This window comes from Delphinapterus leucas, chromosome 7, assembly GCF_059928025.1.
Source record: "Delphinapterus leucas isolate spDelLeu-1000000601 "Yukka" chromosome 7, BTC_Dleu_Yukka2, whole genome shotgun sequence".
NCBI classification, from domain to species: domain Eukaryota; kingdom Metazoa; phylum Chordata; class Mammalia; order Artiodactyla; family Monodontidae; genus Delphinapterus; species Delphinapterus leucas.
The window spans coordinates 15,607,260-15,733,679 of record NC_143135.1 but is presented as its reverse complement, the minus strand read 5'-3'; the positions used below and the strand labels follow the sequence as shown (position 1 = coordinate 15,733,679).

The window sequence follows — 126,420 nt, the reverse complement described above, 5'->3', positions numbered from 1 at the left end:
CTTTCTCTAGTAGATCCTGAGGGGCTTACCTTCATCTCCTCCATTCTGCCTACCCTGTGCCCAATCTCTGTTCTTGTTTTCTGGATATAGGCCTAATAGTCCTAATAATTTCTCTCCTTACAGCCTTGTTCTTGTCACCAGATTGGTTTGATATATTGACAACTTGACCAAATGAAGATTCCATTGACTCCATCTTCTCCAAAGCATGGAAGATGCAAGGATTTTTTTTCCTCTTCCCATAGTATCTCCCATTTGCCAGTTGTACCTTGGCCCTTCTTTAAAAGTTATAAGATGAATATCCATTAATAACAGATAGATGCTCCCTTTAGTACCATGGCTGCACCATCTCAATGGAGAGGGTGACCTGGGACAATGGTGGGATAGAAAGGAAACATCTGGCAGCCCAGTGCAGCGTATTATATGCTATGTGGACGTCTGGGAAATAGGAAGTGTTCCGAGTTAGGATTTCCTAAGGAGTGATTTCTGGCTCCTTCAGGCTTTGACAGTTCATCAAAAGTACCCAATGAGACTGAGCAGCACACAGCATTGTCTATGAGAACTTGGGCTAAAGATCATTATCTACTTCTCAGGATGGATTAGCCTGGTAAGTCACTCAGTACAGGAATCTTTCTGTGGACAAACCAGAACCTGTAGTCTATTAATGAAAAGAGTTATATCTAACAAACCGTTTTCAGACAAGGAACCAAGAGAAAGTAAATTTTCACTCATATGTTTTTAGTCTGTTGACTCCTAAAGATTCTTTTCTTTTAAAAAATGAAAAGCCTATTGTGATGGATTCATATTTATTGAGCACTTACTATGTGCCAGATACTGTTCTTAATATGAAGATGTTGCACTGAACAAAGTGCCTACTCTTGCCAAAGGTACATTCTAAGAAGGAAGACAACCAAAATGAGTAAATGAATAGAATTTCAAATGGTAAAAAATGCTGTGAAGAAAACAAAGCAGAGTAAAGGGGAGATGGATAGTGACTTGGGCATGAGGAGATATTTAAGATGGGTCGGTCAGAAGTGGCATTTAAACACAGATCTTAATGTTGAGAAGGAGTGGACCATGAAGATACCAGGCAGAGGGAAGAGCTAGCATAAAGTCCCTCAGGCAGGAAAAAGCTCAGCTTGTTTTTAAGAACAGCAAGAACTCCTGTGTGACTGCAGTTTATTGTGTGTGGAGAGCATGGTAGAGATGATGCCAGAAAAGTAGGCCAGCACCAAATTTTGTTGGGATCATGTTGGACAAAAGAGTTCTGGATTTTTATTGTGAGTGTGATGGGAAGACACTGGTAGGTTTTAAGCAGAGGAGTGGAGTGGGGATGGGATTTTTGTTCAAAGATCATTTCAGCTACTGTGTGGAGAAAAGGCAGTAGGGAACAATAATGGAAGAAAGGAAATCAGGAAGCTATTTTAGGAGTGCAAGTGAGAGATGGTAGTGGCTTAGACTAGGATGGTAGCAACAGAGATGGTGAGGAGTTATACTGGGAGCAGAATCCATTGGACTTACTAATGAATTGGATATAGGAGATGAAAACAATAGAGGATTCACAGCTAACTACTAGGTTTTTGTTATAACTGAGTGATATTATTAAGTGAAATATGGCAGACCAGGCAGGGGTAAGGACAGAGAAGTATGAGAGGGAAAATCAAGAGCTCCACTTTAGATGTGTTAAGCTTGAGATGTCTTTTGGACATCTAGGGATAGTGTTACTCAAGCAGTTAGATATCTAGAGCTCAAGGGAAAAGTTAAGACTGAATATATAGCTGGGATTTAAAACCATAGGACTAGATGAGATTACCCAGAGAGTCAGAATAGGTAGAGAAGAGAAAAGGACTGTGGCCTGATTTACAGGTAGAGAAGATAAGGAAGAACCAGAAAAGGAGACTGAGGAGTTGCCAGTGAGTTAGGAAGAAAACCAGGAAGATATCTGTAAGATAGACTGTGATAAATTAGAGATACACATTGTAAACCCTGGAGCAACAGCTAAAAACATTTTAAAAAGAGGCATAGCTAATAAGGCAATATTGGAGATGGAATACCATAAAAATATTCAATCAAAAAGGATTGAATTGATTGAGAAAAGAGTAAACAAAGAACAGATAGGAAACACACAAAAAGCAAGACAGTAGACATAAACCCCAACATGTCAATAATTACATTAAATGTAAATGGTCTAAACATTCTACTTAAAGGACAGAGATTATCATTCCAAATGCTATCTATGAGGAAAACACTGTAAAATACAGTTGAGATAAAAGAATAGAAAAAATTATACTAGACAAATATGAATCACAAGAAACTGGAAGTGATTTTATCAATAAAGGACAAAATAAACTTCAAAACAGGAACATTTCCAGGGAGAAAGAGGGATAATATATAATGATAAAGGAGTCAATTCATAAAGAAGACAAGCAATCCTAAGTATGCAGGAACTAAATAACAGTGCTGCAAAATGTATAAAGCAAAAACTGACAACTGAAAGTGAAATAGAAAATCCACAATTATATTTGGATATTTCAGCACTCCTCTCTTAGTAATTGATAGAACAAGTTGATAGAAAAATCAGAAAGCTATAGATGACCTGAATAACACTATCAACCACTTTGGCTTGATTGACAGTTATGGAACACTTCATCCACCAATAACTGAATACACATTCTTCTCAGGTGCACATACAATATTCACCACCAATGTGTTGCACCATAAAATAAATCTCGATAATTTTAGAGGAAATGAAAACGTTAAAAATGTATGTTCTCTAACCATAATTCAAAAAGACACATACACCCTGTTGTTCATTGCAGCACTATTTACGATAGCCAGGTCATGGAAGCAACCTAAATGCCCATCGACAGACAAATGGATAAAGAAGACATGGTACCTATGTACAATGAAATATTACTCAGCCATAAAAAGGAATGAAACTGGGTCATTTGTAGAGACGTGGATGGACCTAGAGACTGTCATACAGAGTGAAGTAAGTCAGAGAAAAACAAATATTGTCTATTAATGCATATATGTGGAATCTAGAAAAGTGGTACAGATGAACTGGTTTGCAAGGCAGAAATAGAGACACAGGTGTAGAGAACAAATGTATGGACAACAAGGGGGGAAAGCAGAGGTGGGGGGTGGTGGGATGAATTGTGAGATTGGGATTGACATATATACACTAATATGTATAAAAGATAACTAATAACCTGCTGTATAAAAATAAATGAATAAAATTAAATTTAAAATATATATATACATATACAATAAAAATGGAAATTAAAAAAAAGTTCAGGTTGAGAGGAATGTGTGTGGAATTCCAACGAGTCCTAGGTTAGAATAAAAGATTCCTTGATGAATATGCTGAGATAAAATGAGACTTTGAGAAGGTTTCCTGACAGGACAATGTTTAAAGCAAACAATAAGTTTGGGTGAAGTATAAACAGATGTATAATTCACGAACACTTGATGCTGGTTTGAAGATGGTGTGGTATACTAGAAAGAGGTCTGGCCTCAGAGATTAGAGGCTTGTGCCTTTCACTGTAAGACCTGAGGCAAATGACTTAATCAGTGGTATTTGTTTTTCCCATCTAAATAATTTTAAGAATGAAGGAGTTTGATTAGGCTTGTGTCTATCTTTGTAAGCTTTAATCTTTCATCAACAAAATGCCAATATACTCACACACACAAAAAGTATGTTCTCTGGTCACAGTGGAATTAAGTCAATAACAGATATCTGTGGAAATCCCTAATAGTTAGAAATGAAATAACATATTTCTAACTGCATGGGTTAATAAAGAAAAAGAAATAAATTAGAAAATATTTTTAGCTGAATGAAAATGAAAGCAATGTATTTAAATGTGTCAGGTGGAGTACTTGGAGATCTATACTTGAAGTGCTAGTATTAGAAAAGAAGAGGGACTTCCCTGGTGGTCCAGGGGTTAAGAATCTGCCTTCCAACGCAGGGGACATGAGTTAGATCCCTGGTCGGGGAACTAAGATCCCCCATGCCACGGGGCAACTTAGCCCATGTGCTCTAGAGCCCGTGTGCCACAACTAGAGAGCCTTGTGCCACAACTATTGAGCCCACGTGCTCTGGAGCCCATATACCACAACTAGAGCGCCCCTGCGCTACAACGAAAAATCCCACGTGCTGCAACTAAGATCCCGTGTGCCACAACTAAGACCAAACGCAGCCAAATAAATATTTTTTTAAAGAAAGAAAGAACTAAAATCAATTATCTAAGCAACTACCTTAAGAAAATTGAAAAGAGCAAATTAAATACAAAGTGAGTAGAAGAAAGAATAAAGATAAGCGTGGAAATAAAAGAGAAATGGACGAACAATGGAGAAAAATCAATTAAACAAAAGCTGGTTTTTTAAAAAGATCAATAACTAGACTGTTCAAGGAAGAAAAGAAAGAATATATTACCAGTATCACAAATCAAATGGGGGCATTGGTACAGATTCTAAAAATATTAAAAGGGAAATACATATGAAAACTTTATACTGTTAAATTCTACAATATAGATGAAATGGACACAAACTTCAAAAGACACAAAGTGATAAAAACTACCTCAAGAAGAAATAGAAAATCTAAATAGCCACATATCTGTTAAAGTAATCAAATTTGTAGTTTAAAACTTTCCACAAAGAAAAATCTAAGTCCACATAGTTTTACTGGCAAATTCTATCAGATGTTAAGAAATAATACCAATCTTACACACGCTCTTTTCAGAAAATAGAAAAGATAGAAATATGTGGCAACTCATTTTGTGTGGCCATTATTACCCTGATACCAAAGCCAGACAAAAACATTGCAAGAAAAGAAGACTGCAGACCAATAGCCCTCCTGAGCATAGACACAAAATTCTTTTAAAAAAAATTAGCAAGCCAAATCAACATACAGAAAGGACGATACAACATGACTAAAGAATATAAGGTTGGTCTAATATTTGAAAATCAATATAATTTACAACAGCAATAGAATAAAGGAGAATAACCATATGATTATCTCAATAGATACAGAAAAGATAATTTGACAAAATTCAACACTCATTCATCAACGTCTTTAAAAAAACAAAAAAGAATCTTCTGTATAGCACAGGGAACGCTACTCAATGCTCTGTAATGACATATATGGGAATAGAATCTAGAAAAGTGGATATATGTATGTGTATAAGTGATTCATTTTGCTGTGCAGCAGAAACTATCACAACAGTGTAAAGCGACTAGACTCCAATAAAAATTAAATATTTTAAGAACTCAGAGGAAGCCTTTGTGTGAAAAATAAACATAGAAGACCCTTGTGTTAAAAAAAGAAAAAAACATAGAAAATATATATCCACACAAAGACTTGTACACAGATGTTCATGGCAGGTTTATTCATAATAGCCAAAACCTGGAAAAAACTCAAATGTTAAACAACAGATGAATGCAAGGGCAAATTGTGGTATATCCATAAATGGACTACATCTAAGCAATAAAAATAATGAACTGAGACACGACATGGATGCTTTTCCAAAATAGGTGAGCAAATAAGCCAGACACAAAAATGTACATACTGTACATACATACTATACATACATACAAACGTACTCTTATGAATAAAAATACAATCCACTTATTAGAAGTTTTACAACAGGCAAAACTAATCTAGAGTGACAGAAAGTAGATCAACATTATCTATTGCTGGGGATTGGCTGGGATGAGGCACAAGGGAACTTTTTGGGGTGAGGAGAATGTTCTATATTTTGATTGTAGTGATGGTCACATGTCCAAACTCATCCAACTCTACATGTAAAATTGGTGCGTTTTATGTAAGTAATACCTCAATAAAGATGATTAGTTTTTCAATGGTCGTTAAAAACTGTCACCTTTCACAGTTCCTTGGCTTTCTCCTTTACCTGGACGTTTGCTTAGGCCACAGGTCTAGGCTACCTCCAGTTCCATTGCCTCCGTTTAGTGTTTTCTGTTGTGTTCTTGATGTAGACGGCAGATTTGCCAGGCATCTAGCTGATGTTTATTAAATGCTTGCTATAGGACTGTACCAGGTGTTACAGGTAAGTAGGTGAAGAAGGTAGCTTTTCCGCCTTCAAGGAGCTTATAATCAAGTTAATACAGGAGAGAAGACCCTTATAGTCCTGTCTACTGTACACAACTGAACGATTAAGGGTGAATTGCACACACTCCCTGCTGTGGTCGCTTCTGACTTGGTGAAGAGGGTGAGACTTGAGGTAGGCTTTGGAGAATTAATAGGTGGAGATGGGCACTATATGGATAGGGGTGTGCTGGGAGGTCAGGCAGGCACTTTGACCTGGGGGGAGTGAAAGGAAACAAGAAGATGAGGAAGTATACTGGATATCCTAGATTTGTAGGAGCACTGACTCCAGGTTGGGACATTAGAAATGATGAGGCTGGAGAGTGGTTTAGGGCTAAACAAAAGAGCTGAAATGTCTGTGGGCAGCGTGAAGGCCTTTCAGCTGATTGTTCTGCTTGGGGACGTGATCAGAGCTAGTCTTTGACACCATCGTGTTGACACAAATGATGGAGTGGAGCAGGGAGGGATCAGAAATGGGATGTAACTACTTAAGCAGTAGCCTAGGTAGTAAGTGACAAGGCACTGAGCTGAGTGGTTGCTGGACTCACTGGGGAACTTGCTGGGAAATGTTGAAATCCTTTGGGATATGGGGTTGAGAAGAACAGCCACTTCACCCATATAACACATACCAGCCACACTGCTTGTTACGGATCAAATCGTATCTCCCCGCCCCACACTAAAATTCATATATTGAAGCCCTAACCCCCCAGTGTGACTGGATTAGGAGACAGGGCCTATAAGGAGGTAGCAAAGTTTAAGTGAGGTCATGGGGTGGGATCTTAATTCATTAGGACTGATATCCTCATAAGAAAAGGAAGAAACACCAGATCTTTCTTTCTGTGTGAGCAAAGACCATGTAAGGACACAGTGAGAAGGTGGCTGTCTACAAGCCAGGAAGAGAGGCCTCACTAGAAAACAAATCTGCAGGCACATTGATCATGGACTTCTGGCTTCTGAGAACTGTGAGAAAATAAACATCTATGGTCTAAGCCACCCAGTGGGCGCTATTTTGTTACGGCAGCCCAAGCAGACCGATACACCACTCACCACGAGATCGCTTACCACCCACGTTCCCCATCCCATAAATGTAATATCGAGGATCTCAGGGCTTTACATTTTGGTGACACACCTTTGTGAAACAGTACCTTAGCCTTTGGCATCCTGCCCTTAGCCACTTGGATAGAAGTCAACCCTCTTAGCCCTTCCCAACCATCAGAGTGCGTGATTCCTCCTGTCTCTACAGCTCTTCACTATTTTCAAGTATTTTGACTCTTTTGGACTTCATAACCACTTATCTCACTTCCTATGAGATAAGCAGGAGTTGGTTTTCCCCATTTTACAGATGAAGAAATGGAAAATCAGAGGATTTTAATGGCTTGCCTAAGATAACCAAGCTAATAAGTTGAAAAGTCAGTTTTTAAATCCAGCTCTCCTGTCTCTCACTCACCACACAGCTTCCTGGCCCGTGCTTTGCTATGCCCTCCTCTGGACAGAGCTTTCTGTTCAAACCTATCTCGGAGAGGAGATGTGGGCTGCCTTTGGGCATTCTTTTCCTTCCCTTGTTCTCCCGACACACACACATACCCACTCACTCACTCATTTATTCATTCTCTCTCTCTCCATAATGTAGCTTGGCCTTAGTGTCATAACAGGGAGCTCTTCCTTTTCCCCCAGAGCCTAAAAATGGCAGAGCTCCATTGTGGGTAGAGGACAGAGCAGGGATGGGGTGGGGGGCTTGTGAGGCAACCAAAAGAGAAATCTCAGGAGGTGTGGCGAGAACGCTGCAGCCCCTGGATTATCTGAACTGCACCTCGACCAAGGCTCTGGGGGCATCTCATGTGGGCCCCACCATGGGTTTATTCCCAGCTAGTTAAGGCAACACCTAACACATGGTGTGCACAGGGTCATCGACTGAAGCTTCTTTTGGAAGTTTGCCCTTCCTAAAGCCTGTTGGTCTGTGTGGAGCTAAAAAAAGAAAATCTGTTTGGAATCACAGAATTCCTGGGAAAATGTCGACTCTCACACCCCATTGTCTCTGGAACTGGCACACATCTTCTCACTTCTGAGCCCTATTTTGAGGGATGGGTTGTCTGTGGAGGGCCTCTTGTTCCTGAGCAGCTGAGCATGCAAGTCTGAGCCTGTGTGAGGAGAAAGACCCCCACTGCTGCATCACCCCGACCGGCCTAATCAAGGGTTTCTGCTGAATCACAGATCAGCCAGCTTGTGGTGCCCTGAGGCTGGCAGTTGTTCTTGTAGCGAGACCTGGGACGATGGGATTGGTGAGAAGCTGACAGCAAGAGCAATTTCTCTGGAGGTTGGAAAGAAGCTATCTACAGACTGCCCCTGAGGTAGAGTGGAGGTGTGGAAGGCTTAGGGGCATGAGGATTGTGGAGGGATGACTGGGGAGAGGAAGGGTTTGAGCCCAAGGGTAAGTGGAAAAGCTCTGAGATGAGCACTCTCCGACACAAGACCTCTCGGGCCATTTTAGGGAGCTGGCCTTGTGCCGGCCCAACCCCGGGGACACGAAACAAAGAGGTTAGCCTTCCAGTCCTGGGCTTGGCTCGTCAGGGATGCACATGACCCCTTGAGGAGCAGGGTGGGCAGGGTCCACGGCCAAGCAGAGGCTCTGAGTTCACTCCAGGCCCATCTCTAGCCTTCCTCTTCCCATTCAAAACCAAAACAGAGCCTCCCCTCGGCCCCGCCTTCCCATTCGTTCTCTCACTTCCTCATTGTACTATTTTCTGAGGCATTCAGACGCCAACGGAATTGGCTCTCTTTCGGAGCTTTGTAGACACGTGGGCTGGTCAGGCAGATACATAGGTAAATCACACGGTGCTCTGTGCTGAGACACTATTACAAACAGAAGGAGCAACCACTGGCCTGGGGGTGGAAGTTGGCGTGAGGCGTGGTGTTAAGAAAGATCTTCACAGAGGACATTATCATTTGGAGGCCACAGAGCATGAACAGGAGTTTTCCCGGCAGAGAGGGCTGGCGACGGGGCACAGGCATTCGAAGGAGACAGATGGCAAGTCCACTACTGTGGCCAAGTGAAAGGCCCCAGACGGTTTGGGGAGCAATGAGTGGTCCTGGCGGCCAGACAGGGAACGGCTGAGCTATAGTAGATACTCAAGGAAGCCCTGCTGGCCTGGTCCTCCCCAGGGACACTCCTTGGAGGCACAAGTCCCAGGGATGGGTTACGTGAGTCACCAGGGAGGCCCAAATGACCCTGTCGAGCCATCCTGCCCTTTGTCAGTAGCACTCATCTGGACTCCAGGTTACTGGGGTTGCTAAGCAGGGGTGCAAGGCAGGCGGCTTCCCATACGCAAGGCGTTTCTCCCTCTGCTTCTGTTCCCACCCTGGGACTTGGCAGTGACTTGGTGTGGAGAGTCCAAGAGCTGCCATGACCCTAACAGATGAAAAGGGTCATTTTTAAAAACAAGTTCCCAGCTCAAGCCAACCTAAAACCATCTAGGTCCATATTGAACGAGAACTTACCCTACAGGTACCGAATCTGAGATGTGGCTCCAAGAAAGCAGCATTTAAATAGTTGGAAAAAGATGAAAAGGAGTCTCCTGTCGGACTCAGAGCTGGTAGCCGGAGGGAGATGTTTTTCTCCCGGGAGTAATCGTGGTCCTTCATGTCACCATTGCCACATCAGCTTACAAAGTCCATGCATGTGTCATCTCCATTTAATCCTCCCCCCGCATTGGTGAACTGGGCAGGGACAGGCTTCTTCCCCTCCATCAGATGTGAGAGCTGAGGGTCAGTCAGGTCATTTGGCGAACGAAGTTGTCTCCCCCTCGGCACGGGGAGCGGGGGGGGGGGCTCCCTTGGAGAGTAACTGCCTATTCCTTGAGTCACCTTCATGCTGGAAAGCAAGGAAGCATCTATTCCATAGCAGAACCTGGGCCCCCCACCCCTGCTTCATAATTTGTATTTAGAGCTTTGCTTTAAAAATCCCCCAAACAAACCTCCTGCAAGTTCTCTCAGCCACTAAGTATAGAGCCAGGACGGGGACCTGCCTCTTCTGGAAGCCTGTCCTGCACTCTTTGTGCCAAGCAGCCAGGTCTCCCCGCCCTGGACCTCCATGCCCTGGCTCACCTCTTGCTTTCGGAACAGACCCTGGAAACACAGATGGTACCAGTGACATCGAGGGGCCATGATGAGCGCACTGGAGATGCAGGGGCAGCCCCTGTTTCCCCCCTTCCCCCCTCTGCTGCTTGCCTGCTGTGCAAGCAGGTCCTCTGGGATGAGGGGGGTGGCGCTCCAGCCCCTCGCAGGCCACGCACCCCTCTTTGTGCAGGAGCCCTAGCCAGCCACCTGTTGTTAATCTAGCCCTGGTAATCCATTCTGTACTGTGTCAGCAGTTCAAAAGGGCACTGTTAGTATTTTTTGCCGACTTCAATTAACGTGAGATTTCAGAGGCCCCTCCGATCACATTTCATCTGTCACAAGTCAGGAACAAAATAGACAGGTTCCAGTTGAGAGGAGGAAGGAGAAGGAGTTTATTGCAAACAACAACCAAACAGACAGTTTGGGCCGTGCCCAGCCAAGGGTGCGCCGGGCGCGCGCAGCGGCATCAGTGCTCCATTTGGCCCCGTGCCTGGGCCCCTACGTCCTCTTCTCATCAACAGTCCTCCCCTCCCCCAAAGATGTAAGTGCAATAACTTACTTTAAAAGGCAAGAACGTTTCTTTTAATATTTTTGCTATAATGTAGTTACATGGTGGTATAGGCAGTAAAACTTTATGGAACCGACCTCATTTTTTTATACATTTTTCTGAAGTTTTAATGTCTTTTTCATATATATTTTTAATATTCCACCCCAGGCCATCAAGCTAAAAGAAAAGTTGCATTTATACAGGGTTACGTTATCTTACAAGGAGAACAGTCAGTATTGATTGAGGTTCATGTTCCTTCCAGCACTCAGCTCTCTTTTCAACCACTGCACACCAAACAGACTATTAGACATTGAAAACTGTCCTTCAAAATCAGTAGTATAAAGGCCTAGCTCTATGTATGTACGTGAAGGGGAAGAAGGGGCGGGGCAAGGGCAGGTAATGTTTTGTTCACTGGAACACCTTCCCCTCCCTCCAGCATCCTCAGGGAAGTCACGTGGGCTCCCAGTGACTTTGAGAAGTTGGGTGTTTGTTGTCTTCCCGTTTTTCTCTTTCATGATCACGGATTATTACCCTGGGGGCCTGTTTGCCAGCCATCCTCACTCCCGCTAGGCCTGTTTGCTTTTGCACCTGACAGGCCATCACGCAGACCCAAAGCCCCAGAGCGTCCAGCCCTGAGACGGAATGGCTGCGGAAGCGGGATTTGTGGTGGTTTTTCCTGGAAGAGTTCCTCTTGTCCACCCAGCGGGAATGAGGGCGGAGGGGACACTGTCACTGGGCCCAGCGTGGCTGCAGCCATGGGCGCTGGGAACCCACCTCACGATTGCTACCCCACCCCCTTGCAGTGTCTTTGAACTAACTTGGCCACCATGCTTCCCCAAGCTGGAGGCATGGTGGTGAGAGCTGAGAATCAAGTATAGTTGAACGAATTCAAGGAAAGTTCCAAAGCCCATGTCTTCCAACTGCCGTTGAAGACTTGGGGACAAGCCTCTCTGTGTGTCCCCGGAGCCCTCTCCTCCCACGCCCTGGGAGCAATGAGGGCACCTGAGGGTGCTAGCAGCAGCTTAGCAGTGTCAAGCCTTGGCTGCCGAGACTGGTTCCCAGCAGGGATCAGATGCTGGCAGTGTGGGAAGGCTGCCCGTAGGCCTGCCAGCCGCCCATCACTTCCGGCTTGCGTGGCCGTCTCTGTTGAGATCTTAGGCAAATAGCAAAGAAAACCCCACCTCTTTTAGCTTACTGGCTTAGCAGTGACCCCCAGAGAGGGTCCACTCTCCCCTGCACCTGCCTTCATGAAACCTCACTCCTGAGGAGCCGCCCAAGCTTGCTTAGTCATCACGGGAGAGGCTGCAGGGGCACCTCCCACCCCAGCAGCTGACAAGGCAGAAGGCCTGGGCCCAGCCTCCTGACCAGGGGAGCTCTGCGCAGCACCGGCCATCAGAGCCCCTCGCTCAGCTCTGCCTCAGGTGAAACACGGCTCAGGGTGGTCACGTCCCCCCCTGGGGGCCCGGGTCATCTCCACTGTGAAGGGATTGGGCTAACTAGAGGGTTTCTAATCCCTCCCCACTGGGCGATTCTGGGATTCTCGGAGTGTCAGGCAGGCCCTTGAGGGTTGGGACAGGGTGAGGACAGGCCTGGGGCTGGGAAGCTACCTGTGGGGAGATGCACAGGGACATTTTACACCAACATTTTAATCCTAGATACTTGACTGTGTTGGTGGGACAGACAGCCAGAGACACACAGCCTTCTTCTATCGGAAGCTTTTTCTTCTCAAGCTTTGGGTTGCCTGGCTTAGGTCTGGCCCAGGCGGAAAGCAGACACATAGAGGAATTGATGGCCTGGGGTCCCTTCCAGAAGATTCCACTTAGGGCCCTCCTTCTCCCTTCCCTCCTCCTCTGCGGCTATCCTAGTTCTTTCTCTCTGTCTGATTCTCTCCCAGGGGAGAACATACCCCTGGTGAAAGTTCCTCTCATGTCCTTCCCAGCCAGTAGGGCATTTAAGGAGGAGCTGGGGGACTGTCTCCAGCCCAAGGCCATTTCTTCCTTCCTCTTTCTAGATTCTGGGAGTTTGAGTTGTTTCCGCCAACCTCAGAACTGGAAAAGGCTTCCTAAGAGTCAGTCCAAGATCCTCAAATGTAGGAAACACTAAGCCAAGCCTCCAAGAACATTTAATTCAATATCCAAGACCCTTTTCACTTCTAGAAGGTCAACTTTAGAGCTACGGTTCACGAAGAGGTCTGACTCTTGTTAAGGGAAGTCAAAGCCAGTTCCTTCCCCAGTCTTGTTTCTGGAGCACATGAGAACGTGAGACAGAGGTGGAGACCACGATGTCCCCGAAAAGCTACGCAGCTCAAGGGGGAGGGTCTCACTCCTCCCTGCCCACCACCCAAGAGGCTGTCCTGTGTCCAGGCCTCTGGGCCTGGTGGACCTGGCCCTCCTCACTGACAGAATCGGGGTAGAAAGGAGAAAAGGCAGGCCCTTCTCCCCAGGGGCTACCTGCCAGGGGGATTCCCAGGGCTCTGAAAGGCCTGCTTTGGAGGACAGGTACCCTGTGCCCCGAGCTTAGGTGACGGCTGGGCCCTGGAGCCTAAACTCAAGTCGCAGGCCTCGTATCAGGCAGAGGTGGCACCCCTGCAGAAGGAGGCCCCTCCCTGCAGGCAGGGAAATCTGCTTCCAGAGAGCACCCTGACCTCTGTGTCTGGAACAGAGCAAGTGACCCAGAGGAGCTCAGCCCCACGAGCCCTTCCGGAGGCCAGGGCGAGGGGCTGGGGTCTCCCATCCCCTAGGGCAGAAGTGCAAGGGCAGGCGCTCTCTGCTCTATGCCCAGAGGAACACAGAGCCTCCGCCTGAGTGGAAGGCTCTGGGCAGGGGTGGCGCTGGAGACTGCTGAGGGCCACCTAAGACTGTGTAGGGGCTGGCCTGCCGCTTGGAGCCTGAGTGAGCGTGCACTCATCCTCTGGCAGATCCTGCGGCTCTTGGTCCTCTGCCACCGTGCCCGCCGGCTTAGCTGGTGTGCTGAGGTGTAAGTCCTTCCACACCAGGACACTGCTCAGCAACCCCAGTGAGTGACCAGAATGGGACATGGGGGGGACAAGCACCTCCAGATCCCCCTGGAGGGGCTTGAATGGATGGAGAAAAAGCTACCCGGACCTGCCCACTGTCGCCGTCATTCTGCCTGCAGCGGGATGTCAGGTGGCCAGAGAGCGGACCTGTGTGCATGAGCCCCTGACCCCCACTCCCCTGGACATCTCCCTGCAGCCCTCCCTGCTCCTAGAAGCTTTCTTCCAGCTTCATGGGTACCGTGGGTGGTCTGCATCCTCCCTTGCACTGTTCACCCACATCCAGGGTCTCGGGGTGCGAGGGCGGCTGTGCATCCTCCGGGGCCAGGGTTGCTGGGTGGCAGCAGGATCCTTCAGCTCCAGCTCGTCTCTCTCTCTGCCCAATCCCACCGGGTGTGCCCAGCACAGGGGACAGCAGGACGGGGACTCCTCGCCATCCAGGGTGAAGGCAAGGCGGGTGCCTTGGGTCCAGGAGGTGGGATTCCGTGGGCTTTTAGGGAGAGAAAAGGAGATGGGAAGGCCGAGGCCGACTCTGCAGGGCAGCCTGTTCTTCAGACACAGTCATTGGCCTGGTGACCAAGGGACCACACAGCAGAGGGAAGGACGGACATGACTGCACTGTGGCCACTGCTGGGTCTGCATGGGAGTCTATCCTCGACTCAACGGTCAAACCGGGCAGGGCAGAGGAGCAGGAGTGGGGAGAAAGGGTCTTCAGCTTATAATGGATGCAAAGCTGCAAAACTCGGCCGCCTGGCTTCCTCCACTGCCTCTGGCCGGGAGCGGGGGCTCGGCCTCAGTGTCTGCTGCCCCCTCCCTCCCAACAGTCCATGGGGCCTCAGACTTGGAGTGGCGGAAAGTGCTGAGGGCCAGGCCCCCGGCCCCGGGCCAGGCTCCTAAGAGGAAAGTCGAATGGGGGGCTGGGGGCCTGGGAAGCATGGGCGTGGCCTGTGCCCCGAGATGGGGGAGGGCATGGGGATGGGACGGGGGTGCTCTGTCATGTGGCCCAGGAGATGGCCGCGCTGTGCTCCTTGGCCTTCATGCGGAGGGCCGCGATGCTCGACGTCTTGCGGTCTGGCTCACCGTTGAGCTCGTAGCCGTTGAGGCCCGGGTTGAGGCCCGCGGCTCCAAACAGGCTGCCCATGTGCGTCTGGCCCACGTGGCTGCCAGCCCCAGAGACACCCAGGAAGTCGGTGACGCCGCTGGCCCCAGAGCCGGGGGGGTGAGCGTGAGGGGACATGCAGGCGGGCACAGGGTCACAGGGGACCACGCATGCTGGCACTGGTGAGGCAGCCCCGTTGTTGCTGATCCAGGACGGGTTCTGAATCTGGGGAGAGGGGAGGCAGAGATGTCACAGGCTGTCGGGGGCTGGGGTGCGGGGAGTACATCGGGGCTTTCCCCTCCCCCACGGATGACCTCTTCTCACTTACGAGCCCACCCTGATGATGAAACCATTCTGGAGCGTTTACTTGGGAGCCTCTCAAAACCTTTATGGCCATCTAGCCCCTTAGGAGCCTTTGGCTTTTAGGCTCTGGCTCCTCTGTTCCCAGGGCCAGGCGAGCGAGCGGCAGATAGCGGTTCCGTTTTAAAGACTGAACTTGAAATTTCATCAAGCGTCTAGTGAAAGGACCATCCTGGGGACACAGCTCACCAGCTGAGGGCAGCCCGCAACTTTAGAGACAGATGCAGACTTTGTCTCTGCATCCGTGGACCGCTAGGGTCAGCAAGTGTCTCACTCATCTCTGGCTCTTCCCCAGGCCTGGCAGGCCCTTGAGACTTGATAGACGGGAGCTGACGTGAACCCAGAGAGCTCTGGCACTGGGAACATGGGCTGTGGGCTTGCAGGCTGTGGTGTGGAGGGGATGGGGTGGACAGCGGGGGCCTAAATTCTCTCAAAAGTTAAGGGCAGTGGTGGAGCTTCCAGGGGCTCAAGCCCTTGAGGCTTCAGAAGTAACTTCCTGGACTGAAAGGGCTGCCTCAGGAGGTGGTGAGGGGAGGGATGGAGCCGGGCTGGAGGTGGGGTGAGGTGGGGGGGCGCATGGAAGGTGTTCAGGCAGCGGGTGGGGTTGACCTGGACATGTTGTCTTCTATCTGTGCAGCTGTAATCCCTTCCCTCCCCAGCTTCCACCTCTGGACCCATTTTCCTCTCAGCGTTTATGGGGAGATAGAACTGGGGACTCAGCCAAAATTACATCCCTCCAAGTGTCCAGGCTGCCTGACTTTACTCATACTACTTCTCGTCCCTTTGCATCCCACTGAGGATTCAAATGCCCCAGGACGAGGGAATGACTGACAGCCATGGAGGAATATGCTCTGGTGGGGATGGGAGGAGATGGGACAGACTCCTGGGAGAGCCGTGAACACGTAAAACAACCTTTCTGAAACTGGATAAGTCACAAAGCACTTTTGCACAATCTAATTCAGACCTTCGAACAACCTCGTGAAAGAGTTGAGCCAGATGCTTTTATAAAGCCCGATTCACAGGTGAAGAAACCAAGGCTCAGAGAGCTTGTGACTTGCCTGTAGTGAGAAAGCTCTGGAGCTGGGAAGACTAAGGATTCCATGTTCATTCCCCTATCCTAGGAAACACTCTGAGTGGCTCCCGGGGGCCTGGAGGACCCCCTGGCCTTCAGCAAAGCTTCCTCGGTTCTGATGCTCATAGCGCAAGTGGCCAAAGTGGCAGAAGAAAAAGCCACTCTCACCACCCCGGCCTTCCTTCCCTAAAGTCCAGCCAAGGCTGGGTCAACACTTACGTCGGACAGAAGGAGCTCTGGGCCTCCCACATTCTGGAGAAACGCACACGCCCGGAATGGGCCCCGAGTCCTCTTTCTGGGGAAGGTGCCCCTTCTCAGAGCATGAGGGGCTGGGGGCCAGAGCCGGCGGCTGGAGGCAGGCGCTTACCTGGGCATAGTTCTCCGCTCGGGTGAGGAGGGGCAGCTCATAGGCCGTGGAGAAGTGGGTTCGAACCTGCTGCATCTGCCCAAAACGCTCCCTCTTCCTCCACTTGGCCCTCCGGTTCTGGAACCAGACCTGCAGGACAGAGCAGTTGTCACCGGGGTCAGGCCAGGAGCTGGAGGCCCCGCCTTCGGGCAGTGCCAGCCTTTCCCTTGAGTCTCACCAGTTGCAGTGTAGGGTCGAGGCCATGGGGCTACAGGCAATGTGTCCGCCTCGGCCTTTATCCTCAAGAGTTTACAATCTAGAATGATAGTCGTTGAGAGCCTGGAAGGCACTTTATTCCAGTTTATCATGTGGGCCTGATCTTGGGCCAGTAGCTTCATTTTTCTAAGCTTCAGAACCTAAAGCAGGCAAGTGTCACACACACAAAACACACGCCACTAGTCATCTTAGCTGTCATCTAACCAACCCCAGCATGGGGGGCGGCCTGATCCACTGGGGCCACAGACTCCTGGGGAGAATCTGATAAGAGCTGTGAGCGCTCACCCAGAAAATCATTCTCTTGGACGATCGCACACATGTGGTTTGCCATCATTTTCCAAAAGGTCTGGGCTTCCTGGGACCTCTCCGCCCAGGTTCAGGATTCCCACTTCCTGAATCCTCTGTGCAGGCTTTTGTCGGAAAGAGTCTCCCGGCTCAGAACACCCTGGGTTAAAGATTCTCTGGGGGACAGGGGTTCCATCGGGCTCCAGAGGCAGTCAGGGACCGCTTTGCGGAGGGAAGGCTGAGGCTGGGCTCCGAGTGCTGGCTGGAGGGACGGAAGTCCAGGCCGAGTTTAGAAACAGCAGGGCACGCTCAGGAGACCTCGGGAGGCCACGCTGCCAGCTGGGGGAGTGATGGGGGGGAAAGGACCATGGAGGTGGGAGCCAGATTGTGGGGGGCCTCAAATGCCAGGTGGAGGGGGTCGCCATGGCGCCTCGAAGAGAGGCAGCTGCTGCAAAATCTCAGGCTGAAGAGTAGCCTGGTGCCGAGGAGGAGAGGAGGCCCACCTGTCACTGAGCATGGGGGTGGGGTATTGGCGTGACCTGACCAGGTACTGGATGGGGAGGGCGGGCTCCGAGTCGGGTGTGTGAGCCAGGGTCTCTGGCCGTGGGGGTGGAGGTGGGGTGGGTCCTTTTCCTTTTGCAGGAGCAAAGTTTCTGGCAGGCTGAGAACTTTCCTAAGGCTCACGGGCAGGAGCTCGCCTTGGGATCTGTCACTCCTGCCAGTGACTTGGGATCTGGGGAGGGGGCGACGGGGACAGGGGAGGGTGGGAGAGGGGGAGTGAGCAGGGCTCAGCTTCCAAGCCAGGAAGGGCTTCAAGCTGAGTCGAGGGCAGGCCTCAGAGCTCCCTGGAGGGAGATTCCTGGCGGCTTGATGTGCACCTGCCCGCTGCTGACTGAGGTGCACGTGGGCACACCTCAAACAGCACACCGCCCCCGCCAGCAGTCTTGCCGAGAGCATGGAGCTTCCTCGGACGAGGGGGAGGGAGCTGGGCCTGAGGCCTGGACGGATTCACCATGCGGCAGCATAGAGGCTGCTCGGCCCACGGGTGCCCACTGGGGTGCCTGGCATAACCACTGGCCTCAGTTTCTGCATCTGGAAAATGGGGCCAATATCTGTGCTGACCTCTTCCCAGGGGTGGTGCCTCCGAGACCAGCAGGTGAGCTAGATGGGAAATGCTGTCACAGAGTTTTTAGAGTACTTCACACTTGTTTATCTTATAGCTCCTGACCTTCCTTGCTGTCTTTTGCTAGAAGAAAGAGGTCAGAAAAGAAAGGGGGTGTGTGTGGCCCATGTTAGTGTGCGGAGGGTGGGGGTGAGGAGGGAGGGTGAGGCTGCAGCTCGTCCCAGTACACAGGCATGAGTGTCACATACACACACAGAGCGCTGCTGGCATCTCTTTCAGCGTCACTCTGTTTCCTGTCTTGACTCTGGTGTAGGAGAGGCGCTCTCCTGGGTCCCCCACCCCCACCCCCGGAGCCGGCCCTCTCTTGGGCTGGAGTCTCAGCCGCTGCCCCACAGCCTCCCGGGGCTTCCTGTCATCCTGGGGCTCCTGGGGTCCGGGCCCAGGCCGCCCACTGGGAGCCAAGGGCAGATCGGGTCTCCTCTGTGCGCCGCTGAAACGGGATCCCCCTTTATCGGTGGTCTGGAATGGGGGACTGGGGGCAGGATGAGAGAATGAATCAGAGGCGCTTGTTTTCATTTCATGTTTAATTTCCTGCAGGCTTAGCTCAGTCTTTCCGCTCCTTCCTCAGCCCCCCAGGGTTCTCTGAGGGGGAGGCCAGCGGGAGGGGAGAAGCCCACGGGAGGCATCTAGATATATGACTGCTTTCTTTCTTTGAGGCCAGGGAGAAGGCTAGAAAAAGGTGACGTGTCCGCCACTGGGGGGTTGCTGTTGAGTCTCTGTGGACTCGGTCCCGTGGTGGGATCCAGAGTTGCTGGTGGAGGCGACACGCAGGCGCGGCCTGGGCTGGGAGGGACACGGATGGGGAAGGAGGCAGCCCAGTGTCCTGCACGGGGGGCCTGGGGTTGAGGGGAGGAGCAGAGTTGGGGGAGACGGAGTACGTGGTGGTGGCTGGAGGTGAGCGCGGGGGAAGAGGCGGGGGAGAGGGGAGACCTGGGTTCTCTGGGAAGATAGATGAGCCCGGGGGAGAGGCAGCTGAGAGAGCACTGTCTTGGGGAGGGAGTGGAAGAGGGTCAGGCTGAGGGATTTATTTGAGGGCTAAAGATGGAGATCGTGGGAGGCGGCACAGCTGCGTGGAGCAGGCCGATGGGAGAAGAGCTGCCCACCTCCACTCCCTCCTCTGGGTCTTTCCTCCCTGGGCCTTACGCTGCATACAAGGCTGGAGGTTTTCTGCCCAGATGAGGCTTAAGCTAAGTCAGCCTCCTGGTCTTCGGCCTCCTCACACCTAAATTGGGTGGTGGCAGGGGTATCCTCGCAGTCCCCTTCTGTGCTCACATCCAAGGGTCCTGAGACTCAGAGCATCCTTCCATTTCTGACCCTTGGAGCCTGGGGCTCTGACAGCTGCCCCCTTAGGCGCTCTGTGCCTCAGGCTCTGTGGCCCTAGGCCTGTCTCCACTGTGCAACCCCAGAAGGAAGGGGGACTGCAAGGTCCCAGCCTTCCGTTCTTCATGTCTCGGCCCAGGACCACCCTGCTCCCGGCCCACCCCAGCCCGGGCCCGCTCAGCACAGGCCTCTCCCCGAGGAACCAACCATCTTGGCAGGGTCCTTGCTAACCGCAGCCCATGTTGGGCCAGGGCGGGGTGGCCCGGCGCAGGGGGGCCTCTGTCTTATTTTCTTCAGACACCAGCTGCGGAGACTGGAGTCCCAGACAGCAGGGAGAGGCCCCTGCAGCCCCCTGGAGCGGGGCCAAGCCCCGGGCTTCTTCCCAGGAAAGGTCCATCTCGGGGGCCCCATCACCCCCTCCCTGTCCCCACTTCCACTCCACACCAGGCACCTGGCTTCCCACCAGCTGAGTACGGGCCCTAAACAAACTCAGCGGAGGCAAGCAGGGAGATCCATCCCCACATCCCCCATCCCTGGGGCACTGCCAGGCTCAACCCAGAGGTCTGACATACATGACAGTCCCACCCACCCTGCTGCCTTTATACAAAGAAAAGTCTCAGAACAACCTGGCATGTGTCCTGCTACGGCAAACTAAAGTAAAAGAAGCACTGGGCTGGAACTCAGGGTCCCACATTCTATTCTCAGCACTGCCACTGAATCACCTTTCCTGAGTCACCTGATCACAGGTGATCGCTTCCTGCCTCTGGGCCTCTTCTTCCTTGATATCAAATGAGAGGACCAGGTGATCCTTTCCAGCACTAGCATTCTATACTTCTATGGCCCTTCCCTTAGATGATAAGATATGCACACATTAGAGTTTCCCTTTCTGCCTTGGCTGCCAGGAAGCTCAGGGTTGAAATTTGTGCTCAGTGGCAAATATGATCCTTAGTCTAGATCTTTGACATAAACACCTTCCCATTTCATGACTTTGTTCTTGTTCTTAGATGAAAATAATAAACCTTTAATTGTAAGCTGCCCCAGCTCCTTTTTGGAAGTAGGCATAAATGTGTGTGTGTGTTTGTGTGTGAGTGTGTGTCTGTGTGTGTGTATGCAGGGAGAGCGCTCCATTTTAGCACTCCATTGTGGTGCCTGAAAAATGTAAAACGTACCCCAGTGTCATTTCCATGTGTTGTACTAGAAGGACCATCCTTCTTTTGATACTAAGTGAATTTTACTTCTTGGCACTCCTGTCCATTTGTTAGGGACACACACGTGCGCACACATGTGCACACATGTGTACTGAACAGAAAATGAGCGGTTTGCTTCACACAAACACAGCATCTACAGGAATGCCCCATAACAGCCACCCCCTCTCCACCTACTCCTTTAGCTCCTCCCAAATCCATTGGCTGAGCCGAGGCCAGATGCTGTGGTTCCTGTCCAGACTCTTGAGGCACCAGGAAGTCGCATGACTCAGGTGGGACAATGGGTGTGAGAAGGTTTCTGGAATCACAGTGCGGGCCTCAGCTGCCCTGCCTTTCTTCCCCAAACACTTACTGTGAACTGGAGAGGAATAAACCGGGAAGCTTATTTTTGGGAATTTACAGATAAACGACCTGACTGTTCAGAATCCCCTCGGGTTCCTGCTGTTTCTGGATGGCTGTGTATTCACTAACAACTACCAGTCCCTTTTCACATTAGCCGTTTTATTTTATTTTACTCTATTTTATTATTATTATTTTTAATTTTTGGCTGTGCCGCATGGCATGTGGGATCTTAGTTCCGCAACCAGGGATCTAACCCGAGCCCCCTGCAGTGGAAGCGTGGAGTCTTAACCACTGGACCAGCAGGGAAGTCCCCCACATTAGCCATTTTAGATGAAAACGTTTCTGGACCATATTACAAATGCCTCTGCCTTTTTAAACAGAGCATGGTTGAGACTGATGAACCTTTTATTGATGCCTTAGAAACACTGCTGAAGATTCTCTAGTGAACGAATGCAACAGAAGGCGCCCTTGGGGTCTGTGAAGTAACAGGGCTTTTTGTCCTGGCGCTGAAAAGACCTGAGCAGAGCTGTGCTGAGCTGATCTGAACTGTGCTGCTTGTTTTAAAAAAACTCCTCTTTGCTCTGAAGCTGTTGATTTCCACAGGCCACAGGAGGGGGAAAATAGCTATCTGCCAACACCTGATTTGCTGTTTCTAACGTGCTCTGGGTTGGAAAGGCAGGCTGAACATGACGTTTATTCTGTGTTATGCTGAAGCTCAAGCTTTAGTGCATGGATCTTGTCGCCTGTGTCTGGGGTACTTAGAGGACTTTGATTCCTTTCTGGTTCTTTCTCTGCTGTAATTTCATGCAGGGAGGGAAGACACACCTCTCTGGTCAAAGGAGGTCAGTTGGTCCACGTATGTTTATTTTTTGCCTTTGTTGCTCTGAGTTCGGCCTTCTCTAATTGGTAGGAATACAATGTTGACCAACAGACAGTACCTGTCCTCAAGGAGCTCATATTCCAGTGAGAGGAGACAAACAGATAAAATATTTTAAGCCACATAAATTCTATAAAAAAGATAAAATAGGACAATGTGGTAGAAGTTGACCTGGTTTGCTTGTGTTGTTTTGTGTTAATTTGGATTAAGTTGTGTTGGGTTGGGTTGAGCTGTGTTAGGCTTTGTTGTGTTGTGCTGGTTTTGGTGGGTTCTGTTACTGTGTTGAGCTGTGTCATGTTGTGTTGGGTTGTGTTGAGCTGTGTTGGGTTAGGTTATGTTGTGTTGTGTCGGCCTCTGTTGGGTTGCATTGAGCTCTGTTGGGCTGTGTTGGGTTGAGCTGTGTTGGTTTAGGTTGTGCTGTGTTGTGTGGGGCTGTGCTGGGTTGTACTGTGTTGAGCTGTGTTGAGTTCTGTTGAGTTGAGCTGTGTTGATCTGGGTTCTGCTGGCCTGTGTTGAGCTGTGTTGAGTTCTGTTGAGTTGAGCTGTGTTGATTTGGGTTATGCTGGGTTGTGTTGAGCTGTGTTGAGTTCTGTTGAGTTGAGCTGTGTTGATCTGGGCTCTGCTGGCCTGTATTGAGCTGTGCTGGTTTAGGTTGTGCTGTGTTGTGTTGATCTGGGTTCTGCTGGCCTGTGTTGAGCTGTGTTGAGTTCTGTTGAGTTGAGCTGTGTTGATTTGGGTTATGCTGGGTTGTGTTGAGCTGTGTTGAGTTCTGTTGAGTTGAGCTGTGTTGATCTGGGCTCTGCTGGCCTGTGTTGAGCTCTGTCGGGTTGTGCTGGGTTGAGTGTTTTGGTGGTCGGGTGATGGTGGGGGCCCCTTCTTTAGCCATGGTGGTCGGGAAGACTTCTCAGAGGAGGCATACTGAGTTGGAACCTGAAAGATGGAGGACGAGGCAGCCATCCTAGGCAAAAAGAAGATCTGGGTTGTCTCTGTTTCTGCCCACTGGGCTGCTATGGATGTATTTAAATTCGTCCTGTTTCCTTTCTAAGAGATAGGCCTTCCAGAGCAGAGACCAGTCACCATCTCCTTCATGAAAGGGCCTGGACTCCCACACCACGTAGAACTCAGAAGTACAGCTTACAGGCTTCCTGCCTGTCCACTGGGAGCTTCGCCCCAGCTCCAACCAGAGCAAGAGGCCAGTGAAGTGAGTAAAAGCCGACTTGCTCTGGTTGGAGCCGGGGCGTGAGGGGTGGGCTCCTTGCACCGAGGTGAAGAAAGCCCTGGCGTGACCGGGGACAGTCAGGCGGTCCCAGCTCCGGCCACCATCCCAAGGGCAGGCCCTGCTCTCCCGCGCCCTCCCAGGCGCCTTCACTGACCTGCACGCGGGCCTCGGTGAGGTCGGTCCTCATGGCCAGCTGCTCCCGTGCGTACACGTCGGGGTAGTGGGTCTTCTGGAAGACTTTCTCCAGCTCCTCCAGCTGGTAGCTGGTGAAGGTCGTTCGGTTCCGCCGCTTCTTGCCCTTGTTGCTCTCGGAGTCCGCCTTCTCCAGTGGGCTGGGGAGGTCGGCGCTGGCCCGGTCCTGGGGCCCCTTCACCCCAGCCTCCTTCACGCTGAGGTAGCTGCTGTCCATCCCCACGGTGTCAGAGTCGGGCGGCAACTCTGGCTCACCCAGGGAGCTCTCTTTGGCTGAGGGGGGAGGAAAGAAGGTCAAAAACCAGTGGCTGAACCAAGCATGAGAGGAGGGAGGGACCAGGGAGCCATCCCTTGCCTTTGCCCTCTCAGGGAAGTATTGGGTGCGAGGTCAGGAGGCCCAGGTTCTAACCCTGGCTTGCCATTAACATGCTGTGTGACCTTGGGTGAGTCTCTGAGCCTCTCTGTCCTCATCTCAGCATGGGCTCCTTTCCGCACCAATGTCCTGTGACTCTGGGTCAGCCAATCTGACCTCTATAACATTTAATCTCCACCCCACTGACCCTGGGCTCCTCCCTCTAGAAGGACTCCCTTTGCCAGCACTTCTTCGGGCGTCGAGGCTGCTGACTCAGTGCCTCGGACTCCCAGAGTGGGAAGGAAAACTCAGTCAGCAGCCATATCTGGCCCAACTGAGCTTGGAGTGAGGAGGAGAGGCCCCACCTTTCCTGGCCTGGTCCTGTTTGGGGTTCAGCAGGGGCTCTGGAGACTCTGCCCAAGAATCCAGCGCTGAGGGGTCCTGTCCCGGCGCCCTCCACACTGGTCTCACCTATTGTCCAAGTGGTGACCTGCCCCTCCAGGTGGGGGGCATGTTTACTAAGGAAGTGGGGCACCTCCCCCTGACACGCCCAGGATGCTGACACGGGGGACCCAGCAGACTTACACAGAGCTCACGGCCCAGGCCCACAGCCGCTTCTGTCTAACAGAACGGGGCTCTGCCCGCTGATTCCTGGACGCTCAGAGCTGCAAAGGACCAGTCAGCCCACAAGGGTCAAGGGTGGAGCGGGAAGTAGCTTGTCCAAGTCCAAAGAGCCCAGTTAGCACCCTGGGCACACACTCGTCTCAGGGCAGGGGTCAGAGCACAGGCTCTGGAACTGGCACCAGGGGTGTGAGTCCCAGCTGGGTGCTTTGGACAGTTCACCTAACCTCTTTATGCCTCAGTTTCCCCCTCTATAAAATGGGGATGCAGAATCCTGTAGGATCTTCCTCACAGGGTAGTTGTGGGATTAAAAAGGCTGACACATAAAGCACTCAGCGTGGTGCCGGCTAGGCAGCCTCCTGCCCGTATCATTATTTCCCCAGTTCTGGTCTAGACCTGTGAGCAGCAGAAGATTCTGGCCCTGGAGAAGTCCTCCAAGTGGGCAGGCCCTCCCTGGAGGCCCCAAGCGCAGGAGCGTGTGTGCATGCTGTGGGGAGGGCGCTGGACTGGTGTCTGGAGACAGGGGTGTGAGCACCTCTCTGAGCCAAATTCCATTGACTGTGACTCTTGTAGAGTGAAATAACATACAGGATTAATAAGACATGTGTGGGGAGCATTTGACAAAACCTTTCACACACGCAAGCTCTGATTATGACAAGGATTTGTGGTCAGTGTGAGCACCAACCACTCTGACCCTCAGTCTCCTCTTCTAGGAAGAGATCTGAGCAGTGGGCATTAAGTCAGGACGATCAATGCCTCTAGCCTGGGTCTCTTAACCCTGTCCAGGTCCTAGGGCCGAAGCTTCAGGTTCAGTCTCGCCCCTGGCTTTCTGTGTACACTGGGGGCTCTCTTACTGCTGGGGAAGCTGAGAGGGACGTTTTGCTCTCTGTCATTCTCACCTCCCTCTTCAAGGCACTGAGGAAATCGGGGTGGAGGTGAATGCCCAGAGTGGGCCTGGAAGCAGCTTTGGGAGGCTGTTCCTGAGGGCCACTGGCAGCGTCGATACCAGCAGGGTGGGGGCTGACCCTCAGGCATCACATATGACACCCATGTAAGCCCAGACACAGGCAGACCGCCACGGCTTTGGTGACAGCATCATGCAAGCTGCAGCTGGCAGCCGGGCCAAGAGCTTTCAGCAAAGATATTTATCTTCCTGGCAGACAAATAAGTTTTATGTTTTGGGTTTTTTTTTTTTAAGGAGAAGAAATCCCACCCAGCCTCACCAAAAATAAACATCTCTGTTATGCAACTTCCTGGAGGCTAGACTGCGGGGGGGGGGGCAGCCCCTGCCCCTTCTGCCCTAGCGCTGCTCCCCAGGCCCCATCCCATGACCCCGTAGACCCTTACCGTATCCTCTGGCCTTCAGCCTGGGATCGGGACCACCCCATACAACAGTAGGGGCTGGGCCATGCAGGGGAAACTCCATGCTATAAAAAGCAATTGTTGGTAGGGACCAAACTCCTCATGTCAAGTCAGGGGAAACTGAGGCCAGAGAGAGCGGGAAATGTGCCCTAATTAGCGACAGAGTGCAGCCTCTCAGCCCTTGGTTGGTCCTTTACTCCTACCCATGGTCTCACGGCCTTTCCTGGGGAGAGAGGTAGGACCAGAAGGAATCCAGGGGCCTCACATAACCAAGAGGCTTGGTCTGCGCATCCTGGGGTCAGAAGGACCAGCCCCAGAGGAGGAGAGAGTGTGGATGTGGACTCTGGGAGAAGCTCCCCAGCGTGGGCTGGTTCTAGGCTCAGCTCGGGGGGAGGCGGCAGAATGTCCAGTCTTCCAAGAAGAGGAGTAAGAATCCAGTTTCCCCCCGTCCAGCCACCCACTGAGAGGGAGCGAGTGGGTCAGGAGTGGGGAGACAGCATGGCATGTGCAAAGACCACCAGACCGAGAGATGGGAGATCTGTTCGCGGTCCTGGCTCTCCCAAAGTCTGCCTGAGACTTCAGAGGATGCCTTTTATGTCCCAGAGCCTCATCTGCACACGGGAGCAGGCACGCCCTGTCTGGTGTCACAGCTTTGGCCCGGTGGAGTAAGTAGCCCTCCTGCCTTAGGGACCAGTGGGACCTTCCCCTTGGGATCTGGAGTGGGGAGAAGAGGGGAGAGGATGGGGCCATGTCTGTCCAGGCAAATGTCAGCTCACTGGAAAGGCTTAGAGATGAAGGAATTCTGGCAAAACTGAGGTTTCTCTGGTCCTTGAAGAGGGAAGGAATCTTCCAAATCTCCATCTTGATTACTGATCATCTTGCTTTAAATTCTGAGGTTGGGTCCCTCATTTAGACAACAAAGGAAAATTCCCCAAGGTTCTGACCCAACTGGTCAGAACGACAAGCCAAGGAAGTCCCTCTCAGGTGCTCAGTGCATCAGTTTCCACCTCCTGCCACCCTACAGCATCTCTACAAAGTGCTATCATCCAGGCTTTGGTGACAGAGAGCTCACTGCCCCCAGGACAGCTGGACCATCTGTCCTTAGGTCCAGCCCGTGTCTGTCTCCTGTAGGGTCTGGCTCATTGGTCCTGGTTCAAAACCTCCCGGGGCCTTTCCCAAGCCAGCCCTGCGGACATCTGGAGAGGGCTGCCACGCCTCTTGTCTTCCGTCCTCCTGAGTAAATAATTACAGTTCCCACCGCTCTTCTGCAGGAGGTCCTGAGTTTAACAGGCCTGCCTGAGGCAGGTGGGTGCCAGGGATGGGACGGGTGATGGTGTTGGGCTCTGGGCAAAGCCAGCAGATCGCTCTGCAACTAGATGATCCAGAGGGGCTGGGTGGAGACTTGGTACCGTGGCCTGAGGCCTGGTGCTGGTCAGGGTCCAGCTTGCTCTGTGACTCCCTCCTCAAGACGGCCACTGAAAACGGGGCCTGAGACTCAGGCTGAATTACTCCTGAACAAAGGAAAGCACTGACCTCCTTGGTCTCCCTCACCCCCACCTCTGTCCACCTGCCTGGAATGTCCCTTTTTTTCCAGCTGACCTCCAAGGTCCAATCAAGCACCAGCTCCTCCAGGAAGCCCTCTCAGACTGGGGCAGTCATACAGACCCCGCCATCCAATTACTGACTGTGTTTTCGGACTAGTATATAATCAAACCCCAAATGTCCAGCTCCTCCTAGAGAATCAGTTCCCTGAGGGTTGGGACCTCATGCCATTTGTCCTTTCTCAGCCCAGGATGGGACAGGCAGCAGACAGGCAGGAAGTGGTTACTGAAGAATCAACGAACAATTTCTAACGAACATTACTGAGCTCTCACTCTGTCCAGCTACCTCTGTGCACCTACTGCGTGCCAGTACCTATAGGGTACGTGCAGAGATGTTTGTTGAATGAATACATCCCCGTAAACACTGAGGAGAAAGGTGGCGAGGATACACGAGAAAAATGCACATAATGACGAATGCCTCCATCAGAGGCTGACAGCTGAAACAGAAGGAGGTGAGATCACTGAGGGACAGAGGAAAAGATGGAGGACGGAAGGAGGGAGGGAAGAAGGAAGGAGAGGACAAAGACCAGGCAGACATAGAAGGATGTCTCCAAGCAGCAAGCAAGAGGGTCAGGGAGGCAGAAGGAGAAGCACAGAGATGGGCTTCACGGAGCTGGGCTCCGGAATTGAAATGTCCAGGAAACCCAGTCCAGCATCTGCCAGGAACCAGCTCTGCATCCATCGCGCTGCTATACTGGGAGAGAGAAAAGGGCACTGGGATCTCCCAGCTTGCCCGGCTGCTGGGCCCACCTTCTTGAGGCCCAACAGCATCTGGCACTGGCATGAAGCTGAGCAGCGACAGAGCCCCTTTGGGTCCAGGCCACCTGCCTCCCTGGCTGGCTTCCCCCCATCCTCCCTGGGGCAACCCCCTGTGGACTCTGGCCTGGTGCTATGCTGACACCCCGCCCAGAGTGGGAAGGGATCCCTGGGCGGGCTTTGTCCCAGGCTGTGTGGCCCAAGACAACGTAATCGCAAGCTGCAGCTTCCCCGAGAATGTCTTGATCTGGAAATAGATCCCAGACTACCCAGAGGAGTCAAGTAATGTGCACAGAATACCGTGAGTCATCCTTGCCTGCCCCGAGGCAGGGACGCTGGCCCTGCAAACAACCGCAGGCAAAGACTCCCATCGACCACTTCTGATGAAGTGGGAAGCATTCTTCGGTTCGAGGTTATATTCTCCATCAGGAGCCAACGAGAAACGGGAAACCTTTCTTCATTCCCTTAACCTCTAGCCACTCGTCCCGGTTCAACCCTAGGGTGTCACTCTACTCTAGACTAACTTTTTTTTTGACATGAAAGGCCTTGAAAGATTTCCAAAGGTGACCGTGATTTTTTTTTTCATGACTGTGATTTCAAGAGAATTTTTTTATGGCTGTGATTTAAAGAGAATGAACTTCTGAAGCCACTTGGGGACAGGGTGCTGGAGGCCTCTCTGTGTGTATCCCTTCCGCGTGCACAGATGTGCGCTCTCGGGCATGGGGCAGAAGCCTGCATCTGCACATGGGTGCGGGGAACACATGTGTAGTGGCCTGCGGATAGGTCTGTGTACCGTGCAGGCTCGTGTGGTCAAGGGCAGGCACACAAGTGGCACGTGTGTGCCTGCGGACGTGTGCTGTTGCGTGTGGGTGTGGGTGTGAACATGACCCTGTAGATACACGCGGGTGGGTATGGACGTGGGTGGTGCGTGCGTGCGTGTGTGCGTGCGTGTGTGTGTGTGTGTGTACCCTTGCATATGGAGGGTCTGTCTAAGGGGTTTGAGTAATTTTATCCTCCGTGCTTTTGATTACATCTATTTTTCCTCCGAACATCTGCTTTGTGGGGGACATGCCGCTTACTCTGTTCTCGGGTGAGCCGGCCGCATGCCCTGTGGCAGTGTGCACACCGCGGATGCAACCTCCTTAAACAAAACAGGCCAGCGTGAGGCCCTTTCATGCTATTTAAAGGGCACTGACTAAACCCACCGCTGTCCAAACAGTCGTGCGGGGGTGGGGGCAGAGGTTAAAGGTGAGCCATAGATTATAACCCCAGCCTACCTCATCTGCCGCTGGACTCTGTCCAGAGTTCAGCTTAGACATCCCTAGTTTTAGCTCCAGGCCCAAGAAATAACACCAAAGGGGTAGCAGTAACTGAGGCGGCATTTCAGCAAACATGCACGGAGCCTATCAGCGTGTACCCAGTAGAGACGGACGGTGTTCCTGCCCTGGAGGAACTGCCAGTTTGTAGAGAGGAAGCACAAGGGCTCAGGCCAGCCACCCACGAGGTGACTTAGGCACTTCTGTCACCAACATGCACCCACGCAAGCCCTAAATGTGCCTCTCAAAACAAGGAAAGTCCGAGAAACTGTCACAGATCACAGAAGGCTAAGGAGACATGAGGACTAAATGTGATGTGGTATCCAGGACGGGGTCTTGAAACAGTAAAAGGACATTAGGGAAAAACTAGTGAAATCTGATTAAAATGTGGAGCTTAGTTAGCAGTAACGTTAAAACTAAAAAAAGATGGGTAAAATATTTGAATGGACATTTCACCCAAGAAGATATACATGGAAATCAGCATGATGACCCGCTCAGTGTATTATCCACTAGGGATATTCAAACTAAAACCCCCTTGAGATATGGCTACACACCTATTGCAATGGAAATCAAAAACCTGATGCTACCAAGTGATAGCGAGGATATGAAGCACCTGGAACTCTCATTCATCGCTGGTGGGAAAACACCGTGGCATTGTCTTGTCTAATTAAACATACTCGTATGGCTAGACCCAGAAATCCCACTGCTAGACATTTGCCCTAAAGAAACAAAGACTTATGTTCATTGCAAACGTGTATGCAAATGTGTATAGCAGCTTTGCTCATAATCACGCCAAACTGGAAACAACCCAAATGTCCTTTAACAGGTGAATGAATAAATAAGCTGTGGAACAGCCATGCAGTGGGATGCTACAGAGGTAAAAGGAGCAAACTAGTGATACAAACAATGGCATGGATGACTCTCAAAGACAGCATGATGGTCTGTAAAAGAAGCCAGTCTCAAAATGTATATAGTGCATGACTCTACTTATTTATTGCATGGTATTCTGGGGAAGGTAACAGTACCAGGACGGAGAACAGATCACTGGTTGCCAGGGGCTGGGGAGGGGGCAGGTTTGACCACAAAGGGCTGGTGTGCAGAACTATGCTATCCCGTATCCCAGTTGTGATGGCGAGTACGTGGGTCTGTACAGGAATGTGTTCAAATTCATAAAATAATACCCCCCCGTTTTAATTTTACACCATGCTGTTTTAAAAATAAAAAAATATGTAAACTATAGAGAAAATTAAAAATTGGGTTTAAATATAGTAAAGAAAAACTTAGTAAGTAAAAAGTTTGTATGTCCTCACCCAGAAATCTCACTTCTAGGGATTTAACCTAAAGACAGAATTAGGGATGGGCACAAAGAATTAACTAGAGAGAAAGTTCATCATGGCATTATTATATGGAAAAACTGAAAATAACCAAAATATTCAATAATAGGAGACTGGTTAAATAAAGGACGATATTTCCATAACTGGAAGATCCTTCCTGATTTTCTTTATTCTACAGACTGTTTCTCTCTTGGCATTTAATACACATTATTTTGTATCTATTTGCTTTTCCTTTATTTATTGTCTCTCTCTCTCCCTTCCATAAAACAGGGAATATATCTGCATATACTTGTTTTGTTTAGCCCTTTTGTTGAATGCCTAGTATTGTGGCTGGTATGCAGAAGGGGTTCAATAGACATTTGATGAAAAAGGAGTGAAACTGATGTGAAAGAACAGCATTTTAGTAACTGAAAGATGTTCGTGTTATAGTAAGTAAATCTCATTTTGAAAAAAAGGGGAGGTAGGGGTGGGGTACCTGTCCTTAGAAAATACTAGAGGTTTCCAGAGGTAAGAATACTGGTATCTGGGTTTTGTTCCTTTTTTTTTTCTCGTCTGACTTAATTTTCTATTTGTCTTACCATGACCAGAAATGGCTTTTATCATTTTAAAATGCTATGTGGAAGCAGCGATTAGAATCCTGAGGGATGTCTGCTCTGGCAGGTGTTGGATTCGGCTGTGTGATGTGGGAGGTGGGTGTGAGCGCCACGGGGGAGCCGGGTGGAGGAAGGGTAGGGATGCTTCAGCGAAAGGCCCCTTTCGCGGTGGGGATCGGCCACTGTCCTCACAAACTGGGCGCCCCCCTAACCCCGTGACTCTGAGGCCTCTTGGATATTGGAGATTCCCAGAGCTCTGGCTTAAGCGTAGACCTCATTGGTTTCTCTGCCCTCAGACTCACCGCCCTCAACTACAACCAGAGAGAGTGTCTAAAGCACACATCCCATCTAGTGGGAGCCTGTCTAGAGGCCCTCCACTGGTGCCCAGAGCCCTCATTAGGATGGTCAGATAGAATACAGGGTGCTCAGTTAAATTAGAATTTCAGAGAAACAGTTATTTTTTAAGTGTAAGTATGTCCCAAATATTGGATGGGGCATACTAATACTAAAACTTATTCATTATTTATTTGAAATTCAAATTAAATGGAGCACCCTGGTTTTGTTGTTAGTTTTTTGCTAAATCTGCCAACTCTGCAAGTCAGGCTGACTGTGGCATTCAGGATTCCCCAGGCGGGACTGACACTGGTTCTCCTCACAGGCTTACATCTTTCCACACCCCACCTCTGCACCTCGCTTCCGGTCCCACAGACCTGCCCTCATGCCTCCAGTACACTGCTCGAGCGGCTTCAGGCTACCCCATTCCTGCATATGTGCTCTTCCTTCTAACCGGAATGCCCTTCTGCCCCTCATGCATCTGGCTAACTCCTCCTCTCCCTGCGTATCTTCCTCTGTAAATTTTATGGCTCTCCCCCACCTCGTTACATATAATTATCTATGTTCTATATGGAAATTTAAAAAAAAAATCAAGAGAGACCAAAAGAAGAAAACTGTAACACACAAACACAAAAGGGAAACATCATTTTTTTGGTACAAGTCTTTTTTTTTAACCTCACACTATCCTGTATATCTTCCCATCCTATTCTATATTCTTCTGCTACGTCGTTTTTAGTGGCTGTGTAGTATTTCACCACGTGGACAAACTATTTTATTTCATCAGTCCTTTACTGTTGGGCACGTGGATCGCTGATTGAAATGAAAACAGGCCTGGGATGAATATCCTTGCAGTTAAATCCCTTGATGCTTTCACGGTAATCACCTTAGAAGAAGCTCCAGGAACTAGAAATACCGAGTTAGATCACAGTCACACCTTAAGAGCTCTGATAAACGTGTCTTCTAGAAATCTGCCAATTTCCTCCGTGTGCCCACCTGCTTCAGGGCCAATACCAGTCATTATACTGTTTTTTAAAATCTTTGCCAGTGTGAAAGATAAAAGTGAAATCTTGTTTGAATTTACATTTTTTTATTACTAGTAAAGTTAACCTTTTATTTGTTGTATTTCTTCTTTGCTGAATTGTTTCTACTGGGCTTCCAAGGTTCAGTGCAAGGCCGACCCCTTCTTCCTCCCTGACCCCGGGGGGCTGGGCTTACCTCTTAAACACTGGATTCTCTGCTCTAAAGCACTGGTGTGTGGTCCTGCTTCCCACTCCACTGTGAGCGGTTCAGAGCAGGGCCTCCCTGATGCACAGCTGGGTCCTGAGCTGGGCCCGGGCTCCTTCTGCCTTTGGTAGCGCCGGGGCAGCTCTGCACGCCCTGCTGAGGTGATGGGGCGCCCATAGGAAAGGGACCCAAGGCCACGGGGCTGGACTCCGGAGCCGGGGGGCCTCGGCCCCTCAGCACACACTGCTGTGTGTGGGCCTTGCGGGATGATGGGGCTCAGAGAAACCAGCCACGGGGCAGGGCATGAAGGGCCAAAGGTGGCCCCGCTGCTGCTAGGGCCCTGGGCAAACCTTTTAGCTTCTCTGCTTCCTCATGTCAACAAGTATTGCCGGATTTCCTGCCAGCGAGAGGAGAGAAGGGGTTATGGAGAAGGCGCAGCCCCTACAGGAAGCCGAGACCGAGGAGGAGTCGCGGGGCCCTGGGACGCCATGCGCACCCACAGGGCAGGTTCCCGGGTCCCTGCATAAAGGCTCTAGGCAGCACCCCCAATCCAGCATGATCAAGGCTGCAGTGGCTCACACTGGCCACCAGGAGGCACTGCAGTCCCAATTAAGTTCCTTGGGGCCAGAGGTGATGCCCCAGGGTCCCGGCTTCAGATGAAGTTTCTCCAAGTTTGGTTAAAGGCACAGGCCCTCCCTGGGAGGGTTGGCCAAACAAGCAGTTATTCAGTCCTACTATGTGTCTGCCGCTGTCTCAGCCCTACAAGGGACACAGGGGTGGATGAGGTGGGTCCCTGCCCTTCCCCAAAGAGCCCTTTCCTCCTCTGGTTCTGAGGGTTTTCACATTCTTGACTTCAGAATTCCCACATGGTGGCTTTCTTCAGCACCCTCGTTTTACAGATGGGCAAACTGAGGCTCAGAGAGAAGGAACCCATTGAATGTCACCACCACTGGGTGCCAGGCCTGACCTGAGCTCCTGATTCCCCAGAGTCACCTCCCTTCGTGGAGACCCTGGGGAATCCTCAGTCTTCTAGCTACTTACAAGTAAGCCATGCAAATGCGACCCACACCCAGGTTTTGCCCAGGTGGCTGTCCATGCAGCTGGCGGATTTGTTGCCACCTCTTCTGTGGGCTCTTCCCCAGGGAAGCATCAGCAGAGGCGGGGGCTGCAGCCCCCTCCTCCATCCGTCCACTCTCACACAGCTCTCTTGGTTCTTCCCACACACTGAGGTGGGGAGGTCTCCTGTGGTCCAGAGGGTGGAGGGCGCTTCCCAGAACCAAGGAAGGAAAAGGAATTAGCACTGGGATGCTTCATGCTTTACCCAGGACTAGCACACCTGTCATGCCACCACTGCTGCTCTTCACAACAACCATGTGAAATATGCCCATTTGACAGCCCCAGAGACTGAGGCCAGAGGGAGTAAAGGACTTGTCTAAGAATACACAACTGGTGAGAGGCAGAGCTGAGGTCTGACCCCTAAGCCTGCGGCAGTTCCTCTGGGCCCTCCTGGAGTGGATACCCTGTGTGGGGCTGGGACGGGACAGCCAGAAGACAGGGTCAGGGAGGAAGGGAAAAAGTGTGAGTCACAGGAGAATGGCTCCTCTCTGATGCCTCTACATCTGCCCCATCACATCCGACCTTCAGTGCTGGCCCTGATGAAACTGTCCTGATAGAATTTCATCGACCATCTGGGACCTCAAATGTGGGCCCATGCCTTTTCCTGGGACCTTGTTTTCAGGGTCCCCTCCATCCCCCAGCTTACACCCAGCTAATTCTTTCTTGTTTTCTTTCGGACACCGGGTCTCAATTTGCATTTGTTCTCCACTAAATACCAAAGTATTTCGAGGTAAAGAGGCATATGTCTGCAACTTACTCTTAAACGGTTCAGAAAGAAAGAATACGTATCTGTGTATAGGTATGTGTATTGATACATACATACATACAAGAGAGATTGAAAGCGCGAACACAGATATAGTAAAACATTAAGATTTGGGGAATCGGTGTCAAGGGGATCTGGGAATTCTTTGTATTCTACATTTAACTTTTTTGATGTCTGAAAATATGTCAAAACAAAAAGCTTTTAAAAAGAAGAAGTATGCAGACAAATGGGAAGAAACCACTTTATCCAGGAATCCCAGTTCTGAAGCCGGCATTTGTCATAATTTGAACAGGACCCAGACCGGGGTTTAGTTAGCAACCTCCCCTCCTCCCCGTCACCAGCACTGTCCACGGCCTCTGCAAATGAGCTCGCACACTGGAATCAAAATCACAAGGCAGAAGCCAACTCTAGGAACAAACCTTGCTTCCCCAGCCCTATGGAAACCCACATTTCCACCCACGTAAGTAACTGGTGACCCCCTTAAAGCACGTGGTTCTTCTAAATGCTCTTCCAAGGCCCGAAGGAAGCAGTATTTTGTTAGCTGAGGTCAAATTACTCTCAGACCTTAAAAGTAATAAAAGTACTTTTTATTGTTTGAGCCTATTATAATTTCAGTCCTCCTACAATTAGTCTGAGTGAGGTTTCCTTGTATCCAAAGAGAAGGGCTTAAAAAGAAAGCCCACTGACAATAACTGGACCGTGGAAGTGACCTAAGTGTCCATCGGCAGATGAATGGAGAAGCAAACTGGTCCATCCACACGGTGGAGTATTATTCAGCCTCAAAAAGGAAGGAAATTCTGACACCTGCTACAACACAGATGAGCCCTGAAGACACTATGTTGAGTGACACAAGCCAGTCACAAAAAGGCAAATACTGTATGATAGCACTTATATGAGTCCCTCGAGTAGCCAAGTTTATAGAAACAGGAAGTAGAACGATGGTTGCCAGGGGCTGGAGCCCGGGGATGTGGAGTTAGTGTTTAATGGGGACAGAGTTTCAGTTTTACAAGATGAAAAGAGGATGGACGGTGGTGACAGTTGCACAACATTCTGGATGTATTTCATACCACTGGGCTGTACACTCAAAAATGGTTAAGAGGGGGCTTCCCTGGTGGCGCCGATGCAGGGGACACAGGTTCGTGCCCCGGTCCGGGAAGATCCCACATGCCGCGGAGCGGCCGGGCCCGTGAGCCATGGCCGCTGAGCCTGCGCGTCTGGAGCCTGTGCTCCACAACGGGAGAGGCCACAACAGTGAGAGGCCCACCTACCCCCCGCCCACAAAAAAGGTTAAGATGGTAAATTTTATTATTACTTGTATGTTACTACAATAAAAAAAATTGGAAAAAAAGAAAAGAAAGCCCACTAGCCTGTGTCCCTCAGGGCCTTCACTGCCTTTAGCCCCCGAGGTCCCCTCCGTCCCCCAGCTTACGCCCCAAATTCCTTTTTTTTGTCTTTTCCCTGATGATGTGACTTGGTTTGCATCTATTCATTGTGCTCCTTCCTTGGTTTACTTGTTTGTTCATTCACCGAGCACCTCCCCAGAGCCTCCCCTTAGTCATGGCCTCATGGAAGGGACAGACATGTTACAGTGTGGTCAAGTGTTATGGGCCCCAATGGCAAGAGCCCTGCATCCTGGGCGCAGCATGTCCACAGGAAGGAGCAGTCGGTTCTTGTTGAAAAGGTCGGGGAGGCCTCAGCAAGAGCGTGACCTTGAACTGAGTATTGGAAACTACAGAGGTCCTGGCAAGGCATGCTACATTTTACGGCAAGACAGGACATCCCAACTCCCAACTGAGCTGGTCCTAAATTACTAAGTGAGAAGCCTTAGGGGCCTCCCCACAGGGCTGGTGCCACTAATAAGGACAATCACATAATCACTCGTGTTTGAGTAGTACTGACCCATCCGCTATCTTATTTGATCCTCCCCAGATCCCTAGGAGGTCTGTGTTTTTACCCCCATTTTACTGATGAGGAAACTGAGGTCCAGAGAAGCTTAACTTGCTCAAGGTCACATAGCTAGGAGGGGCAGAGCTGGGATTTGAACCCAGATGGTCCAGCTCCAAGCCCAGTGTCCTGTCTATGGCCTCTCACACAACGATGTGTTGTCTCTCTTCCGTAGACAGGCAATCTTGAAGGGATTGCAGGCAGACTTAGTCTTGTCATTGGGAGACACAACTGAGCCACTGGAGATGTTTCCATCACAGAGGACTAATCTAAACAGAACTTTTGGGTGACCATGAGAAGCCCCATGTATGATCTAACACTTGAACATCACCTCCTGATACTTACTGGGGTGAGCTGGGTCGTGACCTCAGTCAGGGACTCTAACCAGCCCTGTGAGCTGCTATCCTCATGGAGACTGAGGTTCCCCGGCTCCTTCCTTCCTGGTCCAGCCTAGATCTCATCCCCAAGCCCTGCCTCATGAGGCTGGAGGAGATCCTAGCACCCCGCAGGGGAAGGGGCGCTGGCCCAGGCTGGGTCCACTGTCACAGAAGCAGAAGGAGCCTCCATACTCTCCCTTAACCCCAACAAGAAGTTCCAGAGCTCAGGGGTCACCCTGGGCCACTACTCACCTTCCAGGCAGGATACGGAGACCCCGAGCGACCACAAGGCCTGTCAGTGGAAGGACTGTGTCTGCCGGTTTCAAATCAGCTTGGTGGTCTGTCTGCCCCTTGTCCCTCTCTACTTTCACCTAACCAAGTGGCTTTGGGTATGTCCCTAAATGTCTCCCACCTAATCCCTCAGAGCAGGGAGAAAACGTGCATTCCCAACCATCCCCATGGAGACACACTGTAATAGTGCCATTGGATCCAAGGGAGGCAAGATGGAGAAGCTTAAATCCTGCTCTAGGTGAAATGAATGAGAAGTCTTTGGAGCAGGACAGGCTTGGGTTGGACTCCTGATTCTGCCACTTATTTGCTGCATTCATTCATTCAGCAACATTTCTGGAGCGCCAGCTATGTGCTGGGCAAAGTTCCAGGTGATGGAAATAGGAAGTCTAATAAAGCATGGCCCCTTCCTTCCAAAAGTCCCCCTTCATGAGAGAGGCAGTGATTATGGTGCGGGGAGGTGGACAGAACAGAGGCATCTAGGCCAGCCTGGCGGGGGAAGCAGTATTTCCAGGACCACTCCAGATCTCTGTATAGGAGAGGCTTCAAGGCAGCGATCTCCTTGGAGGGGTCTGTTAAAGCTGAGTATAGCTAGCTCTTTATGCATGATAAGGAAGTGTCAGTTTTCCCCATTAAAGAAATGGGGAAATTTCTAAAGGAGATTGTTGAGGAGGCTTCCAAGCCACTCAGGCTTTGGCAAAGTGGCTTGGCCTCTGTGTGCCTCGGTTTTCTCATCTGTAAAGTGAGGTGGATGATACCCACATCCCAGCGTGTTTGTGAGGTCTCAATGAAGTCAAGTGCAAGAATGCACATCTCTGCCTGATACACAGCACATTCTCTATCAACGGGAATCCCCCACGATAGCTTAATACCCTTATTATTTGGAGGCAAGGTAGGCCAGGGCAGCTGCAAGAGCAAAGCAAAGTCAGTCAATCAGGCTGCAGTGTTTCATCCTGCCCCCGCCCCCGCCCCAGGTGTACTCTTTTTAGCTCAAGTTTCCCCAGCTCCAGCTGCCCAGAACATGCCACAAACCCCTGTCCCAAGTAGCCCCCCACCCAGTCCCCTTCCAATCAGGGCCCATTTTACAATACATATAACAAAGACGATAAATGGGGTGAAACATTTGACACAATTTTGTTTATCATTTGTTACATACATATTTAAAACTGCTAGTTGATGTTAAAGAAAGGCCCTTCCATAAATACTTTTTAACCTAAGTTAGGTTGCAACTTGAAGCTATAGCCACGAAATGAGAATTGTAATTTTTTTTTTTTTTTTTTTTTTTGCGGTACGCGGGCCTCTCACTGTTGTGGCCTCTCCCGTTGCGGAGCACAGGCTCCGGACGCCCAGGCTCAGCTGCCATGGCTCACAGGCCCAGCCGCTCTGTGGCACGCGGGACCCTCCCGGACCGGGGCACGAATCCGCGTCCCCTGCATCGGCAGGCGGACTCTCAACCACTGCGCCACCAGGGAAGCCCGAGAATTGTAATTTTAATCACTGCATTGAAGACAGTGTGGCTTACAGACCAGTTGACAAAGGTCAGAGCAGTCGTGAGCTCCTTATAAAAACCCCACTCCCACCCACACTCTTGGAGCATCTGGACAACTTTCCTATGGAGGCACACCAATATTTAACGGCCCCGGAAGAATTTTCTCTGTGGGAGCATCTGCTGCCCTCTAACCGTCATACCACCTGAAAGCTCTCTGGGGGTGGGGAGTGGAGAGATGGACTGTTCTAGAAAGGTAACCGATGCCACCACCACTGCTGCTGTCATTTAGAAATCAACTTTGATGATTCAGTACTATGTTGGGGGCCCTCCTGCCCAGGGAACCCCAGATCACCTTTCCAGGCCCGAGTCTATTATCACTTCCTTTTTATGGATTTCCTGCCATGCCCTCCTCGGAACTCCCCTAATGGCCCCTAATTATTAGATAACTTTTCACAAAGCATTGCAAGTGTGGATGCATGGCAGCCTCCACCATTAGATAGTATCTTCATCATGGACAGGGAAAACATCTTATCAAGCTCTGGTCCCCACATCTGGCACCCAACAAATACCCTCTGAATTAGATGAATCTCGTTAAGCAACTAAATGTCTCAGCCTGCAGAATGACCACGTCGGCCTAGAGAGAATTTTTTTTCCCCACCAAAATCAAGCGTTTTCTTCCTCCAGATGTGTTCATGCTGTGTTCATAACCTAAAGAATCATTTACAAGCCAAAAAAGCAAGAAGATGTTTCTCTCCTTGGACAAGAAGGGGAAAATAATGGCTGAATTAATTGTGAGACTGCTAGTTAAAGTTTTCTGAGGTTGATAAGGCTGGATAAGATTATTCAATCTTGGCTTAACAAAATTCCATCTTTAAAATTATAAAATGGTTAAAAATTCAAAATCCCTAGAACAAAATTATACCTAAGCTGTTAGAGTTTCCATCTAAATGGCTGGGATTTGGAGTAGGTGGGGTCCAAGCGTTTTGCACATCATGTGTAATAAGTATAAACAATGTTCAATATTCCAATATTTGCAACAAACATGTTGCTGAAGAATGATTCTTTCATTGCCTTCTGCTCATCTGGACTGAACAAAATGTCAAATATGTCTCTGCTTCAAAGTGTACGGTGTGTACCTTCTACCAAGAAAGCCGCAGTGGATATGCGATGAGCACATCTCTTTTCAGTACTCTGTTAGTACTTCTCAGGGAAATGAATCATCCCATGAAACAGTGAGAATGTACTTTGTGTAGCACAAAAATGGCTTCGTGTAATCTCCTCTGAGGGGCTAAGTCCTGCACAGTTTATTAGGTAAAGCCCGGCCCTGGCTGTCCCCCTGCCTCGGCTCAGGCAGTGTTTCTCCAAGGCGGCCCCTGATCCCTGGTGCAGAGCTGATGCTGAGCAAACAAGGAGGCTGGTCCACGAGCAGTCAGTTACCGTGAGTTTAGGGAAGGGGGGTCTAAACTCCCCAGCAGCCTGGAGAGATGTGGCCTGAAGGGTCTGAGGGGCCCGGGGATACCCTTCTCCCGTCCTTGATCCCTCCTGACCCCATGCTAGGCAGACAGCCAGCCTACACCCCTTTCATCACTCATCCGTATTTTAAAACATTTTGTCAACCACACAGTGTGGACTCAGTAATAAATTGCTCATTTTCCAATTTTATGCTTTCAAGTCAACCATAACTCTTTGTCAAAGTTTCCGGCTTCACCTACTCGAAGTTCCAGGAAAATCCTATCAAAAATAACAGCTAATATTTATTGAGTATTTGTTCTGTTCCAGGAACTGTTTTAAGCTCTTTACCTATATCATCTTATTTAATCCTCACAATATTATTCATATACCCACTCTACAGATAAGGAAATTGAGGCAAAGAGGTCAACTAATTTGCCCAAGGTCACTCAGCTAGACAGGCTGAAATCTGTTCCCAGGTCCTGGCTACACTGGCCTCACCGAATCCAAGGCACCGGAAGCTTCAGGCAGCCCGTGCAGCTGAATTGTAGGATGAACCCAGTTTCTACAAGATTCCAAGAACATTACACACTGTGCCTGTTACTTGCCTTTGGGCACCTGGCTTGGAGTCTAGGCCTCTGTTTATTCAACTGGGCTGGGGGATTCCAAGGCAGGAAGCACCGGCCTCACAAGAGCCCCCTTTGGGGCTCCCACAGCTCCACCGGCAGTGACAGTGGGGGGCAGAGCCCCCCTCGCCTTTGGTCACCTACCAGGGGTGTAGAATACTATCTAGTCCCTGGCTGAGCCACTCACTGGACAGCACTTGGGATGGAGGGCAGAGGACAGGGGGTAGCAAATGCCTCTTATGAGAATCAAATAGAAAATCTTCAAGATATTCACAGGGCCAACAGTGCAGAGCCAGGGGGGCGTGCACAGGGGACCTCCCTCCTAGAGCTCCTCCCAGCTCCATGGGGAAAGCGCTCTGGGATCACCTTACCAAAAAGAGTAGTCTCAGATTTGGTCCTCTCAGGAGGCGGTGTACGGACCCTGAGAGCACAGGAGAATTTCCCCCAAGGCCATGTCCTCACAGGAGGGTCAGCTGGAGGACATGGGGGCTCCCAAACAGCAAGGGGCCTGCTCAGAGGCCGAGGTCGTGGCGCTGGCGCCCTCACCACTAGCTCTGCCCACCACCCCTTCTCACCAGCTCTGCTTCCTGGAAAACAAGTGTGTCCCAGAGCTGAATCTCTTTGGCTGGTCAGGCTCTGGCCTGGAGGCGAGGGACTGAACGGGATGAGGTTCCCCATATTCTGCAACTCTGGACCTTCATCTCAGAAGGCCATGCCGGGGACAGACCAATTGTACAGAATAGAAAGCCTAGAAGTAAACTCTCAAACATATGGTCAATTGATTTTCCACAAAGCTGCCAAGACCATTAAATGGGGAAAGGACAGTCTTTTCAACAAATGATACTAGGAAAACTGGATATCCACATGCAAAAGAATAAAGTTTGACCCTTATCTTACACCATCTACAAAAATTAACAATGTGGATCAAAGACCTAAACTTAAGAGCTAAAACTATAAAGCTCTTAGAAGAAAACATAAGGGAAATTCTTTCTGGCACTGGAGTTAACGATGATTTCTTGGATATGACAATGAAAGCACGGGCAACAAAAGAAAAAATGGATAAATTGGATTTCATCAAAACTAAAAATTTTTGTGCATCCAAAGGACACCATCTAGAAAGTGAAAAGACAAGAATGGAGAAAATATTTGCAAATCACATATCTGATAAAGGATTACTATCCAGAATATACATAGAACTCCTACAACTCAACAACGAAAGCCAAACAACTCAATTCAAAAATGGGCATATGAATAGACATTTCTCCAAAGAAGAAAGACAAATGGCCAATAAGACATACAAATGGGGGCTTCCCTGGTGGCGCAGTGGTTGAGAGTCCGCCTGCCGATGCAGGGGACACGGGTTCGTACCCCGGTCCGGGAAGATCCCACATGTCGCGGAGCGGCTGGGCCCATGAGCCATGGCCGCTGAACCTGCACGTCCGGAGCCTGTGCTCCGCAACGGGAGAGGCCACAACAGTGAGAGGCCCGCGTACCGCAAAAAAAAAAAAAAAAAAAAAGATATACAAGTGGCCAAACACAAAAGGACAAATATTGTATAATTCAATTTCTATGAGGTGCCTGGAGTAGGAAAATTCAGAGGCAGAAAGTAGAACAGAGGTTTCCAGGGGCTGGGAAGAGAGGGAGATGGGGAGTTATTGCTTAATGGGCCCATCTGGGATGATGAAAAGGTTCTGGGAATAGTGGTGATGGTTACACAACACTACGAATGTACTTGATGCCAGTGAATTGTTCGTTTAAAATCCTCGAAGTGGTAAATTTTATGTTATGTATATTTTACCACAATAAAAATTATCCCTAACTAAAATAAAGATTTGAATTTTAAAAGAGGCTACACTAAGCTTGGGGTCTCAGCCTCTCACTGCACTGCTCAGAGGCCTCCAGGGGCTTCCCTGAAGTCTGAATACCTCACCAGAAAGTAAATGGCCCTCTCGGTTTTGCCCCTGTCATTCCTCAGGCAGATTCTTGCCTGTGTCCATCATGCCCCCAGCAAGCCACACACTTGCTCTTTCCCAAACACTCCATGTACTTCCCTGACCCAAGTGCTATCTGCTGAGTCTAGAGTGCTGTTCCCAGCTCGTTCAGTTGGTGAGCTCCTATTCAACCTCCAAGGCCCATCTCAAATGCCCGTACTCACTAAGTTTCAGTCCATTCGCACTCTTCCTGAGGACTCCCATGTCTTCACATTCCCGTGGGCGGGAATCAACTCATTCACTGCCAAGTGCTCCACGCCTGATGACACAGAGGCACAGCCCGGCAGGGACTGTTGGATGGGAGGGGGAGCCTTTGGCAGGGCACCTCTCACAGCTTTGTTTATGCCCAATACCCTCTCTAAAGAGGCAGGAGGAACTCCATCAGACTCCATCAGAGTCTCCTCCACCTCCCTGATCCGCCTCCCAGAGCGCCTGGCTCACTGCATAGTGGTGGCCACCACCTGCTGAGTGCTGACTCCACCCCAGGCTCAGGTCTAAATGTTTCTTCTCACCTGGGCTGTAAGCTCAGGACAGCATCCTGGCCGGAACACAGTGCTGCATCCTTTGAGGGTGTGGAATCCCAGAATCCTGGGGTGGGGCGGGGCTGAGCGGATGGGGTACCCAGGGAGGAACATCTGCCGCCCTGGGGCAGGAAGAACCAGGAGCCCAGAACTCACTGCAGGGAAGCGGGGAGACCTGAGAGGAGTGCGTGTGGCAGGGGAGGCGGGCAGAGGGACCCCTATTTGACTAGAGCTGGCCTGGTGGAAGCAGCAAGACCCTAGCTGCGGCCTTGGAGGTGACAGTGAAGGAGAACAGTGGGGGGAAAAGGTGCTCCTCTAACTGCCAGAGGCTGAGAGGACTCCAGGCTTGTGCAAAACGGGGCGACCCAACACTTCCCTACTCCCACTCCCCAGAGGGATCCCTGAGGGAAATAAATTATTTTCCACCAGGGTACAAGAGAACTACAAGTTGGGTTCTCATCCAGGCTCAGATTCAAAAGAAGGAGGAAGGAAGAGAAGACAGAAAGATTTTTAGAGTTCCTAGCATTTCACATCCTGATTCCTCTCTCCCTCCCTCCCTCCCTCCCTTCCTTCCTTGCCTCCCAAATGTTCATTGAGCACCATGTAGAGCAAGCCCTTCTCCAGGCTCTGGGAAAAGTTTGAAACAAAACAGACAGAAGCCTCACGGCAGTCTCTCATCCTCCCCAGGAGGAAGGTATTTCCCCATTGTTTGCTCCCACACAGGGTCCTTAGCTCCACCCTGCCCTGACCAGAGGTTCTGGCACGTTCCTGGGGCCTCCGGGAACTCAAGGGGTAACCCCTCAAAACAGTTATGAGGTCCCGACGCAGTGCCTGGCCCCGTGTTCTCACCGCAGCGCAGCAGGGCACTTGAACAGGGAAGAAGCTGGGCCCAAGGGCAAAGGTCAGGTCTAGACTCCAGCCTGCCAGGCACCAAGCCCATCCTTGACCTCCCATCTGCCACTGCATCCGCAGATGGGAAGATGAGAGAAACTCTTTGGGGGCCATATTTGTAAAACCCAGTCTTTCAATCCCACATCATCTGGGATAGCAAGAGAGTGACCTCAAATCTAATTAGGGTCATCTCACAAAAGGATGCCCTCTGGGTTCTCAGAGCCCTTGGGCGTCAAGTACTTACCTTTGCGCCTCTGAGCTGTCCCACCTTGGGCAAGTTACTCATCTTCTATGAGTCTGCTTTCATCCTTGAAATAGGGATGATAATAGGATCTCTCTCTCAGGGCTGAGGTGGGGATTCCGTGAAATCACACCCAGGAAGCGCACGGGCACAGGCAGGAGTGCTCAAGAAACATGAGCTGTCACACGGGGTCCTCAGCAGCAGAGGCCTTACTTGCCAACTCTAACCTCCTTTTGCCTCACACCCCATCAGCCTCACTTCCTCACTGTCCCTGTCCTGAGGCAGGGCGTCAGGCAAGACCGCCAGACTCTTCCTGTTTGGCACGCTGGACCGAGGAACCTCTTGGTACAACGAGGCCTGGAAGAGCGCAGAACCCCAGGGCCTCAGAAATCAACTAGTCCCAGGCAGGGGGTTTCAGATGGGAGAGCGAGGCCCTGAAAGGAGATCTGTGCATAGAACCGTGGGCATCCTTGTCTACTCTGCCCTTCGATGAGCTCCCTCCTTGAAGGGGGGCCGTGGAGCCATCCCAGCTCAGTGCTGGGGTGTGAGCCAGATGTCAACCCATGTGCCTGAGTGGTGGGGCTGCAGACAAGGCCAGGGAGACCCCTGGATATCAGGGAGGCCCACAAATCTAGGAGGCACCAAAGTTCTGAAACCTGATCGGAACCCTGCCCCCCCCCCATTCAAAATACCTTAGTACGCGCAAGATGACTAAGGGGGTGGGGCCCTTAGTCCTCCCAGGTGGAGAACGTGACCTTGCAGGATATACCTGCAGGCACACTACCTCTCTGCATCCTCACACTCCCTTCCCACGTAGGCAGGGCAGGCCCAAACAGTTCCCCTTTTGCAAATGAAGAAACTGAGTGGAACGGGAGATAAGGGGACTGTTCCAAAGGCACAGGGCCATTTCCAGGGAAAAGCCAATACTTGAAGCCAGATCTCTTGACCTACAGAGAAGGCATGGAGGGGGAAAAGGAGAAAAGAGAGAAGTTGCCAGCTATTCAGCCAGCAGAGGAGATCCAGCTGGTCTGAGGCAACCCCCAACTTCCCTCAACCTCTCTGAGCCCTCACCTTCATGGGCGAGGTTCCGCCCACCAGGGGGAGTGGGGTGAGCCAAGCTGCCCTTCTCTGCCCAGCCTGAATCTGGGCTTCCCCTTCCCAGCACTGCCCCGTGAACTGCAAACAGCCAAGTCACTAGTCTGTCTTCTAAAGGCAGGGGCTGCGTCCAGGGCTTCACAGAATCCCCCGTGAGGCCTGGCACAGGGACAGGCAAAGTTTGGTGAGCAACTGGAATTAGGCATTTCAGTCCCCTTCCCTGTGAAACAGGTCATTTGGGACCGGGTGGGGCACCCACCCTGACACCATGACCCATCACGTTGGAGGGCTGAGTACCAGGCTTCTAGACCCAACCGATGTCCTCAGTCTGGCAGATGGTCAACCTCAGAGGAGGAAGTCGGTCATGTGGCCTCAGCTAACCCCCCTTGGGCTCTCACTGCATGGTTTCCATGCATTTAGGAAAGAAAACCTGGTTTAGGGAGCCCAGCAGAGAGCAGGAGTCCTTGCCCCACTGGGTCACATTCGGGATGAGTTCCTGCAATCCCACCGGGTGCCCTTCTGTTGCCCCGGCAACCCCAGGAGCTCATGGTGGAGCCCACCTTATTTCTGAAGGAGGAGGAGACTGCAAACATCTACCCTGTTTGATGCACAGACTGTGCGGCTTACTGGATGGGTTACAGCGAAGGGAGACAGTGGGCGGGGCCGGGGGGGGCGGATACTCTCCAACTCCTTCTTCCCCTGCCCCCAGCAGTGGTTCCCCCCTTCCCACTGGTCTGTGGGGATCCACTTCTTTTTAGGCCTCAGTTTGCTCATCTGTTAAATGAGATCTGCAATGTGCATAAAGATGGTGCGGACTCTTCCACAGCCAGCCCCACAGGACCGCGGGCACATTCAAGAGCTGGAGGTAGGAGGAGGCCCCGCTGCAGTGTGGGTGGGCTGGGTGAGGGCCCCAGGAAGACGCTTGGGCTCGCCCCAGCCCCAGCTGGCCACAGGGGGACTCTGCCTGCCACTCGGTGAGTCAGCCTCCCTGAGAAGCCGCGACCAGCGACGGAGAAGGCCACAGGCCGTGACACACAGGCTCTTCGTCACCGCCTCCTGGCCCGAGACTCTGGTGGCAGAGCCTACAACACGCGCAGTCTCCGGGGCGGGTGTAGGGGGGCGGGGTGTCCGGGATCGTGCACAGGTGCTCACCCTCGCCCGCACACGGCTCACCTACACTGGCTGCACCCTTGGAAACTCTGGGGAACGCATGCCTTCCATATAGGAGCGCACACAAATTAGTATGCACGGTCCCCTGCATCACCCTGGGAGCAGGACCGGACGATGAGTATGGGCGGGGCACACCGCTCCACGTTCACGATGGACATGCGCTCACACAAACCCCCAGGCCTCCACCCACACCAGCCAAGGTACTGGGAAATGCTCACAGGGGCACTTAACCACACTCCAGCAACACTCCAAATGAGACACCAATTCTTCATTCATCCTTCCAGCCAGGAAACATTTCCTATGCCCAAATGTATACACCTGGAAGGACAGAAGGTATAGGATAGCAGGGAGCCACTCGCTGGGTGTGTTCTAGGAGAAGGTCTGGCACGTGGTAGGTGATCAGTAAATGCCAAGATAGGGGAGATGGGTGCAGACAGGGGACAGGAGTAGTGGAGGGGCCAAGAACCCCTGAGCCCCCGACTTGAGCCTGGTCACTCGTGAGCAAAATGACACCTGCCCCTCTCTCCTCTCCATAGTGAAGCCCCAGCTTGGATGGAATCTAGAGCCTGCATTCAACTTCCGATGCTCTAGGGCCGCCTCCCCACTTGACCTAGAACTGCTGCCTACTTGGTGCCTGCGCCCCTTAGCACACCCCAGGAAACCCTCAGGACATGTTTCCACTTCCAGGAAAGCCTTTCCCGGCACACTCTACCCCGATTTCTCCTGTACAAAGAAAAAAAAAAAATGTATGTAAGGGTGACGAGGGCAGGGAAACAGGGTGAGGGGGGTCCAAACTGGTACCAGCACAGTAACCCCTAGAGGACCTTTGGAAATCGTCCAGACTCCTGCATTTCACAGAACTAAAATTCGGACCTAAAAGGGAAAGGGAAAGGGGAGGGATTTTCCCAAGGCCATGCAGGGAGTAGAGAACACCGTGGTGGAGACCCACCGCCATCTCAACCCAGAATGTGTGCCCTGCCTCGCACGGGTGCCAAGCTGGACCTTCGCACCCAGCCCAGACCCTCCACAGCCTCTCAATCTTCTCCGCCATGGCCCTTGGAGAGCTCGGAGAACCTGCTGCTCTGCCCCGACCTGGGTCCCTGGCAGTCCATCTGCGAGGTGCTTGGGGCTGACGCCCAGGCTTCGGGACCCCCAGTTTGGAAGGAGAATCCGCTCTGAGGCAATCTGCTTTAAGAATCCGATGAAACGCACGCCGGCTCCCTCTCTTTCTCCAAAGCGCAGTGTCGCCCGCACCCAGCAGCCCCGACCCTGTGGTCCCCAGTACACGCGGCGTGGTCCTCGGGAAAGACAGGTACTTGGCAGGCAGTGGCACCCCTTTCAGCGCCCCATCTACCCGCCGGTATCTCCCAGTAACACTCCTCTCCTCACGCGCATTGTCCCTTCTAGCTGCCCGAAACTGCCCGCTGCTCAGAATCGCCACCCATTCCCCAGCCTTTTGCTGCTCTGAGCATCCTCTTTGCATATCTCTTTTCCTCTCTACTGAGCCTCAACTCCCCTTCCACCGCTCCCTCTCTTCCTTGGTGCTGCTGGTCTGGGGTGGGATGGGGTAGAGAAGAGGGTCAGAATGCACTGGAGATGGGCGGGTGCACAGGTCCGGTGCGTTTGGAGCTCCCGCGACACCTCCCTGGACACACTGGAGGCTTCTGTCGCACCACTGAGCCCAGCCTTTGTAGGGAGACCAGCTTCCAGGCAGCATGGCATCAGCTGCCCCGGGCTACCCCGCACCCCTGTACTGGGTGAAGAAGGAGCATCTTGAATGGAGTCGGGGGTGTTGCCGCCCATCTGCACATGTGTAGGTTAGGGAAGATGGCACAGGGCTGCACCTCTGGATGGAAGGTCCCTGGGGGCCACCAGTAACTCTGATCTCAGAAGCACCAGCCTACAGCTGGGAGGCCTTGGTGGCCGCACAGAAGTGCCTCCTCTTTCTCCAGAAAAGCCCTGTTTTGAAAAAAGGGCCTCTTCTCACTGTCCAGTCTGAACAGAAGGCTGGCCTGTGGCACCCACAGCTCCAGAGCAAAGGGCGAGGGTGGGGCAGTGTCTTTCACTCTACACTTGCTGGGTGATAATCAGCCCATAGCTGAGTCCCCCCGTCTTGGTTTTCGAATCTGACGACCTGCCTTGTCACCTCAACAATGCCTGGCGAGCCCCGTAGCTGCGGGAGCACGTGGCCAGGTGGCACCTGGCAGGCGAGGTCCCGATGCAGAGCCTCGATCTCACCGCCTCACCCAAAACAGTGCCTGTGCCTAGGTCCTTCGGTTTCCTGGGGGTGGGGGGAGCTGAGAGTTCTCTCCAGCCAAGCGTTCTCTCGCATCCGGCCCCCAACTCCCCTCTCCTTGCAGTGAAAGGCACACCCACTCCAGCGCAGCCTCCCCATTCTCCATCCCAGGCCCTCGGAGCCTCGCGGGCGCCCGACAGTTTTCACATTCTTTCCCTGCCTGCTGCTCCGGGCACCCTGGTCCAGGGGTCGGCGGAGAAGCCCGAACCCCACACAGACACCGGGACTCCAACCTCCTTTCACATGCAAAGGCCCTTACATTTCCATGTCATATTTCAGTTTGCCACCAAAACAAAGCCGAGGGCAGACTTGCGGGAAGAGAGAAAGGAGCTGAGGCCAAGGTGAAAAGGTATACCCACGGAAAAGAGCGCCCAGCTGCTTTCTGAAACGACGGTTCTCGGGGACTACGGCAAAAATTTATGTATGGTACTTTTAACTTGTTTTCCTGCTGTGGCCCCTCTTTGCAGCGGGCAAAACTCGGGGCTTCGGCGACTTCATGAGAGCCTTGCGCGGCAAGGTTCCCGGCGCAGCCCCTAGTTCCCTCGAAGAGTAGGGACCGTGCAAATCCGGGAGTACAAGGTCAGCCCACTCAAGAAACGTCGCTATCGCGAACAGGGGGCGCGCGGGGGGGGGGCGGGGGGGAGGGCAGTCTCTCTGGCTTCCCTGAAGTCTCTTCTGAAATTTCCTTACAACAACTTAAAAAAAAAATCCCCCCACCCAAAGTTTTCGTTTACAGATACAGTACGTAAATGGTCTGTGTCTTGATCCAAGTGGTCGTTATACAGCAAACACGTACATAACAATTCTTCAAACTTTCCACTTAACTGTGTACTTCACTGTATATAAATTATAATAAAGAAAACTTTGTGGGCATCGACTGATTTAAAATAATACTACACCTTTAATCCAGGCCTTCTGTTTTCCTATATAAGATTGTATGTGTTTAGGCTGGACTGTTAGAGCAGACTGGAGGTTATAGAAATGAACAAAGTAAAAAATTAAAAGCATCTTTCTTCCTCTCCTCCCCCACCCCTAAAATTGACCGGGGGTCGACGTCACAGCTCCCAGGCTTGAGTTTTCCCTCCATCATCCCACAATCACCCACGGGCTCTTATGGCTAATGTGCAAGCCTCGGTTTCTCGCTGTCTTTTTTTTCGTGGGGGGGGTCTCTCTTACACAAAACACACCCCGGTTCTTTGAGTAAATTCGAATATGACCCAGGAGGAGTTTACACATTTTGTGGTGTGTGGATTGTGCTGGTGGGAGAAAATAAATATCTCTAGCATTCAAACTCTGCGTCTAATTCGCCAAATCAAGACCAGCCCCTCGGCGGTGCCCCAGGGGTCTCCGGCCCTGCCCTCGTCTCCCAAGACCTCTGCGCTAAGAGCGCTGCCTTCGCGGACGGCTGGATGGGAAGGTAGCAGTGGGCTAGCAACGAAAACCTGCGTGCACCGAATCGAAAGCGAAAGAGAAGGAGGTAGCAGGGCCGTTCTCGGTAGCGTTCCGGGGCGCAAGGCCAAGGCCTGGCGGGCCGCGCAAGCGGCGGCTTGGAGAGTCGTCCGCGTTGGGAGCGAGGTGCCGGCGTCCCTACTCCCGCGGCGAGGAGGCTCTTCGCCCGGCTGAGAAACATCGGTCTCCAGCCTGGCGTGTCTCCTGGGGCCCATGCGGCCTAGGATGGGCCAGCGGGCAGGGACTTCGGAAGGCCGAAGTGTGAACCCGGAGCCTGGCGGGGTCGGGACTGCAACACGCGAGGACGCAGCGGGGCTCTTTAGTAAAAGCGCGAATGTCCCTGCACAGGGGGGACTGTGGAGTTACATTGTTGGTCGCCCTTTTAGTACCGATGGGGAAACGGAGTCGCAGTTAGGGAACGTCTGCGGCCGGGGAAGGCTTCTCATCTCCTCTTTCCCCATCTCCGAGAAGCCCCGCCACTGGAGACCTGAGGCGGCTGTCCTGCCCCAGGCTCTCTCGCCATGGCCCCAGCACAGCCCCCAAACCGGCACCTTTCCAAGGAGCGCTTGGACCCAAGGACTGGCTCCCTGGGCTGACGTCCCAAAGGAGACCTCGGACCCTCTCCTCCGCTCGGTGCAGTTGCCCAGACGGAGGAACTGGCTTCCTGCCCGGGGGGACCAACAGAGCTGGGAAGGAGGTTGCCAGGTCAAAGCTCCCTTGGGTGGGGGCCGAGATCAACCACTGCAAGCCCAGCACCAAAGCCATGTCTGCCTCTGCCTGTCCCCAAGCTCCTGGGGACATCCGAGGTTTTTGCCTTAGACCCATTTCGCCCCCTCTGGAGTACGTGCTCTCACAAGTGTGGAAGAGAACCATGTCAATGTGTGTTTCAGTCTCCCTGCTTGCTGGCCATCTAGAGAGCCCGCTCCAGAGGCCCTCCTCCCAGCTGCCTCTATAGAGATCAGAACCTCACCTCTTGGTGCCTCGGTTTCCTCCTCTTGGACCTAATGTGCCTAACTTCTTTTCTACAGGAGCCAGAAATCTCCTCTTGGCCAGAGAAACAGCGGCTGCTAAGAGAAGGGAGAGAACAAGCAGAGCTGTTTGTTGTTTGTGGCTTTGCCCTGAGCAGTGCCTCCTCCATCTTGGGCATCAGGGAAGTGGGGTCCTGTTGGTGTTTCCAGCTGCCTTTTGTCTCAACCTGTAGCTTTTGGCTTTGCCTAGCACAAGGTCGGGGGCCTGCCCTGTCCTCACAGTTGGGTGCTTACAGGTTCCAAAGGCACAGAGGCCGACGGTAGAAACGTGGAGCGGGGAGGCTAGACTCTTGCTCTGTGGGGGAACGTTTACTACCCCATGAGGCCTTACTGTTATCTCCTCGTGATGCAGGTGAGGAAACAGGGCTTTAGAGGGATTTCTTACTCTCAGGTCACAGTGTGGGCTGCCCCAGTGGCTACTGCCTGTAGAGGATACATTATGCAGGCTGGCAGTGGGGGCCCAGCAGGGCTCAGAGGCAGTGCTGGGAGGGGTCTAGCTCTTTCCCTTTTCCCTCTGAACCCGAAGACATTTCCAAATGAGAGGTTGAAAGCAGCTCAGGATCTCTCCTTGCCTAATTAACTCAGCCTCCTCAGAAGCCTCACTGGTGAATTACTCTAACACATGAAAAATCAGTGCGGTGGGAGAGAAAACATGCGAGTCCCCTGGCTCCGCACAGGGAACCTCCACGGGTCCCTCAGTCCTCAGCTGGCTCACACCTAACATTCCCAAAGGACAGGGACCAGGAGGGGCCTGGGTGAGGGCAGGAGGAGGGAGCCTGATCCCCGGGGCTGGCAGGCTGGTGCATGTGGACAGGGCGAGAGCCCCTCTCCACCTGAGTGTGGAAGGAGCACCTGTGTGGAGCTGTGAGTGTCTGTGATCCGAGTGCCTGATCTCATTCCAACAGGAAGGTGGAGAGGAAAGGTGGAGGAGGTGGGGAAAGCCACCGGATCTCTCTAAATCTGCTCAGTCTGTCCTGTGGATTTGAGAGTGTGTGGCTCTGTGCGAAGCCACATGAGCGTACTTGGTGTGTGTGTGAGCGCGCTGCTCATGAGGAAGTGGTTGTGTGTGTATGTGTAGAGTCCAAGTGTAGTCAAGTGTATGTGTGAATGTTTGTGCGTGTCAGCGACCACTTAGTGGGCTAGTCCTGGGCCTGTGGGGAGCCAGATAGAGGCTGAGTGTAAGAAAGCGTCCCCATGCGCTGCTTCCTAAGGTTATCCCAGTCGCCCAGGCCTCCACCATGTCCCACCTCTGTCCCCAGGCCTGGTGTCTCTCCATCGGGCCTGGATCAGTGCAGCCAAAGCCGTTGTCCTGCCTGAAGGCCAAGGCCGCAGGGGGAGAGTGTGTACCCGGGGCTCCTAGCCCAGGCGTTCTTCCCTCCCTTCTCAGTTTCTCTCCCTGCCAGCTTGGGGCTCACCAATGCCGATTCTGTGGGAGAAAAGGCCCAGGCTCCTCAGCTGCTCTGGCCTCAGGCCACCCTTGAGAGGCTCTCTCCTCCACTACGGTCGCGGCACTTCAGGGCCCAGGCCTGCGTCCTGAGGCCGCCTTCAAGGGGGCTTGGAGGTCATTTAGGCCTCAGGTTCCCCGTGGGCCCAAATCAGGACCCAGAGCCTTCCCTCTTGCCCAGCACTGCGCCGCCTGGAACTCTGTTCCAGCCGGTCGGTCCTAAACCATTGTTCCGAGGCCGCCGCCTCTGGGGATCGCCGAAGAAGAAACGCTCGGGAACTCTGGTCGGCCCGCCTGCCCGCCGCGAACCACCTCGACTCAGGTCTTCCGCGGCCTCAGGCGTCTCTGGACCCGCACGCGTGTGGCGCCCCGGTTCCACGGCATCCCGGGAGCGCTCCGCCGACTGCGCTCCAGGCTCCCGGCCGGGCTCCGCACCTGCGACGCTCCCACCTGCGGCGACGCTCCCACCTGCGGCGCCGCCCGAGGAGCCCCCTAGCCGGCGAGGAGCGAGGCCTCGGCAGCCCCGGAGCCTTGCGCCCGAGCGCTGCGCTGCGCTGCGACTGTTTACCGAAGCACGCCTTGAGCGGGTGCGAAGCATCCGCTTCAAAGTCGGCCCGGCGGGCAGCGCAAAGCAAGTGGTTTGGGGGAACGGCGAAGAGGGGAGAAACAGACTCCACGTTGAGTTTAATAGCCGACGCTCCGCACCCTCCGCCGAGCGATCTGAAGGGGGCAGGAGGTATCCCTTGGTCTCCTCGGAGCGGTCGATCCCCGTTTTCCTACCCGAAGTCACACGCAGCTCGGCCCCGCACCTCCCAACCCGCCAACTCCTGCCTCCCGCAAGCCGAACGGGTTTTGAAGGTGCCGAAGCCCTGGGTCCTGGGGACCCCAGCCCGAGGGATCCGCACGTGCACTCACCGTAGCAGGGGACCTGCAAGGCCGCGTTGTGGCCGCCGCCGCCTTCCTGGAGTTTGAGGCTGCCGTCCGGGGGCGTCTTGCAGGCGCCTCGCTGCAAGTAGAGATGCGGTTGCTGCGCGGGTGGCTGCGGCGGCGGCTGCGGCTGCGGCGGCTGCGGCTGCGGGGCCGGCGACTGGGGCTGGAACTTGTTAAAGGAGCCCCGCGCTCCGGCGCCACTCTCCAGGGGTGCCGCCAGGTCCTGCTGCCCCGCGCCGTAGCGGGCGCGGCTCTTGGCGTCCCCGAATCCCTGCCCTTTGGCGGCAGCCGACAGGAAAGTTGTGCTGAACTTATCACCGCCGGGGTATGCCCTAAAAGGCGACGAGCCCTCCCGGCTCTGCGACACCGGGCTGTAGTAGGCGTCCATGGCAGCAGCCGGCGACTCGCAGTAAGAGACGCAAGTCTCAGCATTCATGCCTGGCTTGGGCGGGCGACGGGCGGGGGCGCGAGCGAGAGCGCGAGGACGCCACCGCGCGCCTTGGCTGGGAGTTTGGAGAGGCAAGGAGGCGGTGGCTGTGCGCTCCGCGCCGGCCTGCTCGCTCTCCCCCCTCCTCCGCTCCACGCCTCTCTCTCTCTCTCTCTCTCTCCCTCTCTCTCTCTCTCTGCTCTCACCCCCTCCTCTCTCTCCCTTCTCCCTCCCCACAGCTGGCCCAGGGAAAGAACCGAGAACTGTAAAAAGATTCAGATGTTTCGGAAAGTTGACCAGCTCTCCCAAACCCTCTTAAGATTTTGAAGCGGAAAAATAGAGTGAATTTTTTTCTCTTGACTTTTTTTCCCCCTCCTCTCCCTCTTCTCCTCTCTCCCTCCTCTCCTTCCACCACTAACCCCTCCCCCCCCCATTAAGGAGATGCTACTAGCTCGCTCGCCGCTCTGAGGGGATTCTACCAAGAGCCGCCCAAAGGCCTTTTCGATTCAAGGCGGGGCAAGGGAGGTGTCTGGACTCCCCGGGCTCCCGAGCCTAGGCTGAGAATTGGTGGGTCCAAGCTTTGGCCTAGGGGAGGGGGGTATGCAAAACTTTAGTGACAGATTAAAAAATATATAAAAAAACAAAACCAAAAACCTAACAGGTTTCGACATTCGGAGTCTGATGGGCCGCTAGCGTCCGGGTGCAGGCAAGTCGTTTGCACACTTGCTTGCGAATTTGGCGGTGCAGCTGCGAGTCTTCCCATTGGTGCCTTTTCCTCTGTTTCCAACCCCTTTTCCCTATTCTCGGTTCCTCCATGAAATTAACACACACACACACGCAGCAGTCATCCTGTGCACGGCCACTTTCACGTCTCGTTAACTATTTCCCTTTCCTGTAAGGGCACTGGGTAGGGATGAGGAGGGGCCCGTGTTCACTCAGACACTGGAGAACCCCCAGGCTGGGACAGTTTCCGAAGCTTTAGAACGCGGCCCCCTCCCACCACCTCTCCCCTCCTGGGAAGGAGCCGCGTGTGCCTCAGGTTGGCCTCCGCCCGGCCGAGGGGATTTTCCGCCTGGCGCGCCTGAGAATGTAGAGTTGGGAGATCAGCTGGCCGCACCTCGTCACGCTGTCACCTGCTCACTGCTCGGGCGGGGGTGAGGCAGCCTCTAATCTCTGGCCTCTCTGTCCCCGACTGTAAACCGAATGGCTTGGATTTGATGGGTTGTGTGCGCCCCAGGGAAAAGAACGTTTACAGCGCGTCGAGTCCTTTCCACATGGCTAATCATCGACTGCACCTCACAACAACCGTGAGGGGTGGAAATCGGGGTCCCCAAATTTTCCAATGAGCAAACCGAGGCTCAGAGAGGTGCGGTCACCTGGCTGAGGTCACACAGCCGGGAAGTAGCGGCGCCTGCCTTGAAACCCAGGCTGAGGTTAGTCCCTCCGCAGATCTGGGATGGTGTTGCTGACAGCGAAAACGCACAGAACAGAGGAAACGGATCTCTGACTGCGGAATGACTCAGTTTGAAGGAGACCAGTAAGAGCAGCCCTCGATAAACTGCAGGGAAAAATCCGTGGATAGAGGACATATCTCAAGGGAGGCTGGGAGTGGGGTGAAAGGTGAAGGGGCAGAGTAAAATGAGAGAGGGCCTGAGCGCCCTGAACCCGGGAATGTGGGTCAGAAGTCAATCTTCTGCACCTAAAAGGTCTCCCTAAGAAAAAATATCTGGGGGGGGGGTCGTGCTTCTACCGCCAACCTCATCTTAGCTAATCCTCACCCCCACCCCTCTCCCTTGGTATCTCTGCTCCTTGCTCTGCCGCCGACTGCGCGATCCCACATCTGGTTTCCATCGCGGCTTACCTTGAAGTGCTCGTTAATAAAGATATTCTGCAAACCGCGGCCAGGGGTGCGCAGGCCCGAACCCTTCCCCCGCCGCCCATGGGGACCCGCGCCTCTCTGGCTCGCAGACCTAAGCCAAATGAGGATCTTATAGATATTGAGTGCCTGTTGTGCCAAAAGCCATCCACAGGTCATTCCCTTGGGCCACCCCAACTATCTGGTGACGCTGGCCTCGTCATACCCATTTTCCAGATGGGTAGACTGAAACTCAAAGAAACGAACTAATTTTCCAACCTCGGAGAGCAAACAGTGAGTGAGCCTGCCATCATCCCAAATGCTCCTGTTCAGCCCAAGTTTGTTTTAGTTCTCAGAATCTGCCAAGTTCTGGAATCCCCCAATCTCATCCCTGCGCTTTTGTCTTGCCAATAACTTGGTGTTCAGCGCAGAGTCTCTTCCTCCAGAAAGACTTCCCATTTCTCCCAGTTGGGGCCGCATCTCCATCCTGGACTTCATGGTTGTCTGGTGGCCTGCTCGGTGTTCGTCTCCACCTCAGTAGTCCGAGGTTTCGAGAGGGAAGTCTCTGCCCCGCCTGGCACCCCACAAATATTTATGGAATAAAATAGTAAAGCCTGGGTTCCTTCCACTGCTCAGTGAGGCAGTTCCCAGCGTCTTTGGTTTCCTCTAGCCAAGGACAACCGGTTGCTCTCCCTCCCCCTCTTCATCAATCAAGAGACAAAATTAAGAGCATGCTGGCCTCTCCCGGGCTGCACAAGAACAGTGAGCTCTCTCAGAGTAGGGGCCAGGCCTGCCTTGTTCACCGCAGGGCTTGGCACATCCTAGGCACTCATAAAATGTGCACTGAACGAATGAATGAAAATGCCACGTGGTCCAGTCCGGGGTCTTAGAGGCGCATTTTTGCTAAGCTGTTCCAAGCTAGCAGGCTACTCTGGTCCCCTGCACCCTGAAGCTGCCTGCTAGCACCCAGAGGGTGTCTGCAATCCTTCTACTTCTCCCCCCATCCTCCCATTCCAGGCTTAGACACAAGGAGGAAACTAAGAGAAGCAAAATGCATGGGGCGGGGGGTCAACACCAAGACAGGTACAATGGCAATTACAATATTCTCCAGTAACTTCTGAGCTGCTCTCAATGTAAATTGCTGTTGTCAGTGCAAAAAGACAAAACAAAAAACAACCCTGCCGTGTTCCAGAAAGCTTTCTTTGAGCGTTGCTTCTTGCCATCTACCCACCCCATGCTTTTATGACCTGTTTAATTATGGCCTCATTATTTAACCTTTTCCTGGCCACCCCGGGGGGAATTTCAAAACCCGAGCCCTCAGGCGCAGACTTTGGTGTCCTCAGCCGGAATCCCTCCTGGTGCACCGAGGTCCTGGCCCTTGGAACCAGCAGGGGGGCCTTCTACCTTCCTACGAGGCACCTTAGAGATGAACTCAGAAAGAGTGAGCGTGTGCCTGCAAGTGAGAAAGTGCATGTGGGTTTGCCTGTGACTGCGTGGGAACATTCTGGGTGTGTTGTTTTCCTCACAAAAATCGCTCCGGATCCCCCCCCCAAGTCCCTTCAAACATGTCTTTCCCCAGAGACGCTAAGTGTAGCTGGTTATTTCTCTGTGTGTTCAATCATTTGCTGATCCATCGGCCCATCCATCCCACCATCCATCCATCCCTCTGCCATAGCTGAAAGCTGACCCACTCTCACCCAGCTCCCCTGCAAGGGTGCAGGGCACCCTTTCAGCCAGAAGTGACATGGACGCCCCTCAAGCCCAGTTCTGGCCCCGTCTTTGCTCTCCCAGTGCGTCATGTCTCTCTCAGCTAAGGTTCTCCCTGGCTCGCTGTTTGTCGCTCCACCATTGAAGCGCCAGGCAGTGTCTCTACACTTCCGGTCACTTCACCGTACCAGAACAGTTGGGGGTGGCAGGCCCCTCTGCTTCAAGTCCTGCATCCCTACCCCCTGGCAGACACACCCCTGGCTGCCCCTTCTCTCTTGCTTTCGCATTGGCCCGCTGAAAGCAGATTCCCCCTTCTGTGGGCTCTGCACACAGCCTGGGAAGGGGGAAGGGTGATAGAAAGTCTTTCTTTGCCAAGGCCAAATGCCCAGTATCACCTCCTCTGGGAATCCTTCCTTCACCCCCTAGCTACTGCTCTGTCACATCTGCCTGGTTATTTCCTCCATAGCGTCTGTTCTTAGCTGACATTTTCTCCCACATTTGTTGACTTACTTGTTTTATTGTCTGTCTTCCTATGGGAATGCGAGTCCGTGGCTACTCTCTCCTCAGTAGGAAATACAGTGCTCAGCACATAGCACTACTCGGTAAATATCTACTGAGCAAATGACTAAATAAGTGAATGAACGAATGGCTATCGGAGGAGCATTGCCCTAGGCTTGCAGAGTAACTGCTCAGTCCCTGTGGCTCAGGGCTGGAGCTCTTGAGGCCAGGGGTGTAGGACTGTGTTGGTTAGAAGGTCCCTGATGGAGAAGGGAGAGGCACAACAGACACTCCTTTATTTCAAAGGGAAGGACAGATTCGGAGCCACCCCCTTTGGTCTGAGCTCCCTCCAGCCCATCCCCCACTGCACTTTCTCTGTCTTGTACAAACAGTGGAGCTGCGGAGGGAGAGCAGACCCCCTTATCTGTTATGTGACTTCCTCTGACTGCCCCAAGTCTTGACTTCCAGTGTGAGTAAAACAGGGACCATACCTCAGTGAGTCGTGTACACTACTTGGTTTGCAGTTGCCACTCCGTAAATGCCAGGAGGCAACAAAGACTGCTCAGACTTTTGGGGCTGCTGAATGGGCATTTTGAACACCTGTAGAGGGGGCGGGAAGAGTCAAGAGATGAAGGGGGAAGGCTAGGGATCTTATACATCTTGGGCGGGAACGTTCCTGCTCTGCAGACCTCAGTACACAAACCTCACACTCCTGACACAACATAAATAAGCAATCATGTTTCGGACAACTGTTACAAGTCAGCTCTTGCACATTGAGATCTTTGCAGTCCTCGCAACAGCCCTATGGTGGTACTATTATCCTCATTTTACAATGATTAAAAAATCGAAGCACAGAGAAGTGAAGCAATTGCTTACGGTCACACAGCAAAGCAGACGACTTGGTATTCGAACTCAGGTGATATGACGTCAGAACCCACGCTCCTCACCGCTGCGCGTTCTCAGACATCTCTGGGGCCCCGCGGGTCGAAAGGTTCCTGATTTCTCTCGGCCTGCAGGGCTCTCAGAGGAGCTCCCACTTCTCCAGTACCGCAGTCGCGGGCGCGAGGGATTCGGGGCGCTCGCCAGCCTCGGCCGCGTACGCTGACCCACAGTGCCCTCCTGGGGCGGAGGACCATGGTGTAGCCCCGAGGTCCGCGCCAGCGTTCACCACCGGCATCCAGCCTTCAAGACTCTGCCCCGATCTCCCCGGAATGCGGACACCCAGGCACCTTCCCGCGTTTGGCTCCAGCACCCGCGGAGCTCCCGGGGCGGCCGCGCCCCTCGTGGGATGGAGCCCGGGAGGGAGGCACTCCCCGCCCAGGTTCTCCGAAGGCTCCGAGGCCGCGGCGAGTGCGGACGCACCACCCGGCAGGTCCGCTCCCAAGTGCTGCCCGCGGAAGGAGCGCGGGTCGCTTAGGCGTTTTGAGCCTAGGGAGGACCTCGCAGGGGAACAGCAGGTCCCGGGAGCGCCGAGTCGTCCGCCTTTCCTCCTTGCCCACGGCCCCCACCTCTCATTCGGACCAGTACCCCGAGTTTAGGTGCTTAGCGTTCGCGGAGTCTGGCCCCCGGTCGGCTCCGGGCTGGCGCACGCGGAGAGGCCTGAGAGGGACAGCGCCCACTCCACCCCGCCATTCTGTGCTTTATAAGGCCGCGGAGAAAGGGGGCCAAAAGGAAGTCTGCATGCAGGGGCATGTCTTCATTCATATGGGAAAAGCACGAACTCCCGAGATGCGGCTAAACGAGGCGTTCTAATGAGTTCTAGTCGCTCGCACGCTGTTCGGTCTTGAGGGTCAATGAAATACAAAGCCGGAGGGATGAGGGTTTTGAAAATGACCAACCCCGACGCTCCCGCCCGCCGGAACGCATACCTCCACCCCCCTTCCCCCGCCCCACGATGCCCTGCCGGGATCTGCCTCCCCGAGCTCCGGGCGCCGCGGGCACCGGGTACCTTTCGGAGCAGGGCTGGGGGTCCGGTCCGAAGGCGCGGTCCAGGCGCGCGACGGAGCGTAGTTCCCTGTTCCCCACTTAACCCAAGGGCAAGGCAAAGCGCTCAGGGCAGGGAGAGAGAACTCAGAGGCCACAGCAGGCGAAACTGGGGTCTGGCGAGCCCCCTGGAAAACCCGGCTTGGCTGGAAAGCTCGTGAGGGGAAGCCTCCACATAGCCGGGGCGACCGCCTTAATCCTTGATCCGGAGAGGAAGTTGGAACCGGAAGTCCTCCTCTGGGGTCCGAGCCTGTGCACCCTTTGCATATCGGTTACAGCCCAGGTGAACACAGATAATTTACATCCACAGATAATTCCCAAACATCATTAGCCAAAACCCCAGCCAGGTGCTTGTATCGAAGCCCCCTGTCCCATCTTGTCTTCTGCCCTGTCCCTTCTCTCCTGGAAGCCGGCCCTCTAGGATTTCAGAAAGATCAGCCGTGGGAAGGTGGAGGCCAAAACACACCACCTCACATATACAGGAGTCCTGAGGCACCTCGTGGGCAGAAATGCAGCTTCAGTTTCTTGGGGTGCTTGCAGGGTGGAGAGGATGTGTCCTTGCTCAGCCTTAGTTCTAAGGAAACATATAGAAACTTTCTATCCATTTCTCGGCTGGGGAGATGGAGGCTTCAGTGATGGAGGGAAAGGAGTGTTGATGGCCAGCGGGATCTGAGGACTCCCTCACACTGTGTGTCTGCATGTGCCGGTTTCTGGGGAGTGCGTTCAAAACTTTCAACAGTCTCAAAGGGGATCCTGACCCCAGAGGGTTAAACTTCACTCATTTGGGCAGAGCTGATCCCTTGGTACAAAACAGGGCTCTTTCCAGAGCCCTCTCTGTTCCCTCAGACCTGGACTTTACCCCCTTCCTCTCCACATACCCTTTCCCTCTGCAACAGAGAGGCCTAAATGTCCAGGCTGGGACTGCCCAACTGACAGCCTAGAGCAGGGGTCCCCAACCCCCAGGCTGCAGACCGGGTACTGGTCCACAGACAGCAGTAGGCGAGCGAGCGAAGATTCGTCTGCTGCTCTCCATTGCTCCCCATCACTCCATTACTGCCTGGACCATCCCCTTCCACCCGCCCCCCCGCATCCACGGAAAAATTGTCTTCCACGAAACCGGTCCCTGGTGCTAAAAAAGTTGGGGACCTCTGGCCTAGAGGGTCTCTTCCAGGTCTAGTAAGGGGTGGTCTTCCCAACCTGCCACTCAGAAGACCAAGATGGAGCCAGGGAGAGGGAGAGGTGAATGGGGCAGCCTTTTGTGGCGGCAGGAAAGGTTTCTTGATTCTCCTTCTCCGGGGATCCTTGGGATCAGCCTGGGGCCCTTCCCCTCTGCCCCTCCTTTCCCCACTCCTCTGCTCTCCACCAATCCCCAGAGGCTGTTGGCATATCCGCACCCCCTCAGCGCCCTGAACATACTCTGCTGCTGTCACTGGGAGCAGAGTGGGGCCCCTAGTTCCCTTCTCTCTTCTCCCACAGCCCTGAGAGTCCTCCTCCCCTTAGGTTCCATTTGTCCACTTGTCCCCTCCCCCAGTCCCAAGAGTTCGTGGGCAGCCAGTGGCAGCTGTGTTGACTCCAATTCCAGCATCCCCCCAGTGCTGTTCTCATGGATGGTGGGAGGGGGCTTCTGGATTCTCTCTAGGACGGAGCTGGGCTCAGGAGTCTGTCTGTGGCAGTGGCGAGGCCTCTGGGGCTGGAAAAGGTGGGAGGAGGGAGGAGGCAACAAGGGGTCCCGATAGTCATTCCATTAGTGGTCAAGAGCCCAGCTTTAGAGTCAAGTTGGAATCCCACTTCTGCCACTTTTTGGCTGTGTAACATGGGCTCTGTGACTTCCTTCATGGGCCTCAGTTTCCTCTCCTGTAAAATGGGGATAATAATAGTACCTACTTCATAGAATAGCTGTATACATTAAATGAGATCATGCTCACTTTAGGTGTTTTCTGGTATCAGCAATAATGACTTCCTTTCCATATGGAACACTCTGCTATTTTAAACATTATAGCCCAGCCTTAAAGAACCAGAAATGACCAGTTGGGGTTCCTGCCCTTCAACCATTGTGAAAATGGGTCATATTCATCCTCCAGACCACAGCTCCTCCCTGGTCAGGGTCTTTTAAGGCACCAGGAGTGAAAAGGCCAAAGGAATTTTCAGGCCCCATGGCCCAGCCCCTCCTGTTAGTTGGTACAGGCGAGGTAGAGGCTGTGTGTTGTGTTTTGGGGGGAGGTTATAGGGGAGAAGGGTGGCTGCTGACCTCCAGCTCCGGCTCTGTCCCACCTCAGTACTTTCAGCAGCAGTGCCTTCACAGACCTCGATTCTCTGTAAACTCACCACTGTCCTGTGGAGGAGGGTTTATGTCCCTGCTTTACAGGCAGGGAAATGGACGCCCCTTGCCCAAAGCACACTGTAGCAAGAGGTCAGGATGACCCTCGAGCTCGGGTCTCATGGCTCCCAGGCCTGGTATCTTTATCCCGGCGTCCACAGTGCACTGGGGCCTCAAGGACGGGCTTGGGGTCTGGCATCAGCATCCCCTGCCTGTACCTCCTCCCCCGCGTGCCCCACCACCTGCCTCCAGAGAGAGAGGTCCCCGCCCCAGCACCTGTCATAGGAGGCAGCCGGAGCACACATTGTGATCCACATAATCCCGAAGTTTGTGATTGGCAGGGAGGAGGGCTAGGAGGAGGGGAGGGGGAAGGGGAAGGCGGGAGAGATATACTTCTTGAGTAACCTTAGATGCCCGAGACAGAAGGAGAGACTGCTACAAATGGCGCTTGGCTCAGTGCCTGGCACATAGTAGGTGCTCAGTAAATGGTGGTGGTTATTATATTTCTATTGCCTCCTGCTCTCACTAGCAGTCTCCCAGCCACCGCAACCCCCTCCATCTGAGGATGCCTGTGCCTTAACCTCCACCCTCTCTCTTCCACCTCGCCTGGGGTCTTTCTCTCCTCGGGACCTGTGGGCGCACAGCTGGCCTCGCCGCCGCGCTCCCGGCTTGCCCGGAGCCCGGCCCAGAGCGCACAGCTGCGGGCACACTGTGGTCACTTCTGGAGTCGGCCTCTCCTCCCCGAGCCGAAGGGTGGGGGTCGGGGGAGGGGCCTTGACTGCCAAGCTAAGGGCAGAAAAGCAGCGCAACCGTGTGCTTCCCCAACCCGGAGCCTTCGTGGGAACCTACGGCGAGCGCTCGCGGCTCGCGGCTCGCCCCCGGAGCGGAGAGAATCGACTTGGAAAATCAAAAAGGCAGTTGATGAGTTAAAAGAAAGCCAACTCTGTAGAGTCTCCTTCCAGACGCGGGCTGCCACCAGGGGACAGAGACGAGGCCCCAGGGACCGGGCTGCGGACATCCCTGGCAACTGGCGCTTTCGCTGCGTATATTGGGTGCCCTTTCAGGGCCCCCAGTACCTCCGCTGATCCGCGCAAGGCGCACCCCGCCTCGGTCCTCACCCAAGGGCTAGGAGAATGAAAGAGACAGGGCCAGGTCACGAAGACGAGCTGCCCACCGGAAACACCCAGGGAAATGCAACCCTTCCAGAGGTGGCGGTGGAAGGAACATATGGCTGGAGAGCCGGGAGACCCTGCGCTCCTGCCGCAACTGCGCAGTGACCCGCCGTTGCGCCTTGGACACCGGGATTCCTCTCTCAGACAATTATCCCCATCTGCTCTGCCATCTTCAGGAGCGCGGAAACTCCTAGCTGCTTTCTCCAACTTGAATTCGTTTCCAGGTTGTAGAGGAGTTTTTCAACGGGTAGTTGAAAACGGGCTAGCTTTAGAGGCAGGCAGATCTGGGTGCTAATCCCCAACTGCGGTTGTGAGAGCTTGGGCAAGTCATTCTCCTCCTGTGTCTCAGCGTACTTATCTGTGAAATGGCAATGATTATTCCGATCTCCTGCGAAAGTTGTGAGGATTAGAAATCACGTGGGTAGGCGCTCCCTTAAGTTCAGGTCTTATTCTTTTGGGGGACAGTTGCAGATCTTCAGGGGTGTGGAGGAACAAGCAGTTCTTGTGGCCACCCTGACCTCGAGTCCAGTCGCGTTCAGATTACCTCTCATCAGGTTTCCGGAGCTCCTAACCGGGGGGCCACGTGACTCGCTCTTTGATGGCCAATCTAGTCCTTTCAGGATCAGTCTCCTTTAAAAAAATTCACCGGTCTTGTCCTTACCCTTGCCAAGCTAACTGGATTCACTTTCGATTTCTTGGTGATGAAGGTAGGGGGCAAAATGAGCATTGCTGATTTTTGTGCCGAAAACAGCCATCGATGCCTTTTTTCTTTTCTTTTTTTTAAAGGTGAAATCCTTAAAAATTAACCATTTTAAAGTGAACGATTCAGCGGCATTTAGCACATTTGCAGTGTTGTACAACCACCACCTCTGTCTAGTTCCAAAACATTTCCATCTCCCCAAAAGGACCTATTTTTCTTATTCAGCGCTTTCTCCAGAACTGAGTTGTGTGCAGGCAGACAACCAAGACGACAGCACTTCATGCCCTTTCAACTCATCTTTTCAATGCCTTTAAAAAAGAGCTCTGTTTCCCAAACGATTTGCAAAGTTGATCCCAGAGGACCAGGGAGCCAAGGAGATGGGAGTAGGGTGTTTATTCAGAACCCACGGGGATCAGGGTGTGCGTGAGAGCATGGGGTAGGGGTGGGGGATTATGGGACAGGGAACTGGAGAACCAGGTCCAGGTAGAGGGTTTATGATGGCCCGGCCCATCCAAAAACTATACATACAATTCTCATCCTGCAGGAGTGAGGACTCTCTAATTTCACACAAGCATTTTACATCAGTGGCTTTTAATCATTTTAGGGGAGCCACTTCTTTGATCATCTGATGAAAGACGAGGACCCTCTTCCTGGAAAGATGCAGATAGATGCTGTATTAGTTTCTGAGGGTTATAACAAATGACCACAAACTTGGTGGTTTACAAGAACAGACATGTATTCTCTCCCAGCTCTGGAGGCCAGAAGACTGAAATCAAGGGATCAGCGGGGCCAGGTTCCAGGGAGGGTACTTCCTTGCATTGCCCAGCTTCTGGTGGCTCCAGGCTTTCCCTGTGGCTTTCCTCCTCCCATCTCCACCTTTATCTTCATGAACTTTCTGTGTCTTCTCTTTTGTCTCTTGTAAGGACACTCGTCATTCGAATTGGGACTACCTGGAGAACCCAGGATTAGCTCTTCTTGAGGTCCTTTACTTAATTTAGCCGCAAATATCCTTTATGCAAATAAGCTCACAATCACAGGTACTGGGATCCAGGACCTGGAGGTATCTTTTGGGGGCTATGGTTTAATCCCGGTACAGGTTCATACACCCAATTTCATGTACAACTTCAGGGGCTCCCAGACTCCTGTCAAGTCAGAAATCTCTGATTGAATGTCACAAAGGAATCCTTTGATGTCACTGTCAGAAAGGTGGAGAGAAAAGAGATCACCCCTGTTTCCATGGTTCTTTTTAAGGAAAGACATGCTCACATGTGGTTAAAAGGAGAAAATGAACCGGCCATTCTGCCCCTGTGATATCATCTACCCTCTTGAGGAAGGACATTCCAGAACATTCTAGAGACAGAAACTGGTTTCCTTTTTTACAAAGAAGGCCTTGAAAAATGCGGCATCAGCCAGAATCTAAATTTGTGAAAATGGACCAACAGGAAATTTCGCCCCGTCAGGCAAACCTCATAAAGGCCCTGTAGGGGCCTTACCGCTCAGAGAGGTCTTTTAAGAAAATTGCAACTTTTAGTCAGACCCTGAGGGAAGTCTCACAAAGATCTTCACACCCCTTTGTGGCTTCTCTTTCTGGGGTGGTGAGGGAGGAGCAAGCTTTTCTCCAGGGAAGGAGGCAGGTGTGGAGGTGGAGGTGAGGGATCTGGGCTGGGGAGAGGATATTCCCCGAGCCAGGGAACAGGGTGGCTCCAAAGATAGAAGTGACAGCTTCCTCAGCTGAGTCCCTGGGTCGCCACCTGTGTCCTTCCTGCAGATTGGATTTATAGAGTGCAACATTTTAATAAAGCACACACACACCTTCCCATTTTGGCGCATTAAGAGATTTCTAACAAAACACCATCATGTTGCTATAAACTTTTCTCCCAGCGCCCTCACGAGTAACAACTCAGCTCTGGCATTTTGCATTTAATGTTTATTTTGACGGCTACATTCCAGTCGGAGCTGGGGCTCAGGGTGGGGAGGGAGAAGGCCAAAAAAAAATGCCTCCTCTTTCCTAGCCATCAGCTGTGTGTTTTTAATAAAAAGTCCCCACAAACTGGGGAGCCAACACTTGAAAAGGAAGGAGGGAAATCATGACACCTTATCAGGAAGTGCCAGTGGCCTCAGCTCTAGGAAGCAGCTGTGGTGAAGCCCTGGCTGGGTCCTGCCGGTGTGGGTCCCCAGAGGATTTCTGGAATATCTCCTTTGCTCATGCCATGCATTCAGCCTGGGGTGCCCTTTTCTCTTCTCCTGCAGCTTCTGAAGCACAACGTTCTCATCTTCTGGAACTTCCCCCACATCCTTTCTCCACCACTTATGGGCCCCTCCCTTGAAGAGTATTCCTTTTATCCTCTTAGCACCTGTAGTGGAATCTTTGGCTGGAATGGGCTCAGGCAAAAGTGTATTGAAAGAATGAATGAATGAATGAACGAACAAGTGAACTTAAGTAGGTTGGAGAATCCTGTTTCACTACATCTGAGTTACCTCCATGAAGGCAGCTCTTTGGGGAATGGTTAATTATTTTCTCCCTTAAAAAGGAATCTGAATAGTTCAAAATCATGTGGAAATCAGGTCACAACCCGTTTTCCTTCAAAGGTGCTGTATTCCAGTCATCTTACACCTAAGGTCAGAAGGGAGGCTTCTAGTTTATTCTTTTGCCTCCAGATAGAAACAAAAGACAGGAGGCTGGTCCAAACTGTCACAGATGTGGGAACTGCTTCCTGGAGGCTGAGGCTAAGGGTCCTATTAAATGATAGCTGATTAAGGCTCACCTTCCCTGTGCCTTGGCTGTGGGGCTTCCCCAATACGCTTCTACCAGCAGTCTCTCCTTCTGAGGACCCATCAGCCCCCCTGCTTGTCTTCCCGTGGGGCCACTGATCAAAGCCTGGCTATTCCCAAGGCTTGCTCAAATTGTCGGTGGAGATAATGAATGGAAAAAAAAAATGCTTGTAAACTGCAGAGTGCCTGGGACATGGACAGTGGCACCTAACATGTGTATGTTTCAGGGATTGTGAGTCATACAGGTGGTGGGTGGATCAGACCCCGGAGTCAGATGATTTGCACTTATTGGCATGAGACCTCAGTTTTCTCATCTGTAAACTGGGAATAACCTTAGTAATTGGGTCCTGGGAAGTGAGAGGGGGTACGATTATTTGAGAAAGTTTATGGGAAGTGCTTTACTCTCACTGTCCAGATTGGAGAGGGCCTGGCTATATATCTGTCACTCCCTGAACTCTGGGCTGGGGTCCCCTTCCTTCCCCAACCTCCACCCCACAGCCCTCCCCGGAAGGGAGGAACAGCCTCTTCCAAGCTGCTTTACTTTGCCTTCTCTATGGAGGAAAACTGTTCTTCCTTCAAGAGTTCAAATGCTGCCTCTGCCACTTATTTGCTGGTTGACTTCGGGTGAATTACTTAACATCTCTGAGGCTGTTTTCTTATTTGATCAATGAGGATGATAATACTGGCCTGGGTGGATTGCTCTGAGGATTGAAGGAGATGATGGGAAGGCCTGATACATAGCAGGCACTTGATAAATGTTTTTCCTTTCCTTCCTTTCCCCAAGTAGATGACAAGCAGATACAGTACCTGGAGCTCTGGGTGCCTCTTTTAGGGCCCACACACAAACAGTGCCTACTAGCTGCTGTGGATGGATGGACTGGCAGGAAGCTGCATTGCCCATAATGGGGAGCTCTCAGGAAGATCACCTCACTCATCCTGGCTTCGTGAGGACCACATGCATTTTTCCCTTTTACAAACCCTCAGCCTGGCCCACAGCATTTTAAAGCTGAGATAAACAGCTCCAGGGCAAAGCCAGGCATCAGGGCTGATCTTGGCTCTTTCCAAAGTATTTCTGAGCCTTTCAGCAGGATCCCAGCCCTGACCCTGCAACCCCTCTAGCTTTAATGGGTGCTGATCACTTTACACCTGTGAAACCCTTGACAAATGGTCTTGGTCTCTGATGTGCCATCCAGGCTGGCAGCAGGGCGCTGGCACTCAGCCTCTGCCTGAGGAAATGAAAGCCTGATGGGGCTCAAGGGGGAGGTGGTGAAGGAGCTTCCAGAAACATCATGGCAGCTGGAGTAAGCTTTCCCCTATAGCTGGCCCATCCCGCAAACATCTCTCCCGTCCCAAATAGGGCAGTGAGACCTGCTGCATCTGGGGACTCCTGTCAACTCCCAGAGGCCCTTCCTGATCAAGCTGTGTTTCTGACCTACAGTAGTAGTAATCGACAGTTAGTACTATTTATTGAGCACCTATTATGAGTCAGACCCAATTCTCAGCTTGTTCCATTGATTCCCTCTCCCGGGCCACCAATCAAAGTTAGTTCCCTCCCCAGGGACTCACTGTCCCTTACCTGCTTTAATTCTTCAGAACACTTATCACTAGCTGTAATGATCTGGTTCATTTATTTGTTTCCTTTGTCTACTGTCTGTCTTCCCTATTATAATGTCAGGAACCTTGTCTGTTTGTTCATATACCAGGGCCTGGAGAAGCGCTTGGCACAGTACAGGTGTTCAGAAAATATTTTGGTTTTTGTCTGAATGAATGGATAATCTTCAGAGCAATCTTATGGGAGGGAACTATGATTATCCTCATTTTACAGATAAGAAAACTGAGGCAGAGAAGAGGCCAGGAGCTTTGACAAAAGGCACACATAGTCAAGAAGGGCAGAGCTGGGATTCCAACCCTGGAATGTTTGACTGAAATCGGTGCTGTTCTACCCCACACCACCTCACCCCGCTCACCTGGCTTCCCGTAAGGTGAGTACTCTGTTGGGAACAGAAGGCCTTGTCAGAAATGGAAACTTGTGGCCCTTGCGTCTGAAGAAACATTTCCCAAATATTTGTATTCATGATCTTACAATATCTCATTTTCTGTAGTTTTCACAGAAATCAGTCAGGTTGCTATCCTTCTATACCATTTTATAATGAAGATATCAAAGCTCCGAGAGGTTGTGCTCTTGCCTAAAGACACACAGCGAGGAAGTGACAGAGCTGGTATTTGAGTCGGATCTGGCTGGAAAGGTCGTGCTCATCTCACCTCTCAGACACACGGCCTCCCGTGGAATCTGAGTGACCCCTCTGGACTGACACAGTCAGGAAGTGACAAAGCAGACACATGGTCAGGTCTTGGGTAGTCATGCTCAGTTCTCCTCCCCCCAACTCAGTATTACAGCCTGGAAACCCAGTGGGCAGAAGGAAGGCATGAAGGTCCTGACTGAGTACATGGTGTGGTTGCCTTGAGGGTTGGGAATTGGCAAAAGGTGATGGAGCCTCTATCAAGGAGACTCACAAGGTCATTTGCGCGCGCGCGCGTGTGTGTGTGTGTGTGTGTGTGTAAAATACTAAGGCCTCACTCCACCCTACCCCACTGTGGATCCGAGTATTTGTGGAGGGAAGACAAGGAGCAGAGAAGCTAGAAAACCTGACTGGATTTATATGGGAAAGACTGCAGAGACATAGGAAATAGGAATATGTACAGAAAGGGTGAAGGTGCAGGCTGCGGTTGCAAGAGTGAGGTTTTGGGGATTTGGAGTCAGAGAACGGAGACTTGGAGGGAAGCTGCCAGGTCTAGGAGCTGCGGGGGAGCAAAGGGGAGAGTGAGAGTCTTTAAGGTGTTTTTCCATGTAATATTTTAGGAATATAATCCCCCATTTCCGGTGGGTCTGCAGTCAACATTTTAATAGTATTTCAAGTTACTTCTGGACGCTGGCCGATGTTTCTTGGATTGAGGCTCTGTGTCTAGAGAGGCTATGGACTAGCCTAGTTTTCATGGGTCCATGTGTCTGTGTGGTTCTCCACACGTGTGCACATGTCTGCACATGTGTGTGGGAGTTTGCTCTAACTGAAGGCATGTGTGCATGTGTATGTGGCAGGGGGTACGAACGGCCTGTTCATCCCTACTGCCCAGTTCCGAATTGTGAGCACAGCTGCCACCCAGGAGTGGCGTCAGATGACTGGTGGGGGAGGTGGCGGGGGAAGGTCTCAGTCAGGAGGAGTGCCCCACCTCCATTTTGGGGGAATTGGCCCCTGTGGGGGACAGAGCAGCATGTGTGGGGATGGGCTCACAGAGCCAGAGAACACAAAAAAGCCTCCAGGGGGATTTAGCGGAGAGAGAGGCGGAGAGAAGAGAGAGAAGGACCCAGGCAAGGGGGTGGTGGTCCTTGGGTGGGAGTGGGGATGCTCTAGAGGTGGTGAGGTGTGTCCAGCGAGGCTGTCCTCATCCTTGCCTTTCCCTGGTCCTCCCACTCACACCAACCAGGAGCAAATGATGCTGGGGCCTCTGGGAAACAATGGCAACGTGCATGGGGCTCTACAGCCAAGGAGCTGAGCGCAGGAGTAGCTTTTGTACTTAGAGCCAAGAAACCCGGTTACCATCCTAGCTCTGCTCACACCAACAAGCTGTGCAACCTTGGGCAAATCACCTGGCCTCCTCATCCCAGCTTCCTCACAGTGGCGCCACCTGGGGGCTGGAGGACTGCATGGGCTTGTGGGTGGAACGGTGCGGTGTGAGCTCTGGGGTGCTGGCTTTTGGGGTCTGGGTTTCTTGCTGTGACTGCCAGTTCTGACCCTACCCTGGGCTCTCTGGAAATTCTGGGTCTGGTGTTCAGGAAGCAGGGCACCTATAGGGTTGTCTCCAAAATCCCCTCAGCCTTAAATTCGTTGTATTTAATCTTCTTGAATTTGACAAAATCAGTCTCTTTTAGGAGGCGGGTCCGGCTGCCTGTTCAGCTACCTTGTGATCGCTCTCCCAGAGCCAAGGGCTGACTGATGCCTATGCCAGCTACTCACTGTTCTTTTTGGTGTTAACTTAAAAGGCTGCCTTCGGTGTCCCTTCAGACCCAGCTTTTGCATTTCACCCTCTCCAAGTGGGAAACCTGCAGGCGGGACTCAGTGCCTTTTGTCTCCTGGTCTGGTCTCGGGCCACAGGCTGTAATACTATGTGGATGGTGAAGTTATTTGTCAATTACCTGACTCTTTGCAAACATAAATCATTCCTTAGTTTACCCCACTGAACATCTTTGTTAAACCTTGTTTTTCTCGCCCTGCTGATGGATGCACACTGTTCTAAAACCCATCATTTGATGGTTACACACGAGACAAGCCTTGGAGCAAGTGGTTTCCATGACTACTGCCTTGCAGGGGTGTGTATAATGGTACCCCTTTTGCCTTGATCCTTTTCTGTCTTTTTTCTATGTTGTTCCCTCGCCTCTCCTATCACACTTCTCCTCATTCCCTCCCTCTCCCCCCTCAGTCCCTCCCTACCCCCCCTCAGTCCCTCCCTACCGCCCTTTCAGCCTGGTCTGCCCCCTTCCCGTCCCTCTTCCCCAGCCCTGTCTCTGGAGCCAGAGCCTTGGCAAGGATGAAAGCCACTGGCCAGGCCCATAAATCAGCCGGCCTGTGCCCCTTAACCTTCCCCATTAACCTCTCACACTGGCAGGCATTAGGTGTTACCCTTGGCTGCCATAAATTACTCGCCAGTGAATTTATGAGCGCTCCCCCCTCTAGAGGGCTGCTTCCCCATCCTCCCCGCACTTGCCCTCAGGGTTTCCAGAGATCAAGCCGCAGGCTTGCAGTCAGTGCCTGGTCCTGACCCGTGACTCCCAGTTTGATGCTCTGCACCTGATCCCCCCATTACACACACACTAGAAGGCAGAAGGGGCGGAGGGGAGGGGCGGATGTGTGTGGCAGTCACCCCTTAACTCTGCTACTTAGAATCCCCCTCCCCAGAGGCCATCACCTGGAGCTTCCACAGCTTTACTTTGGAAGGTGAGCAGACCCTGAATAATAACATTCACCACCACACGTTGTGTTTCTGCCATTTGCCAGACACTCATGTTCACTGTTTTTAACTCTTCTAGCAACCCTATGGGTGTGTGTGTGTGTGTGTGTGTGTGTGTGTGTGTGTGTGAATTGTTATCCCATTTTACAGATGAGGAAACAGAGGCTCAGGCAAGAGATCTGGCATGGGCAGGACCTGGAACCACTGGTGTTGAGAGTTAGTGGATTACATTGTCTCCTACTCTATAAAAATCTGATTCTGCAAAACAATTCCATGTATGGAAACCATGATAAGCCCGTGACCCAGAATCTCTCTGCCTCATTCCCCCAACCTGCTGCAATTCATTTACAGTAACAAGGACTGTTACATGATAGTAACGACGACGGTGATGATGAGAATTGCTGACAGCTAACGGATGTTACCAAGTACCTGATGTTATGCTAAGTGTTTTACATGCAGAAACTTGCTTAATTTTCATCACTGCATAAGGTTGATACCATTGTCATACCCACTTTATAGGGGAGGACAGAGGCAAAGAGAGGTCAACTAACTTGTTGACAGTCACCCAGCTAGTAAGTGCCAGGTCCGGCTGTCAGACCCCAACAGTCAGCCTCCAGAACACCCAGCTCTTCATGGCTAATAGTGATACTAGTGACAAATGTGATGACGCCACAAATATTAGAGCAACTGTTGAATAGGCACCCCCAGCGACCAATGGCTGTCGGTCTACTGGCAACTGCAGGGAGCTCCAGGATAGTCCTGTGTGTTACCCAGGGCATGAGTCCTGCTGGCTTTCATCCTTCTGCTTTACATAGGTGGCAGCGGGGGTGGAGCCCCAGAGGAACCCAGGACCACTTGGGCTGCCTGTCCCTGACTGTTGCTCCAGCTCTGATCCCCTGATTCCCGAAGCTATGGGGCCTCTACCGCAGCTTCCTGACTGTGGTCCTGGGGAGAGGGGAGCAGCTGGAGGGGGATGAGGAAGGATGTGTGGAGAGGAAGCTGCTTCCGTGGGACCTGCAGGGACAGCGGACCAAGGCTGAGCATGATGGGAGAATTCTGGGAGGATGCCTCCAGACCAGCTGCCACCAGGAGCATGATGGGAGAATTCTGGGAGGATGCCTCCAGACCAGCTGCCACCAGGAGCATGATGGGAGAATTCTGGGAAGATGCCTCCAGACCAGCTGCCACCAGGAGTCCTTCCCTCCCTGTCCTCTCACCTCCCAAGCTTCGGCACATGCAAATGCCTCCCGTGCAGTTCGGCCACAACTCCATGGAAGGGCAGACAGCTGCCTGTGTTCCTCCTGGTTGTGTGTAACCCTGACTTACAGGGAAAAGGAAGGGTCAGCCAGGCGGCACTGCAGTAAATGGAGGACCTGGGCCCCATTATACTGGGAAGGGCAGGAATGCCAGAGTCATACAGAGCTGGTTCAAATCCCAGCTGAACTGGGTTGAATAGTGTCCCCTCCAAATTCACCTCCACCCGGAACTCATGAATGTGACCTTATTCGGACAGAGGTGTAACTTTGCAGGTGTAATTAGTTAAGATGAGGTCAGCCTGGATTAGGGTGCGCTCTAATTCCATGCCTGGCATCCTTATGAGAAGAGGGAAATCTGAACACAGACACAGGGGAGAAGGCCCTGGGAGATGGAGGCAAGGATGGAAGTGATGGGTCTATAAGCCAAAGAATCACAGGGACTGCTGGCGAACACCAGGACCTAGAAGAGGCAAAAAAAGGTCATTTCCTTAGAGTCTTTGAAGAGAGTATGGCCCTGCTGACACCTTGAGTTTGGACTCCGGGCCTCCAGAACTGGAAGAGAGTAAGTTTTTATTGTTGCAAGCCACCCAGTTTGTGGTACTTTGTTATGGCAGCCCTAGGAAGCTAATAAACAGGCTCCATCACTTATGAGCTGGATTGACTTGTGTAGGTCTCTAGCCTCTCCAAGCCTTGCTGAGCATCCTTATAGCGAGTGTGATAATGCCTAGTTCAGAGGGTGTCACGAGGATTAGAAGAAATGTCTACGAGGCCGAAGCGGTTCAGTAAATGGCAGTGGAATTTGACTCTGGTATGTTTAAGTACAGCGATTCTTCAGAGCTGGGCTCCATAGTTCCTTTTGGAAGGCCCAACAGCCGCATGTTATCCTTTATGGTTAATTTTGGAAATTCCAAGTTAACAATTAGGTTAAAAGTTGATCACATTTATGTAATCTTTATCAGAAGTCTCACAAGTTGTATATTCAACATTTTGAAGAAAAAGGAAAAAAAAACCAGCTATATTTTTCACTCGGCACACACAGATTACATGTTTGGACCAACTGCATGAACAGTTAGTTTATACCAGATGCCAGCTGACTGCCTGATGCCAACTGGAAATAAAGTTATGTTTGTATACACACTCATATAAACTTATCTCTAACCTTGTATACAAAACCATATGTGTCTATCTCTTTATGCATGTCGGATGCTTGTATATTCATAACAGATGCATATATATATCTCCTCAACAGTCCCACACAGCAAATATTTATTCAGTGTTCACCCTATGCAGGGTGTGTGTGTGTGTATGTGTGTGTGCAGACATAGAGGAATATGTGTTTGTACCTAAATAATATATACATGTAGCCGATTATACCAGAAGCCAGCCAAATATCTAGGTGCCAGTGTGGGAGCATTGCTGTTGGAAAACAGTGTACCCCAGATTCCCTGGCTGGGAACAGACCAAAGCCGGGAGGTAGACACCAGCACCCAAACGAGGGGGAAGGCAGCGCTGGGCAGACAGCAGGTGTGGGAGGAAGGCCTTGGGTCCCCTTTAACGTAAGTGGAGTGAAGCTTGGGGCTGCCAGCCCCTCTGGTCAGTGTCCCCCAAGCTGTCACTGTGTCCATCTTGGTGGGGACAGGGAATGAAGCACCTTTTGAGAAGAGTAGCATCTGCGGTGCACGGCCACCTGTTCCTGCCCCCTCCCACTCTGAGCATGTCCTCCTGGATACAGGCACATGGAATGCTTCCGTGGCACCGGCCACCACTTTGGAGGCCTCCTGCGTGCCCCACCAGCCCCACCTCCTCCTTGATGGCACGTCTCTCCACGATGGTGCCGGGCTGGGTGAGGGGGCCCCTGTGCTGTCATCCTTCTGCTCATAACCGAAGTGGTTCATTCATCCCTTGCCTTCACTAGACTCCAAAGGTGCTGTTGGGTTTTGTCTGCTCTGCCATCAGAGCCCAGCACAGAGCCTGCCTCCTAGGAGGCCCTTAAGAAAATGCTGGGAACTCAGGGGTTTAGACAGGTGAAGGGGTGTGTCCAACGCAGCCAGGCAGCGGGATGGGGTTTTTGCACACACGCCCCAACTCAGCAGACTCCCTGCTTTAGAAATGCTGCAGCTTGCCACCAGCCTTGGACCAGGACCCCATGTGCTACAGGCCTTGTGTGACCCCACCCACCGGAACAGGAGATCCAGGGGGGCGGCCCTTGTCTGGCTTGTTCACACCTGAATTCCCAGCAACCAGCGCACCAAATGCACACAGTAGGCACTCCGCAGATGTTTCGTGAAAGAATGAATGACTTAGGGAACTGGGTACAGAGCCCTGGAGCTTAGGGACTGTGAAGGCACAGAGGAACAGTGTTTTTGTGCTCCTGGACAGGGAATTCTCCTGCTACGACCTTAAAGCCAATGCAGTGTCTTGAGGGAGAGGGAGGGTGGGCAATCAGCAAGGGGCAGAAATCAGCTGCCAGGTTAACTGAAAATGAGCGAGATTTGCCTGTGACAAAGGGGTTTCAGTCAAGGACACTTCCTATAATAACTAAACATTTCTGAAAGGACTAGAGCTTAACCACAGTAAGTGATTTTAGATACAGGAGGGCAGTTCGGGGTGAAGATTATTTCCAGGTGAGGCTGGGAAGGGGAGGGAAGGGAACAATCTTTCTTTAAGCTCCTGTGAAGATTGATACTAGGGACTGAACACACCTTATTCCTTTATAAGTAGGTAGCTGGAATGATCTCTGTTTAACAGATGAGGAAACTGAGGTTCAGAGAGGTAAAGAAACTGGCTCAAGGTCACACACCCAGGATGTGGCAACATTGGTTGGACTCAACTCCCATACTGGTCTTGCTACTGAATCTAGGTAATAGCTACGTATTGACTGCTTGACCTCGCCTTTTTGTCTTTTTCTGTGAGGATTTAGTTATTCTCCGGAGCAAAAAAGAATACATTTGGGGTATTCAAACTTTGGGAATTTTTTTTTTTTTTTGCCCTCTAGTATACCATTAGGAAGGCTTCTTCCAAGGGCTCCATCAAAGACAACATGAGGACTTCCCTGGTGGTCCAGTGGTTAAGAATCCGCCTGCCAATGCAGGGGACACGGGTTCGATCTCTGGTCCGGGAAGATCACACATGCCACGGGACACTAAGCCTACGCGTCACAACTACTGAGCCTATGCTCTAGAGCCCGCGAGCCGCAACTACTGAAGCCCTCATGCCTAGAGCCCGTGCTCTGCAACAAGAGAAGCCACTTCAATGAGAAGCCTGCGCACTGCAACGAAGAGTAGTCCCCGCTCGCCACAACTAGAGAAAGGCTGCGCGCAGCAACGAAGACCCAGTGCAGCCAAAAAAAAAAAAAAAAAAAATTAAAAAAGGCAACATGGGCTTCCTGCAATGCCCCTCTTCTCCCATAAGCGTACCCTTCCTGGTCCTTCAAGAGAGCTCCCTGGATGCTGTTGTAAGTCAGAGGGATGTTTTGTAGAGGTGGCCTCTAGTCCCTATTAGCTGGCACAGAAGCAAATCGTTTGCAAACTTAGGTGCTGGATAAATGAATAAAAGAACTTAAAGTAGGTCCCTCATCACTAACAACATAATCAGTACACACCTGGGGACTGATCCAGACGGGCCTGCATAGGTGGACTGAGCTGTGCTAGTGGGGTGGGGTGCGAATGTCCCCAGCAGAAGGTCCCTGCAGGTCACACTGGTGTGACCCACCCCTGCCCAAATCCCAACTAAGTGGCAGAGAGTCTAGGCAGACAAACATGGTCAAAGATGCTTCCTCTAATAACTAAACCAGGCTGTTTGCCTAGATCCTTGGCTATATACTGGCACTGTGGTGGAGCAGGGCCCTTTGTCATTAAATCCCACTACACTTTGTAGCTTAGTGATGCCCCGTGTAAGTTGCTGGTGCCCCTGAGCAAGTTACTCCAGCTCTCTCTTCCTCAGTTTGCTCACCTGTTAAATGGGGATAATATCACTGCCTCTGGCTTGCTGTGAAGTTTTAGATCAAGCATTTAGCGCAGAACCAGGCACGTGGTAAAGCTCTGAATACATGTTAGCTATGATAAGTACAGTCAGCATCCACAGAGCAGCTGGAGACGGTGATGGAGGTGCTGGTGAGCAGGGGTGTGTGTCCCTGTGTGAGTGGGGGAGGGTGTGTGTGACCTACGCCTCCGCTTTGGGGACGCTGAGGCCCTGGGGCAGACTCTGGAGGTACAGACACGGTCTCCTGCCTTGCTGAGCCCTCCAGCAAGGAGCCTGTTCCTCCCGCACAGGCTGCCTCCGGCAAGCTCTGTCTTCTGGGCTGGCCGCCTGTCCCTTCCCTGGCAAGGGCAGAGAGGAGGCCCAGCCAGGGGGCCCTGGCCCCGGGCAGCTCGCCCACAGCAGGCCAAGGACTCTCTGTCCTGGGAGGGGACAGGCCCTGGGCTGCAGCTGCTCCTCCTGGGAGGGGCAGCGGGGGACGGCTCTCATCTCTCAGCACAGCCCTCTCCGCCCAGGGGTCAGCACCCCAGAAGGGGCACAACCCCAAAGACCCTCTCGGTCCCCTCAGAGCTGATTCCTCCTCCTGTTCGTTTGTCCCAGAAACCTGAGAAAATGAGCTAAGTCCTGGGGAAATGGGGCTCCAGCTGGGGGCCCAGTCCCCTTGACCCCAATTACTGCTAGTTGGGGGTGGGGTGAGAGGTTGTCGTCCTCTTGAAGATTCTCCCCCTGTCCCACCCTCCCACTCAGGCCACGGGCCGGTTTTCCAGATTTCTCCCTTTCCCACACTCTTTCCTGCAGCCTCCTTCACACACCCAGTTCTTCTTAAAGGGGCTCTAAGAAGAACGAATTTCCTATGAACAGAACAATGCCCTATTAATCTTACGAGGGATTTGAACTTGGCAACATTTCAGCCTTTGATTTAAATATCATTTTGGTAATGGGAAGAAAAAAAGAAGGCTGACTCTTGGACAGCACTGAGTTTCCAATACCTTCCGAGCATGAGACGATTTCAAATATAAAATTAAATCCAACTCCCTCCTGCCTCCGCCGCCCCCCCCCACCTCATGCTTTCACTCACACAAAAGCTCACTTCCCACATACTTCATGGGGATATTTCAAGTTAAAGTTTTGTTTACCTTATAGAAAAGTTAATTAGTTCCTTTTGATCTCACAGGGAAAACCACACAGGAAATTTTTCTTCAGAAAGTGTACACACGAAGGCATGCTTTACCCTCATAACCAGAGATATTCATTAAAACAATTCGTTTCGATTTTTAATTTAAAGAAAACATTTTACATTTTCCTTATTTATTATTAAGAAAGTAGTTGTCCCTGGGGCAGAGCGTGAAGGGGGTCGGCTGAAGTGTTTTTGCTGTGCTAGCAGCCAGCATTGGGCAGTTTAGAATCTGTCCCTCGTTTGTTTTTCTACTTTGGATAACAAGAGACTTCTGCGGAGAAGCAAACCTTCAAACATGCCAGATTTCAGTCGCCAAAATATTAAAAATCCAGGGTTTGGGAGATTGAGACTGTATGGTTTAAATAAAGATATTTAAGTTCTGAAATATAAATATTCGAGATCCTGAAAAAACATATCATTGCATTAAAATCTGAAACAGGCAGTGGGTGAGTCGAGGGGAGAAAATGTTTACTTTTTTGAGGTTTAGCTAATGAAATATAATAAATAGTACATCATGCTCTTTTTTTTTAACCCCTAGAGATATTTAAGCAATACCTGGATTTGTACAATAAGCTGCTTAGCAAAAGTCTAGAAAGAGAAACGGTTGGATTTTTGAAATGCGATTTTCAATCTTAAGCACATTTTCCACATCTTGTATTGTTATGGGATAAGGGATGCCGGGGACCCTGCAAATTGTGGAACTCATTTCCAGCCCAGACCAACCGAAGAAAGAAATAGTATGGCTTCCCCGAGGTTGAAAGAACAAATTAAAAGATATTGCCTGAAGCTGTGGTCCCCATTACTGCAAGAAAAAAAATCTTCTATAGATATGGTATGGACAAAAAGCCCGTGGAAGAGATGTTTTTACAAAAGCAAAACCACAAAAGCAAAACAGCTCTAAAGAGTGGTGTTGACATCAGTATATAATTTTGAGGGTAGTTTTGGGTGTGTATCCCTTTCCTGCCCCTGACACAAATATTTGGAGATTGGGACTGTCATTGTTGATAAAAATTAAATTGATTCCGCATACAAAAGATATATAAAAACCATGTTAACATATGGGGCGACTTTGATGATATTCTGTACAGCAAAAGTATAAGAATCTGATGACATTTTATTGTCACCAACTTGAGTTTTAATCTGCCCCAACCACTGCCTTTAAAAACAGAACTCTTAATATAGATTTCTTTATCAAAAGTTTACACATGGAGATAAATTTTCTGATTTAAATTTATCCCACTCTCCTATTTTTTTTTTTTTGGTAAATGGTGAAGGTGTGTGACAGTTCATTTGTGAAGTTAGGGAAGAATGCATATATTTCGAAGCGGGGTTTAAAAATGCTGGCTGTAGGAGCAGATTCTTACAAACGAACAACCCCGGGGAAGCCGGTTCTTTAGGCAAGTTTCCAAAATCTTTCTGTTCAAATGCAGAGTCCAAAAACCTTTTAAAAAATTGTCCTTCTATAACATAATTATTTTCATTTCCTTCCTAAGACACCTTTGATATTTTCTTCTAAAGAAGTACTTATGCTTTTTATAGAGTCGGAAATACATTCTCTTCTTTTTTCTTTTTCTTTTTTCCTGGAGGAAAACGGTTTAATGTAAAGTTCAAGGGGGGAGAGAGACTCATTTAACAAAATGGATGGTGAACAGAAGCCTCAAATGGCTACGCAATTCCCTCTTTGGATCTGCCAAATAACAACTCAAAAATCAAATACTTCCCATAAGACCATTGATGGGATTCCTCCCCAGTAAATATGCATCTATTCCTATTTTCATCAAAACAAATAATTTTCTCTGCAGACTGGGGCCCCTTGCTTCTCCAGTACCCTTCATTGGGAACCTTGAGATTTGACTAGACACACACATATATATATATATATATATATATATATATATATATATATATAAAATTTTCCTTTCCATGCATTTCTAGAAGGTTGGCATTCTTTCTCTAGGGGGCTGGGGTAGAGTCAGGACCCTGGGTGGACACTTCATTGGCCCGAATGCAAGAGGGGAAGGGGTGACAGAGCTGAGAGAAAGCCACGATCCCAAAAGAGAAAACACTGGCAGATAAAAATAACAAGACTAGTAAATATTTTCCTAGCGCATTTCCAAGTTAAAACCGACCAAGCTACCCGGTCAAAGAAAGGCAAAAGCAAAATTCGTCCCTACCTTTGTCAGATGCAAAGTAATGAGGGACTTGTTTCCAGAGTGGCTATGACCTACACAGAGCTTCTTACCTTAAATCTATACATTTTGAACAAAAACAGCTTGGAGCAATTCTCTCCAAACAACCCCAAATGTTAACCATTCCATCTCAAGATCGGGTTTCTCCTTCAGCCTAGATGGTGGTATCAGTTGGGTTTTCTTTTCTTTTCTTTCCTTTTTTTCTTTCTTTTTTTAAAAATATGTATTCTTATGTTTCCAATCCTCAAACATACTTTTTTCATCTTTGTTAACGCTCCTTCTGGCCGCTGGATGGGATGGGAGTCGTAGGAGTTCTTCTCTTCGGGACAATTAGCCTCTCACTTGATCATCTGAAGACGGAATGATTTGTCGTGGTCACTGAGTGGGGCTCTCTCCCTCTCTCCTCTAATATTGTTGCAGATACGTAAAGTTTACTGCGTGCTGTAAATATGTCAGCTTTTGCCAGGGAGTTTGCTAATAAAGAACCTAGAGGCATTATTGATGGAAAAGATAATGTTTTCAATAAGACTGGCCAGGGCTGAAGTTTGAAACATTCCACACCCAACCAAGCACAGGCATTTGAAACGCCGACCCGCTGGCCGCGGGTGCCGGGCTGGCCTGCCGGCCATAGGCCAGCCGGCTGCTTGGCTCTCCGCGGTCCCCGTCTCTCTTGTTTTTCAGCACAGTTTTAAACGCCCAACTGGTTTTAACAGTTCTGTCTTTTTTAAATGGCTTTCCTGACCACCAGGAATATCTGAGCTTATCAGAGAATCACAAGAGACCGCTTTCCCAGTTTGATCTCTTTGGGGATTTATCAGCTCACCTGTGTTGATAGGAGAGAAAAAAGAAATTCACCCTTTTACGTTTGAATCTCACTCACATTTTCATTTGCACTGGCAACTTCTGAATGTGAACTGGATTCATTTTCCTTGACGTTCGTTTGCGAGGATTCTTCGACTTTCCCCCCTTACAAAGAAAAAGAAAAGAAATTGCAGAAAACTGGGTCGCCGTCTGCCCCACAGCCCTGGTCCCCCGATCTCAGTCCCTTGCTCTCGGTTTTTTGTCACATCACCCACATGACAGCTTCATCTGGTGCTAATGTGGCCGTCACATGGGTTGGCCATCAGTATTCCATGCTCATTTACCATTAATCAAATGCATCATTATGAATTGTGTATGCATTTTAGAGCAGACCCAATCCCTGGCTTGATATGGAAGTGTTTTTTTTTTTTTCACTTACGTTCGGAAACGAAAGTCACATCTGCTGTGGAGATGAATGGCAAGGCCAAAGCGACATTCTTTGTGTTTGCTTAGCCCAGAAATCAACAACCCTAAATTACAGGTTGGTAAGCGATGTCCAGGTAGCATTAGCTTTTCCGGGTGATTACTATTATTACTTATGGGCAGCCACAGTCACGGCCAGCAGACTGAAGCTGGGGAGACGGAAGACAGACAAGGCACAGTCTCGGCTCCCAAGGGGCCTAGTGCCTCCTTTTGACTGGGGGGATTTTAGTCTTAAATTGCGTTTTCCTCGAAATAGGGACTGGCCCTTCTAATTTGGAAGAATGTGAGGTATTTGCAGGCCGAGCTCGGACGGGTGTGTGTGGGGGGTTCCTGGGATGGTGTTACCACTGGATGCCTTCGAGGCCTGTGGACTCTGCTTCTCCGGAACTCACTTGCCAGCTGGGGCTCTGTGGGAGCATTCTGGAACCTTCCTTGGAGGGCCTGTCTCCTGTCGGTTGGTGGGGAACCTGGTGTCTCCTGGGCGCATAAAGACGGTTTTCATTGGGAGTTTGCAGTGATCAAAGCCCTTCCTGAGGATGGGGACTGTGTTTCAGTCGCTTTCCTGAGCTGTCACAATAGTTCTGGGAGGTGGGGCCTGGTGCCTGAGACTGGAGGGCCCCAGCCTGCCCCTCTCTCCCAGCTAGGATGGGGAGACAGGTCTAACTCAGGGTCAGCTCCCATTTTGATGTCTAGTTGCCAGCATCCCCAGCACAGATCAGGAGCACGGAAAGAAGTGAGCAGTGACAGGAGGTGGGGCGCGAGGGCTGAGGTGCTTATTTTGTGGCACAGCTTTCTTTTTTTCCCTCTAAGCAGGCAGTTGGGCCTGGATTCTGGCTTGGCGGCCCCTCCCAGGGAAGTGGGGGCACTCTTGCCCCCATGAAGAGGTCTCCACTGTGAGGTTGTCCTGGGCTACTCGGTCTCATGATATTAGTAAAGCCTGTTAAAAATAAATAGCTTTTCAGAATATGCTTCCCAGGGTCTGCCTTAGCCTATGGTTGGGGAGGCTCCAGGAGAGGCAGAGGCCCGCCAGCATCTCAGGGGGGCCCGGTGGTGGGGGGCTGGGGTCTCTCATGAGTCCTCCTGGGCATATGCTTTGGGAACTCTCCTCCCTCGAAGGCTCTGCTCCCGTCTGGAAGGTCTGGACCACTTCCCCGTAGGGGAGTTCGGGGCCGCAGAGCACAGATTTCCAGCCCCTCTCCCTTCTTCTCCTGGTCAGCGGGGAGAGACGGGTGCAAACAGAGTTGGGCTGGGTGACAGCTGGAGGGCTCAGCGGTGGGAGGCGGCCCCTCTGCATAGGGTTGGGGACGGGGGAGTGTGTGAGTGAAGTGGAGTGGGGGGGGCGGCCCCACCCCCAGGCCAAACCCCAGGCTCTGTTTTTGTCATGTTGGACCCTCTTTCCTGGTTGCGAAGTGGCCCTGATGCTGCGTCAGCTAGCCCCAGCCTGGAATCTTGAATGGGCAGCTTGAGGACGGCAGGTGTGACCTCAGGAGGAAGGACAGCTGGGGTCGGCACTGCTTTCCCTCCTGCCCCATGACCTTCAGGGCCTGGAACCAGGCAGCAGCATCTAGGCTCTGAGCCCTGGCTTCTGAATGGCTTTGAAGAGGCCTGTGGGACATCTTTGGGCATGCTGTCTTTTGAGGCCTTTGGCTACTCTAGCCAGGTTTGTGGCTTTGTCTCAGAATGACCTGGGGCTTCACCAAGGGCCTGGAGTCCACTCCAAGGCCACAGCATCTTGGGGACCCTCTTCCTAGGACTATTCGTTCCTACAACAGTCGTAGGAAGTAGGACTCGAGCCCAGAATTGTTTATAACCCATTCAGTGTCACCCCAATCCCAGGCCTTTCTGATTCTGAACCTTGAACCTAAGCTCTGTGAAGGATGCCCCATGCTGTCACTGCGCTGATAAAAATGCAGGGCCCTGAGATCCTGAAACAGAGTTTCTCAGAAAAAGATTTGAGGAATGGTCTAATTGAACTGCTTGCGAAAAATATCTGGTGCCGCTCTGAGTGGGCTCACTTGGGGGTTTAGGGAAGTAGCTCTGGTTCCAAGGACATATTATTTTATTTTATTTTTTGGCTTCACAGCTTGTGGGCTCTTAGTTCCTCAACCAGGGATCAAACCCAGGCCCTCAGCAGTGAAAGCGCGGAGTCCTAACCACTGGACTGCCAGGGAATTCCCTGACATTTTGGTTTTAAAAAAAAATTAGGATCTGGGTCATTTTGGTTTGAGGTTCAACAAGTCAGCGTGGCTTGTCTGGGTTTTGATCTGCCACCCAGTTTGGTTCAAGGACAGAGAAAATTTCTGTTTATAAAGTAAGTGCAGACACGGCTGCCCAATGCTGGTGTCATTTCTCTTGGTTTCTGCTCCTTTTCAAGGGAGTTGATAAGTCTCATCTTCTCCGCCCTGGGCTGGCCATTTACATAGGCTGGGCCCAGGCTGCTGGGCAACGGAAAACTGCAGCCGGCTGGTAGATGTGATCTAGAAATAGATTTTATTTGATGTGGAGAGATGTTCACTACATGCACTAATTTAAACTCTTTTTTCTTTTTTTTTTTTTGCGGTACGCGGGCCTCTCACTGTTGTGGCCTCTCCCGTTGCGGAGCACAGGCTCCGGACGCGCAGGCTCAGTGGCCATGGCTCACGGGCCCAGCCGCTCCGCGGCATGTGGGATCCTCCCGGACCGGGGCACGAACCCATGCCCCCTGCATCGGCAGGCGGACTCTCAACCACTGCGCCACCAGGGAAGCCTAAACTCATTTTTTAATTGCAAAAGTAACACGTTCATCTGGTGAGAAACAAAAACTCTACAGAAATACTTTTAAAGCAAATGAAACACATTTATATTTGTACCGTGCTTAGGAGAAAAGTGCCTGGCACATAATAAACACTAGAAGCGCTTATTAAATAAACATATTTGGAATTAGAAGTCACTCTTTCTCCCACTCTAGATCTGCAGTCTCCCTCTCCAAAAGCAACCAGATTAATATTTCCTTGCATGTTCTTCCAGAAATTTTGTGTGCTAATGTAAGCGTGTGGGTACACACAATAATTTTTACATCGTAAAGTGAAAAGAGTAGGTTAGAAAATAGCTTTGAAGAATATGATCCCATTTTTTAAACAAACAAACATGCATAGAAAATCATCTGGAATCAGGTATATCAAAGTGGTAACAGTGATTATCTCCAAAAGGTGGGATGCGTGGATTTTTTTGTCTTTCTGTTCGCTCCTTCTATAATTCTAAAAACTGGTTAGAGAGGAGTGCATATAAAGAAATAAATGAGTGGATGAATACATGGACCCCGGTCTTCTCATATAAATGTGTTCTAAGATGGCTGACATCCCTGCTGGGGCCCTGAGATCCCCATCATGGAGTTTGCCCAGACAACCTCCCCTTTGCTCTCTGGGACCCGCCACTCTGTTGCTGACACTGAACCCTGATCTGCATTTGGCTCCACCCAGTAGCTTCAGGACTCCCCTCAGGCCCCTGGGCTGATGATCCAATCAGGATAAAGTTTGTGGGGCTGTCCGACACATGCATCCCACTTCTCACTGTTTGCTCTGCTGCTTCCATATGCCTCCACCACTCTAGGGGAAGAAACCCTCTTCCCTCTGCCGGCCTGAGCCTGGAGGGCCTGCCTGGTTGGGCCTGACCTCTCCATCAGGGAACGAGGGTGAGACCCGTTTGAAGTGAATCTACTTACGTGTCCACCCTGAGCCCCTGAGTCCCATGGCTTTGGTCCTTTGGACCTGCCGGCATCCTCCGCTGGGTGTGCCTTTGAGACGTAAACAGGCCGGCCAGCGGCTCTCCAGCTTTCCCTCCTGCCTTACAGGAAGCCCAGTCTGATCCCTGTAGTGACCAGTGGAGCAGGGGTCCTGGGAGAGGGTCCTGAGTGGGCACAGCCGACTGCTCCGAACTCTGTATGCAAGTCTGGAGGAATCAAAGAGACCTGGGCCATGAACCAGGCGCTGTTGCTATGGAACCTGGGGCAGGTCAGTTCACCTTTCTGAGCCTCAGTTTCTTTATCTCTGAAATGGGGGCAATAAGGATACCTGCCTCCTGGTGCTAACATATCTTCATTCTTAAGTCATTCCTTCAGTACAGATTTTTCTGAGGGCCTCATGTGCCAAGCTCTTTACTGGACCTCACAAGAGCTCCAGACATATAAGTCTCTACGTAGGACACCAGGTAGAACAGAAGAAATGCTTTCCAGAGGTAAAAGCATGGGAAAGCAGGAAAGGCTTCTTGAAGGATGGATAGGAGCTCTGACGTGGTGAGGCTTGCAGTTGGGAAGGGAAGATTAGGAGTTTTCACAGCCCTTCCATGTGTATGATTTTGCATATTTCTAACAATAGTCTTAGAATTCAACTTTTGCTGAGGGAAGGTTAGATTGAATTTATTTTTTAGCTAGGTTGAGTTGTAAGCAGAGGGGAATGTGCTGGACAAAACCAAACAATATTGAAGCGTCCAATCTCCTGCCTCCTCTGCTCTCATCCTGGGGGAACTGGTTGCCTCTTCGCCTGCGAAGTAGGGAGAGCTTAAAGCCACTCCAGAGAGAGCTTTCCCCAGGAGACCTCTCTTCCAGTTTTCTATTGCTGCCTATTCTCAGGGCTGGAAAGAACAAGATCTTTGGACAGGCCAGCCTCCATCCCTGACTATGTCACATGCATGTTGGAGATCTCGTGCAAGCCTCAGTTTCCTCATCAGCAAAATGGGTATAATGGCAATGCCCATCTTGCCAAGCTGCTCTGAGGACTCTAGATGGGGCAAGGCAGCCACTTAACGCCACTCATGCCGGGACGTCTGAGGCAGGGCTGGCTCCTCTGTCAGCAGGGCCCAGTGTCTGGACTCAAGACACCCTTCTCTTTATTACAAAGCAACACACCAGGTCCAAGCTCATCTGAGGCCCATGTGAACCCCGGGGTTCCAGAGACATTTCATCCCTCTGTTTGGCTTCCATCTTCCCCACCCTGGCTGAATACCCACACTCACTGGCCACGCCTCCAGACCCCCACCGGGCAGAGAAATTGGTAACCCATAAGAGCAGAGGGAGAAGGAAGCTGTGAGGTAGAAGCCAAGAGAAGAGATGTGTTTGCAGATGCGAGCCGCATGGGCGATTGGGGCCCCAGATGCCATTTCTGAGTGATGGGGCCTTCTGGGTGACAGGGCCAACCATGAAACCTGCCCCCGGTGCTTTCCTGCCCCCAACACTTCCCAGATCAAGAAGGCAAAGAAAGTTTGGCTTTTCTTCCTCCTCCCTCTTCTCATCTGTAAAATTGAGACATTACAGTTCCAAAATGGGCTTTGAGCCTGTAGAAATTAATTCGGTCTGGCAGGAGGTCTGCAAATAAACATATTGTTTCGATTGGTGTTGACATTTGGATTGTGAGAAGGTTTGAAAATGTAACTGTAGTGGGGATTTTCCAGCCCATCCAAGTTTTTCCATGGAGGGGCTCAGCGCGTGCAAACTGGGGACTGGGCGACTGTCCTCTTTAAACTGGCCTTGGGCGCTGGGCAAGGCTGGAGATGTCAGGGCTCAGAGCCTGTGCTGAGGAGGCAACCGCAATCTTTTGGAGGGTTAAGCGTTTCAGGATGCCAAGCCCCTCTGGGCACCTGAGGCAACCAACCACTACAGGAGTGACCTATAAATAAAACGTTTAGAGCACCTGCTATGTACCTGGCACCTTATATGTGCAACCTCATTTAGTCCCCACACCAATGCTCTCATTATCTCTGTTTTACAGATGGAGATGTTGAGGAACTGAAAGGTTAAGTAACTTGCCAAAACCACACAGGAGTAAAATGAGGACTTGGACACAGCTCTCTCTGGCTCTTGGTGGCCTGCTGTACACCACCTACTTTATGCCAGAACTTTCCAGAAGGTTCTCTCACCAAGAGAGTGGCTCATTGTCCCAGAGAAAGGCCTGAGTCTTGACCGAGGCGACCTAGGTTGGCAGCGTCCGGTTGTTGAGGCCACCAGCCTCATCCCATTTCTGGAACCCTTGAGGATTTAAGCCCCTCCCCCTTATCCTCCTGCTACTATGGAAGGGGATCTTGTCCCTCTACCTCCTTGCCCACCTCCATGCTCTGGAGCTCATCCTTCAGTGGCTTCTGAGCCCCCAGCTCCTGCCCCTCCCACGCGGCTCCAGCAGGAAAGGAAGGGAGGGGGCAGGCTTGAGAAAGCCCCCTACTCAGGGTTGAGGTGCACACAGCTTTCAACCATAAACTCAGGGTGCTGGCCGGGAGGGGCAGGCACCTCATTTTGGGGAAAGGCTTGGTGAGTTCCATACCTGGCAACTTCTGCGTGTGCCAGGCCTCACCTCGCAGCCTCCCAGCTCCAGAGATGCAGAGACCCACGTCAGTGTCTTCAGTCATCACCTGCTCCCGTCTCCCTCCCACTATTCTGCGCCTGCCCCCGCAGAGCTGCACGCAAGCGGGAAACACACACAGCACCACGCTGCCTGCTCCACTTTTCACCTCACCATCGGGAGCCTGCAGGGGCCCACGTTCCCCCTTTGCCTGAATCCACGTCCTCTCCCATCTCCCAGACGGCTGTTTCACCTGGTGTCCAAGTTAGACCAGATGTGGCAGCAGTCCTCAAGGGCAGGACCTCCATGACACCTGGGGGAAGGCTCTCTGCACCTGCACCTCTACCTCCGCTCCCTTTGCTGCCTGGGAGGGACAGGAAGCCAGGGGCTGCCAGATGGCGGCCCAGGTCCAGCCCCACGCCCCTGGCTTGGTGGTGAGGTGCCCCCATGCCTGGCCAGAGAGATGCCCTCAGCCACAGACCCTCCTCACTGCCTCCGCTGCTCCCTCGCTCCCTTTCCAGGGGCTCTGGGGCGTAACTGGTGGCTTCCCAGCGGAAGGACCCACCTCATCTCTACCACAGACCCCCGAGGCTGAGAGAGGCCTTGTCTTTGCACCCTAACACACCTCATCTTTACTTCCTCCTGTCTGCTCTGCTCCCAGCCCCCGTTTGGTCTGACTCCACAGCACCCTCCTTCTCATACTCAAAAGCTCGAAACCGTGACCAGAAGTTTGGGGGCAATGGGTTTGGCCTGACGTCGTTTCTGGGAGCACATGTTTGGGCTTGGATCCATCTGCATGTTTTGTGTTTGTTGGCTGGCTTTGCCTGCAGGAGGTGTGAACCTCCGACTGGGTTTGAGGTTCTAGAAATCGGGAAAGTTTGTGTTCATTTCAAGGTTCAGAAAATCACTGTGGTTTTGGGTCATGGTTGGGTTTGACTTGCCTGCTTGATGGCAGCGGTGGCCTGGGGGCTCTGAGCTAGGCTTCCACAGGGTCCCCGTGGGGTCTGAGTGAGAGATACTTGGGGGTGTCCCTCTGGGTGGGACTGGTCCTGGGCCCAGCGACAGGGTGAGCAGCTGAGGCCCGAGGCAGGGGCATGGCGCTGGTCCTGTTCTCTCTTCAAACTTACCACAAGCACACCTGGACGTGATTTTTCACGGACACATGAGAGTTGATTTGGGGGAAAAGCATGAAGAAAGGGTAGGGCTGGGAGCTGTCGGCCCGACCCCTGTGGGTGACTGGGGGCCCCTCCTAACTTTTCTGAACCCCCATTTCCTCATGCCTCTTCCTAAGGAGGTTCTGAGGATGCAAAAGGGGATAATGTTTGTAGAAACTCCCAGAGAAGGTCAGAATACATTAGTTTTCGTGAGCTCTACAAAGACGGGCTGTGCCTCATTAATCATGTTCTCCCCAAGTTAGCACAATGCTTTGCCCGGTGCTCACTCAATGAGTCCTTCTCGAAGCCAGATGGGGACTGGCCTCGCGGTCACTGCTGTCAGTTTTAACGGCAAGTCTGTTTCCCTGATTGGCGATCTGAGCTGGAGTCCTGAACTGCCCTGACTTACGCTGGAAGAAACCCTGATCTCTGAGCACAGCCATCTTCCTGCAATGGACACTAGCCTTTGGTCATCCCCCAAGGGTGTTCCCCATGCCCGCCAAGGCCTGTCACCTCCTGCCTCTGAACTGACTCAATGCATTTCCATCTTCCCAGGGCTGGAGGAGCCTGACTTCCCTCCGCGGTCACAAGGAGTTCCCATAGCCTTTGGGTTTTCAGTTTTTGGAACAGCGTGCTAGAGCTTGGGTAGAGTGCCTGAATGCTCTGGGTTTCCAGCTACGGTTTAAAATCCTCGGCTTCACTGTCCCTGTGTCAGCCTAGCAGGCTTGAATTTTGGTTTGTAAATAATAACTTTGGCCTCGACTTACTGACTTACTCAACTTTGTGGTCTGGGCACCTAGTTAATCCTCACTGCTGCCCTGGGGGCGTGGCATTATAGCACTATCGCTGTTTTATAGACGAGGAAATGGAGGCTCAGAGAGGTCAGTAACATGCCCAAGGTCACACAGCTTGTAGTGGCAGAGCTGGGACACAAAGCCAGGTCTCTGGCTCTGTGGTGAGCCATCTATTCTGCCCCAAACACAATGCACAGGTTGGAATGAGAGGAAGCTGGTGTCCCGAGGACGCCTCTGCCTCTGACTTGGTCTGTGACCCCGAATCTCCCGGGATCCCTTCCCCATCTGGAACAGGGAAGGGGAGGAACAATCGCAGCCCTGGAAGACATGAATGGTTGGCTGCTTCGCCAGGCTGGTCGTCACAGCCTGCTCGGAAGGTGTGACACTCGGGAAAGGTGGCCCGCTCTGAGCATCACCGCGCGGGGCAGTGGTGGAGGCCGCCTTCCCCACGGGCCTCACTGATTAGCTTCTGTGGTCCCACTCAGTCCCCCGGGCTGTTTTGCCACCAAACCACGAGCCTCAGGTCAGCAGCCCCATGCCCCGTCCCATCACCCTGGCCTTCCTCCTCCTTCCCTGGCAGGGGGGCAGCCCAGGCGCCCGGTCACTGCCCCAGGGTTCTGGGTGGCGACGCCCGCGTCGGGATTACTTTGCCCTCTTCAAAAAGGATCGGCTGCTACCCTCCATGCGGGCTTTACAGGCCTCGGGGTTCGCTGGGGCAGGAGCACGGAAGGCCTTTTGTGGTCCTGCCACCTTGGAGGATGATAAACAACCTTTGACGAGAGAATCATGTTGGCAGACAGAAGGACACAATTTAACTTGTCAAAACACATTTTTGTTTCCCTTCACCCTATGGGGTGGGAGTAAAATGATGCAGGAAGATTTCTGTCCCCCTTCTCCATGCTCTCCTAGCTTTTTTCTCCTGCTTCTCACTTCCCTTATTCTTGCCCAGCCACCCCCTTCGTTGTGCTGAGATGTCCCACGGAGTCTACTGCCTCTTGAAATGCGCCTGTGTCTTTCTGTTTCAGGCTCTTGGTCGGCATCTCCCCCTGAGATGAGCCTGGTGCCTGCTCTCTGGGCTTACACTCCTGCCCTCCTGGGATCCACACAGTGACCAGGATGACCTTGAAAAGTGCCCGTCTGATTCCATGGGCCTTAACTATCTCCCTGACTGTCTCTTCTCCTCCTGCCCATGAGTTTCTGCTCTGGCCTCCTCCAGGCAGGTTTCAGGCTCAGCAGCCTTTGCATATGCTCTTCCCTCTGCCTGGAATGCTCTCCCCCCAAATATCCATGTGGCTCCCTTATCTCCTCTAGGTTTTCCCAAGGTCATCGTCTCAGACCTTGCTTGTCTACCCCATTTCAAATGGCAGCCCCCTTCTCAGACGTCCCTGATAGTCCCTGCCCCCCTGAAGGTGCCCCACCTTCCCCTGAAGGTGCCCTGGAAATGCGCCTCTGGGAATTCTGGGAAATCTGTGGAGGTGTCCCACAGGCTGCTGCTGCAAATGTGCAAATGTGTGTGTACATGTGTGAGCATGTGCTCCTGTGTGTATGTGCACATGTGTGCAAGTGTGTGTGCACACACACAAGGCGTTGGGTCTGGGGGTCAGGGAGGTGGAAGGAGTGGCATATGGACAGATCTCAGACGCCCTCTCACTTCAAGCAGAGCTTGAGTTTTCTTCACCATATCGGTCATCGTCTGACAAGAGGTGGACTCTCCATGAAGCCAATGACGCTTAAGCTTCCGGGCTCCTCGTCAGTAGGTTCCAAGGCCCTACACCTAAATCGATATTTATAATTTTTCATTATTTTTTCATAAGGAGTCCACCCTCCGCCCAAAACTGTATAAGCCTCAGGTCCCACAAAAGCTTGGAGCAGCCTGGTCCTACATCTGACAACTTACCTGCTTTTATTTTATTACGTCTCTTCCTCTGCCATTAAAACGTAAACTCCATGAGGGCAGAGGTTTTTGTCTTTTTTAAAAAACTGTTTTATCTCCAGGATGCAGAGCAGTGGCTGCACACAGTAGGAGCTCAATAAATGTTGCTGTATGTATGTATGTATATCAACTCCAGGTTCATACTTCTTTCAAGGCTTCACATTTCTCTTAGGATAGAGACCAGCCTCTTTAACACACCCTCAAGGCCCAGCCCTTCGGTTTGCTCCCACATGTGCTAAGATTCAGACTCAGGGCCTTTGCACATGCTACTTCCTCTCCCTGATGTTCTGTCTCCCCCCTTGGCCTCCTCATCCTACAGGTCTCTACAGTGGGCACTCTGCATCTGTGGGCTCCACACCCTCAGATATAGGCGGCTGACCCTACCACACCATTTTATGTAAGGGGCTTGAGCATCCATGGATTTTGGTATCCACAAGGGTCAGAACCAATCCCCTGTGGATACTGAGGGACTACGCTACTTTATTTTCTTTTTAAAATAAATAATTAATTAATTTTTGGCTACATCGGGTGTTCGTTGTGGTGTGCAGGCTTCTCATAGCAGTGGTTTCTCTTGTTGCAGAGCACTGGCTCTAGGCGCGTGGGTTTCAGTAGTTGTGGCACACAGGCTCAGTAGTTGTGGCTCGCAGGCTCTAGAGCGCAGGTTCAGTAGTTGTGGTGCACGAGCTTAGTTGTTCCACGGCATGTGGGATCTTCCCGGACCAGGGATTGAACCCATGTCCCCTGCATTGGCAGGCGGATTCCTAACCACTGCACCACCAGGGAAGTCCACAACTGTACTTTAATGCCGCTTCTCTGCCTGTGCTCAGCCTGGCCCTGGCGTTGTGTGTTCTTGTAGGACCTTGGAGTTTCTCTTGATAGCACTTGCTGCCACAGTCATGTGACATCCGTGCCATTGCTGGTTTCATACTTATTTCCCCTGAAGGCTGTGAGCTCCATCAGGGAGGACCTCCTCTTGGGTGCTGCTGTATCCCCAGCATAATGCCTGGTACATGCACCGTTTCACTGATTCGGTAAATAGCTGCTGAGGAAATGAGCAAAAACAAAAAAAAGCAACAACAACAAAAAATACTTGGGGAAAGAGAGGAACCAGGCACAGTTAATATGAAAATAAACAAAATCACAGATGCTATGGCAAGTCAGAGTTGGGAGGGCATTTAGAGATGCTCTAGCCCACAACTTGCAGACTGTGCTCCCTGGTGCCCTGGAAATGCGCCTCTGGGAATTCTGGGAAATCTGTGGAGGTGTCCCACAGGCCGCTGCTGCAAATGTGTGTGTACATGTGTGAGCATGTGCTCCTGTGTGTATGTGCACATGTGTGCAAGTGTGTGTGCACACACACAAGGCGTTGGGTCTGGGGGTCAGGGAGGTGGAAAGAGTGGCATATGGACAGATCTCAGACGCCCTCTCACTTCAAGCAGAGCAGTTCCGCTTTTACCTGTTTAGATATTGAACTTCTACTCCTGATTTTGTTTGAGAAGAAATAAGGTTTCCATCCAAAATCAAATTTGGAAACTGCTGGTCTGATCAAACACCTCCTTCCCATTTTAAGGATGAGTAAACTGAGACCCAGAGATAGAGGTACCTGTCCAGGATCACAGAGTGAAAGGGCAACAGGACTGGGACCCAACCCCCCACCCAGGGCCTATTTCCTGATGCCCAGCCCCCCTTTCTGGTTTTGGTAGAGCATCACGTCATCTCAGCTGTGACCAGGTGGCCGAACACCTGGATGTCCTGGAGCTCATGGAAAAGCTCCAGGGATCACTAAGCTTTAATCCCATCTGTAAATCAGGAATCATTTTACTTGCCAAAGACATGACTTCCTAGATGCATGCAGTAAAAATCACAACGTCGAGTACACATACTCGGTGGGAATATCTCAACACACAAAACTGACTTTCTTTTGAGTCTTTCAGTTGATATCCATTGGCTACTTGTTCATTTATATTATTGTCTGGAGGTGCTCCTAGCAGACACACAGCAGCAAGCAGTGAAGATTTAGAAAAATCTGTGGGAACAAAATGGAAAAGGGAAATAATTCTGTCCATTAGTTTCATGGGGTGTGTGTAGGTGTGTGAGTATGACAAAAAATTAAAAGGACCATTTCTCATATGCTTTGATGCTGGAACGAATACATCTGGCCAATGTATAGGGGGAAGAAGAACCATTAGTTTTCACTCTTTAAAAATGTCTTCAATTCGTTCTCTGATTACAAAAGTACGTAATAGGTACTTCTGGAGAAGTAGAACTTACAGGAATGTACATGACTTAGAAAGTGAATATCAATATTACCCCTGTCCCCCTCCCACCAACCACAGTTAATTCTAATTTGTTTTCAAACCTACTAAGTGTCAGGTTCTATTCTAGGCACTGGGAGGGCAACAGTGAACAAACACAGATGACATTTGTGCCCTGATGGGACTCACAGTTGAATGAGGAAGAGGGGAAATCATTGCACCATTGTAAAAATTAAACTGTGTTTTGCATCGAAAAGAAGAGATATGAAAGCATGAAACTGGGGGAAGGGACTTTCATGAGGAAGTCTGGGAAAGCTTTGCTGAGGGAGTCAAGATGGAATTGGGATCTGTTAAGTATGTGAAGATGGAAAGAAAGAGTGGTCAAGGAAGAAAAAACGTCCATGCAAAGGCACTGTGGCAGGAGTGAGACGATCACTGTGGCCGGAGGGACTGGTTTATGGTGAAGCAGCAGAAGCATTTGGGGTTTTGTGAAGACCATGGTAAGAATTTTGGGCCTTTGTCCTAAGAGCAAAGAAAGCCATAAACTGTTTTAGGTAAGGATGGGTATGATTAAATTTGCCCTTGTTATATATTCTTTCTGATTTTTCTTGGTGCATACGTGCATCAATTAATGTTGTAGCGGGATGGCTTAAGCAAAAGAGACAGTTGTATTGGCTCATATGGCTGCACCTTGATCTGGGGGCTCAAACAATGTACCCAGTTTCTCTCCATTTCTCAGCCTTGTCATCTGCTCTGCTGACTCTTTCGAGGCCCCATGTGAGGCCTCCTGTGGCACCAGGTGCTCATACATTATCTTTCTACCTGCACCTCAGTGAAAAAGAGTACCTGCCACTGCTGGCATGTCAGTTTCAGCCCTGCTCACCTTCTGCCAACCCCTGAACCAAACGTTGTGGTTAGAGGAATGTGATTCTCTGATTGGCCAGGCCTGAGTCACATGCTCCACAGGGGGCATGGAATCAACTCTTCCCAGGGCATATGAGCATATGGCCTGGTAAAAGGCAAATTTTTGTGATGAAAGTCAGAAAACTGGTTACCTCTGGAACTGGGGTGGGGGGTGGGATTGACTAAGAGAGGGCACAGGGTGTCTTCCAGGAGGGCTGGAAATGTTCTATATCTTGATCTGGGGGTAGCTATGCAGATGTGTATATATATATATATATATATATAGAGAGAGAGAGAGAGAGAGAGAGAGAGAGAGAGAGATAGATATAGATAGATATAGATATAGATATATAGATATAGATAGATCTATATAGATATATAGATAGATAGATATATGTAAAAATGCATTGAATTGACCCTTAACATATTTATACCATGCTGTATGTAAGCTATACTGAGATTTAAAAAGTACCTGGCTGGAGAGTGGGGAAGAGAGTGTTCCCAGAGAAAAATCAAGATATGGTCACCAAGTGAATGAATGTTCATTATAATATATTAATATATACGTATATACATATGATACAAAGATGATTTTTAACATAGCGTGGACATGACAGTGCTCTCGCTTGTGTAATATTTTTTTCCACTTAATAAATCTTGGGCATTTTCCCCTGATAGCCACAACTTTATACCATAAATTTAATTTCAGAAGTATATGCTTCAATTAGGCAAGTGAACTTGTCTGCTCAGCGCTCCTTGGAGGGAGGGCTGCCCTGGAAATGTGCTGGGGACCCGTCCCCCTGGAATGACCACTGCCTGCAGAGGGTCAGGAGACTAAATTGGAGCTGTGCTCGTTTGTTTGTGCTGCCAGAACAAAGTACCACAGACTGGGCAACGTAAACAGCAGAAATTTATTTTCTCACAATTCTGGAGGCTGGAAGTCCAAGATCAAGGTGTCAGGAGGGCTGGTTTCTTCTGAGGCCTCTGTCCTTAGTTTGCAGATGACCATCTTCTCCGTGTCTTCATGTGGGCTCCCCTCTGTGCATGTTTGTGTCCTAATTGCCTCTTCTTATAAGGATACCAGTCATTGGATTAGGGCCCACCCATATGGCACTTTTTTTTTTTTTTTTTTTGCGGTACGCGGGCCTCTCACTGTTGTGGCCTCTCCCGTTGCGGAGCACAGGCTCCTGACGTACAGGCTCAGCGGCCATGGCTCACAGGCCCAGCCGCTCCGCGGCATGTGGGATCCTCCCGGACCGGGGCACGAACCCGTGTCCCCTGCATTGGCAGTCGGACTCTCAACCACTGCGCCACCAGGGAAGCCCCATATAGCCTTATTTTACCTTAATTAACTCTTTAAAGGCCTGACCTCCATATATATATGGTCACATTCTGAGGTACTGGGGGTTAGAACTTCAATATTTGAATCATGTGGGGACACAATTCAGCCCATAACAGGGGTCTTGAACCAAAGCAACTTGCCTGCCCATCATTCACCTGCAGAGTTTCCTTGCTTTGGCCCTTGAAGGAATTTTGAGCTTTAAGAATTCCCTCTCCATGGGTCTATCTCTAGGGTGGAGCTGTCCTCTTATCAGCTAGCTCATAAGTAAAAGCAGAGACCAGCTGAAGTCACTGGGATGGGCTTCATGGAGGACAGAGACCCAGGAGGGATGCTCACTGGCCAGGGAGGATGTCCGGCTATGGCAGAGTGCTACACGTGTCCCCTGGGCTGGTCCTGGGCCCAGACGTTTCCTGCAGGGTCTTTTCAAACCCGACTTTGATGCCTGTAAATGTCAGTCTCATTCCCCACTCACTAGGCTGCCAGGTCTGGGTGTGTGGGGCATTGGGGAGAAGATGGGCAGACTGTTTTGGTGAAACAGGCATACTGGCAGACCTCCCACAGAGTGGGGCAGGTTGGCATGATCTTGAGGCTCATCTTGTTGGCAGCCACATCCTGCACCTCCTGAGGCTCCTCTACATCCCTCTTGCCCAGAGCTTGATGCCCACTCCCAGGCAGAAGGCAGACTAAACATGAGCAAGGCCCAGGGTTGGCACAGATCTCTGGGCCTCAGAGACGCTGCCATGGGCATCCTTGCCATTTCTGACAGGTCCAGAAACTGATTTGCTCCCTGCTGAGGGCAAGAAACTTGAGTCTCTGTGAATCCATTTCCTCTGGTTGTGAAATGGATGATCCTGTTGTATTGCGTGACAAAGAAGCGCTATGGTGATTCCTCCATGGTGCTTGGAACAGATGGTGCCAGGCTCTGATTCGGCTGAAACACGCTATGCTTATTTCGTGAGAGAGGGGCTTGGGGGTAGGATCAGGGTCAGTGGAAGCACTTCAGGGATTATTAAAAAACTCTGCCTCTTTGGGGCAGAGGTTATGGGGAGACAAAACCACACACTAGTGGGATTTGTATCTCTTATTTGTGTGTAGGAGCTGAGAAACCCTGGAATTTGCCAGAAGAGAGGTCTAATCATAGACTTTTATTCTACATTGATGCACATACATATCAAGATTTCCTTTTTGATCAGATCTTATATAAGAGAAAGTGCATGAGCTCATTCGATCATCAGACAATAAGAACAAAACCATGTGCCATGTTTTCCTTTTCACCTTGGCCACCAGGAAGCTCTGGGTAAGATCTAGCATTCAGTTGCTGTATCTTTCAGATCTCTGGTTTCTGATACATTTTCCTCTTCTTTTCCCTTAATATTTGTCACTTAAATTATGTTCAAGCATTAAAATTAAAGGCAATATTACATGTGCATGACTCACTTGGTATGGAATTTGATAGGTGCTGAGGTGTGTGTGTGTGTGTGTGTGTATGAAGAGCAATACTTCTGACATTTATACATAGGGACACATTGCCAACTTCCATAATTTGTAATCCAGTTTTATTGACTAGCCCTTATTTTGTGCCAGGTGCTGATGAAGTGCTTTACAAATATTAATTCATTTAATCTTCGTAACAACTCTAGGCAGTACAGACTATTATCATCCCCATTTTGCAGATGAAGAAACTGAGGTAGATGCAAAGGAAGTAACTTGCCCAGAGTCACATGGCTATTAAGTGGCAAAGCCAAGATCTGAATCTGGGCAGCCTGGCTCCAGAGCCCAGGTTTTAGACCAGTGCTTTAGGACTTTTCTGTGCTGTCCAATCGTGGATCCGCCAGCCACATGCGGCTTCTGAGCACCTGAGACCTAGCTAGTGTGACTGAGGAACTGGATTTTAGATTGAACATAATTTTAATTTAAATAGCCATTTAAATTGGCTAGTGGCTAGTGGCTAAATTTAGTGGCTAAATTGGCTAGTGGCCACTGTGTTGGTCAGTGCAGCTCTAAACCACCAGGCTTTGCTGCCTCTTTCCATTCCTGATGTTGGTGGGAAGGCAGTTCAGGGCAATGTAGTGTAGTTGATTACAATTTGCAATAATTATCCAGAGGCTTCAAAAATTCCTCTTCCTCCTCTTCTCCATCTTTTTTCTTTTCCTTCATCATCATAGCTAACATTTTCTGAGCACTTAAGATTCTCACTTAATTCTCCCCCAAATCCTTGGATGTAGGTGCTTTTTCTAATAAACCCATTTAACAGGAGAGAGAACCAACACTGAAAGAAGATAAGTGTCTTGTGGGGAGTCACAGAGCCACTAAATGGTAGAGCCCGAATCTGAACCAAAGGCTATTTGACTCTAAAGCCAAATTATGTTTCATCATTTTTTTTTTATTTTAAAGTAAAATGTGCTCCATTCTGACTCCTTAGGCCACAGGCCTGTTAGTTTCCTCCAAAGTAAAGTTATGTTGTCGACTAAAGTCAGCATTTTTGAAGGGAGGAGAGAGGAAGACGGGGTGGTGAGCAGAGGCGGATGAAGTGCTGGGTCAGCACAGACGCGGAGCAGCTGGACAGGCTGGGGCCCCCTGGGAGTAGCCAGGGCGGTGCCCAGAGAGCCTAGGCCCAGCCCCACCTTCACCAAGAAAGGCCTACACTCCGGAAGGAAGGTCAGAACAAGACACCTCAGTTTCCCCATCTGTCAAATGGGAACAGGAGCATTAAAAAAAGGCAGTGTCTGATAACATGCCTGGCAGATAAGACGGAGGTTGCCTTTCCTGCCTCAGAGCTCATCTCTGGGGTAGAAGCTTCTGGGAGTCCTATCAGGGGGGACGTCTTCTGGGCGCAGAGCTGTCTCCATTGTGGGCGAAGGGAAGAAAAACAGCTTTTTAGCTGAGGGGTTGGGGTGGGCGGCAGGGGCTGCAGCACATGGCTGTCAGCTGAGATCACTGCCTTCTCCCTTCCAGCTGCCTGGGGATATTATGAAGTTGCAGAGACATGGAGAGGAAGCTCAAGCTTGGGGGCCTCTTTGGGGGGCTGGGGAGGGGAGCAGAGAAGGAAGACGTTAATGAAAAAAACATTCCTCGTTCAAGGTGACTGAAAGGGTTTGGGGCTGGTTGGGTCAGGGTCTGACTTTGGCTGAAAAGAAGTCCCCCAGATTCAGAGGCGCCAGGCGTGGCACAGCTGCTGGGTAGCAGGCTGGTGCCAGCCCAGCTGACTGACCCTCTCAGGGGCGGACAACTCCCAAAGACCCCTGACTCTGAGGTGGGGCAGCTGTGAGATCCTGGGGCCAGCGCTGTGCTCCCGTGGCCTTCCTCTCGCTTTGCAGATTCCAGCCCCTCCTCACCGCCTGCCTCTAGACTACATTTGGGCACAAGGGGGTCTGCTGAAGGATTCTAGCCTGCTCCAGAGATGACACATGCCGGGCCCAGCCTGAGAAATGGAAGAACCTTCCAAGGTGGGAAGGATAAGATGGGTTTCTTGGGGCAACTCCTAACTCGACTCCTAACTTTGCTATTAGACAATTTCCAGATTTGCAAAGAGTGTGTAATATCTGACAAGCATCCGAATAAGGGCCCCTCCCAATCAGAGAAAGTCAGCCACTGAACTTGTCCTGACAGGTGGCCATTCTCATTTCACAGCTGGGAAAACTGAGGTTCAGAAAGGTTAAGACCTTACGCTACTCGGCTGAGAAAGGAGCAGGGCTGGGACTAGATTTCTGATCCCAGGGGAAGAAACCCCTAACTCTTTACACCACCTCTCCCCACTTCCTTCTAGATGCCAGGAAAACCTCTAAAGGCCCAGAGACCTTGAAAAGAGCCCCAGCCTGGAGCGAAGCAGGGAGGGGCAGAGCGGAGGGTTGAAGAGTGCCTGTGATTTGTCCTCAGGTCACTTTGACAAAAGACAAGGGTCCTGTTTCTTAGAACTATGGCCCCAGGGAAGCTAAAGGAATAGATCAAAGCCACATGGAACCAAGAACAGGCCCTGGATCATGCTGGGATCCCCATTCCCTCTTCCAAGCCCGATTTCATCACGACTGGTCTTCATCCCTCCAGAGGGAAAGGGGCCCCTGCAGTGTGTTTTAGGACACACACAGAGTCCACTTTCTTCCCTTGGGAAGCTTGGTTTTCCTTGGGATTGAATCTCTGATTAGCTATGCACACAAATGCATCTTTCATCCCCTGGAAGCACCCCCCCCAGGATGGGGACCAAGCCACCCCTCTCCTGACTACATCAGTGTCTCGAGGGGCCCAGCTGCATCAGGAAGTTGCAGAAGCTGCTAAAGGTTGTGAGCTGACTCAGATGGGATGCCCAGACCCCGTAAGTCCCCCTGTTGGGCATCTGGAAGCCTTTGCAGGCCAGACAGCATCTCAGCCCTTCACAGACTGGTGAGCCACCAGCTCTGGAAGAGACCCTGGGCATCATCTCATCCAACTCCCTTATAGCACAGACAGGTAAACTGAGGCCCAGAGAGGGGAAGGCACTGCCGAGTGTGGGCTGGAGTGGGGCTCCTGACTCCCGGGCTGGAGAACCTTCCAGTAGTCCACACTGCCTTTCCAGAGATGAGCTGGTGTGGATAGGGAGGAAGTGGATAGTCAGGGGCCTGGTCGGAGGTTTTGGGAGGAACCAGCCCCTGGAACATTCAGAAACGGCCTCTCTGCTGCGGCTTCTGAAGACACAGGATGTCCCTGTCTTCCTCAAGTCTTGTTCGGCTTGGCTGTGCTCAAGAAGAGGGGGTAACTCCCTTCTCCCCTCCTCTTCTGGGAAGAGAAAGGGCTCTGTCAGCTCTGAACAGGAGAACTTTCTCCGCTGAAGGGCTTCGCGCATCTCCAGTGGGTTCCAGAGAACACTAGATGAGGGTGTCCTCAAAGGAAACAGCCCCAAAACACTCTCAGGGTCCAACAGCTCCCATGACCGTGACATCCCCAACCCAAGTACCATGTCCTGGCCACAGATGGAATGTCACACACACACCAGGCACTTCCTCAAGGGTCACCTTAAGTCCTCCGAGGGGCCCTGTGAGGGAGGCATTATCACGGTCCTGTGGAAAGATGGAGACAGAACTACGCAGGGTGCGCTGACTTGCCTGGTACACAAACGGAAGGGGACAGGGCAGGCTGTAAACCCATCCACCCTTGACTCTGCACCGCCTGCTTCTCACGAAAACAGTTATCAAACTAGTGCGTTAAAAATCCTAACTCCATTTGCATTCATTTTTGCCCACTTCAGACACTCTCTACCCTCCCTCTTTTTTATTTTCCTGCTTTAAATGGAACTTGCAAATCTCTAGCGCCCTGAAAAACCAAAACCAAAACCCAAAATGACCCTCCAAGTCCTGAGAGATACGATGGGCCAGGACACCAGCCTCCTGCATCTTCCCAAGTGTAGGACTCCCGAATTTCTGTTCAGAAGCAGAACGGCTTTTTTTCCCCCCTTAGACAATGTGGTTCTAATATATATCAACAGAGCCAAAGAAAAGCCCCCCCCCTTTTTTTTAAGAAGTTAACTTCATTTCAAGAACTTGTGTGTTTCTCATTAGTAACGCTGTCTTTTGAAATCCAGCTGAGGGAGGTAATTCCAGCTGAAATCAAAACTGATATGTGAGGGTTTGACCCCAGCGTCACTCTGTGCCCCCTGCTCGCTGCCTTGTTGGGGCTGATTGCTGCAGAGATGGGATAGGCAGGGCAGGCCGCCAGCTCTCTTCTCCCCCACCCATGGTCCCATGTCTGTGGTGGGTGTTGGTGTGTCTGGGGAGCCGGGTAGGTAGGGGGGCTTTCAGCCAGGCATGCATCTCACCTGATGAAGAGACTTGAGACTTGAGCTTGAGATAAGACCTTGAAGGAGGGAAAGCAGGATTCCTTGGCCTAGCAGCCGGGGTGCTGGGGGCCTATGGGGGGCAGAGGGCTCAAGTCATGATCAGAGCTGTGAACTGAGTAATTTTTACCTATCATGGGCATGATATTGGCAAGATCAACCAGTCCCAAGGGGAGCCACATTACTCTCCAAGTTCTAGGTTTTTCGAGCTGTTCTAAGCAGAAAACTCTTACTTTTTACTTTTTGGGCCAATTTTGGGCATTTCTTCTCTGTGAGACCAGGCTTCCTGTAGAACATTAGGAAAATGGAAAAATCTTTCCTTGGTCAGCGAAGGGGCTGCTCAGCCTTCCTGCTGTTGGGGACCACTTGCTCTGGAAGGGTCATTTTCTGGATGGACCAGGAAGGCACAGGGCATTCTCTGCTTCTCCTTCTCTTCTCTTCTCAATGACCCCAAGTTGGATTTTTTTCCTTAATAAAAAACCGTCTTGTTCTTAAGGAGAGCTGATGTGGCTTGATCTGCAGGCCAAAGGTATTTGTTTCAAGGGTGATAGAAACGAACAGGATGGCTCCCCCCACCCAGGCCTCTAATCAGATTTCCCCATCCTTCAAGACCTAGCAACATCCTTCCTTCCTTGGGAAACTTTTTTCCACCCGCAACCCCTCAGGGATGGCTCCAGCCCCAGGGTTAAATCGGAACCATTCTCTTTACAATTAATGGGTTGTTGTCTTTTTTAAAAAATTGAACCATCCCTTCTCTCTTGCATTATTTAATTTTTCAGACATCCAAACATTTCTGTCTTGTCTCCTTAGCTAGAGGTATGATTTTCTTGAGGACCTGAGCCTTTTCCATGCTTGTATCCCCAGCTCTTTCTCAGCCAGACTTAGCAAAGGGTTTGCAAATAGTCGCAGTAATGATTTAAAGACTATCACAACATTTAAAGGCTCTAACCTGTGCTCTTACCTGTCCCCTTGAATGGTGATTCTCTTAGAGAAATAAAAAGTGTTCCCAAGAGACAACCAGAATAATCATTGAGTCACTTTCTCTTGAAGGGCCCTTCTGGTCCCAAGAATTGTGATCCTCAAATTTGTTGGGCAGTCTCCATGTGCTTGGCCTATGCTGGAAGCTTTCTCATGCATTGCCTTGTTTAAAGAATTTATGGATCTATTGATAAATCTATTCCGTTTTCCCAAAATTACGTTTGGGGAAACAGGAGGCAGTGTGTTTTGGAAACTGCCCTGGTTTAAATCCCAGCTCCATCTGTCCGTGGGACATTCAGATCCTCACTTTACTCATCTGTAAAATGGGCATCATCATGATACCTTTCTTCCCTGGGTGTGGTCTCGATGAAGTGAGCTCTCAGGAACATTGCATTTGCTCCCATTTGTTGAGCTTTGCTAGGCCTAGAAGTAAACGTGAGAAGCTCAAACATCAGCTTTTCCAGAAGTCTTTCCCATGTCCCTGCCCCCACTGGGTCAGCTCCCTCTGTGATACACTCTGCGTCTTCCCCTCACAGCAACCCAGCTTGTATCTACTGTGTGTTGTGTGAGTGGTTGACATCATTCTTCCTCACTAGGGCTCCCAGAAAGCCAAGGCCTTGTCCGTTTTCACTCCCACTATTGATCTGGGACCTGGAAGTACTTAATAAACATTCATTCTCATCTCCCTTGGGTCTCTTTCCGGAATTAAATCAAAAGTTCCCTTGCTCTCCCGAGAGCCGTGTATCAGGGACTATAGCAGCAGAGGCCGCAGAGTGGAGACTTCATGTCCATTTTATGGAGGTTTGAGCCATGCAGGGATGTTCTCTCCTGATTGAAACCTACAAGATCCCTGTGTCCTTGCTCCTGCTGAGGCCTTGGCAGTTGACAGCCATCCCATGTCCCCATCCCATCAACCTTAGTCCCCCTTTAGGATGTGCTCCAATGCCACCTCCTCTGAGAAGCCTTCCTTTACTCTCTGTAATAGACTGAAAAATCTGAAAATACTTATGAACACAGGCACAGTCTTGATCACTGGACCGTGGCTCCCTTGGGGCTTGCTGAAGCTTTGGCTTCCAAGTGCCTGGTATAGAGATAATTACCAGTAAGTGCTAATTGAATGAATCCTGTCAAAGCAAAACAAAACCCAAGTCACTTCCACACTGCCCAGAAAAAGCTAGTATACACCCTTGTGATTTACACAGCTAGTTTCTTTCTTAATTCATTCAAAATATATTTGTTGAGCACCCAATTTGGACCCCACGTTGGGTGCTGGGAGCCAGTGGTAAATCAGGCAGACTCTTTCCTTATGTCCTGGCAGCCCTGGAACTCTCTCTCTGGGCCAGTGGATTCATGGGCAAGGGTAAAACAAGACCAGGGAGCAGGAGAGCACAAGCCTCCCCACCAGACACTTGCTGGAACCCACCATCCCCACGACGACCATGCATCTCCAAAGAAAAAGGATGAAAACGAGCCATCTCTCCACAGAGGTGCGTGGGTCCAGCTTCTTCCCTTGGCTGCAGCACCTGTGGGCCCAGGGGAGCAGACAGACCGGGCTGACCCTCTGAACTCAGGGCAGGGAGGGCTCCGTCCACCCAGGACCAGCTGGGGCTGCCCAGCTGTGGGCCAGCACAGCTGAAAGGTCCTAATTAGCTCATTTCCCCAGCCCCGTGGGCTGTGAGCAGGCTCCCTTCACCTTTTGCCCTGCCCCATCTCACTCAATTTAGCAGTTCAAGGTTCACCGTGATGCCAGGGTGGGGACGGGAAAATGTCCCCCCACTCCCATGCCATTAAGCAAAACCATCCCTTTGTGGTCAGCTCTACCCTGAAGACTTCGGAATCCTTCCCTCCTCAGCCTGATTCTGATGGCTGCACTGAGAGGAGAGGCTGTGGGGTGTACCCAGCTTCAGACTCTGTCTCTGCCGTTGGACGAGCAGCTGTGTGATCCTGAGCAAGTGACTCACCCTCTCTGACCCTCATTTTCTTCAATTCTGAGGACGCTGACACTCACTTCACTTGGTGCTTGTGAGGATTTGATGTGATGAGGTCTGCAAGGCAAGGGGCACATGGCCCGGATGTAGCAAGCCCTCAGTTCTAGCCCCTGCACTCCGCCCAACTTTCCCCAGACTGTAAACCCTGTGGGGGCAGGCACAGCGTCTGCTCTGCTCACCACTGTGTGTCCAGCATCTTGCTGAGGTCCTGGATACAGAAGGGGCTTTCTTATTCCTTTCTTTAATCACTCCTCTATGCCAGGCCCTGAGCCCAGGAAACAGCCAGTGAATGAATGAATGTTTTCTTCTTCCCCTCCCCACTTTTGCAGAGCTGAGCTCTGGTAAAGGGCATCTCTGGCAAGCTAGTTAGACACTGTGGATGGAGCACAGGACACAGGGTCAGAAGGCTGGGAAAGAGCTGGTGCTTTGCATCCCGGCAGCTCTCCTGTCTTAGGAAATGTCTCCCCTCCCCCATGCCCACACTAGCAACCTCAGGGGCTGGGTGTGCCATGAGCCCCCAACCTACCCGTTACTGTCTCCAGTCTGGAAAATCGCCCGCAGCTCTTGAAGCCTCACCTTTCTCAGGAGCGGGAATGGGGAAAAACGTTTCTCTGTCCCAGGGTGACAAGTGGTGTTGACCAGGGCGTGAAATGGGAGCGAACACAGTAGAGAGCCTGGCACAGGGCCTGGCTGGGAGAGGACTCCATCATGTCAGTTTCCTTTTCTCATCCAGCATGACAGCTACCTTGTTTCTCTAAGTGTGGTCCTCAGACCTGGGACCTGGCTGGAAACAGGATCCCTGGGTATCATTCCAGACCCACTGCATCCAAACCTGCATTTTAACAAGATCTCCAGGTGCTTCTGTACCACCCAAATTTGAGGCGCATGCTCCACTGCATGCCCTCTCCTCTGCAGCTCTAAGTCGTGGTGATGTTAATAAGAGCTCTCCAGCCTTGGCATAAGCCAAACGGAATGAGGGAGAATTGGGATGGCCTGTTCCAAAGCCAAACAGAAACAGACTGAGGGCTTTCTGCGGGTCTGTGGGCCACAGCTCCGTTGGTTGCTGGAAGCAGATGGAACCCAAGAGTGGGTTGGGGGATGGGCAGTGGGGTCAACTCCTCCATCCTGTGTTGGGTTTAAAAATAGAGCTGAGGGAGCATTCCACGTCTGGATGGGTAAAATACCTTCTCCTGCTTCTCTTTATTACGGGGTCTGCAGAGGCGAGGTCAGGAATCACGCCCCATCCTGCGGTTTACAGGACCTTTCCCTAGTAAAGCCGAGGGCCAGGAGGCCGCGCATTCCAGGGAACGTAATTAAAACCACCGAGGGTTATTCGGAATAACAGACCCGTTTAGTCGGAAGCACTTGCCATGCTAATTCAAACAAGGTGATTACAGGCGATTAGCAAACCTAATGCCTTCAGTTAAAACCCAGCCTGGAGGAGGGATGAGCAAGTGGCCCTGGCTACTTCCTGTGGGTGGTGGAGGGTGCTGACCTGGGACTGAAATTTCCCAAGGTCAGTGCCAAGTGGGGCTCCTGGGCCGCCCACCTGGGTAAGGTGCTTTCCTAGTGCAGACTCCTTGGTGGGGAGGAGGCTGACCCCACCTGGGGAGGGTCAGAAATGAATCCCTCCAGGTCTCCTGGGACAATTCTCGGCACATCCTACAAGAGCTGGCCCTACCTACCTCTTCGGCTCCATCCTCTGTGGCCTCTTGAAGGCAGGGGCTGTGTCTTCTGGTCCCTCTTTCCCTGAAAGGGGATGATCACAGATGTGCCTATGGACACCTAATAATCATCTTTTTTTAAAAAAAAAATTAATTTATTTTATTTATTTATTTTTATTTTTGGCTGTGCTGGGTCTTCGTTGATGCGCGTGGGCTTTCTCTAGTTGAGGCGAGCAGGCTTCTCATTGCGGTGGCTTCTCCTGTTGCGGAGCACAGGCTCTAGGCGCATGGGCTTCAGTAGTTGTGGCACGTGGGCTCACTAGTTGTGACTCATGGGCTTAGTTGCTCTGCGGCATGTGGGATCTTCCCGGAGCAGGGCGTGAACCCGCGTCCTCGGCATTGCCAGGCGGGTTCTTAACCACTGCGCCACCAGGGAAGCCCTCATCTTTTGCTTAGTACTTATTATGTGCCAAACACTGTGCTAAGTTCTTACGCATCGCCTCATTTAATTCGTTGAAGTCAGCACTGTCTTTGTCCCCATTTGATGGATGAGGAGTAGTGGGCATGGAGAGAAGTCTCTGCTCCAGGCTGCACTGCCCGAAAGTGGTCACTGGGGTCTTCTACCCAGATCCACTGGACTCTGAGGCCCTCTCAGTACCTCACTGAATTTCCTCTTACAGTTGAAGGGGACTGAAGCTCAGAGAACTAAGTAACTTGTCAGAGATCATCAGCTGGTGAGTGGCGGAAATGGAATTTGCCCCTGATGTTGCTGCTTCCAAAGCCCCTGTGCGACAGCTTCTACCGGAGCACCCTGGAGAGCACACAGAATGGTAGCCAAACCTGGAAGGGGAGGTGCCACCAGGGAGGCTCATTAGGGAAGGGCATCCCAGACAGAGGGAGCTCTACAGACGCCTGTGATAGGGAGCTCTCAGCTGCCAGTGACCAAAACCCCCAAATCAACCAGCTTATTATTTAATAAGGGCTATTTATCATTACAAGCAACCAGGAGTCCTGAGGGCTGGTTAATTTAGAGGCTCCACAGTGTCACCAAGAATACAGGTCTCCTTCCTCCCTTCCTGCTTTCCATCCATCAGATATTACTGGGTACCTTCTAGATGCCAGGTACTCTCCTAAACCCTGGGGTTACAGTGCTGAAAAAAAAGGTCCTTGACTTTTTGGAGCTTGTATTCTTGTGTTAAGGACTGATAATCAACATACAGTGTGTGTGTGTGTGTGTGTGTGTGTGTATAATATATAGAGTGTATACATTATACATATATATACAATACATACATATGTATATGTATATTTAATGTGCATATATAATATATAGTGTGCATATATAATGTGTATATATATTATATTTATATAAATATATATCATATATTGTGTATATATATAAATGAACAGAGTGTGTGCATATATATTATATACCCACATTGTGTATATATATATTATATACCCACATTGTGTATGTATGTATATATATATATATATATATATATATATATATATATATATATATATATAAAATATATATAAATAACATAATGTCAAAAAAAAAAAAGCCATGGGAAAAGAGAGTAAAGGACGGGAAAGAAGTCAGAGAAATCCTTCTGAGGAGCTGACATTTGAGCTGAGACCTGAATGAAGTACGGGAATGAGCTCGAAGAGATCTGGGGAAAGTGTTCTTGGCAGTGGGCACTGCATGTGCAAAGTCCCTGGGGTAGGGTAGTACTTGGAGTGGAGTGATTGAAGCCTCTTTGCTGTGCATCCTCAGCGGGTTGGCTTCTCCTCCAGATAATTCCCCTCATGGTGGTCAAGGTAGCTGTAGCAGTTCCAGGCACCCCAGGCAGACAAGACACTTGCCGATGAATAAGAGGGTGTCTTTCGTACATCAGTGGAGAAATCCTTCCCAGAAACCCCCAGTATATTTCTCCTCAATCCTGCTGGTCAGAATTGAGTCACGGGCACATGTCTAAATCAATCCCAGGCAGGGAAATGGACTACAGTGGTTGGCTTAGACCAGTGGGGATACACCTTTGCAGCTGGAGATGGGGCCATGCTTGTTTGAGTTGTAGGGGATAGATAACCCCCTGATAAAATGGGGCCCTGCCAGGAAGAAAGAAGGGGGATATAAGTAGAAATGATGTGTACAATTATGGGTCATGATTTTAAAAGGAAGGGGCATGTCCTTCCCTTCACTGGCTGGAATCTGAGCTTGCTGGTGGTTATCCAGTCTTTTTTTTTTTTTTTTTTTTAACATCTTTATTGGAGTATAATTGCTTTACAATGGTGTGTTAGTTTCTGCTAGCTATCCAGTCTTGACCATGAGGACAAGGGCAGCTGCCTAGGGATGGCAGAGCAACACGGCAGAAGGAGACTGGGAATCATCAAGTTAGCCCTGGAATGCTCGCGTTTAGATGATAGGGAGACATAGTTAGAGATGATAGAGACAGAGAAAGAGACACAGATAGGTTCCTATCAGGGGAATTTGCATTCTAACTGATTCAGCTCCCCAGCTTGCCTCAACCAGAGTAGGTCCTCTTCACTTATCAGGGCCCATGTCAGGCTTTACTGGAGAAAAAGCTCTGCTGCTTAAAAACCCTTTGACAATGACTAGCGTAGTCCAGCCTCCTCATTTGACAAACTGGGAAGGGAGATCCAGCAAGGGGAAGTGACTTGCCCAGGACCACACAGTTAGCTGGTATCAGAGCCAGGACCAAGCTCAGACTCTGCCCAGCAGGCACTGGTACTGCATTCCTGGATCACTCCAGTCAGGCACATTCTCTATTGTGATCTTACATCTGTGCTATGGGGAATTCCCTTGTGGTCCAGTGGTTAGAACTCTGCACTTTCACTGCTGAGGGCCCAGGTTTGATCCCTGGTCAGGGAAGTAAGATCCCACAAGCCACTTGGTGCAGCTCCCCAAAACACAAAACAAAAAAAAATCCAAAAACAACACACACACACACACACAAACCCAAAAAACAAAGCAAAACTGTGCTGTGGAGAGAATGTGGCTGATTCCAATCCTGATGGAAGACAGCCTCATGGTTCCTAGGCATTACATGCTCAGGCTGTTACTCCAGCTTTTACTTCCATCCTCCATGTTAACCTCAGCCAGGGTCCTGTGGACCTGGGCAGGGAGACAGCTGCCTCTTGGCTTTTGTTAGCAGGTCTTAAACTTTGTTCTGCTTAAGAATCATCTAGGGGGCTTCCCTGGTGGCGCAGTGGTTGAAAGTCCGCCTGCTGATGCAAGGGGACACGGGTTCGTGCCCCGGTCCGGGAGGGTCCCACGTGCCGCGGAGCGGCTGGGCCCGTGAGCCATGGCCGCTGAGCCTGCGCGTCCGGAGCCTGTGCTCCGCAACGGGAGAGGCCACAACAGTGAGAAGCCCGCGTAACGCAAAAAAAAAAAAAAAAAAAAAAGAGTCATCTAGGGGTGGGGGTAAAGGGGGGCCAGTGATTATGCTGCAGACTCCTGGGCCCTCTCCTGGAAGATTCTGACTCAGTAGGTTTGAGGTAGGGCCCAGGAATCTGCCTAGAAATTAAGGCCTCTCTAGGTAACTGTGCTGCAGGCTGTCCACAGGCTACACCCTGAGAAACAGTGGCCCAAAGGATTCTGGAGGAAAGTTCTCTTCATCCTAAAGAAACAATCCCACAACCAAATCTGAGGCTTGATATTGTTTTTCCAGGTGCTAACACTTTTATTACAGCTGGAGATCAGACTGAATACCTAGCGAAGAGGAGAGCTGGGTTGTTGCACTTAAGTCCAAACTAGTGAAAATATTTTTAATATTAATGACAATAAATTTAATCCAAAATTGCTGAAAACTGGGATCCAATCTTTCCTGAGAGAAGGTTTTTCAGGGAGCTTAAGCTGGCATTGGGTACCCAGGAGCCGTGAGTAAAGGACACGGTCTCCCCTGCTCCATGGATCTCTTCCCTGCATTCTGCTTCCCCTAGCCTGCGGCAGGTAGGTCTGGGGGATTGCACCCCCTTTCTTCCTGGAGTAGCTCTCTCCTTCATCTCCCTTCCCTGGACTCTTATCTACCTCAATATTGGCTTTCAAAATATCTCCACACTGAGGAAAAGAAGCAGCAAAACTAAAAAATACACAAAAACCCCAGCTTCTGACAAAATTCACAGCTGGAGAAGTAAAAAATAAGTGATATATTGGTATTTTGAAAATCAAGATTTTATAGTTTTATTTTTTTTAATTCCCCCTAAAGCAGCCAGGTCCAGATATTCCTTGCCTCTGGCTTAGATTTCCTAAGGTCTGGGTTTCAGAGGCCATATAAACACTGCCCTGCTTACCTGTAACCAGGAATTCCAGGGGTCACTGTCTTCAGGCATGGCTGGATCCAGGAGCTCTATGTCTTTGTCTCTTCCACCTCTTGACTCTACTTTTCTCTGTGTAGCTTCATTCTCAGGTAAGCTTTCTCCCTGTGGTGGAAAAGATACCCACTGGAAGCCTGAGGCATGCATGGTGCTGACAGCTTGGGATCCTGAGGAGGAGATACTCATATGGATCTCTGCCAGCATCCATATAGCAAAGCCCAATTCTTGGACCAATCACAGTGGACTGGAGGGTGGGGTTCCATGGTTTGTAGGTGTGGATCCTGTTCCCACCTCAGTCATCTGGGGATAGGCAGGGCACTGAGATTTTTTTCCCTCTGTGCTTTGGAATGTGGTGAGGTTGCCCTAATAGACAGAGGGTTCCTGCAGATGAACCAGGGCTGCCCACCCCTGGAAGCGATTGGCCTGGTGTCACCCTAGGGCTGAAAAGCAAAGTCTAATTCAGTCCAATGTCCTTATCCATGGTCCAGGGCTCTTCCAATCATGTCACTGGCCTGAAGAGGACACTGGGAGCCTCCTGTTGGGGCTACGGTGTCTGTGGATGACAATATAATGGAGTTAGGGTGGAAGTGTCAAGGTCTTGGCCAAGCTTTCAGGCAGCCATGAGGGAATGGGCAGATCTCAGTGCCAATGATGGAATTCTGCCATTTATTCTGTATTTGGACTCTGCCATTTACTTGTAATTGTTAAACTTAGTTAACCTTTCTGACCCTCAGTTTTCTCATCTGTAAAAGGAAGATAATAAATATCTATGTCCCTGGACTGAACAAATTATTGATAATCCTTGTGTGGAGGGAGAAAGGGGGAAGGGAGAACAGTTCCAGGAGCTATGCTCAGGAAGACTGGCACAGGGGAGGAGGGACAGAGGACACAGATGAACCCTGCCCCCTAGAGTGGCCTTGGTAGGAGACGGCCTGCATGGGGCCTCCCATAGTGCACTATTACCTGTGGGGTCAGGGAGGGTTTGCAAGATTTAGCAAATAAAAATACAGCACACCCAGTTAACCCAGAATTTCAGATAACTTTTTTTTTTTTTTTAGTATAGGTGTATCTCATACAATATCTGGGATATACAAAAAATTATTTTTGTTGTTTATCTGAAATTCAAATTTCCTGTATCTTATCCTGTATTTTAGGTCAGGGGAAAGTAAGTGTGAGGATCCCATTGATTCAGGCTAATGAACCTGATCCCGGTTGGGGGGGGGGTGGGCAGCCTACCCAGAGCTCTAATTATGCCATCAGGAATTTGTCTTTCTCTGTCTCCTGGCTCTGCTTTCCTCTGTTTTGCTTCATTCCCAAACAGTATGAAGGTAGTCACGAGCAGCTCCAGGATCTCCTTCCGAGCAGCCTAGTGAACCCAGGAAGAGAGCACACCTCCTTCCCAGCCGGTCCAGCAAAAGTTTCAGGCCTGACTCTCATTGGCCTGAATTATCACACGCGGTTTCCTGAACCGATCATTGTGGTCTGGGAAGATGAAGTCACCTGATTGGCCAGGCCTGGGTCATGTGCCCATATTAGGGGCCGGGGAGTGAAAGGGGGAAAATGTGGTGTTGTTATCACAGTGGGAAGTGGAACTGGACTGCTGGAAACAGCAGGAGCCCACTAAGGGGGATCCACTTCCTCCTGACTAAAGCCGTCTCTCAAGGGGCAGACTCAGCTAAGCCCGTGTGGCCTCCTGGGCAAGGCAAGTCTGCATTCTTGCTCTTTCTGGAGAGGTCTGGGGTTACAGACCATGAAGAACTAGAATAAGTCCCAGCTCTGCCTGTGTGATCTTGGGCCAGTTCTTTTACCTCTCTGTGGCTCAGTTTCCCCATTTATAAGTCAAGAATAAATGGCATCAGCATTATCAGTGTTATCAAGCAAGTAGAGCACCTGGCACTGGGGCTGGCACATGGCGGCTCTAACCTTTCTGGAGGTTTTTGGTGGTTATTGGTCCATGTGAGGTCCTTTTAAGGGTGAAGTGGCAAAGCTTTGATTCCTGGATTGTCAGAAGGACCATCTTTCTGTCTTTGGGTAGGTAAAATGTTTGAATGGTCCTAGCCCACTGGCTATACCTACCATTGGAGCTATATATCAGGGTGGGGAAAGCAGATTCCTTGGAGTCCGTGAGCCTGGGCATGCCCCGCCCCCCACTTCCCCCTACTCCCCCTGTCAGTTGCGTGTCAAAGTCATGCATGTGGGCAGAATGACTCAGGAGACCTAACGTAGGCTGCCCCTTCTGGGATCCGTAACCATCCTTGGCTCTCACACTCCCAGACTGACCTACACAAGAGACCTATGGTATTTTATTCAGCAGCCAAAAAGGCTTGAAGTTGTCTATTCCCAAGCCTGCCACATGCTTGAAGTGCCCTATCACGGCTCTGTGACTTCAGTTTTAGACTTTCATCCTTTCCAAGATATAAATACTCCTGGGAGAGGTTTGACTTTAAGCAGTTAATAACTGTTGACACCTCTCTATAAATGAAGGCACTGAAAACAAGATTTATAAGGGAAATGAGAGAGGGAGAGAAGGGGGCACTGGGTATAAAAGGAAGTGGGTTTGGGCCCTACGGATGGGGAGAACTTTTAGGACAGGGAGGCTGTGGCTGTCTCCTCCACGTGGCACTGCCCCGCGCTGTGGAGCCAGCTACTCACACTGCCCTGCCGCTCCCTGGTGCCTGGGGCCATGCAGATGGTGGCAGCACGTATAATGAAAAGAAGGTGGACTTTGGAAGCATCTGGGATGGGAAGAGAATTCTGTCTTTGCCAATTAAACACAATGTTTGACCTTCCGCAAGTCATTTAACGTCTCAGAGCCTCAGTTTCCTCATCTGTTAAATGGGGATCCTACTGCCTCCCTGACAGGGTTAGTACCAGGATTTGTGAATTATACTTCAAGACCCTGTATTTTGACTTACCAACCTAGATTTTCCTGAAAGCAGTTGGCTGGCTCTAGATCTTTCTGTGTTCTCATGGCAACCCCACCCAAAGGATTCCCCCCACATTACCAGGCTCCTGACCTTGACTTCAGAAACAGAACCAGACAGCCCATCAGAGGCTTACAGGGTTAGGTCCTGGCTTGGGCTTCACCCCCAGGTCCCCAAATCAGGAGGCATCTTATACCTCCAGGCCCCCTCACCCTCCAAGCACCGCCATTTGCCTGTCAAGGAACTTGGGCCCATGCGGAGCTCAGACAACAGCAGCTTTTTTCTTCATTAAAGTATCTTACTGGACTGAAGAAGAAGAAAAAAATCTGAGCTCGTCCATAATTTAATAGGTGAAATGTCAGGGAAAGTCAATGCCAAGCTGTTTCTTGGCGGCCTCATTATGTCGTCCATTAAACAACTTTTATGTTTTGTTTATAGTTGCCCGTTTTTCCCCTTGTTATTCCACCCCCCCTTTTTTTTTTTTAAATAAAAGGACATTTAAAAACTTATAACGTTAAAAAGGGACATGGGCTGAGAAACCGATTACGAGAAATCTACTGGCCATCCCTGGCAGGGCTGGGAAAATCCAGCCACCACAGAAAGGAGATGCTCCCGGGAGCAGCCCCTGCTGAGGTCTGGGCCCAGCAGCGCGGGCTCGGGGTCAGCACATTCTTAGCGTTTTGCTGATTTTGAGGGCATTTCTGAGGTAAGAAAGTCCTTATCTGTTGGGTAATGGTCAGAAAGGCCCTGGAGGGCCCAGAGAGAGAGAAGAGCAAGAGAACATTGGAACTTTCCTTTTCCCTTCAGGGAGAGAAACCCTGGGCCCCGTTGTCTGGCAGGACCTGGCAGGTCAAGAGAGGCGCTGGTCCGGATGTGGCCTTGTTTACAGGCCTGTGTATGAGCCACTCAACACGCAAAGGAAAGTCTTAGGAAGCGAGGCCTCTGGCATGGTCAACTGGGTCATGCTTGTTCCCAGCTATGCTCTGGCCACAAGTGTGACCTCTTGTGGGATATCCCAATGTGAGAAATGACCCCGGCTCAAGATGAAGCTGACCCCAGCTTGGGGGTCTCCAGCCTTGGTCAAGGGGGTGAGCAGAAGTAAATCTCTCTGGAGCTTCTAGAGGATGCTGCCTTGGGATTCTTTGAATCAGCTCAGACATGAGGGTCTGGACCAGTTCCTGCCAGGCTCTCAGGGGAGAAAAGATGTCCTTTCTGGAGGTCTCTAAGTATAGGTTCTTCCAGAACCTGACCCAGAGGTGAGGTGTCCACTGCAAGTAGTTGATGCACGGGGTGATCCCAGGAAACACCAGCAGAGGAGTGGGGAATTGAGAGAGGGAAGGGGAGGAAGCCGGTAAAGGGTGACTTATCAAGTTGATTACCATGGGCAACTGGGACTTAATTCATCTGGGGAAATAGTGTAGCACATGCCCCGGGAAAGGCTGGGAAGGGTGCAGATTCTGGATCAAAGCTTCCACCCCGGGCCAGGCTCCTGCCAGGCACAAGAACACAAGGACGGAGGGTGCAGAGATGCAGCCCCTAGTCCTTCAGGACTTCTCTGCCCGAGGAGAACCAGAAGAGGGATGTTGTACGCTGGGACTGGCGTGGCCGCTGTGAGCACACAGCCTGAGCCGTATCCTCGCTGTGTTCCTCACCCGCACGGCGGCCCAGAGCTGAGTTCTAGGGCCTTCAGGTTCCTTGTAAGATGTAGGTCATCATTCCTACTTGTGGCTTGCACTGTGGCTGTGAAGGTGGCTGGGTAAAGAGGTTCACTCCTTGCTCTGGACTGAATTGTACCCCACCCACCCCCAAATTCATATGTCGAAGCCCTAACTTCCAAGGTGACTGAATTTGGAGACGAAGCCTTAAGGTTAAATGAGGTTATAAATGTGGGGCCCTACTCCCATAGGGTTTGTGTCCTTTTTTTTTTTTCAGTACGCGGGCCTCTCACTGTTGTGGCCTCTCCCGTTGCGGAGCACAGGCTCCGGACGCGCAGGCTCAGTGGCCATGGCTCACGGGCCCAGCCGCTCCGCGGCATGTGGGATCCTCCCAGACCGGGGCACGAACCCGTGTCCCCTGCATCGGCAGGTGGACTCTCAACCACTGCACCACCAGGGAAGCCCTCGTGAACTTTTAAGAAGAGGAGGAGACACCAGAGATCTCTTCCACATGCTCAAAGACTGTGAGAGGACAGAGTGAGAAGGTGGTGTCCACAAGCCCAGGAGAAAGCCTCACCCGAAGCCAACCCTGATGGCACTTTGATCTTGAACTTCTAGCATCCAGAACTGTGAGAAAATCAAGTTCTGTTGTTTAAGTCCTACCAGTCTGTGCTGTTTTATTTGGCAACCTGGGCTGGCTAAGACCCTCCTGAACCCTGGGGCCAGACTAGGTGGGTTTGAATCCTACCTCTGTTTACATTTAAGCCATGAGAACCTGGGAAGTTTTTACTTATTCTTAATTTTCTCATCTGTGAAATGGGAAGAATAATGATACCTGCCTCCTCAGGAGCTACCACTTCACAGCCGAGCAGCTGAAGACAACGAGCATCGATTCCTGCTCATGAGTCTGCATTCTGGGGGGCAGGCAGCTGTGGGCTGAGCAGGCAGCTCTGCTCGTCTCTGCTGGGTCCTCACGTCCTTGGGTGTCAGCTGACTATGGGCAGGTCTGGAATGGTCCCAGCTGCCTTCAGGTACGTCACTACAGGCACACGTATATGAAGATGCTACACAGGCCACCTGGCACACCACACATGCAGAGCTATGTCTCCATCCCCCAGCTGGCTGGCCCAGGCTTCTTCACAGCGCTGCGACAGTTCCATGCAAGTGAGTGGAAGCTGCCAGGCCTCCAGAGGCCTAGGTGTAGAGCTAGCACTCCATCACTTCCACCCCATTCTACTGGCCAAGGCAAGAGTCCCAGACTAGCCCACATGAAGGGGAGGTGAAATAGACTCCACCTCTGCATGGGAATTGAAACAAAGTTATATTGCAAAGGGCAGGTCGTTACTTGGGGCCATGAATTCAATCACTGAACTCATAGCACATTTGGGGGGTGAAATAAGGCACCATGTAAAGTACTTGAAAAAGCTATGACTGAAACGATGCTCTCCTACCGTATTTGTGAATGAGCCAGGAATTTTCAAGATAAGACTGGATGCCTGTGGGTAATTGAGTCAGAACTTAATTATTTTAAAGCCAGAGCTTCTTTGAGCGTGAACACAGGGGTCTACCTCTCTCTGCCACACACACACACACACACACACACACACACACACACTTAACACATTCATATGCAGACGCACCCAGCTGAGATGCTCAGACATATCTAGATGCACACAGGTGCATGTGGCCCCTACACACCCCATATGCAACATGTATTGTCGCACAGGCCCCAGGAGCTGGTTCACACACCCAGCGGACATGGACGTCCCCACACATAACGTCCCCACACACACACCACACACGTAGGCACATGTGTTCACACACCTGGACACGCAGATGGCGCAACCGACACACGCGGCTCTCGCAGGGACGCGGATGCATGTGTGCCCCGCCAGGACCCAGCAGCCTCTGGCACCTCAACTCCTCGCCTCCACCGGCCTTTTCGGTGAGGCCTCTTCAGAGGGGTGCGAGCAGCGTGTGGGTGCAGTGGGTGGCAGTGTGATGAATGCTCTCCTCGGGCCCCAGTGTCTGCTGGGGGTTGGCATCGGTGCCCACGGGGCAGGCCACAGGATGCCTTGCAGATGAAAGGGAGGTGGGCAATGAGTCCTGGGAGGAGAAGGGAGTCTTCCCAGGTGGGCCCGGGACCTGAGGGCAAATAGCCCTCCAGCAGCTCCGTGCCTGCTCCGCCCCCGGGAGGGGGAGTGTGAGCCCCGGACTAAGCAGGCCGATTGAAGCTGCCGCACCCCGCCACCCCGGGTGCACATTAGCAGGCGGTTAGAGGGGACAGTGATGTTGAAAGGTCCCCCGCTTGGAACCTTACATGGACTGTGTCACAGCTTCTTGGCCATCAGACCATCAGCGGCCGCAGCCTGGGCTATAAACGGGGGAGGCAGTGGGCTCCGGACGCTCAACCTTCTGCCTCTAGATGGTGACGGCCAGAAAAGCTCCCGCCGACCTCCCCTGCAGGTAGTGACTGTGGCCTTAGTGGGGTTTACTGTGCCCTGAGTTTTTGCGTCTTTGGGCTGACTCTGTCCCAGAATCCAGTCCTTCAGGGTTTGGGGTGCGTTGGGGGCAGAGTGCAGGGGACTCCAGGAGGCTAAGAGAGCTATCTTTGACCTCAGGACAGCCTGATCCTCTAGTGAGGTGGGCCCAGCAGAAAGACAAGCATATGCGCCTGTCTGCCCCCAGGGGCTGGGTCTAAACACTTCAGAGAAGGAAACCTCCAGGGCCACGGGGAGAAAGTGGGGTGGGGGGGGTGGGGGTTGGCAGCTGTGGCCACCTGGGCAGGTCTGGGATCCGCGAGACAACCTGGATTTGTCTTCCTGTTCTTGTTCTCAGGAGTGTCTGTGGTGGGTGATGGTGTGGACAAGCTTGTGAGCGTGCTTTCCCCAGGGCTCAGCAAACTACGGCCTGGGGGCCAAATCCCACCTGATGCCTATTTTTATAAATAAAGTTTTATTGGAACATGGCCACATCCACTCCAGTATGTATTGTCCATGGTTGCTTTCACACGATAACCAGGGAGGAGTAGTTACAACAGAGGTCTGACGGCCCACAAAACTGAAAAATATTTACAGAAAAAAGTTTGCCAATCCCTGCTTTACTTTATACCCTGAAAACAAGAACGTGGGTTCCAGAATGAGAAAGACCTGGGAGGAAACACCACTTCCTAGCCCTGTGACCTTGGGCAGGTCACTTAACCTCTCAGAGCCTCAGTTTTCCCATCTGTAAAATAGGGATAACCACACCTACCTCACAGGGGGGCACAGAGGAGAACAGCACTCAGCCTGGCTGGTGCTGGGCACGCGCCATTGCTCAGCAAATGGCAGCATTTTTTCAGTGTTTTGCTAGAGGCTCCTTTAAATTAGTGTTTCCCCAGTTGAATTCCTGGTAGGGGAGAAGAATCCCTGGCAGGGGAGCTGGATGAAAATGCACAGCCCTGAGTTTCACCCCAAACCTGCTGAATCAGCCATGCAGAGGATGGGGTGAGCTGTGTGAGGGCTCATCAGGCCAGCTGGGAAAGGGGGGCAGGGCCAGAATGGAGGTGGGTGTGGCTCAGGACGACCAACTCATCCTGTTTGCGTGGGACTAAGGGGCTGCCCTGGGATGCACTACAACCAGGAAAGTCCTAGGCAAACTGGAGTGAGCTGGTCATTCTAAGTTGTTCACTATAATAGCTATCCAGTGGGATGGCTTGGCAGGCAGAGGCCTGGTTCCCAAAATACTGCTCAGCTGAAGTGACTCGCCCCAGGTCACAAGCCACGAGAGCCAGGGTCTTCAAGTCCTGCGGAGGGGGCACTTCACAGTATTTCTCTTAGGCAGCCTTACCCACCCCCTCTCCTCCCTCTCCATCTCTGCCCATCTCCTTGTCATTCCTATTTCCATCATTTTCCATCTTTGGGGGGGGTCTCATGCCTCCCTTGCTCCATCAAGACTGACTCTGTCAGGAGGGATGAGCTGTCGGTTATAACACCTTAGAACTAATTTCTGTATGTGAGCTGTGCATTTGAAGCTTCATTTTTTTTTTTTTTTTTTTTTTTTTTTTTTTTGCGGTACGTGGGCCTCTCACTGTTGCGGCCTCTCCCGTTGCGGAGCACAGGCTCTGGACGCGCAGGCTCAGCGGCCATGGCTCACGGGCCCAGCCGCTCCGCGGCATGTGGGATCTTCCCGGACCGGGGCACGAACCCGTGTCCCCTGCATCGGCAGGCGGACTCTCAACCACTGTGCCACCAGGGAAGCCCGAAGTTCATTTTTAAGCATGGAAGGGAGAGCTTTTTTGGGGTGGCGGAGATATTGTTGCAATTGTTCCAGTGCCTGCTGGCAGGCACTGGAAAGAGATGTCTGGATTCCCACATAGCAATAGCACCTCTTCCTACTTAGCCTGCACTGGGAGCCCCGGGAGAAACTCAGGGGGTGTCCTCTCGCCCCTGAAGGGACTCTGGGGCCCTGGCCACCCTGGCCCATCTTTGTCTTGACTCCCCTGAGAACGGTGAAATCTTAGCTTTTGAGCCAGGAATATTGTTTTGAAAAAATTAAATGCCCCAAGAGTCCCTATAGTCCCCAAACCTCATTTTAAAGGGATTATAGCAGCTGGCTTGTAAATCCTGTTTCTTATGGTGGGGGGCTTAGAGTGGGGCTCAGGCAGGGACTGGGGTGGGGGGGAAAGAAAGGAGGTCATTTCATTTCCTAGAGAGAAAGGCCTGGGTTCTCTCTGCTGCCGTGCCTGGGACCGGGCTCAGTGCCTCCACTGGGGAAAATGGACTTGGAATTTGGCCACCAGGGTTCCAGCCCCAGGTTTGCCATCGGTTTAAGGCTGACCTTGGGGCTGCTCTGTTACCTTCTCTGGGCCTCAGTCTCCTGAGTGACAAGGATTTGAAAATAAAGAAGAGTTTTGCCATCCTCCCTTCTTTTCTTACCTTCCAAGTAGGGGTCTCTGTCTCTGGGTTCCCACACATGTGAGGCTGTGACAGAGGCGGGTGACTGGAAAGCTGGATCAAAATGCTCTGTCCAGGGGCAGCTGTGTGGCTGAGAGATTGCAAAAACTTTAATTAAAAAGAAAAATGAGGCTTATTTTTGGGGACTGGGTGGAATTGAGGAAGACATTTGACACCTGCCAGGAAGTGGGACCAGGGGGAGGGCCAGGTGGGAATGGAGGATTTCGAGTAAGTTTCACTGCATGCGCTTCCCCTCCCCTGAGCCCCTGCAGAAGCTTCAGTCAAGCTCCAGCGGCTACCATAGAGTTTTGGAGTCAGATTAGTAGTTCATTTGGGCAAGTGCCTATGCAGACGCAGGCCCGCTTGGAATTGACTGGTGCTTCTAGACTACAAGACTGGTCCAGATTGGTGCTGGCCTGAGGGTGGGGGACAAATTATTAGTGATACAGGAGATGATTTGGGTGAACTTAAGGGAATTGTGATGTATTTATTTATTTATTTAGACTATGAGTGCTATTTGGTGGTTTTTTTTTTTAATAGATCTTTATTGGAGTATAATTGCTTCAAAACACTGTGTTAGTTTCTGTTGTACAACAAAGTGAATCAGCCATGTGCATACACATGTCCCCATATCCCCTCCCTCTTGAGCCTCCCTCCCATCATCCCTATCCCACCCTCATCGCAAAGCACTGAGCCTATCTCCCTGTGCCATGCTGCTGCTTCTCACTAGCTGACTAGTTTACATTCAGTAGTGTATATATGTCATGCTACTCTCACTTCACCCCAGCTTCCCCCTCCCCCTCCGTGTCCTCAGGTTCATTCTCTATGTCTATGTTGTTATTCCTGCCCCACCACTAGGTTCATCAGTAACATTTTTTTTTTTAGATTCCATATATATGTGTTAGCATATGGTATTTGTTTTTCTCTTTCTGACTTATGTCACTCTGTATGACAGGCTGTAGGTCCATCCACCTCACTACAAATAGCTCAATTTCATTTCTTTTTATGGCTGAGTAATATTCCATTGTATATATGTGCCACATCTTCCTTATCCATTCATCTGTCAATGGACATTTAGGTTGGTTCCATGTCCTGGCTATTGTAAATAGAACTGCAATGAACATTGTGGTACAAGTCTCTTTTTTGAATTATGGTTTTCTCAGGGTATATGCCCAGTAGTGGGACTGCTGGGTCATATGGTAGTTCTATTTTTAGTTTTTTAAGGAGCCTCCATACTGTTTGTTCTCCATAGTGGTTGTATCAATTTATATTCCCACCAACAGTGCAGGAGAGTTTCCTTTTCACCACACTCTTTCCAGCATTTATTGTTTCTAGATTTTTTGATAATGGCCATTCTGACTGGTGTCAGGTGATACCTCATGGTAGTTTTGATTTGCATTTCTCTAATAATTAGTGATGTTGAGCATCTTTTCATGTGCCCCTTGGCCATCTGTATGTCGTCTTTGGTGAAATGTCTATTTAGGTCTTCTGCCCATTTTTAAATTGAATTGTTTGTTTTTTTTATATTGAGCTCCATGAGCTGTTTGTATATTTTGGAGATTAATCCTTTGTCTGTTGTTTCATTTGCAAATATTTTCTCCCATTCTGAGGGTTCTCTTTTCATCTTGTTTAGGGTTTCCTTTGCTGTACAAAAGCTTTTCAGTTTCATTAGGTCCCATTTTTTAATTTTTGTTTTTATTTCCGTTACTCTAGGAGGTGGGTCAAAAAAGATCTTGCTGTGGTTTATGTCAAAGAGTATTTTTCCTATGTTTTCCTCTAAGAGTTTTATAGTGTCTGGTCTTACATTTAGGTCTTCAATCCATTTGGAGTTTATTTTTGTGTATGGTGTTAGGTAGTGTTCTATTTTCATTCTTTTACAATGTAGCTGTCGAGTTTTCCTAGCACCACTTATTGACAAGGCTGTCTTTTCTCCATTGTATGTTCTTGCCTCCTTTGTCATAAATTAGGTGCCCATATGTGCATGGGTTTACCTCTGGGCTTTCTAACCTGTACCACTGATCTACATTTCTGTTTTTGTGCCAGTACCATACTGTCTTGATTACTGTAGCTTTGTAGTATAGTTTGAAGTCAGGGAGCCTGATTCCTCCAGCTCCGTTTTTCTTTCTCAAGAGTCCTTCAGCTATTCAAGGTCTTTTGTGTTTTCACACAAATTGTAAAATTTTTTGTTCTAAGTCTGTGAAGAATGCCATTGGTAATTTGATAGGGATTGCATTGAATCTGTAGATTTTTGCTTTGGGTAGTATAGTCATTTTCACAATATTGATTCTTCCATTCCAAGAACATGATATATCTCTCCAACTGTTTATGTCATCTTTGATTTCTTTCATCAGTGTTTTATAGTTTCCTGAGTACAAGTCTTTCGCCTCCTTATGTAGGTTTATTCCTAGGTATTTTATTCTTTTTGTTGCCATGGTAAAGGGGATTGTTTCCTTAATTTCTCTTTCTGATATTTCATTGTTAGTGTATAGGAATGCCAGAGATTTCTGTGCATTAATTTTGTATCTTGCAGCCTTACCAAATTCATTAGTTCATCAATTCATTCATTGATTAGTTCTAGTAGTTTTCTGGTGGCACCTTTAGGATTTTCTATGTATAATATCATGTCATCTGCAAACAGTGGCAGTTTTACTTCTTCTTTTCCAATTTGTATTCCTTTTATTTCTTTTTCTTCACTGATTGCCGGGGCTAGGACTTCCAAAACTATGTTGAATAAGAGTGGCGAGAGTGGACATCCTTGTCTTGTTCCTGATCTTGGTGGAAATGCTTTCAGTTTTTCACCATTGAGAATGATGTTTGCTGTGGGTTTGTCATATATGGCCTTTATTATGTTGAGGTAGGTTCCCTCTATGCCCATTTTCTGGAGAGTTTTATCATAAATGGGAGTTGAATTTTGTCCAAATATTTTTCTGCATCTGTTGAGATGATCATATGGTTTTTATTCCTTAATTTGTTAATATGATGTATCACATTGATTGATTTGTGTATATTGAAGAATCCTTGCATTCCTGGGGTAAATCCCACTTGATCATGGTGTATGATCCTTTTAATGTGCTGTTGGATTCTGCTTGCTAGTATTTTGTTCAGGATTTTTGCATCTATGTTCATCAGTGATATTGGTCTATAATTTTCTTTTCTGTGATATCTTTTTCTGGTTTTGGTATCAGGGTGATGGTGGCTTTGTAGAATGAAGTTGGGTGTGTTTCTCCCTCTGCAATTTTTTGGAAGAGTTTGAGAAGGATAGGTGTTAGTTCTCTAAATGTTTGATAGAATTTGCCTGTGAAGCCATCTGGTCCTGGACTTCTGTTTGTTGGAAGATTTTTAATTACAGTTTCAATGTCATTACTTGTGACAGGTCTGTTTATACTTTCTAATTCTTCCCGGTTCAGTCTTGGAAAATTGTACCTTCCCAAGAATTTGTCCATTTCTTCATGGTCGTCCATTTTATTGGCATATAGTTGTTTGTAGTAGTCTCTTATAATCCTTTGTATTTCTGTGGTGTCAGTTGTGATTTCCCCTTTTTCATTTCTAATTTTATTGATTTGTGTCCTCTCTCTTTTCTTCTTGATGAGTCTGGGTAAGGGATTATCAGTTTTGTTTATCTTCTCAAATAACCAGCTTTTAGTTTTATTGATCTCTGCTATTGTTTTCTTTGTTTCTATTTCATTTATTTCTGCTCTGATCTTTATGATTTGTTTCCTTCTACTGACTTTGGGTTTTCTTTGTTCTTCTTTCTCTAGTTGCTTTAGGTGTAGAGTTAGATTGTTTATTGGAGATTTTTCTTGTTTCTTGAGGTGAGATTGAATTGCTATAAACTTACCTCTCAGAACTGCTTTTGCTGCGTCCCATAGGTTTTGGGTCATTGTGTTTTCATTGTCATTTGTTTCTATGTATTTTTTTATTTCTTCTTTGATTTCTTCAGTGATCTCTTGGTTATTTAGTAGTGCACTGTTTAGCCTCCATGTATTTGTGGTTTTTACATTTTTTTTCCTGTCATTGATTTCCAATCTCATAGTGTTGTGGTCAGAAAAGATGCTTGATATGATTTCAATTTTCTTAAATTTTCTGAGACTTGCTTTATGACCCAGGATATGATCTGTCCTGGAGAATGTTCTGGGTGCACTTGAGAAGAAGGTGTATTCTGTTGTTTTTGGATGGAATGTCCTATAAATATCGATTAAGTCCATCTGTTCTACTGTGTCATTTAAAACTTGTGTTTCCTTATTTATTTTCTGCCTGGATGATTTATCCATTGGTGTAATTGGAGTGTTAAAGTCCCCTACTGTTATTGTGTTACTGTCGATTTCCCCTTTCATGGTTGTTAACATTTGCCTTATGTATTGAGGTGCTCCTATGTTGGGTGCATAAACATTTATAATTGTTATATCTTCTTCTTGGATTGATCTCTCGATCATTATGCAGTGTCCTTCCTTATCTCTTGTAACAGTCTTTATTTTAAAGTCTATTTTATCTGCTACAAGTATTGCTACTCCAGCTTTCTTTTGATTTCCATTTGCACGGAATATTTTTTTCCATCCCTTCACTTTCAGTCATATTTGCTCCTAGGTCTGAAGTGTGTCTCTTGTAGACAGCATATATATCGGTCTTGTTTTTGTATCCATTCAGCCAGTCTGTGTCTTTTGGTTGGGGCATTTAATCCATTTACATTCAAGGTTATTATCAATTTGTATGTTCCTATTACCATTTTCTCTAATTGTTTTGGGTTTGTTTTTGTGGGTCTTTTTCTTTTCTTGTGTTTCCTGCCTAGAGAAGCTTCTTTAGCATTTGTTGTAAAGCTGGTGTGATGGTGCTGAATTCTCTTAGCTTTTGCTTGTCTGAAAAGCTTTTGATTTCTCTGTCAAATCTGAATGAAACCCTTGTTGGATAGAGTAATCTTGGTTGTAGGTTTTTCCCTTTCATTGTTTTAAATATGCCTTGCCACTTCCTCCTGGCTTGCAGAG

The 126,420-nt window shown here is 50.7% G+C and overlaps 1 protein-coding gene across 1 annotated transcript; it reads right to left on the bottom strand.

Moving 5' to 3' along the window:
- Positions 1–10,585: 10,585 nt before the first annotated feature.
- ALX4 (ALX homeobox 4) lies at positions 10,586–54,585 on the bottom strand. Its single transcript, XM_022592298.2, has 4 exons — positions 54,135–54,585; positions 23,512–23,822; positions 16,672–16,800; positions 10,586–15,097 (listed from the first exon to the last, which is right to left on the bottom strand). Exons 1-4 carry the CDS (start codon positions 54,583–54,585, stop codon positions 14,768–14,770), a joined length of 1,221 nt encoding a protein of 406 aa, XP_022448006.1. The 3' UTR covers positions 10,586–14,767.
- Positions 54,586–126,420: the final 71,835 nt, after the last annotated feature.

Excerpts from the sequence above, each read along its gene's own strand:
- ALX4 (XM_022592298.2), bottom strand. The coding sequence starts at position 54,585 with ATGAATGCTGAGACTTGCGTCTCTTACTGCGAGTCGCCGGCTGCTGCC. Across the intron at positions 23,823-54,134 it reads CTTGCAGGTCCCCTGCTACG|CCAAAGAGAGCTCCCTGGGT; the intron begins GTGAGTGCACGT and ends CTCCCCCCTCAG. Across the intron at positions 15,098-16,671 it reads GAGCGGAGAACTATGCCCAG|ATTCAGAACCCGTCCTGGAT; the intron begins GTAAGCGCCTGC and ends CCCTCTCCCCAG.